Raw genomic sequence first — 144179 nt, 5'->3', positions numbered from 1 at the left:
GCATGGGGAGAACATATAAACTCCTTACAGACAGCGGCGGAAAATTGAACCCGGATTGTTGGTGCTGTAATAGCGTTATGCTGACCACTACACACTGTGCCACACATGCTAATGTCGTGGGAGGCATGAGCACTCAGATGACCTATCCAGAACACCAGGGTGATGCTGGGAGAACCTTCAGTACTTGACAGCTGTCATATTGGCAGGACCTTACAAACAACTCAATGATCTCTGACTAGGGAAAGAAGAATGGACATCAGTCAGGGTTTCAATTTCCAGTCAGCATCAGGTACCATTGCAAGGACATGTTGATACATGTGGAATGACAACATTAAACTTGACTTTAGAACCATCTGTAGTTAATCTGCTTGCCAAAATTCCCCATCTAAAATCACACTGATCAAATAACCTTGAGTCTGCAAATTTGATCCTTCTTCATTCATTGATATGCTTGGCTTTACGATCTCCTCTGAGCATAAGCATAGCACAAACATCTCCGAGACTGTTAATTTCCTCAAAAAAATCTCCTTCAAGCCAAAATACTTTGATTCCGCTCAGCAACTATTACCCTTTGATTAAGTATAACAAGGATCGAATATTTAGAGTAAATTATCGCAGATGATGACAACTGGAAGCAAAAAACAGCTGGAAGCACCCAGCAAGTCAGGCTGTAGCTGTGGGGAAAGGAAAAATCGGTGTTTTGAGTGAAGGATGCTTCATAGTGACTGGTGTTTTAAGTCACAGATAGGGAGTTGGGTGGAGAGAAAAGGGATTAGCTGTAGTAAGGCACAAAACAAAGTTCAACATTCAAAGTAAATTTATATAAAAGTACACATATGTCACCACCCTAAGATTCACTTCCTTGCAGGCATACTCAATACATCCAATAACCATAACAGAATCAGTGAATGACCACACCAACAGAGCAGACAAATAATGTGTAAAAGACAACTGTCTGTGCAAATACAAAAAGAAGGGAAAAAATATTAATACATACATAGATAGACAAATAAAGAAATAAACAATAAATATCGAGAGCATTAGTTGAAGAGTCCTTGAAAGTGATTCCATAGGTTGTAGGAACAGTGATGGGGCAAATGAAGTTTAGTGAAGTTATCCCCACTTGTTTAACAGCCCAATGCTGAGAGGTGATAGCTGTTCCTGAACCTGGTGCTGTAAGTCCTGAGGCTCCTGTACCTTCTTCCTCATGGCAGCAGTGAGAAGAGTGGTGGGGGTCCCTGATGTGGGAGTCCTGACAAATATCATGGTCTGATCCGAGAAGTCTGCATTCTGGTTCAGGGTCCGGTCCATCGATCCGTATTCCAGGTTTTCCTGTTTTCCCTTGTCCTGTTGTGTGCCTTAATTGAGGCACATGATTCTCATTTTGGGCTGGACCGTTCACTTCCCGCCCCTTCACCTTCCTCCTGAAGCCTTGCCTGCAACTTTGCTGAAGCCTTGGCCTGAAGACTTGCCTGCAACCTCGCCTGAGTCCTCGCCTGTATCGCTGTCAGTTTCTACCACCGGAGCAAGACCAGAGCCTTGCTCTGTCTAGATAAGGAACTGTCTTTTGTTGTTTGGAACTGTCCCTTTGTGTCCACACCTTCGCTAGGTAGGTCCGGCCGTTTGCCGCTACCTTGAGTGGAGATCTGTCTCTCAGTGTTCTGTGTATGAGTCCTGGCCCTACGTCTTGCTCCCTAGGAGGGGTCCTGGCTCTGTGTTCCATGTTCCTGTTCTCCCAAGACCAAGTCAAGGCTTTGCGTTCTCGCCCATCCCAGGAGCACCTTATCCTGCCCAGGAAAGCCTCGAAGAATCCAAACCTCATCCAGTCCTGTAGCCACATCATGCCTTCGCCTAGTTCTGGAGTCTGAGCCCGAGTCAAGACCCAGGTTCTGGGTCCAAGCCCAGTCTCTGGCTCGGAGTCCATACCCAAGCCTCGAAGAACCCAAGCCATGTCCAGTCCTGTAGCCACGTCATGTCCTCGCCTAGTTCTGGGGTCCGAGTCCGAGTCAAGACCCAGGTTCCAGGTCCTTGTCCAGTCTCTGGCTTGGAGTCCAAGCCCAGGCTCCTAGTTCCCAGTTCCTTGTCCTGGTCCCGCTTTCCTAGTCTTGTCCAGGGCCTGTGTCTTGTCCAGCGTTGTTTCTTCCTCACTTTCCTTGCTTTCTTGATACACCTAGTCCTGTTCCTTGTACTTCAGTGTCTGTGTCTTGTAATTGGGTCCACCACCAGTGCCCCCGATATGACAATAAAGGGTCTCAACCTGAAGGCAATAATCAGCTCCTTGGTCTTACTGACATAGAGTAAGAGGTTATTGTTGTGGCACCACTCAGCCAGATTTTCAGTCTCTGCCTGATTCAACACCACCTTTGATTCAGCCTACAACAATAAGACGATTACTTTGAAAGCAAGAGACAGAAAAGAAGAAAGTTCATGTTGAAGCAGAAAGTTACAACAACACCCAAGAGAGCAAATAAAAGGCAGAAGAGGGAAATGGATCAGCTATGATCAAATTGAAGAGCAGACTCACTGGGGCAACTGGCCTAATCCCACTCCTATGTCTTACGGTCTTATGCTCTAATGTAATTATTACCCGAAAATGTAAAATACTATTAAATTTCAAGGGCTTAATCATACCCAGAGAAAAGACAAGATGCACTTCCTCAAAATTAGTGCACAAGGCACAGCAGAATCTGGAATCTGAAACAAAATTCCAACTGCTTGATGAACTCAGCAGTCAAGCAGCATCCATGGGGGAGGTGGAGGAATTTGTTGATTCTTTGTGTTGGGACCCTGCATCACTAATGTTGGAAGCTGCAACAGTGTAGGAGGCTGAAGAAAGAGAAGTCAGAGTGGGGCCAGAAATTCAAGGTTGCCCTTGTGGATTATACAGTGTCCGTTCGTTATGTGCTGCGTCATATGACATGGGTGATCGTGGTTTTTCCATGACCATGATTGTTCTTGGCAAATTTTTTTCTACAGATATGGTTTGCCATTGCCTTTCCTCTGGGCAGTCTCTTTACAAGGCGGGTGACCCTAGCCCTTATCAATACTCTTCAGAGATTGTCTGCCTGGCATCAGTGGTCGCATGACCGGGGCTTGTGATATGTACCAGCTACTCGTACGACTATCCACCAGCTGCTCCCATGGCTTCACATGACAATGATGGTGGGGGGTGGTGCGGCAGGGTTAAGTAGGTACCACAGCTTGCCCAAGGGCGACCTGCAGGCTAGTGAAGGGTAGGAGCGCCTTACGCCTCCTTTGGTAGAGATGTATCTCAACCCCAGCTGCCCACCCAGGATTGTACAGCAGAGTTCTTAAAGGAATCATAAACACAAGAGTCCCCTAGGCTGGGATTATATTTGGATGATTCAAAATAAATCTTTTTTTCCTGGACTAAAATACTATCTCCAAGATGATTTCCCTTACAATCACAGCCTGGTCAGATCCTAATTTACCAGTAGTATTTGATCGCCACTTTTATTCCTGTTCAATCTCCACCACTATGGTAAAATTTAACCTTAGTATTGAACCACTTAGAACATCAGAAGAATGGGACCACTTTCCCTTATTGATTGTTTCTTTAACTTCAGGCTTTTAAAGCCTAGACCTGGTGTTCTGCAAACTTTTTTCTCTCAGATCTACTTCGTTCTTATTTCATCATAGTGCTTCCTTCCAATCCTGATGTGGACCTATAACTTGGAACTTAGCTTGATTTTCCCAATGAAATAAAAAACTAAAGTTAAAAATATGTATATGATGGAAGTAATTTTAATGGGTAAATTAGGTCTGGGTGGGAGGTTTTCAAACAGTAATCCAAAACAGGTCATAGCCATTCATTTAGCATGGAAATGGCACCCAATATATTTGAAGGAAACAAGTAAGTGGTTGAAATCAGCATCTCTTAGGTCTCTGGGAATCCAGCAGAAGGAAGGAGAGGTGGATCCATAAGAGTATTTTCTTGCGAGCCAGGAAGTAGAGCAGTTTGCCCAGTAAACCTACCCATCTCCACTGTCTCCCCTTTATAACCACCAGACCTTGAGCCATCTGCTACAACTCCAATAATAACGCCTTCCCTCGTGAGTTCTACCCCTCACCAATACTGGACTTACCTGTTATACAGTGTTCTGTGCCTGGTGGAAAGTCAGCCTCATCAGTTCAGTTTTCCAACGGGTAATGTGGAAACAAGTAATGTCTGTGGGAAATCATAAACTCAAGAGGTTCCACAGATGAAACGAATAAGCAGTCGATGTTTCAGACTGAGGCACCTCTTCATTTACATAGATGCTGCATGACCTGCTGAGTTCCTCCAACATTTTGTGTGTGTGACTTCTGTGGGAGTTGACAGTCCTGATCTTTGACTACACAGTCTCTTCCAGTCTGCGTCCCTGCGTCACCAATTGAAGTTTCTGATGCTGAAAAGTCAGCGGGAAAACTTTGGTGTGTTTCCAGCAGTTTGTGTTTGTATTCCAGCTTCCCGGCATGTACACAAACTGCTGGAAACACACAGAAAGCCAGGCAGCATCTGTAGGAAGAGAAACAGAGTAAACACTTTAGATCTGCAACGTTTTGTTAGGGTCTAGGACTTGAAATGTTAATTCAAATTGTCTTTCTACAGATGCTGCCTGACCTGCTGAGTGCTTTCAGCAAATTATGTTAATGTTTATGAAAGAAACAGCAAGTGATAGTTAATTTCAAAGCATTTAGCCTGCTTTTAAAGTCAAGCTGAAACTGTTTAAATTGGTGACATTTACATTTGGTTCCTTCAGCAAAAATTAATGGTTGGTCATAGGCAATAAGTTCTTTTTAAAGTAAACTCTTCACCAGTTTAACATAAACACACGGGATTCAGCAGGTGCTGGATATCCAGAACTCAGCAAGTCGAGCAACATCTTTGTAAAGGAATAAAGTGTCAACATTTCAAGCCAAAACCCTTCAGTCCTGATGAAGGGCCTCAGGCCAAAACATTGACTCTATTCCTTTCCATGGATGCTACCTAACTTGCTGAGTTCCTCCAGTATTTTGAGTGTGTTACTCCTTTCTGGTTTATTTGTGCAGTTTTCAGCAAATAATACTCTGCTACAGATAAGACTAAGAAATGTATACCACATTAATGTAATGTATGCCTTCATGGTAATTAAAGCTTGATAATAAGGAAACTTGCAATTCTACTCTGAGTATGTCGAAGGTATAACAGACAGTTTTCTGTAAACAGTAGCAAGTTCGCTCCAGCTGACTTTTTCTGTTATATATCATTGGGGCGGACTGCAGTAATCCTTTCAAGTGAGTGGTGAAATGTTTTATAGCAAACAATTGAGGCAAAGAATGCTCTCTAGAGATTGCAAGGCACGAAAGACTGATGTCATTGTCAGAGTTTGCCTTCTACCTTCACGCTCTTACTTCCCAAATTCAATACATGTTTGCCTCCAATGCAAATTACACCTTAGATTGTAGAAGCATAAACTGCAGAAGCCATTCACTTCATCGTATCAGTTTGCGTCTTCAAGGAAGAACCACCTAATTTTCAACAATGAAAGCAAGTCGGTGATTTATATTGTTACGCAGAAAGGAAGTGAATGAAGTGTAATTCAGGCTGGGTTAACCCTGTGCGGTCATGGAGACTTGGGACGATGTTGCTTGTTCTTCTGCTCAGAAACGGTCAGAATGTGGTCCATAGCTATCTGAAAAAAGGCCAGAAAATCATTTAGTTCTAGAAGGAAATAGAACTGATCATTATCTTATTCAAGTGGTTGCAATTACAAAAAAAAACTTATACATTTGCAATTCTTTTTGAGGTGTTTTGTTTTACTTTTACCTTATGCAATAAACAGCAGGAATAGCCGGCTAACAGCAAGAACAGCAAGAGAGGCTTCAGAAGTGGTTTACTCGGACGCTGCCTAGATTAGAGGGCATTTGTGCTATGATGAGAAGTTGAACAAACAGAGGTTGTTGTTTTCTGGAGCCGCAGAGGCAGAGGGAAGATCTGATAGATGTTTAAAAGTTTATAAAGGTTCAAAGGTTTATGATATTATCGAAGTATCTACATAGAATATGTTTCTGAGATTCGCCTTCTCCAAATAGCTGTGAAATACAGAAAAATCAGAAAAAGAAAAAGAAACGAAACTAGCAAACCACAAACCACCCCCCCCAACCGCTCCCTCACGCAAAAGCTAACAGATCGTCCACCTGGACACAGCAGCTAAATCATCAAACCACTAACCCCCAAGGCCCTCTCACGCAAAAAAAAACTGACAATAACATCAATCCCCCAACCCCCACCTCACACCCAAAAAATCTAACAGTTTACTCACACAGGAAAACACCAACAAGACCATCAGACCCCAAATTCCCAGCCCCTCCCGCGCCCAAAAAAAATAATATCTAAGAGGCTTAGACAGAGCAGACAGACAGTATCGTTTTCCCAGGGATGAAATGTCTGATACCAGAGGTGAGAAGGGGTAATTTCAAAGGAGAAGTGATGGGCATGTTTTTTTTACACAGAGAGTGGTGGGTGCCTGGAGTGCACAACCTAGGGTGGTAGTTGTGGCAGATGCATTAGAGATTTTGAAAATGTGAAGAAAATTGAGGGGTATGGACATTGTGTAGGCAGAGGGGATTAGTTTAATTGGTCACTTGATTACAAATTTCATTGTTCCAGCACACCAAAGTGTTCTGTTCCTGTGCTATATTGTTCATTTTCTATATTCCATGTTCTATTAAAACTCTGCCATGGGGTAGAGGTTGTGCTAGCGTAGTGGTTAGCACAAGTATTTACAGTGCAGGCGACCCGAGTTCAAATTCCTGTAAGGAGTTTGTACGTTCTCGCCATGACAGTGTGGGTCACCTTTGGTTGCTCCAGTTTCTTCCCACAGTTCAAAGACGTACCAGTTGGTAGATTAATTGATCATTGTCCATTGTCCCATGATTAGGCTCGGATTAATCAAGGGATTGCCGGGCAGCGTGGTTCAAAGGGCCGGACGGGCCCATTCCACACGGTATCTCAATTAAAAAGGAAGGAAGGTCCCAAGCTCGCCTGTGAAAGGAGGAAGACTGGGCACAGGGCTAAGCAACCCCATCCCGTAAAAAAACCCAGCATGCTAGAAACAGAAGCTCCAAAGCCCTTATCCCTAGGAGAGGCTGGATCTTCAGTGGATTACACCTTGAAAGACCGAAAGACTGGCCCAGGACAAAGGACCCTGGCGAGCTGCTGTCAACGGCCTGGTGGGCTTAGGAAGAAGAAGAGTATTCTGTTAACTGCAAAGTGTATAGACTTTAGAGATATTCATAGCTACTTGACAATGTACATAAGGAAGCTAAAGTAACCGTAGTAAAAACAAAATTATAGTCACAGGCAATAGATCTGTGGAGAAAGTTTATTCAGTTCTGGTGCAAGATCACTGAAACAAAACTTTAAATCTCATTGAAGTACTGCAGTTGCCCGACCAGCTGAGTATTTCCATCATTCTTTGTATATATTTCAGATTTACAGTGTACATGATATTTTGCTTTTGTCCCAAAGGAGCAAAATTGAACGTGGGTAACTTTTTCTCTGCCTCATTTATTTTCACGGATCTACCTTTTCACTGTGTCCTGGAAAATGTTCAATTTCCAAGAACGAGTGTGGTTCTACGTTATTGCCGTGAGACTGGGATTTCTAGAACCTTTCTGAAAAACCACAGATGGGTCTTACAAGGGGTGATTGATAAGTTTGTGGCTTAGGGTAGAAGGAGATGAGTTACACAGCTCTCGTTACAAGCATGTGCAGTTCAACTCTTTGGGTGATTATGCAGGAAGTTTGAAGTTAATAACTCATCTCCTTCTACCTTAGGCCACAAACTTATCAATCACCCCCACTGTGGACCACTTCTACAAGGAAGGGATCTGCATGCTCCACAACTGCTGGACTAAGTGTGTACATGTAGGAGGGGACTATGTTGAAAAATATATTTGCTACATTTTCTAAAATTGACTCCTTCTACCTTAGGCCACGAACTTATCAATCACCCCTCGCACAAGAGCAGTGAAGTAATTTTGAAAGAGTTCTCAAACATTAGAGCACAGGGAGAAATTGGCAGATCATCTTGCAAATTGACAGCAAGCTGCAGGAATGTTGTCAATTTAAATCGTCAAAGTTGAATGTATTTCCGTATTGTCATATGCAGAAGTATGCACAGTATAATGAAACATTTACTTGCAGTAGCTTCACAGGCACAAAGCACCATATATATAGCATTCACAAGAAAAAAACATAAATTAGACATTTTTTTTACAAGAAGGCACAGATAGAGTGAAAAACGTCAGTTTTAGTGTTTAGTGCAAAGTAGTTGAAGTGATCAGAGTATTGCTAAACTGTAGTGATTAATGTTTTACTAGTTGTTTTCTACTTGCTCAGTGATCTTCGGACCTGCAAGCCTTGTGTCCGCTTTCTTTGGAACAGAGAAAGCAAAATCTCCCAAACCTCAGAGCTGTGCAAGTTGCTCTAAATCTTGCTTACATGCACAAGTTCCTGCGCCAACTTAATGCTGAGGACTCAGTAATGACCTAAAGGCAGAATAACAAACAAGAGGGAGACACTCCTGGCAGAACATTGCATCATCTGATACTGGGGTTCCAAAGGCTGGGAAATCTAAATATCATAGTTGCATTCATGGAAACCACATTGGATCAGTAGTCTAGAATTTTCACTATTACTTCAATAATGCTTTACTACCATACTCCAGATTTCATGTTCTAAGGAATGGAGCTGGCCACCTTGAATGTAGGTAATCTTGGAGACACAAGAGACTGCAGATACTGGAATCTGGAGCAACAAACCATCTGCTGGATGGACTCAGCAGACCGAACAGTATCTCAACCTGAAGACCCACACTCAATGATTCAGAAATCATGTCTTCCCCTCCACCATCAGATTTTCAAATGGGACATGAACACGACCTTGTTTTTCTTTTCTTTTACACTATTAATTTATGTTTGTAATTTATAGTAACTTTACACCTTTACTGCTGGAAAACAACAAATGTTTTCTCAATGTTTTGAGTCGAAATCCGGATAGTCAACAATCCCCTTCCTCCGACTGATGCTGCCTGACCTGCTGAGTTCTGACAGCAGACAATTTGCTGAATGTAAGATTATCTTTTGAGCATGAAAATCTGACACTTTAGTGTTAAATTGCACCATTTAATTCAGAACATGTGATCTGACATACTTCACAGCAGTAGGAAAATATCCAGTTCAAAGAAGAATATTATTCCAAGAAAAGCAGAAGAATTTTCTTCAATATCTTCATCTACTCTTATCCTCTTGAGCATGTCAGGCTTGCACAGTCAGGTGCCTCCCAGTCTCCACCCAGCTAGCAGGAGTCACCTGCCACACATTTCCAACTCATCACCTGCAGTCTAATTAAACTCAGATCCCAGCCACAGTCTTTTGTTCACTCACTGAACCATCCAGTCTCAACCAGTTGCTCCTAGCCTTCTCTTACCATTTTGGTCTTGGCTCCATCCCTCCCCCTCCTGTCTTCTCCTATCATTTTGGATCTCCCCCTCCCTCTTCCCACTTTCAAATCTCTTACCAGCTCTTCTTTCCGTTAGTCCTGACGAAGGGTCTCGGCCTGAAACGTCGACTGTACCTCTTCCTAGAGATGCTGCCTGGCCTGCTGCGTACAACAGCAACTTTTATGTGTGTTTCTTGAAATTCCAGCATCTGCAGACTTCCTCGTGTTTACGCTCCTAGCCTTCAGTTACTTTGTGGCCTTGTCGTGTTAAGTTTCTACTCTCTCTAGTTTTGTGGCCTCTCGTAGCTTGTTATTTTGCAGTTTATTAGTAAAGTATTATTTATTGCTAAAATCTGCTTTTGGGTCAAGCCTTCTCCACATTTCCTGACAAGATGGAGATGGGTGAACCAACGATTGACCCTGCAGAGTATGCTTGCCCAAAGGAAGTCTTCCATCGACAGGAGCATACAATCACAAACCAGATGGAAGCTATTGACCATCAGCTCGCCTCTCTCAACCAACTCTGTCTCAATATAGCAAACTCGCGCAATTCAACCTTGTGGCCCTGGATTCCGGTGCCCAACCCAAGGCTGCAACTTTTTGTCCCTGTGAGTCTTACACTTCGAACTCCAGCCCATGAAGTCTGTTGCACACCCAATGGCAAATTGAACTAAATCTTTTCTGCCTGCTCGTGATTCATCTCCCTCCATCCTTGCATATTCATCTATCTTTCATCTGAAAGTCTCGTAAACAGCATCATCATACTTGCTTCCTCCAGTACTGCTAGCAGCCTGTTCCAGGCACCCTATCACTGTGTGTGGAAAAAAAATACTTCACACATCAACTTTAAACATTCTCTCTCTCCATAAAGGCATGTCCTCCAATAATGTATTTGATATTTCTTCCTTGGGAAAAGTATTCTATTGACCCTATCTATGTCGCTCATATATAATAAATCTGGAATATTTCTTAGATGGGGCTAGTTAGATACTTGATAAGCAAGAGGTGAAGGAGAATGTGTTGAGATTACAGTCAGATCATCCATGATCTTATTGAATATCACTGTGGGCTCAATGGGTAGAGTGGCCTTATTTGTATTTAAGTCTGTATGTTCGTTCATTTTCCCCCAAGGCATGCGTTCAAGCAAACATACATCCCATTGGCACACGCACATGCGCATTGACATAATTTCAAAGCTAGGCTCAATTTTCCTTTTTGTTGATCATAATCACAGCTAGTTTTGGGCTAATTTGACATTGATTAGTTGTTAGACTTCGGACATCTATTCTCAGTGCCACATCACACCACTCAAACACTGGCCTCTTGAACCTTCATCGTGAATCTTTCAACAAGTTTGTGAAGTTTGTGGCTCTTCAAGAGTGTCTTTCACACACTCTCTCTCTCTCTCTCTCTCTCTCTCTCTCTCTCTCGCATACACACACACACACACACACACACACACACACACACACACACACACACTTCCCGACTTGCTTTGTCATTGGTGTGTAGGTTACCTGGGGCATGATGTGTGCATGACATTGTTGACCTACATGTTATTAAGTGATAAACAGTGCTGAAAAGTTGATGCTAACAGCATGCCAAAGACAGGAATTAAGACAATATCCTGTTACAAAATGAAGCAATTGTCAAAATAGCTTCAAGAGAGCTGGGTTGTCCTCTACCAGGTGTAAACATATCAGCACTTAATTTCCTTCCTTGTGTCGGCATTTAATTTCCTTTCTGGGAGAGCTGCTTTAAATTCCATATGTTCGTTTCTTTAAGTCTATTATCAGACACTTCCAAATGTTTCAACTAAAATGATGCAGGAATAGAGGAAACAATTCCTCAACTGGGTCAAAATTGAAAGTGTAAAATTAAAACAAATAAAGCTGCAGATGCTCGAATCTTAAATTTAATTAGAAACACTGGAAGAACTCAACTAGACAAGGAGCAACAATGGAAAAAGAAACCTTTTTTTAAAATTTCAGAAATAAACTTGATTCACAATCGAAAATATATACTAATGTGTAAACACTGTCCATATTCTTGGTATCGTATGGTCAATCCCTTTAATAATGTTAACACTTTTTTTAAAACCATAGCACTATTTAGTGCAGTGACATATCATTTCAATGTTTGAGAGCCTTCATTAGGACTTGAGTCCCAAAACATTAACTGTTTATTACCCTCCATAGATGTGGCCTGACTCGTTGAATTCCTCCAGTATTTTGTGTGTGTGTTACTCATACACACTCACGTGGGACTTCGGAGTTGAAATAGCCCAAACTCTCAGGTCAGGGACTCTTTCCCTGCATCTCACTTTGGGTTAAAGGCAAGAAACTTCCTGCCACATGTCTATTATAATACACCACTAAAATAACAGGTAAAGGACTTTCACTCTAATTTGTTGGAAACAAAAATTGGCGGTGCAGACAATTAGCAGAAATTTGATTCTATTGCAGATATTTTCATTTTAACAGCAGAGCACATTTGAAGCCTTCAGGAATTCACACAGATCTGCAAAGAAATTCTAACAGCTGCTCACATTTTTCTGATGCTTTCTGCCAGAGCTTCCAATGTATATATGTGTCCCAAAAAAAGTGTCGGATTATATACTGTCAAAAGACAATGGTACCCATATGCATAAAATAATAATAATCTTTCTCCGTGTTTTATTCGGCAGTGAAAAAATGACACTCATAGTGATGAATTATGGTCTATAAAGGACAGGAGATAGACTGCAACATGAACTCTTCACTCTTTGACAACATGCCAAAACCATGTATCAATAAATTACTGTGGTGAAAGAATGTTGCTTAACTCCCAAAGGACAATAACAACGATTCAGCAACGAGCATTAGAGTGATTTAGTGAATAGAGCCTTCATTTTTCTTCTTATTTAGGGAATGTATTATAATCTCAGGGTTCTACAGTAGCAGCTGTTAAAATAGGACAATGTTTTTGGAGTTTATTCAAAATGGGGTGTACAGTGAGTTGGGTCAAAAACTAAAACATTAATGAATGTGGACAGTTCAGCCAAGCTAGTGGCAGGTCAAAGATTTATGCCAACTGTTTGGCACAAGAAGCACAGAAAATGACTTTGGTTGAGAACAGAAACAATGTTGACCGTTGCACAGGAAGTAACAGTATTTGCATCTCTTGGAAATGACACTGAACCCTAAAAGGCCAAATGAGCTGAATGTCATCTTATTTTTTGTTTTTTTTGCTCTTTAAGTATCATTGTGACCAATGTGTGTCAATACCAATACATGAGGCATTTTTGATGCAGTATATAACTGTGCTTCACAAAAATACCTTCAATTATATCTAATTCCTCTGCTGACGTGAGGATGTGTTGAGGCATGAACTGAATCTCTCCTTTACTCCATCAGTGTAAATTTCGAATTAGTCAGATAACTTCCTTTATTCCTCACATTTATTGGGATTTTCCACTGGCCTAGAGTAGGCTTCACTGAACAGCTAATGGTTGTCCAACACAAAACATCTTTATCTGACTAGTCACTGTGTTAGGTCAACAGGAGCTAAATTTGCTCCTGTTAATCTAACAGAAATTTGAATTCCTCTCCAGTTTAAGCTTCTAACTCACAGTGACTCTGAGGTCATTCCCAAGTGGTTTGGATATGATCAGAACTTTATCCACCAGTATGTGGTGGAGAGTATTAACTGATTCACTGAGCAAAACCAGAGGGCACAGCTCCAGAATAGAGGAGCATCCCTGTAGAATGGAGATGAGGAGGAATTTCTTTAGACCATAAGACCGTAAGATACAGGAACAAAATTAGGCCCATTTGGCCCATGAAGCCTGCTCTGCCATTTCATCATGGCTGATCTAATTTTCCTCTCAGCCCCAATCTCCTGCCTTCTCCCTGTATGCCTTCATGCCCTGACAAATCAAGAATCTATCAACCTCTTCCTTAAATGTACGTGAAAACTTGGCCTCCGTAGCTCCCTGTGGCAAAGAATTCAACAGATTCACCACTCTCTAGCTAAAGAAATTCCTCCTTATCTCCATTATATAAGGATGCCCCTCAATTCTGTGGCCGTGTCCTGTGGTCTTAGACTCTCCCAAAGCAGGAAACATCCTCTCCACATCCATTCTGTCTAGGCCTTTCACCATTTGACAAGTCTCAATTAGATCACCCTTCATTCTTCTGAATTCCCATGAGTACAGGACCCGGACATCAAACGCTCTTCATATGACAAGCCATTCAATCGTGGAATCTTTTTTGTGAACCTCCTTTGAACCCTCTCCAGTTTCAGCACATCCTTTATAAGATATAGGGCTTAAAGCTGCTCACAATACTCCAAGTGCGGCCTCACCAGTGCTTTTTAACGTCTCAACATTACATCTTTGCTTTTATATTCCAGTCCTCTTCCCAGGAAGGGGGAGAAGATGGCGCGATGACAGCGCGTGCGGCCACTTCGGTGGTGATGTCTGTTATCTGTCAAGTAGGGGACCGCGCATAATTCTAATTTGATGGAGACAGGCGTGAGAGCACAGCGGAACATCTGGAAAACTTCTGAAATGCCCATTTCGCTGCCGCTGCTACTGTGTGGTAACTGGAATCTCCGGAGCTGAAGGCCCCAAAATCCTCGGCTTTGTGTGTTTCAGCAGCCGGGGAGAGGTCGAAGGCACTCAGCAGAGGATGGCGCTCGGGAGGCGGTATCAGAGAGGCTGGTCGGAAGCTCGGAGTTTTTGGACGCATGGACTCAGGGTCGGATGGGGTCGGCTGCTTCCAAGGTATCGGCAAGTTGACGGTGCCTGGAGGTTTACGGCAGGGAGTTTCTCCCTTTGCTGCCTGCTATCGTGCAAAGAGGACTTGATCCAAGATTTCTCCAACCCTAGCATCCGAGAGGCAACAAACCATCCAGTAATATCATTCTTGTCCACAAAACTTCCTGTCCGTTCCCCTAAATAACGGATCCTCTATCACCACGGTGTGCCTCTTTCTTTCTCCTTCCCTTCTGAGTCGTAGAGCCAAACTCAGTGCCAGAGACCTGATTTCTGTGATTTTCCTCTGTTCAGTCCACCATGGCCCCCCCCCCTCCAGCAGTATCCAAAGTGATATACCTATTGTTGAGGGGTGGCCACAGGGGTATTCTGCACTGTCTCCTTAACCCCTTTCCCCTTTCTGACAGTTACCCTGGGTCCTGCCCTTTGGGAGTAACTACTTCTCTATACGTCCTATCTATCACCCCCTCAGTCTCCTGAATGATCCAGAGTTCATCCTGTTCCAGCTCCAACTCCTTGACGTGGATTGTTAGAAGCTGCAGCCGGAAGCAATTCTTGCTGTTGTAGTCATCAGGGACACTGGAGGTCTCCCTGCCTTCCCACATCCAGCAGGAGGTGCATTCAGCTATCCTGCCTGACATCTCTACTGCCCTAGCTGAGCAGATATAAAGAAGAGAAGGAAAAAAATAACTTAACCTTAAGCTTTTCTTTCTTTTGCTTTCTCTGACCAAAGCCTCTCTTCACTGAAGAGCTAAAGATCGCCACTCTGACTCTGCCCACTCAGATGAAAGCCACTGTAACGATGGCCGCAGCGCATGTCCTTACTTTCCTTTAATATGCTCTTCCTAATCAATCCCAAATGCCGACTGGTCACTGGTCAAGCCTCTATTTCGCTGTAGCGACCTGCTGCTGGCTATTCCACTCGGTCAGTGGACCTGAGTGAAATCCCCTCCTTCTAATATCTGGATTGGTTGCTGGTCAAAGTTCTTTTAGCCAGAGAGTGGTGAATCTGTGGAATTCTTTGCCACAGGCAGCTATGGAAGTCAAGCCTTCATGTGTATTTAAGGCAGAGATCAATAGATTCTTGATTGATCAGGGCATGAAGGGATATGGGGAGAAGGCAGGAGATTGGGGCTGAGAGGAAAATTGGATCAGCCATGCTGAAATGGTGGAACAGACTTGATGGGCCAAACGGCCTAATTCTATTCCTATGTCTTATGGTCTATGGTCTAAAACCAATATAGTTAACTGCAATAAAGGAGTACATTACCCAATCTTACCCATACCAGATGCAGTAGAACTCTGCTGTGGCATGTGGTGCCAATCTATCACTGACAGCCTTGGGTACAAACTCACCCCCATTCTGGAAGCACAAGCACAAAGTGCCAAATGAGTTCCAGTCAGCCCCAGAGTTTTTCAGATGATCTTTCAGATTAGTTCTGACCAAGTCATACAGCACAAAACAAAATTATGGAGGAACTCAAAGTGCCAGGCAGCATCTAAGGAGATGAATATACAGATGGCATTGCAGGCCAAGACACTTCATCATACAGCACAGAAACAGGCTTTTCGACCAATTGAGACCCATTTGGAGGGTAGGCCTCAAAATCCCCAGCTTTGCCTGCTGTTGGCGACCGAGACTGAGGTCGAATCGTTCGGACAGAGATGGCGCCCAATACTCGGTGTTGGAGAGCTGATCAGAGCTTGAAGTTTTCGGATGACTCAGAGTCGGACTGTGGTTGACATGGCAGGGAGAGTTCTTCCTTCTCCCGTCTGTGTGAGATGTGGGACATTTGTGAGACTTTGAACTTTTACTGTGCTCATGGACTTGTTCATCAAGTTATGGTATTGTTGCACTGTTGTAACTATATGTTATAATTATGTGGTTTTGTCAGTTTTTCCAGTCTTGGTCTGTCCTGTGTTTTGTGATATCACACCGGAGGAAATATTGTATCATTTCTTAATGCATGCATTACTAAATGACAATAAAAGAGAACTGCGCATCTTCACTCTCAAGAACTATTAAGCACCCATGACTAGCATCTGCATTCTCTTGTATTCAGATTTACTCTAATCTCATTTTATTCTCCCCATCAACTATCCTCAAATTCTACTGTTGTCACTGTGATTGAAGTCACCAGAGAGCTACTGAAGCTGGCGATATAGAAGTCTTTATTCAGCACAACAAGCACACATCATTTTGGAGACACTTTCGGTAGAGGGTCCCAAACCCAGACAGGCATCTCATTTTTATGCCATTAAGATCAAAGATTACAGAAGGTGATTCAATAACATTTCAACATTTACAATGGCATTGTTTATTTCAATGCTTTGAGTTGACAAATTGTTCTGTTGGGAAACATAGTGGAAGCACATTGTAATTAATAAGTCATTTCAGAAGGTCCGAACAACTTTGGGAGAAACTAATTAACACAAATACTCAACAAACTTTTTGATGACAAAGAGCCAGACACCCAAAATTAATGTTGTCAGAGCTGTCTCTAAATACACAAATATAGTAAGTTCACAAAAACTATTGATTACCTCTCCCTGTGACCATGTTTCAAGTCAAGTTTGTTTCATTTAATTATACACATGCAGATAACATTTGTAGCCATATAACATATATACAAACGAGAAACGAGACACTGTTTCTTCAAACCAGGTTGTAAAGCACAATAATACACGTAACACACATAACACGTTATAACTTATGAAGGTACAGGTAAAATCTACAGATGAATCACACATGAATAACAAACTAAAGTGCATTGATTTGAAATATTGGAAGATATGGAACAACTTAACCAGTGACACTTCGAATATGATGCAGCCAGGTGTTCAGAAGCATAATGGCCTGGGGTAAGAAAGTGTTTCTCATTCTAACCGTTCTTATTTTTATGCAGCATAGTCTCCTGCCTGATGGTAGAAAGTCAAAAAGGATACTGGATGGTTGGTTGGTATCCTTAATAATATGAAGGCCCCTGTGTATGCAGCGCTCCTGATAATTGTTCCCAATGGATGGTAGGGAGAATCCCTATGATCCTCTCAGCTGTTCTCAGTCCTTTGTAGGGACCTCTGGTCCGATGTTCAGCTGTTCCCATACCAGATAGAGATGTGACTTGTCAGGACGCTCTCAATGGTGCTCCGGTAAAGTGCAGTTAAGATGGGGGATGGGGTGGGCAGACGAGCCTCATTTGCCTCAACCTTCTTAGCAAGTGGAGGCGCTGCTGTGCCTTCGTGTTCAGGGAGGTGAGGTTTAAGGCTGATTTATACTTCTGCATCAACTTGATGCTGTAAGCACGGCGTCGCCGCGAACCCTACACCGTAGCCTGCCGCGCACCTCTCCCAAAATGTAACTACGCGTCGTGGCAACGCAGACCAAACAACTGTGATTGGTCCGCCTGGTAGCATTGCATTTCCTCCTACGCTGCAATAGCTTTCCATTGGGTGACTGAAGGGCAGGGAAGGAACTCTGGCTGCAATGCTTTCCATAAAGCTTTACAGACCTCCGAAAATTAGACACATTTCGCTTTTACGAAAAAAGACGCTTGCTTTAAAATTGTTTACCCCGAGAAAGACTACAATGACCATGAAGCCTTGCATGGGTAGGTGTGTGTGCATGCACAATGTGCCCAAATTGCAGAGCGACGCAGACACACCAACGCACAAGTATAAATGCTGACAACGCACATAGGCCACGCGTAGGCTACGGCGTCCATTTGACGCGCAGGTATAAATCAGCCTTAAGGGATCAATGTGAAGTTATCGGTAATGTGAACTCCCTGGAACTTGGTGCACTTAACTCTCTCTCTATGGAGAAGGAGAGCCATGTATTCTCACAGAGGGGTGGTTTGTCTGCACCGAAATGAAGTCCACAATGATTTCATTTGTTTTCTCCATGTTCGGGCTTAGGCTAACCATCTTGCACCAATCCACCAGTCGCTTCGTTTCCTCTCTATACTCTGCCTTGTCATTGTTCTTGACAAGGCCAACCACTGTTGTGTCATCCGCAAACTTGACAACACAGTCTGAGCTGGATCCTGTGACAGTCATGCGTCAGCAGTGTGAATAGCAGCGGGCTGAGCACAGAGCCTTGGGGAGTGCCAGTGCTCAGTGTATTGGGACAAGAAATGTTGCTGCCCACACGGACTGACTGTAGCCTTATAGTTAAGAAGTCCAGTATCCATTTGCAGAGGGAGGTATGAGAACAGTTTCCCCACCAGTTTTTGGAGTATGATGGTGTTGAAGAATGAACTGAAGTCTATAAACCTGGGCATATGAGACCCTATTTTCCAGGTAGGGCTGGACAGAGTGGAGGGCAGAGGCTATTGCATCATCAGTGGATAGACCTGAGTGATAAGCCATCTGGAAAGGATCCAGTGTAGACAGGAGAAAGGCTTTAATGTGCTCCAAGTCCAGAAGCTCAAAGCATTTCATAAAGGTTGATGTTAACGCACTGGACGATAGCTAAGTTTTTGATATGCTAAGTGGCAGTCTGCACTCAAGTCACAATGATTTAGCCATGTTGCCTGGTTTGATGCAAGCCAATTAACACAAACCCATTGTCTTAATATTTGTCTCTTCCTTACACAATCTCTTATTCTGTGGAGAGGCCTGTGCTTTTAACTTCAATTCACTGCTTGCAATTTTCAGAAAACTGAAAGCTAATTGTATGCTCCCTGAACTTACTTACATTTACAATAAGAACTGACGCCTGGCTCTTGTTTGACTTAATATCTGCTATATTCACATAACCCAAGATACTCCCTAACACTACCACTCACTAACACATTAGAGGCCATCGACAGTAACAAATTAACCTACTAACCAGCATTCTTTGGTATGTGGGAAGGATTTGGAGCACTTGGAGGAAACTTTAGCTGTCACAAGGGAAGCAGGCAACTGTACACAATCTGTATCAGAGGCCAAGTTTGAACCCAATTCACAAGAGCCCTGAGGCAGCAGCTCAACTATCTGCCTTGTCCCAAACAAAATAAATGAATTCAATAGTTTTTTTCCATTTCTATGGAATATGATTTCACTGCACTTTCAAACATTGAGTTTATTTTCTTAATAAGGTGAGGAAAATACTCTTTAATTTCCCTCCAGAACTTCTGCATTCTATTTTAAATCTATGAACCTCACTTTCTGTTCCTCTTGCCAGAGCAAACATTGTTGTTTGAATAAAAATGCTTCATAATTTTGACTATCCTCAAACTTTGTTTTTTTAAGGAGCGCAAATCTACTTTCTCCACATGCCTGATATTATTCTGATTAACGTCCTCTTCTCCCTCTCCAGAGACATGACATCCTTCCTGTAGAGTAATGTCTGGAAATATACACCATAGCCCAGTTGAAACATTATCGTGAATTTGTAAAGGTTTAATATATCTAACTGACTCCATATTAATGGTGTCCTATTTACAAAGCCCTGAATTTCATAAGCTTTCTTAACACTTGCCCAGCCATTGACCATGATCTGTGGATCAGCATCTCTCTGCCTTCTGCTCTTGCAGGAACCACTCACCCTCCTATTGCCTTGCAAAAAAAACTGGCATCATTTAATACCAGCTCTCCACACAATTTCTCCCAAATGGCGTCACTTTATACTCAGAGATAGTAATATAAACAAAATATTTATCTATTCGATCAGCCTATGTTAATTCCCCTTAGTTCCACTATTTGCTACTCATCACGACATGTTGTTTATCTGCAGACATAAATATTGTATCCTGTATGCCCAAATGTAGACAGTTCTTAAACACAAGAAAAGCAATGCAACTAATACTGATCCCAGGGACTGGGAGTATGCCTGTGCGTATGCATTCAGGGTGTGCGGGCGGAGGACTGCCAGTCTCTCAGATTGGAAAATATTTTTGCATCCGTCATCTATTCTTCAGTTAGCGATTTGCCCTCCTTTTAATAGGTGTGCTTCTATTGACCCAACAACATTTCCTGCACAATCTCTATTAACACAGTTGCACCACAAGGGTGTTTGCTTAGGCCCTTGCTCTACTCACGCTACACTTATAACAGCTCCAATGCCATATGCGAGTATGCTGATGAAACCACTGTCATAGGCCAAATCAGGGTTAGTAATGAATCAGCATGTACAAGGGAGATTGAAAATCTGGCTGAGTGGTGCCATAACGACAACCTCTTTCTCGATGTCAGCAAGACGTAGGAGATGATTATTGGCATCAGGAGGAGGAAACCAGTGGCCTATGAGCCAGTCCTTATCAGAGGATCTGAGGTGGAGAAGGTCAGCAACTTTAAATTCCTCAGTGTTATTATTTCACAGGATCTGCACATCCTTTGAGGGCTTTGCTGTGACACAGTGGTACAACTCTATTGTTGACTATCTTGAGTTCAAGCTTCATTCTAGAGACTCAAGCCATACGTCTCATGGTGAGAGAGCACTGTATTATCAAATTTGCCAACAGAGGACTGCAACTTCAACTGTGGATCCATAAATTCCCCCTAACAGACATAACACATACTATTGCTGCATTTGTATGAAAGACCAAGGGTGTTTCCTCAACCAATAGTTGTTTGTAAGACTTTGCTGTGCATAACTGGTTCCAAAAATAATGTTGATGTTTGTGAAAGCTTTCTGGATTTCCTGAGATTATGAAAAACATTACACAAATACCATAAGACTATAAGACACAGAAGCAGAATTAGGCCACTCAGCCCATCGAGTCTGCTCCGCCATTCCATCATGGCTGATTCCAGAACCCTCTTCAGCCCACTTGCTTTCTCGCCATATCCTTTGATGCCCTGACCAATGAAGAGACTAACAACTTCCACCTTAAGTATACCCACGGACTTGGCCTCCACCGCAGTCTTTGGCAGAACATTCCACAGATTCACTACTCTCTGGCTAAAAAATTTCCTCCTTACCTCTGTTCTAAAAGGTCACTTCTCAATTTTGAGCTTGTATCCTCTAGTTCTGGATACCTCCACCATAGAAAACATCCTCTCCACATCCACCCTATTTAGTCCTTTCTACATTCAATGGGTTTCAATAAGATCCCCCCCTGCATTCTTCTAAATTCCAGTGAGTACAGGCCCAAAGCTACCAAATGTGCCTCATAGGTTAACCCCTTCACTCCTGGAATAACTCTTGTGAACTTCCTTTGGACTCTGTCCAATGACAACACATCCTTTCTGAGATATGGGGCCCAAATTTGTTGACAATACTCCAAACGCAGCCTGACTAGTATCTTATAAAGCCTCAGCATTACCTCCTTGCTTTTATATTCTATTCCCCTTGAAATAAATGCCAATGTTGCATTTGCCTTCTTTACCACAGACACAACCTGTAAATTAACCTTCTTGGAGCCTTACACAAGGACTCATAAGTCCTTCTGCACCTCTGATGTTTGAACCTTCTCCCCATTTAGATAATAGTCCACACTATTGTTCCTTTTACCAAAATGCATTATCATACATTTTCCAACACTATATTCATCTGCCGCTTTTTTGCCCATTCTTCCAATTTGTCTAAGACCTGCTGCAATCACATTGCTCCCTCAGCAGTACCTGCCCCTCTACCTATCTTTGTATCATCCGCTAACCTTGCCACAAAGCCATCAATTCCATTATCCAAATCACTGACAAACAATGTGGAAAGTAGCGGTCCCAATACTAACCACTAAGGAACACCACTAGTCACCAGCAGCCAACCAGAAAAGGCCCCTTTTATTCCCACTCACTGCCTCCTGGCTGTCAGCTATTCCTCTATCCATGCCAGTATCTTTCCTGAAGCACCATAGGATTTTATATCTTGTTAAGCAGCCTCATGTGTGGCACCTTATCAAATGTCTTCTTAAAGTCCAAATAAATCCATTGCCTCTCCTTTGTCCACCCTGTTTGTTAGTTCCTCAAAGAACTCTTAACAGATTTGTCAGGCAAGATTTCCTTTTACAGAAAAAATGCTGAGTTTGAATTATTTTATCATTAGTCTCCAAATAATTAATAATGGATAATAATTAATAATCCTTAATAATGGAGTCCAACACTTTCCCAACCACTGAGGTTAAGCTAACTGGCCTATAATTTCCTTTCTTTTGCCTTCCTCCCTTCCTAAAGACTGGAGTGACATCTGCAGTCTTCCATTCCTCTGGGACCATGCCAGAATCAAGTGATTCTTGAAAGATCATGACTAATGCATCGGTTATCTCTTCAGCAACCTCTCTCAGGACTCTGAGATGTAGTCCGTCTGACCCAAGTGCCTTATTCACCTTAAGACCTTTCAGTTTGCCTTACACTTTTTCTTTTGTAATAGCAATGACATTCACTCCTACTTCCTGACCCTGATGGGCATCTGGCACACTGCTGTTGTCTTCCATAGTGAAGAATGATGCAAAGATCCCATTACATTCATTTGCCATTTCTTTGTCCCCCATTACTACCTCACCAGCACCATTTTCCATTAATCCAATATCAACTCTCACCTTCCTTTTACTCTTTATATAACTGAAAAACATTTAGCATCCTGCTTTATATTATTGGCTGGTTTGCACTCATATTTCTTCTTTTGCCTTCTTATAGCTTTTTTTTAGTAGCCTTTTGCTGGATTTTAAAAGCTTCCCAATCATTTTAACTTCTCACTCTCTTTTGCTACCTTATATGTCCTTTCCTTAGCTTTTATGCAGTCCTTAACTTCCCTGGTCAGCCACGGTTGCCTACCTCTGCCATTTGAGAACTTCTTCAAGGTACATATCTATCCTGAGCCTTGTGAACTTTTCCCAGAAACTTCAGCCATCTCTGCTCTGCTGTCATCCCTGCCAGTATCCTCCTCCAATCCACCAGGGCAAGCTCCTCTCTCATGCCTCTGCAATTCCCTTTATTCCATTGCAATACTGATACATGTGAGTTATGCTTCTCCCTCTCAAATTGCAGTATGAGTTCATTCATATTATGATCACTGCCTCCATGTATGAATGGGACAAGGGACAATTGGGTACCTTCAATTTAAACACTTGCCACAAGCCAGTAGTGCTCAAATCTCTTTTTAATACTATTATGCAAGAGAATTGTTTAGAAAAAGTACATCTCAACAGATGCAGTTATTAAAATTGAGGACTTGACAGCAATTTTGCTGTATCAGAGGGAAATGAGAGATTGTTGTGCTCTATGTCTAAGTGAGATGTGGCCTTCTTTCAGTACACAAGAAAATCAACAGATGTTGGAATCCAAAGCAACACACATAAAATATTGAGGGAATCCAGGAAGTTAGGCAGCATCAATGGAAATGAGTAGACTGTCCTGATGAAGGGTTTCAGCCCAAAACATCGACTATTTACACTTTTCCATAGATGCTGGAAGGCTTCTCAATCCACCAAATGGACTGAATTGCTGATTCGGAAAAGGCAAATGATGAAGGTGTGTGTTTCATGATAAACTCTCAGTGGTGCTCTGATGTGCCAGATTTGTCAAAGTCTTGCTCCCCCGGCCTTGAACACCTAATGATCAAATGCTGTCTGTTCTATTTACCCAGGGTTCTCCTCCACAATCTTGACTGCAGTTTACATACCACTACCGGCTGACAATAACCAAGGACTTCAGATATTACATGATGCCGTCTCCAAACAAGAAGCAGTCCATCCTGACACTTTTCAAATCACAGTTGGGAAGTTCAACCAGGCTTGTTTGAAACAACCTTGCCCAGTCACCATCAGTATATAACCTGTATCACCAGAGGTCCCACAGACTAGACCACTATTATACTAGGATAAGGAATGCCTAATGTTCCATGGCCAGACCGCATTTTGGTAAATCAGATCACTTGGTTGTCCTCCTCCTACCTATGTACAGGTGGAGGCTAAAGGGCAAAGCTCCAGAGATTAGGACAACAAGGAGGAGGTCATGGGAGGAAGGGGATTGCTTCGAGCCACATTCAAGGATTAATCTGTGGATCTGAATGAATACAACATGGTTGTCAGGGACTTTAGTAACACAGTTCCAAATGAGTGTGTCCCCACAAAGTCATTCAGAGTCTTCCCCAACCAGAAGCCCTGGATGTGCCATGAGATCCAGAATCTGCTGAGGGCCAGATCAGAGACATTCAGGTCTGGTGACCAAGAAAGTTACAAGAGGTCAAGATATAATCTCCTGAAAGCCATCTCATGTGCAATTCCGGACTAAACTTGAATCAACAAAGGATCTTGACAGTTTTGTCAGGGCTTGAACACGATCACCTCTTATAAAGTTAAATCAAGCAACATAGATGACAGCTGAGCTTTGCTTCCAGATGAGCTCAATGCCTTCAATACTTGGTTTGACCATCAAAACATGGAGGAAGCATTATTAACTCCCACAGACTCTGATGATATTGTGATTTCAGTTTCTGAGACTTACATGCAAACAACCTCAGGAAGGTAAACCATGACAAACATTCTGCCCAGACAGGTTACCTGGCTCAGTTCTAAAGACCTGTGATCATCAGCTGGTTGGAGTGTTCATGGAGATCTTTAACCTCTTGCTTTGGCAGAAGAGGTACCACCTGCTTCAGGCAGGCTTCAGTTATACCCATGCCAAAGAAGAACATGGTAACCTACCTCAATGATTATCATTCAATAGCAGCTACATGGAGCAACCTGGATCTGCTCCAATTTGCCTCCTGGCACAACAGGTGCACAGCCGGTGCCATCTTATTGGCTCTTCAATCAGCCCTGGAACATCTGGACAGCGAAGATGCATACTTAAGATGCACTTTATCGACTTCAGCTCAACATTCGATACTATTATCTCCACTAAACTAATCAATAAGCTTCAAGACCTTAGCCTCACTACCTCCATGTGCAGTTGGATCCTTGATTTCCTCACTTGCGAAGACTCTAATCAGTTCAGAATGGCAACAACACCTCCTCCACAATATCTATCAGCACAGGTGAACCATAAGGCTATATGCTTAACCCCCTGTCCCACATGAATTACATTTTTGACTGTGTGGCTAAGCACAACACCAATTGCATATTCAAGTTTGATCATTTCACAGGCCAAATCAAAGGTGGTGATAAATCAGCATATATGAGGGAGATTGAAAATCAGGCTGAGTGGTGCCATAACAACAACATTAGCAAGACCAAGGAGCTGATTAATGACTTCAGGAGAAGGAAATCAGAGGTTCTTGAGCCAGTCCTCATCAGAGGATCAGTGGGTAGAGAGGATCAACAACTTTAAATTCCTCAGTGTTATTATTTCAGAGGACCAGTTCTGGGCCCAGCACGTAAGTGCAATTATGAAGAAAGCATGGCAGTAACTCTGTTTCTTTAGGAATTTGCAAAAACTTGGCATGACATCTAAACCTTTGACAAACTTCAATAGATACGTAGTGTAGAGTATATTGACTGGTTGCGTCACAGCCTGGTTTGGAGTCACCAATGGCCTCGAATGGAAAACTCTACAAAAAGTAGTAGATACCGCCCAGTCCATCACAAGTAAAACCCACCCCTCCATTGAGCGCCTCTACATGAAACGCATTTGCATGAAAGCAGCATCCATCATCAAGGACACCCACCACCCAGGACATGCTCTCTTCTCACTGCTGCCATCAGGGAGAAGGTACAGGAGCCTCATGACTCATAGCTCCAGGATCAAGAACAGTTACTACCCCTCAAACGTCAGGCTCTTGAACCAAAGGGGATAACTTCACTCAACCTCACTTGCCCCATCATTGAAATGTTCCCACAATATATGGACTCACTTTCCAGGACTCTTCATCTCATGTTCTCAATATTTATTGCCTATTTATTATTATAATTTCTTTTTTTTTGTATTTGCATAGCTTGTTGGCTTTTGCACCCTGGTTGAACATCCAAATTGGTGTGCCCTTCCATTGATTCTGTTATGGTTATTATTCTAGGATTTATTGAGTATGCCCACAAGAAAATGGATCTCAGGTTTGTATATGGTGACATATATGTACTTTGATAATAAATTGACCTAGTTGCTTACTTTCTTACTGAAAAAAATGGAACAGATTAACAACATGCTGAAGCTATCAACAACTCTGTAAACTCTGTTCCCAGTCCCCCTTTCCTCTTCCCCTACCTACCAGCCATAGACCTTTGTCCTATTGGATCAATTTGGATCTCCAGACACCCAATCCCAATGCCTGTATGATTGTAGCTCATACCCATGCAATTATTTGTCCTGGTACAGCCCACTCACAAATTGCATTCCTCTACAATTTTTACAGCAATTAGCACAAAGTAATCGTTTGTCATTACATTATTATTGAAAGGGTGAAGAGCATACCCCTCTCACACCCACACCGTGGATTCGAGTAGATCCTTAGCTGTCAGAATTAGGTTGACTTTAGATATACCATCATAGCCAGAATGCTTTTAGCATCTTTCCCATTTATTTAGTGGTTTAATATTTTAATAATTTTAGACATTTCCTCTTAGTCATGGGACAAAAATGGAAAAACAACATTGAAAATTTTAAAAGAGCAGAAGTTACATAGGAATTATGAAAAGCCACTTGACATTGTGGAAGGTGTATAAATAAATATCGCAGAAGTTAAAATGGATCCACTGCTGAGTGGAGAATTTACAGAAAATATTTAAAAGTCATTAAAGTCTTTAAGTGGTCCTGAGGATTTCTGCTTAATTTACACGAGCACACTGTGAGTGAGCCTCCAAATCATTGACAATTCTATTCAAATGTTAATCTCTCTACAGGCTCTCACAGATGTCACCGTTCCTTCTACAATGTAAGGGCTTCAGTTCAGTGACTTTATCCCTTCTCACTAATTTCTCTTCCCCCACATCCTCTTCCCCCTCTCCCTCTCTCTCTCTCTCTCTCCCCACACCCTTATTCGTTCCTCAAGTTTCTTCAATCCGTTACAAAAAATATGACAATTTGTCATGATGAAGTTTTTATCATAATATTCAATAATAATTCTTTCTTAATAACTAACACAGACAAGGATGTGTTGGTCCAATCACAAGCAAGAGAAAATCTGCAGATGCTGGAAATCCAAGCAAAAACCCCAAAATGTTGGAGGAACTCAGCAGGCCAGGCAGCATCTATGGAAAAGAGTACAATCAACGTTTCGGGCGAGACCCTTCAGCAGGACTGGAGAAAAAAAGGTGAGGATTAGATTTAAAAGATGGGGACAGGGAGGCTATGACTGCTTTTTGTCGGCTACGTGGAACAGTCTATGTTCTCAGCCTATACTGGTGGCTGTCCCCCACTTTTCCTACGCTACATCGACGACTGAATTGGTGCTGCTTCCTGCACCCTTGCAGTGCTTGTCGACTTCATCAATTTTGCCTCCAACTTCCACCCTACCCTTAAATGAACCTACCTCCCCTTTCTCGACACCTCCCTCCTCTTTCTCAATCTCTCTGTCTCTATCTCTGGAGTCAGCTTATCTACTGAAGTCTATTATAAACCCATGGACTCTCACAGCTAACCTGGGCTCTCCCCCACCTTGTTACTTGCAAAAACGCCATCCCCTTCTCTCAATTCCTCCGTCTCCACCACATATGTTCTTAGGATAAAGCTTTTCTTCATTCCAGAATGAAAGAAATGTCCTCCTTTTTCAAAGAAAGGGGCTTCCCTCCTCCACCATCAACCCTGCCCTCAACCACATCTCTTCCATCACGCACATCTGCCCTCACCCCATCCTCCAGCCACCCTACCAGGGATAGGGTTCCTCTTGTCCTCACCTACCACCCCACTAGCCTTCTTGTCCAGCACATAATTCTCTGCCATCTCCAAAGGGATCCCACCAGCAAGCACATCTACACCCCCCCACCCCCCACTTTCTGCTTTCCGCAGGTCTTGCTCCCTTTGTGACTCCCTTGTCCATTCATCCCTCCCCACTCATCTCCCTCCTGGCACTTATCTTTTCAACTGGAACAAGTGCTACACCTGCCCCTACACCCCCTTCCTCACGACCATTCTGGGCTCCAAGGAGTCCTTCCAGGTGAGGCAACACATCACCTCTGAGTCTGTTGGAATCGTCTACTGTGTCTGGTGCTCCCGGTGTGGCATACTGTATATCGGTGAGACCCGATGTAGATCGGGAGACCGCTTCGCCAAGCACCTAAGCTCCATCTGCCAGAAGAAGAGGGATCTCCCAGTGGCCACCCATTTTAATTCCACACGACATCCATGGCCTTCTCTACTGTCCCAATGAGGCCACACTCAGGTTGGAGGAGCAACACCTTATATTCCATCTGGGTAGCATCCAACCTGATGGCATAAACATTGATTTCTCAGACTTCCAGTAGTGCCCCCATCTTCTGCAGTTCTCTTCCAAGTTGATTCATTTCCAAATGACTGATAACTGATTTTTAATAAATTTAAAGATATATTTTTGTACAATTTCACTGTGGAGACAGTCAGTGGAAGGATTTATGGGTAAATAGAAGGTTGTATTGATAGGAAGTTACCTTTCTCTATATCTGGATCCTAGACTTCTTGACAGAAAGAACACAGTCATTCCCCATGGGCAGAAACACCTCTAGCTCCATCACGCCGAGCCCCGCGCCCCCCTCCCCCCCACGGCTGCGTGCTCAGCCAGCTGCTGTTTATGCTACTGATGCATGACTGCACTGCTAGATCCAGTTCAAACCAAATCATCAAGTTCGCTGCTGACACAGCAGTGGCTGGCCTAATCAACCACGCCGTCAAGACAGCGTACAGCGAGGTGGCTGAGCAGCTGGTAAAATAGTGCGAGCACAACAAACTGAACCTCAACATCACAAGTCCAAAGAGGTTATTGCGACAACAACGGTGCCAAGCTGTATGCATCCTAATGCCCTTCCCTTGGACAACATCGGTGGCATGGAGAGGGGAGACTTGAGGCATAGGCAACTGCTGGTCTTCCATACAACCTTGCCCAGGTCTGCATCCTGGAAACCTTCCAAGGCGCAAATCCATGGTCTTATGAGACTAACGGATGCCTATTATTATTTAGTGCAGATGTATAAGATTTTGGTGGGACCCACTTGGAGTATTGTGCAAAGCTCTGGTTGTCCTGATACAGGAAAGACATCCTAATAGTGAAATAATTACAGAGAAGTTTTATGAGCTGTCTGGACTCAAGGGCCTGTGATGTAGGGAAAGACTGGATAGGCTAGCACTTTATTTGTTGAAATGTAGGAGATTAAAGGGTGAAATTATATAGGTGCATAAAATCATAAGAGACATGGATAAGGTTAATGAAGATAGCCTATTTCTCAGGGAAAAGGAACTAAAAACTAGTGGGCATTGGTTTAAGGTAAGAGGTGGATGATTTAAAAGGGACCTGAGGGGCAAATACTTCATGCAGAGGAAGGCGCAAATATGGGATGAGCTTCCGGTGAAAGTGGCTGAGGCAGATGCAATAATGATATTTCAAAGGCACTTTGGTAAGTAAATGGATAACAGGCTTTTAGAGCGACATAGGCCCAATGTGGGCAAATAGGACTAGCTTGGTGGGCACCATAGTCAACATGGACAAGATGGGCCAAAGGGCTTGTTTTGCTCTATGTTTCCAGCACCTTGATTCTGGTTTGGGGAGATGTTACTTAAATTGGGTGTGGGGCAAAGTTGAAATTAAGCTGACGTACACCTGATGTCTATGGAATAGAGTATTGTCAATGTTTCGGGCCTGCTGAAGGGTTTCGGCCCAAAATGTCAATAATACTCTTTTACATAGATGCTGCCTTGCCTGCTGGAGTCCCTCCAGCAGTTTGTGTGTGTTGCTTGATTTCCACATTCTGCAGATTTTCGCTTGTTTATGATTGGATTACATACCTGATGTCTGGCAAGTTTCTGATTTCATCCAAGGCATCCTGAATGCCCCAAGGCGAGAGAAAATCTAAATGACAAACATGTTTAGTTGTATGCACTTTGAAGAGTAAATGACAGAAATGTTACAACTCAATGTTGAGTCTGACAGCCATTCAGCTGTTGCAGTGTTGATTGTGTAAACAGGAGAAGTAACCTGACCCTCTCCTGATGTCTGAAGATCAGAAGTTGCTTGTTGTAAAGTATTGGTACCTCTTGGATAAGTAGATGGAGGACAGAGGTGGACTATCTGATGGACAGATTACATTGCACTACATGCCAATTTCCATTTGAAAGAGTTCTCCACAGACGTCATGTGTTATATGAAGGTGACTCCATAGCCTGCTACGCCAGGCAATTTCAGTGTACCCCTTCAGAACGTCAAAGGCTATTCAGCTTTCAAACCAGCAATCATTGGTATCCTCCGGATACACAAGTTCAGGTGCAATAGAGCTGGAGGGGTCAGGTGCCAAGCTGGCTGTTGAGATTCAAGCTGTGCAATGCTTTGTGGTAGTCTGAGTACAGTCACACCAGAAGCTTGGAAATCAGACATCTTCCAGTATATTTCCAAAGTTCATGACGGGCCTGGATGATTTCTGCCCAGTTGCACTCACCCCCATCATTGCAAAGTGCTTTGAGAGACTGGTTCTATCACATCTGAAATCCTGTCTGCCCATTATCCTGGACTCCCATCAATTTGCCTATCACACCAACAGGTCAACAGAGGACACCATCTCCACAGTACTTCACTCTGCCCTGACCCACCTGGACAGCCTGAACTCTTACGTCAGAATGCTGTTCATTGACTTTAGTTTGGCATTCTGTGATCCCCTCCAAGCTGATTGCCAAACTTCGCCAGCTTGGTATCAGCTCATCCCTCTGGAATTGGACCTTAGACTTTCTGACTAACAGATCCCAATCAGTTAAGTTAGACAACATCTCCTCCTCCACTCTCACCCTGAACACCAGCGTGTCTCAAGGCTGTGTGCTGAGCCCTCTTCTGTACTCTCTTTTCACCTATGACTGTGTTCCTGTACATGGTTTTAACTCCATAATCAAGTTCGCAGACAACACCACGGTGGTTGGCCTGATCAGAGGGGATGACGAGATGGCCCACAGGGATGAGGTCCAGCACCTGGCCGCGTGGCGTGCCGACAACAACCTGGCCCTTAACACCCAGAAGACCAAGGAGATCATTGTGGACTTCAAGCATGCTAGGAGCCACATTCACTCCCCATCTACATCAACGGAGCTGTTGTGGAGCGTGTATCAAGCTTCATATTTCTTGGTGTCCACATTTCCGAAGATCTCACCTGGTCCCTGAACTCCTCCATCCTGATCAAAAAGGTGCAACAGTGCCTTTATTTCCTGTGGAGCATCAAGGAAGCTTACCTCTGTCCCAGGATACTGACGGACTTTTACCGCTGTACCATTGAGAGCATACTCACCAACTGCATCTCAGTGTGGTATGGCAATTGTCCCATATCAGACTGCAAAGCACTCCAGCGTGTGGTGAAAACTGCCCAGCGGATTATCGGCACCCAATTGTCCACCATTGAGAACATCTGCCATAAATACTGGCTGGGCAGGGCGAAAAGCATTATCAAGGATGCATCTCACCCTAACCATGGACTTTTTACTCTCCTCCCATCCGGTAGGCGCTACAGGAGCCTCCGCTCCTGCACCAGCAGGCACAGGAAGAGCTTCTTCCCTGAGGCTGTGACACTGCTGAACCTCACATCACAGCACTAAGCAGTATTACACCCATATTGTCCTGTCTCAGTACTTTTATATTTGTGTGCTGTAGCACTTACTTCTCATTCTCAGTTATTTTGTAAATAACACTATTCTTTGCATCTCTGGTTAGATGCTAATTGCATTTCATTGGCTTTGTATCTGTACTCGGAACAATTACAATAAAGTTGAATCTAATCTAATCTAATATTCAAGGGACTAAATCTGGTTTACAGTATATAATGGGAATCTAGGAATCTGTTTGCTCATTTATACTGTAAGTGTTTGTGAACATATGTGCTTGTGTGAGATTGTGTGTTTCTGTGTACAGGTAAGCTTGATTCTATGTGTGCAGGTTAATGTGACACTATGTATCTGTGTATGCATGAATGTATGTGTCTCCTGAGTATACATGTTTAAATTAGGTGTTTGTTGGTATAGTTGTGTACATCTGCGCAAATGTATTTGTAGCTGGTGCATGCACGAATATCAAAGACAGATTGAGGATCACTGAGGATCTGTCAAAAATGGAAAATGAGAGGCCCTTCTGTCCCAGACTGTATTAATGTAGTAAAAACATGAATGCAGAGACATAGAATTTGCATTTGGTGCATTAATAAATAAGCTATATGTCCACATTCCACCCAAACCTACTTTCAGATTTTTAAGGGCAGGAAGACCCTTGGCTTTACCTGATCTTTGACGTTGCTTCAGTTGTTCTGTCCATCTGTGCTTAATCTGGTTCACTACATGATGGCTCATGGCCTGTGGATGTACATCACTGAGTACCATAGCAACATGCTCAATTGTAGCATCAAGCACTACCCCAAACATGTCTGACCTTGGCCAGTCCAATCACAGCCAATGAGAACCTTGTCCTACCACAGCCAGTCCCAGCACTGCCTGACCACAGCCAAACCAAATGTCAACGTCCATGCCTCAGTAAAATCCAATCCAATCCAATCCTCGGGAGTTACCATTTTGTTTCAAAGCTAGCCCAACCCAATCCCACAGCATATTGTCATTACCATTCTGAATCAGTTCCAGAGGCTTGCTACTACATTAAATCCTGCTGATTCAATAGAGCAATTTCTTCATCTTTCTCATGGAACAATTGCTTCTTTTACTTTCAAAATACTTCTATTTTATAAGGAAATATTTAATTTCTTTAAAGCAAATCAATATTGCTGTACACATGCCTGACAAAAATTTGAGCAGACTTCAGTTCTCAGAATTTTACACAACATTGGTACCCTGCTCCCACACTGGAATTGGAATTAGTTTATCATGGTCATATATACTAAGAGACATTTAAAATGGTATGCTTACCATTCATACAGATCATCCATTGTGCCTTGAGGCAAAACAAGGTAAAACAGGAACACTGTAAAACATTGAGTATTTATTCCTCTCCATAGATTCTGCCTGACCTGCATAGTTCCTCCAGCATTTTGGGTATGTTCCTCTAGGTTTCTTGGATCTGTAGAATCACTTCTGTTTAGAACAATAACAATACAGAATAAAGTGTAACAGCTACAGAGAAAGTGGAGTGGAGGTAAGTAATGTGGTGCAAGGTAGATACTGAGGTCAAGAGCCCAACTAATCATACTTGGGGCATGGTTTAAGAATAAGGGGTAGGTCATTTAGGACAGAGTTGAGGAGGAACTTCTTCTCCCAGAGAGTTGTGGAGGTGTGGAACGCACTGCCTCAGAAGGCAGTGGAGGCCAATTCTCTGGATGCTTTCAAGAAGGAGCTAGGTAGGTATCTTATGGATAGGGGAATCAAGGATTATGGGGACAAGGCAGGAACTGGGTATTGATAGTAGATGATCAGCCATGATCTCAGAATGGCGGGGCAGGCTCAAAGGGCCGAATGGTCTACTTCTGCACCTATTGTCTGTTGTCTATTGTCTATTGTGATCTTTTTTAATAGTCTTATAACAGTGGGATATAAGCTGTCCTTGAGCTTAGTGGTCTATGCTTTCAGACTTTTGTATCTCCTGGCCAATGGAGGAGGAGAGAAGAGAGAATGTCCGGGGTCAGTGGCAAAGATAAAAATGCTGTGACTTGTACCTGAATAGAAACCCACTACCATGGACAAAACCTATCCTACCGACCTATGATGCAATTATCAGGACATCCAATTCCGTCATTCTTCCCAAGTGTTCCAATCTTTTTCCCATGTAATGACTTAAGCACACCTGGAACCAATGAGATGAGAGAGGGGTGGTGATTGGTCAATAAGATTGGTAGGAGGAGATCTTAGCAAAAATTATAGTGGACAGCAACAGGAAACTGGAGCCAAAGGTCACTGAAAATAGCAACTGAGTTCTTCACCTGATTCCCTTAATGCTTCTTATTTGCAATGTCCCCTGGAACTCGCCCTGTGGGCCTGTGTATCAAATTATTCTGGTGAATGTGTATGTATCTGTGTTGATGTAAATGTGCCTGTGCCTCTCTGTCTGTATAAGTGTGTATTAAGAATTTCTTGCCAGCTGAAATGAAATATAAGCTGATCCATCACTTAAGTATATTCCACTCAGCCTTTATATCTATCTGTCTAGTTCAACTGTCTGCAATCGTAAGAAAGCTGGAACCAAAAATCATGTGACCTCATTTTATTTTTATATTTATTGTTTTTTAACTATATTTGTAACCATGATGAATGTTAGTGCTAAGAAATGCAGTATTTGCTTTCAGGGTGAATGTGCCAATTTTGCATCAATTAATGCCAAGTTATGGCTACTTTTCTGCTCTGAACCCATTCCCATAAGTTAGTGGATGGAGACTGGCCAAGTTCTTTTCCCCTTGGATCCATAACATTGTCAGGGCAGGAGATTCATTACATCAGTCTGTTGTGAAGAACTGAAAGTTAATGGTGAAAGGTGGATGGCAGAATAATGACTAGGCCCACTGTTTGCTCTTCATAGTACAACATGACCAGACAAAATAAGAAGCACTAAAGTAATATCAGAAAAAAATGAATCTGAAATTTTAGCTATCTGACTTTGCGCCTTTATAAGACTGGAAACTTCATTTTAATGATGCTTCTTCAGCTGTAATGTGCATCAAAATGTCTTCAAGGTATTGTAAGTATTTGTTTTAATTTAGAGGGGGTTTTGTGATGACTAGTACCAAAAAGATTAACCCTGTAATGCTGTTATTTTTCTCAGTAGTGGGCAACTGAGAAGTGATTTTTCCTGAAGTGAAAAATTCATAGGGACCGTGTCCTTGTCACCCCTGCACCTTTCATGAAACTTCCAGGGGCAGAGATAACATCATCCTTTTGCTTTGATTCTTTTAGACCATTTTACAGGGTCTTGGAGCGTATAGTAAGCATCACTGGGATCTCAGTCCTCATAATGCAGTGCCTACCAGTAAGTCACTAACAAATAGTTGATGCTTTAAGGACATACTGCCACCCCCCATCTATACTTTATTTTAATCAACCATCCTAATTCCCAACCACTGCCCCCCAAGTCCAACCACTCATTATTGTTCTGATATTCCCTCATCCTAACACACCTCTTTCACTAAATGGATTGGTTGGTTTTTAACTTTTTTATTTTTGCTTAATCCACCAATTCCAATTCTAATGTTAAAATTACTCTCATGAAATCAATACATTATCATCTGTTTACAGGCCTAATGCTTTTTCCTGATGATATTCCTCTTTAGTGTTGAATAGATATTCTGAGCATCACTTCAAAGTGCAAGGTAATTTTATTATCAAAGTACATATATGTCACCATATACAACCCCAAGATTCATTTTCTTGCCGGCATTCATGGTAAGTAAAAAGAAACACAATAGAATCAATGAAAGACCACACACAATAATACCGACAAACGCCAATGTGCAAAAGACAACAAACTGCAAATACAAAGAGAGATATCATCATAGATATCAGGAACATGAGGTGAAGAGTCCGTGAAGGTGAATCCATTATGTTGTGGGAACAGTTCTGTGATGGGGTGAGTGGTGTTGAGTGAAGTTGTCCCCTCTGGTTCAAGAGCCTGATGGTTGAGGTGTTCCTGAACATGGTGATGTGGTTCATGAGGCTCCCATACCTCCTTCCTGATGGCGGTAGTGAGAAGGGAGCACGGCCTGGATGGTGGAGGTTCTTGATGATTAATGCTGCTTTCCCGTGACAGCTTTCCCTGTAGATATGCTCAATGGTGGGGAGGGCTTTACCCACGATGGACTGGGCTGTATCCATTACTTTTTGTAGGATTTTCTATTCAAGGATATTTGCGTTTCCATACCAGGCCATGATGCAGCTAGTGAATATACTTTCCACTGCAGATCTTTCAAAATTTGTCAAAGTTTTAGCCTAGGTGCTGAATTTTCTTGAAATTCTAATATGGAGAGGCACTGCCATGCTTTCTTTGTAAAGGCAATTATGTGCTGGATGGACCCAGGACAGATCCTCTGAAAGGATAACACTGAGGAAGTTAAAGTTTTTGAACCTCTCCTCATCTGATCCTGCGATGAAGACTGGCTCATGATCCTCCAGTATCCCCCTCCTGTCGTCAATAATCAGCTCCTTGGTTTTGTTGACATTGAGTAAGAGGTTTGGCTGTGGCACCACTCAGCTAGAATTTCAATCTCTCTCCTACTTGCCGATTTGTCACCACTTACCTGCTGTTGACTTATGATGGTAGGCAAGTTGGAGGCTTCCAAATCGCTTCACAGGCAGGAGATGATGTGTGTACTCTCAAACCGGCCTCTCAAACCACTTCATCACAGTGGATGTATGTACTACAGGACTACTAGTCATTGAGGCATGTTACCATGGTCTTCTTAGGCACTGGCATAATTGAAACCTGCTCGAAGCAGGTGGATTCCTCAGAATGCCAAAGGAAGAGGTTAAAGATATCACAGGCCTCTGTATTTACCAAGGGAAGAAGTCAATGAGTAGGTGGAACCGCTAACTTGAGGCCAGTTTGTGTCTTTGTGGTTTGGCACCAGGTCTCCAGCTCAGAGAGTTTGGTAAATAATATGGATTACACTCGGAGTCAATGCTGTCAAGTGAAGCAGATAGGATCTGAATAAGCCATTAACCAATGTAAACTAAACTGTCACAGCAAGAGAGTGGAAATCCAACGTGGCAATCAGATGAACTGGGTGGATAGAGTGGAACAATTGCTGGTTTCTTTCTGCCAAAACAAAGGACAAAATACCACAGGTTTTTGGTTAAATATCTGATCTATGTTGACATTTTTATTAATGCTCACTGGCATGAATCTTTGACAGGCCATTATAAATGTACCCAGTGTGCTGTAAGAGAACTGGTACTTCCAATTACATCCCTGATCATTTGGAAACCTCCCAGGTTGTAAATTTCTTAAATTACATAGCATCAATTAAAAGAAGAAAAAAAAGAAAAAAGTGAGATATCAGTATTCATGGAGGAATGCAATTGGCTGAGACCCCAGATGTTTCAGCTCCCGAATGGCTTTCCTGTAACTGGTCCAGGAAGTTGGAGGAGCATTTTGCCTTGACATCATACACTTTGAGGTGGAAAAACACTTATCATGGGGAAGATTTGAGCCCTGAGTTTAGTTATGTGGACAACCAATACATTGCAAATTTTGTGGAAATGAGCTGTCCATGGGATCTGTTAACAAGAAAAAAAAATTGGATTCTTACTGACGTACCTTATAATTGATGGCAGCATTTTTTAAAGTCATTTTTTAAAAATTCTCCTGGTTCTGTGGAAACGATACTGTGGCTGAGCGAGGCAGAATTGCATTCTGATGTAAATTAAGCTGTCACAGGCTCTTTTCTGAGAAGCTGGTTCTTGTCAGTGACTCTTGACAGGTCCTGCACCGGATTCCAGCCTGATTCATTGCTGGCTTTGAGACAAGAGGAAGTGTGAGTCTGCCTTAATCCAAACACAGAGAAAACAGAGCAGCACGAGAGAAAAAGTAAGATGGCACATGAATCCTAAAGAATTAGGAGACGGCTCTCAAAAATCAATATCAAAAATCTTAAATCGAAGAACCTCACTTAGGATTTGCTGTACAAAAATATACTAAATTACTTTCCCATCAAATTTACAGTGGTTATAATAGAAGCAAAGAATGCCAAGGACAAGCACAATTATTATCAATCTTTTTTATGGTCCTAATTAAATTAGAAACAGTGAGTAATTCTGTCAGGCCAGAAATTTATCATTAGATATTGGGATATTCAACTCAAACTAAGGAATGCTCAAATTTGTTTTTCTCAGCAAATAAAATGGGTTATGAGTCTTTTGACCCACAGTCCAATATCCAGAGATGGGAGAAGAGACATCCAGATACTGGGAATCATGAATTAACACTCGAAGTGCTGCAAAGGCACAGTGAATCAAAATGGAAAGTTACTTATTGGGTGTCAGTCCCTCATCTGATTGTGTACAATCAGATTAAAGAAGGTATTTTTAATCGACCTTTCTAGAGAAAGGCAAAAGGGAGGAAGACACAGAGAAAACTGGTAAAAGAAATTGAACAATATGCTTCAGATATGTTGGTTGAGGGGATAAGTAATTTGACCAGGTGCAAGTCAGGCTTTCAATTTAAATAGCCACATGATTTCATAATTCTTACATTTGCATGGACCTGTCCCTATTTTCACTCTGCAATCACCTTCAGCCTTGTAACCTGGGTGGGTCTGCACGCCCACGGCCTCTTAATCATGTTGAATTTCATCAAGTCACTATTCATAATCTTGCAATTAGGTATGAAGAGCCCAAGCATTAGCATTCTCTCACTGAGCATCTCTGCTGTCCATGCCTCATCCTTTCAGTCAGATGCTTTTTAAAATCTGTCACTTCAATCATGCTTTGATTCATCTCTCCGAGTATCTATGTATGCGGCTGGGCATCAATTTTATTGCCTACAGTTCTGTTTGACAATGCCCTTGTTTTATAATGTGCTTCTTTATTTTGTTAACATTAAATCTGGTATATAAAAGGAAGTTATTGATGGCTGCTTGATACTTTTTTTTAATATATCTGACATAAATCAAATCATTGCAATGCTGAATTAGAGTCGTAGAGCTACAAAGGTAAATAGTACAGAAACTCGTCCTTCAGAACTCCACCAGGGATGGTCCCAAGCCTACCTATGAAAGGAGGAGAGTTGGGCGTGTGGTTAGCAACCCCATCCTGTAAAGACCTGGAGCTAGAAAAACACCAACAGGATCTCTGCCTGGAAGATGAGTGAAGTCATGTGGTGAAAGCAGAAGCCACAGGGCCGATCAACCTGGCCAAAGGACTCTGTCGAGCTGAGGTAATGAGCTTAAGAAGAAGATGTCCTTCAGCCCACCAACACACACAAAATGCTGGAGGAACTTAGCAGGCCAGGCAGCATCTAGGGAAAGAGTACAGTCGACGTTTTGGGCCGAAACCCTTCGGCAGGACTGGAGGAAAAAAAGCCGAGGAGTAAATTTAAAAGGTGGGGGGAGGGGAGGGAGAAACACAATGTGATACGTGAAACTGGGAGGGAGAGGAGCGAAGTAAAGAGCTGAGAAGTTGATTTGTGAAGGAGATACAGGGCTGGAGAAGGGAGAATCCAACAGAAGAGGACAGAAGGAAATGGAAGAAAGAAAAAGTGGGGAGGTGGAAATGGTGAAGGGGGAGGGTGCACTGGTTATCTAATGCCAATGTGCACTAAACATATCCATATATATAAAATCCTATTTTATATCCTTCATATATTCTCAACTACTAAATAGATCTCATTACTAGCAAGTCCCTATTGGCCCTCACCAAATTTTACAGATGATCATAGAAAGGATCCTATTCAAATGCATCAGAGATTAGTATGGGAACTACTTTGCCCAAGACTGCAAGGAATTGTAGAGAATGTGGACGCAGTTCAGTTGATCATTAAGACCAGCCTCCTCTGCACAGACTCTGTCTAAAATTCTCACTGCCTCGAGATAGCAGGCAGCATAATCAAAGATGCCTCTCACCGCAGGCAGTCTCTCTTCTCCCCTCTTTCATTGAGCAGGAGAAAAAAAGCTTGAAAACACAAACCAACAGGCTCAAGGACAGCTTCTAACCCACCGTTATATACTCTTGAATGGAACTTCCGTATGATAAAAATGAACTCTTGATCTCACAATTTTGATGAACGGTCTCGATCTGCAACATTGACTGGTCTTTTCCCTTCATAGGTGCTGCCTGGTGTGCCTGGTGTGTCTTCAGGTCTGTTGTATGTTGCTCTTGACATCACAATCTACCTCATCATGGCACCTGCACCTCACTGTATTTGCATTGCGTTTCCCCTATAACACTGACTGTGACAGAATATTCTGCACTCTGTTTCTGTTTTTGCCTTTTAAGACCTCAATGTTCTAATGTTTTCAAATGAATTGTACGGATGGCATGCAAAACACAATTTTTAATTATAATTTGCTACATGTGATTATAATAAACTAATTGCCAATTACTCATTCCGGATCCTACCACTCATACACCAGGGATCATTTACAGGGATCAGTTAATCTATCAACAAGCATGTCCTTGGGATGTGTGTGAAAACTGAAAACAGAAACTTTCCTTAACCATTTCCCAATTCATAGACAATTCCACTTCTGTCCCTTTTGTTCTTTACATTGCCATAGCTTCTAACTCCTAAAAAAAGAGTGTTCGTAAAGCTCCAATCCTCTGCCTGTGGATCAGTGTTGCACAGTTGTCATTCGGGTATTTTTTCAAGGTCTGTGACTGCAGTGTCAGATTATCAAAATTTTTCAAGTAATATTAGTTCAAGTAAGTCACTCATTCCTGGAGTCATGGTGAAGTTTATATTACAATAGAGTCTTTGAACTGCAGTACTGGACAGAGGAACCCCAAAGTTCTCAGTTATTATAGTTGTTTCAAAAGCCTTGGCCGTATTTTCATTGACATTACTGGTTGTAGTCTTGGACATTATTTCCTTGCAAAATGCACCTTGCAGTGATTTTTGTTGGTAGCTTGTTAACTTTGATTAAAATTATTTCCCCTCCAGCACTCTCAAACTCTTATTTTTTAAAGAGGAAAGAGCAATGGGGATCCACGCAGCCCTGAGGGTAATGTGCCATTTGAAGAAATAATCATAAACTACAATATAAGAATCTGATGATTTGAATTATATCGAATCTCATCTGATAAATTAACCGGAAGTACAGATAGTTAGTATGAGCATTGCTGTGTCTGATGCCTTTACAATAAGTGATGATTATTCATTTGCCATTGGACCAAAGGTTACTACCTTTACACAAAATTCCCAACGATACAAGGGCTTTAGCAACATCTCTCCGATCAGTAGATTAAACCAATAATTTTCTTTAACTGTATATACTTAAGGCTCATTGGAATTTGAATGGTTATTTCCATAATAATGAAAAGCAATTCATTCAGACCTGCCCGTTATTTCATCCTCCGTCGGATCCATGCCGGCAAGCGCCGTTTCTTTGACTTTGTCATGTTAGGCAAGGATCGCAAGATCTTCCATCTGCAGACCCCAGAGCCTGCTGGTCCCGACGCTAGCAGACATGAACTTCAGATTGCGGCTCCCGCCATTGATCTCGGCGGCTCCAGCAACCCAGGGCATATTCTAAACTCGGATTCCAGCACCATCAATGCTGGCTCCAACAACCATGGACAGCTTCAAAGCGATTGCGCAACCTCCAATTGCGACTCCAGCCTTGAACTCCAGGTCGGGTCTTTATGTGCTGCTATTGTGACTCCCAACTCCCATTCCCCCACCACCATTCTGCAACCCCGTCTCCCTCAGATCCCACCATCAACTCCTGGACCCTCAGAGGCTCCTTCTTCCTCTCAACCCAACCCTCCACTCTCCACTGACACCACCAGCCTCCCTCCCACTTCCCCCTCTGATACCAGCTCTCAAGACTCCAGCCTTGAGCTCCAGGCCAGGTCTTCACGTGCTGCTATTGTGACTCCCGTCTCCCCTTCCCCCACCACCATTCTGCAATCCCATCTCCCTCACATTCCATCAGCTACTCCTGGGCCGTCAGAGCCTCCTTCTTCCTCTCACCCCAACCCTCCACTCTCCACTGACACCACCAGCCTCCCTCCCACTCCCCCCTCTGATACCAGCTCTCATCCGTGCCGGGCCTTTACCATCCCCTCCAACCTTCAACTGTCTGAGGCAAAGCGCTCTGTCCTCAGTAAGGGCCTCACATTTGTCCCCCTTCGCCCACACCTCAGCGAGTTCCGCGTTCGCCATAACGCTGAACTCTTCTTCCGCCGTCTCCGTCTCCAAGCCTACTTCTTCAGCAAGGGCTCTCCCACCCCCACAGATGACCCATTCTCTCATCTTCAACCCTCCTCCTCTTCATGGACACCCAACTCTGGTCTTCTGCCTGCTCTGGATCTCTTTATTGCTAAATACCGACGGGACATCAATCATCTCGACTTCACCACACCCTTGTTCCCATTCCAACCTCACTCCTTCCGAATGCTCTGTTCTCCACTCCCTTCGCACTAATTCTAACCTTACTATAAAACCCACTGATAAGTGGGGTGCTGTTGTAGTCTGGTGTACTGAACTCTACCTTGCTGAGGCACAGTGACAACTCGCGGATACCTCCTCTTATTTACCTCTCAAATATGACCCCACTAAGGAGCATCAGGCCATCGTCTCCCACACCTTCACCAACTTTATCAGCTCAGGGGATCTCCCATCCACTGCTACCAACCTTATAGTTCCCACACCTCGCACTTTGCGTTTCTACCTCCTACCCAAGATCCACAAACCTGCCTGTCCAGGTAGACCCATTGTCTCAGCTTGCTCCTGCCCCACCAAACACATTTCTGCATACTTTGACCCTGTTTTATCCTCCCTTGTTCAATCCCTTCCCACCTATGTTCATGACACTTCTCACGCTCTGAATTTTTTCAATGATTTTAAGTTCCCTGGCCCCCACCACTTTATTTTCACCATGGATGTCCAGTCCCTATATACCTCCATCCCCCAGCAGGAAGGTCTCAAAGCTCTTCGCTTCTTTTTGGATTCCACACCTAACCATTTCCCCTCTACCACAACCCTCCTCCGTCTAGCGGTATTAGTCCTTACTCTTAATAATTTCTCCTTTGGCTCCTCCCACTTCCTCCAAGCTAAAGGTGTAGTCATGGGCACCCGTATGGGTCCCAGCTATTCCTGCCTTTTTGTTGGCTTTGTGGAACAATCCACGTTCCAAGCCTATACTGGTATCTGTCCCCCACTTTTTCTTTGCTACATCGACGACTGCATTGGCGCTGTTTCCTGCATGCATGCTGAGTTCATTGACTTCATTAACTTTGCCTCCAACTTTCACCCTGCCCTCAAGTTTACCTGGTCCATTTCCAACACCTCCCTCCTCTTTCTTGATCTTTCTGTCTCTATCTCTGGAGACAGCTTATTTACTGATGTCTACTATAAGCCTACAGACTCTCACAGCTACCTGAACTATTCCTCTTCCCACCCTGTCTCCTGCAAAAATGCCATCACCTTCTCGCAATACCTCCGTCTCCGCCGCATCTGCTCTCAGAATGAGGCTTTCCATTCCAGGATGAAGGAGATGTCCTCCTTTTTTAAAGAAAGGAGCTTCCCTTCCTCCACCATCAAATCTGCTCTCAAACAGATCTCTCCCATTTCACGCCCATCTGCTCTCACTCCACCCTCCCGCCACCCCAATAGGAATAGGGTTCCCCTTGTCCTCACCTACCACTCCACCAGCCTCTGGGTCCAACATATAATTCTCCATAACTTCCACCGCCTCCAACTGGATCCCACCACTAAGCACATCTCTCCCTCCCCCCCTTCTGCTTTCCGCAGGGATCGCTCCCTACGCGACTCCCTTGTCCATTCGTTCCCCCCCCCATTCCTTCCCACCGATCTCCCTCCCAGCACTTATCCTTGTAAGCGGAACAAGTGCTACACATGCCCTTACACTTCCTCCCTCACCACCATTCAGGGCCCCAAACAGTCCTTCCAGGTGAGGTGACACTTCACCTGTGAGTCAGCTGGTGTGATATACTGCGTCCGGTGCTCCCGATGCAGCCTTCTATATATTGGCAAGACCCAACGCAGGCTGGGAGACTGTTTCGCTGAACACCTACACTCTGTCCACCAGAGAAAGCAGGATCTCCCAGTGGCCACACATTTTAATTCCATGTCCCATTCCCATTCTGATATGTCTATCCACGGCCTCCTCTACTGTCAAGATGAAGCCACACACAGGCTGGAGGAACAACACCTTATATTCCGTCTGGGTAGTCTCCAACCTGATGGCATGAACATTGACTTCTCTAACTTCCGCTAATGCCCCACCTCCCCCTCGTACCGCATCCGTTATTTATTTATATACATACATTCTTTCTCTCTCTCTCCTTTTTCTCCATCTGTCCCTCTGACTATACCCATTGTCCATCCTCTGGGTTTTTCCCCCCCCTCCCCCTTTTCCTTCTCCCTGGGCCTCCTGTCCCATGATCCTCTCATATCCCTTTTGCCAATCAGCTGTCCAGCTCTTGGCTCCATCCCTCCCCCTCCTGTTTTCTCCTATCATTTCAGATCTCCCTCTCCCCCTCCCACTTTCAAATCTCTTACTATCTCTTCTTTCAGTTAGTCCTGACGAAGGATCTCGGCCCAAAACGTTGACTGTACCTCTTCCTATAGATGCTGCCTAGCCTGCTGTGTTCACCAGCATTTTTTGTGAGTGTTGCTTCAATATTTAATGAATATTGTGTGAGTAATAGGTTAAAAATGCACAAGTCTTACTATTTACTACGTGCTGAAAGAATATCACTCAACCTTGGAATAATTTTGATCCTGTGTGCATCCATGCATAAGATTCAATATGTCTTTAGAAGGCATCACAAGCTGATTTCAAAAGTCATGCCTTTTGTCAAACTAACAAAATAGTCAAACAATTTATGCGCCCAAATGAGTGAGGCATATTGTGCAGCTGTGTGTTGGAAAGCAAAATAGAATCTATAGTCTCAGTCTGGTCCTGATTTATTCATCAATGGTGCGTGCTCCCTTGTTAAATCCAAGACTAGTTATAAACACCATCTCAGGCTGTGGCAGACCTGCAAGAGTTTGACTTGTGCTGCAGCTTTTTTTAGCTTCACTGAGGAGGTGAACTCTCAATAAGTTAGCTTCGACATGGCATTGACTGCAAGTGTCACTTGCCAATCATTGGTCCAGTGCCACATCCCGATCAGATTTTAGAATAGGTCATTCTAGTAAAATGTTCATAAGGAAGCACTTTCATTTACACCTTTCGACACAAGTTGCCTTACAGTCTTTCAATTTTGTTAGAGTGAAGCAAATTGGATTTAGAGGCAAATCTGGCAGTCAGTCAAACAGTAGTAGGATTCCACAAACCACAGGAAATGATCAGGGCATCTTTGTCACTTATTTATTTTTATGATCTGGACATTGATGACATTTATTTTCTAGTTACCTTTGAGAAGGTGATGGTGCAGTGCCTGCTTGAAGTGTTGGTGTAGGTAGCGTTGTTGGGGAGGGAGTTATAGGGGTTCGACCCTGTGACAATGAAGGATCGGTAACATATTTTCATGTCAAAATGATGCTAGGGAACTGATAGGCAGTGGTATTCCTTTACATCTGCTGCTTTTGTTCTTCTTAGTGATAGAGATGACGGTTCTGGGAGTTGCCTGGGTGAGTACCATAGTGTATTTTGTCGATGTACTGCAAAGAGAATGAATACTTAAGGTGGTTGATGGGATTTCCATCAAATAGACTGCATTGTCCTAGATCATGATGGTTCAGCACTCATCTAGTCAATCGGAGAGAACCGCATCGTGATTCTGATTAATGCAAAGGTCTTGCAATGTCACTCGCCAGAAAACTGCCAGCATCTAACCTAATCTTCTAGCTGCAGCATTTATGTCACTAGTTCACTTCAGTTTCTGGTCAATGGTTACTGGCAGGGTAAGTATTGTGCGAGGTTTCTGTATTGATAATGTCATTGAAGGTCAACAAGTGGAGGCTGAACTCACTTATTTCAGAGATGGCCTTTATGTCGCAATGCTGTGGTGCAAATGTCATATTCAGTCATGATGTTGTCTCAGTCTTGCTACATGCAGGCAAGGACAACTTCATTTTCTTGTGATGGTATTGGGTTGAGTTCATTGTTTGCAAGCCCCTAAACACAAAAGGAGAATTTAAGCCCTATCTGATATAGGTATCTAGGTACCCTCATTATAGGGAGGCTATAATGTATCTATCTACTCTTCAAAGATTAGCTTACTTTCCTCTTTATTCTCTGCGGCGAGGTGCAGCTGCCAATACCCACTATTAGATTGGTAGGTTGCCTTCCCTACTGACCCCACATGTGATTGAAATCTGGTAGGAAACTGGAGTACCCAGGGAAACCCATACAATCACAGGCAGGATGCGCAATCTCCCAATTAAGAAAATGTTTTTCTTAATCTTAAAGTCCTTATTTCCTCTTCTCCCTTACCTTTTTTTAGTGAGCACAGACACGCATACACACAAACAGAGCACCAGAACCTGGGTGTCTAAAGGTGGGAGACAGCAGCTCCACCCACTACTGACCAAACCAGTATTGTGACATGGGAAATATGTCAATTGCTTTGTACGTAGAAAGTAGTGTGGTTTATGAAAGATTTATAATAATGCCTTTGATGCCTCTAGTCCTTTGATAAATATAACGATTAAAGGAGGAAATGCTTCCAGCCAACAAAATAGTTTAAACTCAGTTGATTTTATCTTTAATAAAATAAGTTTAAATTTAGACAAACAGTTCTTAACTCACAGAGGATTTCTGATTTATAGAAGATTTCCAAATTAAAATAGATTCATAAACTACAAAGAATTTCCAAACACAGGTACAATTCCTACAAACTAGAAGAACATACCAACAACTTGCAGAGAAGAAGTTATTCATTGCAGAATCCAAAAGTTGAGGAATAAATTCTAGATCTTCTTTCTGCCATTCCTAACAATCCCAAATGTGTTCTAACATTTATACTGTTTTGCTACCTGTTGATATTATCTGTAAGTGAAGATTTATTTAGATACACTACTTCGACAAAGTAATTCTCACAAATGGTCTAAAAGCTTCTGGGGACAGAGATCCCAGACACCCAAAATTAATACTGTGAGAGTGGACTTGCTGAGTACACAAATATCCCAACTATTAATTGTTCAACTCTACTTGCAACTATGTTTGATGTGGTAAGTGGCAAAATCAGTCTGGTCTGCAAGCATCCTTGAACTCAGTCACGATGCTGCAAATAACTTAGTATTATCTGGTTTGATGCAGGTCAGTTAACTGCCTTATGCTGATTAAATGTGAGCCTACAAGACCTCATTGTTTACTTGTATACAAAAGAAGCTAGCCAGGAATATTGGTTAGCAGATTAATTATGTCTCAAACAAATCTGACTTTTTGGAAAGGTCATGCTACCCTACGAGAAAGCTAAGGTTAGCAATAAGCCTCTCGGGCCCTGGAAAGTGAATATCCATCACATGCTGAGAAGTTGCAAATGGAGTTGAATATTTCACATAGGTGAATATCTCCATTTCTGTTATGTTGATGAAATAAATCTCAATGAGGAAGCAGCTAAAGATGCTTGAGACAAAAACACTGTCCTGAGGATCTCTTGCAGGCAGGTTTTGGCACTGGAATGACTTGAACAACCACAACTATTTTTCTTTTGCAGACACCTTCCATCAGTCTGCTGATTTAAAGTAGAATGACTGGGCAGTAATTAACCAGATTGGATTTGTCATGCATTTTGTGGGTAAGATATCCCTGGGCAATTTTCCAAATTGCCAGGTAGATGCTAATGTTGTAACTCTAGCAGAGCAGCTTGGCTCAAGGCACAGCTAGTTGAAGAGCAATTAGGAATTAGCTTTATTTGTCACATATATATTGAAACATCGAAACATACAGTGGAATGTATTGTTTGCGTCAACAGCAGCCCACAAGCGTTGCTATGCTTCCAATGTCAACACAATATGGCCACATCTTACTAACCCTAACCTGTATACCTTTTTTGGAATGTGGGAGGAAACCAGAGCACCCGGAGGAAACATACAGGGTTAAAGGGAGAACGTACAAACTCCTTACAGATACCAGTGGGGATTGAACCCTGATCCTACAGCTGTTGTTGTAAAGCAGTATGCTAACTGTTATGTTACCGTGTCACCCACACCAGAGTGCAGATCATCAATACTGCAGTTGGCTAGTTGGTTCAATATCCAATTATATCACATGGAGTGAATTAAACTGGCTGGAAACTGGCTTCTGTGATGGTGAGGGTCTCTGAAGGAGGTTGAGATGGATAATCTCTTCCAAACTTTCGGGTGAACATGGCTGCAAATGCAAAGCCTTTCTGTATGGATCACTGTTTGAAGGACTTGTGGTTGAAGGTGTTCTTCTGCACAAGCTTCTTTTTTTTGTAAAGGATAAGTGGTACATTGCCAGCTAAAAGAAAAAATCCAAACATGGCCAAACCCGAAACCCGTGGTTCACAACACCAGGGACAGACCGAACCCAAGCTGTAAGCGATACTCAATGTTTGCAGGCCTCACGTCTGTGCACAACTTGCTACAAGTCCATACAAACAAAACCATCAGATCATCCTTGGTAAATTTTTCCCATATTCTCGATAATTCAAAGCTCTGCAGACACAATCCATTTTCAACTTCCAATGAAAATGAGGATGAGAAGAAAGATGGCAGGGGTGGATCACACCAGAATCACATACAACAATATCCATATTACCTCACACCTGATGGGTAGATCCTTTAATCCATGTGGAAGAAATTAGTTATGCAAAACCCTTTCAAAATGAAGTTTAGCAGAACAGGTCAGCATCAACATGGTGGACTGAAACAGCTGTTTCTGTGCTGTGTGCCACTATGGCTTTGAGTTAGGCTCACCTGGAATATTGTATTTATTTCAGCACCCCAGATTTTAGTAATTACATCGAGATTGTCGAACTAGCCCAAAAGCAATCTATTTTTTTTATATACAGCACTGTTCCAGCCCTTCAAGCCATGCCACCCAGCAACCCCCAATTTAACCCTATCTTAATCACGGGACAACTATTCTACCAAACTGTACGTCTTTGTACTGTGGGAGGAAACCAGAGCACCCAGAGGAAACCCACACAGTCACAGGAAGAACGTACAGACAGTGGTGGGAATTGAACCCAGGTCCCTGGTACTGAAAAGCATTGCGCTAACCACTACACTACCACTGCCCAAGGTATAGAGTCAAAGCGACATACAGCATGGAAACAGGACCTTTGACCCATCAAGTACATGCCAGCCCATCTCCATTAAAACTACCTTGATCCCATTTTATTCTCTCCCTTCCCGTTAATGATTTGACTGCTCACTTACATACCATAAGCAATTTACAATGGCCAATTAAACCATGAATCGAAAGAATGCCAAAAAAAAGACTGGCAAGAATGTTGCCAGGATTCGAAGGCTTGAATTATAGAGAGGTTGGGTAGACTGTGACTTTATTCATCAGAGAGTAGAAGACTGGGGAATATATCAAATCATGAAGGACATGGATAGAGTGCATGCTACGGACAGGGAATCAAAAACTGGAAGACACAGAGAAGGCTTAAAGTGAAATTGGAAAGATTTAAAAGTGTCCTGAGAGGCAACTGCTTCAGCCAGATGATGTGCATATATGGAATGAGCTACCAGAGGCAAACTCAATCACAGGATAACAAAAACTCTTGGACAGGTACATGGATAGGAAAGATTTAGAGGGATATTGGCAAAGCATGACAAATGGAACTAGCCAAGGTGGGCATCTTCATTGGCATGTGCAAGTTGGGCTGACAGGCCTATTTCTGTGCTTAATTGCTCTATGCCTTAATGACTTTATATGGGATGTGGGAGGAACTCAGAGAACCTGGGGGAAATCCAAGTTGTCATGCGTGATTGATTGATTGATTGGTTGTCTGCCATTTCTGACAATGACAGTGTAACCTGTGCTGGAAATTTTTTAAAGTGGAAAAGCCATTGCACTGAGGCAGTTCCAATTGCTTGACCAAGGAAGTCCAGATCCAGTAGTACTAGTAGTCGTCACAACTGGGGCCTTCATTGGTTGCAGTAGATAACCATGACTTCTTCTGTGCATCATTATGACCTTTGTTCTCCAACAAGTGTTGCAGAAGTGCCTTCCTGGTCGTTGGATCTCACTGTTGATCTCATCTGCCTAGTCTGCCCAGACTTCACATGCTAAGACAGGTAGGCATATTCCTGTCTCACTGGGAGTGCTAAGGTTGAAGGGTGAATCCAACCCGAGAGTTGTGAGGTAGCATTGCTACTTGTTGCATCACCATGCAATTCCATTTTATTCAAATTGCATCAGGTATAATTGACTTCTGATATATGGAGAGGTGGAGAACAGGTAGGTGACTTTTCCCTATGAGAAACCAAACTTTGAATATATCTGTTACTTACATTATAAAACTGACTCCTTCGCTGGAATTTCAGCCTAGCCCCTTGACTTCATATGTCATGAGGCTGATCTTCAGAATCGTTTGCAAGCTGTCAGATTTTCAGGAGATGTGCCAACTTTTATGGAGCTGCTGGCCAGCTCGCCCTGGTTTTCTGGGTTGGCATGTGTGTATCAGCAGGAGACTGGTGTGAGACTAATGAATGCGGTACAATCAGTCTTCTCGGTAATTGCTGCTGGAATCTGAATCATGCAGTAATAATTAAGCAGCAGGCATTCCAAAAGAGATAAGATTACATGACCTACAAAGGACTGATTCTGTGAAGTTTTGCCGAGGAACATCAATTAGGAAACAAAAAAAAAGGAACAATTTCCTCAAAAGAGTGTGATCAAACAGAGTGAGAGACTGGGATTGTAGAGAATTAGGATGGATGACCAAGGGCTTTGTCATAATCATATTTCAGGAGTGTCTGAAGCTAAAGGAGGTGAAGAAAAGACAAAGTTTAGGAAGCTGCAACTGCCAAAGATGGAACAATTTATACCAAGTGTATGGAGACAGCAGAATTAAAGGAGCAGGGAGGTTTCAGGATTGTAGCACCGGAAGTGGTTTCAGTAATAGTTAGGTGTGAGGCCATTAAATTATTTGAAAACTAAGATGTCGATCACGGGGCATTAGTGTTCAGAGTTCAGTTTTGGCATCCTTGGCAAGAAGTTTAGCCACCCTTACCGTGAGCGTGTAGGTTTCTTCCGAGTGTTCCAGTTTCCTCCTGCATTCCGAGACGTACTGGTTAGTAGGTTAATTGGTCATCGTAAATTATCCTGTGATTTGGCCAGGGTTAAACAGGCGGGTTGCTGGACAACGCGGCCCATTAGGCCAGAAGAGTCTGTTCCATGCTGTGTCCCTAAATAACAAATACTAAATAAAAGTGTTCGCAGTCACATTTTCAATATTGCTGAGAGCCACTTTGGAAGTGTTTGTGAAAGTCTGGCACATGGTAACTGAAGCTATGACATTGACTGGAATAGCTTGAATCTGAAGCCCAAGGAATGTCAGAATAAATCAAGAAAGGGAACAGGCCTGAGGCAGGGCGGAGGAGAACAGAAGTCAGGATGGGCTGCTGGTACATGGTCTGAGTGCCTCACATTTGGCATCAAGGAGTGAAAAAGGACATCTAAATTTGTCAATGAGACTAAAAGGATTGCTGCATGGAGAGGAAACAAAAATATTTCAAGTAATTGAGAAAAATGAGTTTATTAGTTGCTAACCTTTCTGGACAACTGCCTAATCATATTTCAGAATAAGAAAGGCACGTCAGAAGAAAATGCTTTACTGAGTGAGCGGTAAGAGTATACAAACCAGTACCTCAGGAAGCAGATGAGGCAAATGTTAGGGTGAAGTTCTACAAACTACTGAAGAAACTGGGAATAGAGAATTGTAAACACAAGAGATCCTGCAAATGCTGGAAATCCAGAGTAACACACAGGAAATGTGGGGCTGCACAGTAACATAACAGCTAGTGTAACGCTTTACAGTGCCAGCGAACCAGGTTTAATTCCCGCCATTGTCTATAAGGAGATTGTGCTTCTTCCCATGAGTGTGTGTGTTTCCTGAGGTGCTCCAGTTTCATTCCAAAAGCATACGGGTTAGTAAATTAATTGGCCACAAGCATGTAATTGGGCATCACGGATTCATGGGACCGGAAGGGCCTGTGACTGTGCTGTATCTCCAAATAAAAAAATAAATGAAAATGAAAAAGTATAATGCTTGAGGAACTCATTAGGTCGGGCAGCATCTATGGGAAGATCCTGGATGCTGGAAATTAAGATTGACGATCTCAGGGCAAGGCTGCTGTTTCAAAGGCAGATGAGGCAGATCTCGATTGCTGTTGCACTGAAACTTGGTTAATGGCAAATACTCTGGATGCAGTGATACAACCGGACAGTTTTACGATTTTCAGAATGGATCAAACTGCGAACTGTGGTAAAGAAAAAGGTGGTTACATGTGCTTTTTAGTCAGTTCTCACTGGTCCACGGATGTTGGGGTTATGTAGATTTCTTGTTCCCCTGATTTAGAACACCTAATGATTAAATGTAGACCATTCTATTTGCCTCAGGAGTTCATCTGTGAACTTGTCCACAGTTTACATATCACCAACAGGGCAATTATAAGCAAGCACTCATGAAACTGCACAATACTGTCTGCAAGCAAAAAACAGCCCATCCTTACAAAATTCAAATTATAGTTGGCAACTTTAACCAGGCCTATTAGAAGAAAACTGCTTAGTTATAACCAGCATGTAACCTATTGCACCAGAGATCCCAACACTCTAGACCACCGCTACACTACGATGAAGAATCCCTACCATTCCTTTCCAAGACCACATTTTGGTAAGTCGGATCATTTGACTGTACTCTTACTACCAGCATACAGACACAGCCTAAAAAACAAGGCTCCAGAGATCAAGACAACTAAGAGGTGGTCACGGGAGACAGAGGAACAGTTACTGGACTGTCCTGAGTCAATGGACTGGGCCATGTTCATGAACTCATTTGAGGACCTGAATGACGACACCAGGGTTGTAACAGACTTTATTAAAATACCTGTGGATAAATGTGTTCCCACAGAATCATTCAGGGTTTACCCCACTCAGAAGCCCTGGATGAACAAAGAAACCCAGAATTTGTTGAGAGCCAGATCAGAGGAATTCAAGTTTGGAGATCAAGGTTGCTACAGAGCTACAGAAGGTGCAAATATAATCTCCGGAAAAGCCATCTCACGGATGAAGTGGAGATTCAGACTAGACTGGAATCAATGAGGGATGCTCAGTGGCTGTGGCAGGGTTTGAATGCCATAACCTCCTACCAAGTTAAATCTTGCGACATGTGGGACCGCAGAGCTTCACTTCCAGATGAGCTCAATGCCTTCTATGCTCATGTCGACCACCAGAACAGGGAAGAAGTATTGCGCATCCAAATGTCTCCTGATGATCCTTTGGTCTGGGTATCTGAAGATGGCAAACGGGCTATCTTCAAGACGGTGAATATAAGGAAGGCATCCGGTCCAGATGGAGTACCTGGCTGAGTACTAAAGATCTGTGGCTGGTGCATTCACAGATGTCTTCAGCCTCTCGGTCCAGCAGTGTGTGGTACCCACCTGCATCAAGCAGGTTTCAATTATACCAGTGTCCAAGAAGAGTGTGGTAACCTGTTTCAGTGACTATAACCCAGTTGCAATTACATCCGCAGTGATGAAGTGTTTTCAGAGGCTGATGTTGAGCCTATCAGCTCCTGCCTGAGTGGTGACTTAGATCCACTCCAACTCGCCCACTGAAGAAACAGGTCTACAGCAGATGCCATCTCATCGACACTTCACACAACTCTGGACCATCTAGACAGCAAGGATGATTACATCTGGAAGCACCTTATTGATCAAGGCTCGGCCTTTAATACCATCATCCCCTCAAAACTAATCAGTAAAATCCAAGACCTGGGTCTCAATATCCCCTTGTGCAATTGGATCCTCGATTTCCTAACTTGTAGACCCCCAGTCAGTTCGGATTGGCAAAAACATCTCCTCCACAATCTCCATCGGTACAGGTGCACAGCAGGGTTGTGTGTTTAGGCCCCGCTCTACTTGCTCAACACCAAGCACTGTGGGGCTAGGTGCAGCTCCAACGCCATTCACAAGTTTGTTGATGACACCACTGTTGTGGGCCATATCGTAGGTGGTGATGAACCAGCATACAGGAGGGAGATTGAAAATTTGGCTGAGTGGTGTAATAATAACAACCTCTCACTCAATGTCAACAAGACCAAGGGTATTATTCTTCATTTCAGTAGAGGGAAACCAGAGGTCCATGAGCCAGTAATCATAGGAGGATCGAGGGAGGAGAAGAGGGTCAGTAACTTTAAATTGCTGGGTGTCACTATCTCAGAAGACCTGTCCTAGACCCATCATATAAATATAATTGCAAAAAAAGCACAGTAGCGTCTCTACTTCCTTCGGAGTCTGCGGAGATTCAGCATGTCATCAAAAATGCTGGCAAACTTGTACAGATGTGTGGTGGAAAGTGTGCTGACTGGCTGCATTATGGCCTGGTATGGGAACACTAATACCTTTGAGGGGAAAATCCTACAAAAGTTAATGGATTTGGCCCAGTACATCATAGGTAAAACCATCCAAACCAGGTAGAAGTTATAGCTATCCTCACCGGGTTCAAGAGCAGTTACTACCCCTCAACTATTAGGCTCTTGAACAAAGGGGGATAACTATACTTATTCTACTTCTGGTGTTCCTAAAACCTGTGGTCCCACTTTGAAGACATCTTATCTGAAGTAGAACAATCTTATCTGAAGTAGTGATACTCTTTATCGAACTGAAGAGACTGGGGAAGAGGCAGTTGGCTCACAAATAGAGAAAGATTGGAGACAGTGTGTGAGGGAGGATAGGCAGGTGATAGAGAAGGGACGTGCTCAGACTGACGGTTTGAGATGTGTCTATTTTAACGCAAGGAGTATTGTGAACAAAGCAGATGAACTTAGAGCATGGATCACCACTTGGAGCTATGATGTGGTGGCCACTGCAGAGACTTGGATAGCTCAGGGACAGGAATGGTTACTTCAAGTGCCGGGTTTTAGATGTTTCAGAAAGGACAGGGAGGGAGGCAACAGAGGTGGGGACATGGCACTGTTGATCAGAGATAGTGTCACGGCTGCAGAAAAGGTGGATGCCAGGGAGAGATTGTCTACGGAGTTTCTGTGGGTGGAGGTTAAAAACAGGAAGGGGTCAATAAATTTACTGGGTGTTTTTTATAGGCCGCCCAATAGTAACAGGGATATCGAGGAGCAGATAGAAAAACAGATCCTGGAAAGCTGTAATAATAACAGAGTTGTCGTGATGGGAGATTTTAAGTTCCCAAATATCGATTGGCATCTCCCTGGAGCAAAGGGTTTAGATGGGGTGGAGTTTGTTAGGTGTGTTCAGGAAGGTTTCTTGACACAATATGTAGATAAGCCTACAAGAGGAGAGACTGTACTTGATTTGGTATTGGGAAATGAACCTGGTCAGGTGTCAGATCTCTCAGTGGGAGAGCATTTTGGAGATACTGATCATAATTCTATCACCTTTACAATAGCATTGGAGAGATATAGGAACAGACAAGTTAGAAAAGCGTATAATTGGAGTAAGGGGAATTATGAGGCTATCCGGCAGGAAATTGGAAGCTTAAATTGGGAACAGATGTTCTCAGGGAAATGTACAGCAGAAATGTGGGAAATATTCAGGGGATATTTGTGTGGATTTCTGCATAGGTACGTTCCAATAAGACAGGGAAGTTATGGTAAAGCACAGGAACTGTGGTGTACAAAGGCAGTAATAAATCTAGTCAAGAAGAAAAGAAAAGCTTACAAAGGTTCAGAGAGCAGGGTAATATTAGAGACATATAAGATTATAAGGCTAACAGGAAGGAGCTTAAAAAGGAAATTGGTAGAGCCAGAAGGGGCCATGAGAAGGCCTTGGTGGGCAGGATTAATGAAAACCCCAAGGCATTCTACAAGTATGTGAAGAGCAAGAGGATAAGACGTAAAAGAATAGGACCTATCAAGTGTGACAGTGGGAAAGTGTGTATGGAACCGGAGGAAATAGCAGAGGTACTTAATGAATACTTTACTTCAGTACTCACTATGGAAAAGGAACTTGGTGATTGGAGTGATGACTTGCAGCGGACTGAAAAGCTTGAGTACGTAGATATTAAGAAGGAGGACCTGCTGGAGCTTTTGGAAAGCATCAAGTTGGATAAGCCGCCGAGACCAGATGAGATGTACCCCAGGCTACGGTGGGAGGTGAGGGAAGAGATTGCTGAGCCTCTGGTGATGATCTTTGAATCATCAATGAGGACAGGAGAGGTTCTGGAGGATTGGAGGGTTGTGGATGTTGTTCCTTTTTTCAAGAAAGGGAGTACAGATAGCCCAGGAAATTATAGACCAGTGTGTCTTACTTCAGTGGTTGGTAACTTGGTGGAGAAGATCCTGAGAGGCAGGACTCATGAACATTTGGAAAGGTATAATATGATTATGAATAGTCAGCAAACAACAGGAATTCTGCAGATGCTGGAAATTCAAGCAACACACATCAAAGTTGCTGGTGAACACAGCAGGCCAAGCAGCATCTATAGGAAGAGGCGCAGTCGACGTTTCAGGCCAAGACCCTTCGTCAGGACGTCCTGACGAAGGGTCTCGGCCTGAAACGTCGACTGCGCCTCTTCCTATAGATGCTGCTTGGCCTGCTGCGTTCACCAGCAACTTTGATGTGTGTTGTATGAATAGTCAGCATGGCTTTGTCAAGAGCAGGTCGTGCCTTACGAGCCCGATTGAATTTTTTGAGGATGTGACTAAATACATTGATAAAGGAAGAGCAGAAGATGTCATGCATATGGATTTTAACAAGGCATTTGCTAAGGTACCACATACAAGGCTCATTGAGAAAGTAAGGAGGCATGGGATCCAAGGGGACATTGCTTTGTGGATCCAGAACTGGCTTGCCCACAGAAGGCAAAAAGCGGTTGGAGATGGGTTATATTCTGCACGGAGGTCAGTCACCAGTGGTGTGCCTCAGGGATCTGTTCTGAAACCCCTACTCTTCGTGATTTTTATAAATGACCTGGATGAGGAAGTGGAGGGATGGATTAGTAAGTTTGCTGATGATACAAAGGTTGGAGGTGTTGTGGATAGTGTGGAGGGCTGTCAGAGGTTACAGCGGGATATTAATAGGATGCAAGACTGTGCCGAGAAGTGGCCGATGGAGTTCAACCCAGATAAATGTGAAGTGGTTCATTTTGGTAGGTCAAATATGATGGCGGAATATAGTTTTAATGGTCAGACTCTTGGCGGTGTGGAGGATCAGAGGGATCTTGGGGTCCGAGTCCACAGGACGCTCAAAGCAGCTGTGCAGGTTGACTCCATGGATAAGAAGGCATATGGTGTATCGGCCTTCATCAATCGTGGAATTGAATTTAGGAGCCGAGAGGCAATGTTACCGCTATATAGGACCTTGGTTAGACCCCACTTGGAGTGCTGTGCTCAGTTCTGGTCACCTCACTACAGGAAAGATGTGGAAGCCATAGAAAGGGTGCAGAGGAGATTTACAAGGATGGTGCCTGGATTGGGGAGCATGCCTTATGAAAGCAGGTTGAGTGAACTCGGCCTTTTCTCCTTGGAGCGACGGAGGATGAGAGGTGACCTGATAGAGGTGTATAAGATGATGAGAGGCATTGATCATGTGGATAGTCAGAGGCTTTTTCCCAGGGCTGAAACGGTTGCCACAAGAGGACACAGGTTTAAGGTGCTGGGGAGTAAGTACAGAGGAGATGTCAGGGGTAAGTTTTTTATGCAGAGAGTGGTGAGTGCATGGAATGGGCTGCCGGCAACGGTGGTGGAGGCGGATACGATAGGGTCTTTTAAGAGACTTTTGGATAGGTACATGGAGCTTAGAAAAATAGAGGGCTATGGGCAAGTCTAGTAATTTCTAAGGTAGGGACATGTTCGACACAACTTTGTGGGCCGAAGGGCCTGTATTGTGCTGTAGGTTTTCTATGTTTCTGTCTTATTATTTCATACTCATTATCTCTTGCTATTTATTGTATTTGCATTTGCACAATTTCTTGTTCATTGATCCTGTTTACAGTTACTGTTCTATAGGTTTGCTAAGTATGCCCGCTAAAGAAGAATCTTAGGGTTGTATGTGGTGCAATGTATGTACACTGATAATAACTTTTACTTTGAGCCTTGAATTTTGACGAAACAGTCGACGATTCAGACCAAGACCCTTCATCAGGCGTAGAGGACTAAACGGTGAGAATCAGATATAAAAAGGAATGCAGACTTGGCATCGTCACAAAATGGTAGGGCTAGAAATTTTTCTTCATTTAAATCTATGAGTTTACCTCCATGTCAGCAGAGGGTCTCATTAATTTTCATACACACTAACTGTTCGAGAAGGGACAGGCTGCAGGATAACTATCTGAAGGTAACAAAAGAGTCAAGCCAAATTCTAAATTCAACAGGAAGAGTTTAACTAAAATGGAATTTTTTTCTGAAACCTCTCCTTGCCTGTTTAGATAGATGTTCTCTTTGATCCAGCTGAGAAATAGATCATATTTAACACAAGAGAGGTAATTGTCAATTGTAAGGTAGCCAGTTGCTATACACCGAGACTATTTGTTTTGATCTGCTGTCGCTCAGTGATGTCTTCCGCACTTTTAAACTCTCATGCTGTTGCAATACTGCCCGGCAGTGTGTTTGGTGATGGCAGGAGTAGATTGTGCTTGTGAGAATGAATGCTTCCGAGAGTCAGGCAGCATGCAAAGTCATTGTTAAGATTGTTTTGATGATATGCTTCCTTTTTCTTTCAGAGTGCAATCAATAGTTCATCTACCATGATGAACCCATGCATTTGACAGGAGACAAGGCGCCAGGTATATACCACAGAACGCTGATGTTATTGACTGATGTCGAGAGATGAAACCTTGCTCTCAGCTCATGCAATTGTATAAAATAGAAACAGGCCCTTCAGCCTATCAAGTCAGTTCTAACTATTGAGCAGCCATTTTTCAATAGGTTGCAATTTTTGCCTTAATGCTCCCCTAACCCAAGGTTTTCTTCCTACATTCCTCAGATTCTACCATCCCCTGCACTAGAAGCAGTTACCCCAGCAATTTACACATTTTTTTTGGGATATGGGACGGAACAGAGCATCCAGAGGGAAGGTACGCAGGAAGGAAGTGCAAACTCCATACAGCCAGCGCCACAAACGAGGAGGGAGCCTAGGTTGCTGGAACTGTGAAACCGCAGCTCTACCAGCTGTATCACTTTGCTACTCCCTTGCAAACCAGGGAAGTTTGCAGTGGGTTTCCAATTCATGGCACAAGTTCCCTGGTTGCTTATAGACTCAGCACAAAAAATAGAAGGATCTTCACTTGTGGATCATTTACAGTATAATGACAGCAAGATATTCAAGCGTTAAATGCTTAGTTTAAAAAAAACACTTCATGCCCAATTGGTCTGTGCTGTTGAGTATGCTTCAGTAAATCACTGTAAGGAAGCTGCCATTTTGACTCTGAAAATGTGGTTCTGGCCTGAATTTAAGAACATCGGAGAGTGAGTGCCAAAATGAAGAGCCTGTTGGTGGTGTGTATGCTCCGATGGTTAATCAGTGAATTTGTTTGCTGTAAGTTGTCTCACCAAAGATGTTGTACAACACACCAGCACTGACATCATACAATGTGCAATTTGTATCTTCTCAACTCTCCATTGTGACTTTAGAATGGAACTGGAGGGGCCAGGGATATATTGGAATGGCGCAAATCCAAGTCTGACTGTTCATAATAATCTGGGAGTTGAACGGTACTGGTGGATTTATACGGAGCATTTCCTATTGTCTCAGGATAATACTTTTAGTTAGCTTTTTCAGTGATGGTCAATCCATTAACTGTTTGGATGGGGAGAAATCAACAGGAGGAGCCAAAACTTAAGTTCGGACTGGGGAAGGAGAATTCCCATTTAAATATCACAGTGCAGGGAAAGTGGAATGTGCCCCTATCAGCTGTTGCTATCAGCTGTCAAGCACCTTCACTCCTCTGGCACTGTGATATTTAAAGTACTCTCTGTCCCAATCCTTCGCTTTGATTAAGAGCCCTTGCTGCTATTTTAGTTTGTGATACTGGAGTCATTTTTCGTCATCTCAGGGAATGAAGATGACTGATGCAGGCTTGCGGGTCTGCTGGGTCGCTATGGTGCCTTTGTAGTCTGCTGATTGGCCTATGAGTTCAGTCACCGGAATCTCGGACTCTGTAGTACACAGTTGTCCTCAAATGATGCTCCTTTAGTGGGCAGTACATCATTCTCTCAGCTTAATTAGGTGTCACTAATTAGTTTGGCACAACACTGTAGGCCAAAGATCCTATTCCTATTCCATGTTCTATGTTCTCTTGGTTTACTCTGAGGAATATTTAAAATGCTCCCAACTTTTAGTGCCTTAATCTCTTGTTCAGTACTCCTCCCCCTCACCTCACATTAGGCAGATAATCAGTCAGTCTTCTCCTGCTCATCCATGATTACCCAAACTCAAGCTCAAGTTTCGAAATCTGGTTTATTATCACTGACATATGCCGTGGTTTGTTGTTTTGTGGCAATTCTAGAGATTAAAAAATTACGAAAGTGGAATAGTGAGGTAGTGTTAATGGGTTCATGGATAATTCAAAAATCTGATGGCGGAGAGGAAATGACTGTCCTTCAAACATTGAGGGCAGGTCTTCAGATGCCTCTATCTCCTCTCTGATGGCAGTAATGAGAAGAGTGCATGCCCTAGATGGTTACAGTCCTTAACAACCATCATGAGAATATCTTGACCATAAGACATTGGAGCAGAATTAGGCCATTCAGCCCATTCCATCATGGCTCATCCCAGATCCCACTCAATCCCATACACCTGCCTTCTTGCCATACCCTTCGATGCCCTGACCGATCAGGTAACCATCAAAATCTGCCTTAAATATACCCACGGACTTGGCCTCCACATCAGTCAGTGGCAGAGCGTTCCACAGATTTACTCCTCTCTGGCTAAAAATACTCCACCTTACCTCTGTTCTAAAAGGTCGCCCCTCAGTTCTGAGGCTGTGCCCTCTAATTCTGGATACCCCCACTATAGGAAACATCCTCTCCACATCCACCCTATCTACTTCTTTCAAAGTTCGGTAAGTTTCAATGAGATCCCCACACATTCTTCTAAATTCCAGAGAGCATAGACCCAAAGCTGCCAAATGCTCTTCATCTTGCCTTTGGCATTCAAGAAATACTAGATGGCAATTGACCATTCCCTGCCTGTGCTGACCAAGAATGGGGTAAAACAAGAAATGATGAAAGGAATACAGCAATGAATATTTCACAGTGTGTTGGCGAAGCATTACTCACATAACAGTGATGAAATCTCAGCCTTATGGTCTGGGTTTTGGCAACATCTTACTTACATGCATCATTTCCTCTGTTATGATTTATTTATCTACACTAATCTCACAGATTAACATTTTGAAGATCTTCGCTGTGCTAAATAATGTACCCACTAGTTCAGTTCAATGGATCGTGTTATGAGTATTCCTTTAAATTCTCCAGTTATTTGGGAATAAATTTATTTTGTCTTGTATTAACACAACTATTCTTTGAGTTAAACAATCGTTAATCACAACTTGGGTTGAGTGGAATCCACATATTGATGACTCCATTATTTGTCGCAGCTCCACTTTCTAAAGGTTAATGCACTTCAATCATTCTCTATTGATTCTTTAAACCACAAAACATTGCTACATCTAAGTGTACTTTCTTCTTAAAACCCACATGTTTTTCTCTTATCTATTTTTCAATAAAAGGTGTCATTTTTGTTGTGGACATCTTGTAGTAATCTCTTGCCACGGGAAGGAACCATTCAGCCCTTTATTTCTCAGTTGGCTCTGAGAATAATGTCGGTGTGAGTCAGATTGTGAGGAACAGTGGAACAATCATCAGATTGACTCAGCAGGGATCGGCTGAATTAAGATCAGCAGTGGAAACTCTGGTTGTGTTTTTTTTTAAATCACTCACAATCAAGAACAATTCTAAAGCAGCCATTACTCACAGCTGAGCGATTGCCCTGTTCCGCTGATTCGAGGCTACTACTGAATCATCGTAACAGCAGCAACAAACTTGTATGGACAGCTATTAATTGGTTCTTAGGGGAACTTTTTGCAATAAGAAATTCTGAAAATTCCTAATTTTACTATATTATTGTCTGTCGGCAGAAGCAAAATTCTTCACACAGGGCTGAACAGCCTTGGTGGTTGGTCACCTTGCTACTTAACTGACTTTCTGTGTGGCAAACAACTTCCTGCTCTCTGGCTCCTTCCTTCAACAATTGTTGGGAAATTCCAGGACTGAATCTATATTCCAAGATTTATGAACAGATGTTATCAAACTTCTTGGCAAAATACAACTTGCCAATATTAGAATATCAGATACACTGAAACTGCTAGAGTTTTTTTTCCCCCAGAATACTCCACAGGATCTCAGTAAACTAATGCACAAATAGAGCCTTTTTAGAGCAACAATATCATGTAGCTACTCTTCGCTTTTAGATAGATTCAAAGTTTAATTTGAAAAGGAAATAGGCAGAAATTTTAAATTAGAACAATGCCATTGATCACTGTAGTGTGAATCAAACCTAATCTAATTGATATATACCTGGAGTTGCATCATAAATATTTATTAAAATATCTTCAAAAAATACAAACCTTTCGATGGGAAGAGTTATTGTGTATCAACATCAATTGTATTTGGTCACATTACCGGAACAGGCAACCACACTTGACTAGAAAGCGAAAAGACATAGCTCAAAATCTGGGCTGTTAGTTTGCAAGCGTTAGTCATTTCAGATTGAAACACAGAAACACAGAAACATAGAAAACCTACAGCACAGTACAGGCCCTTCAGCCCACAAAGCTGTGCCGAACATGTCCCTACCTTAGAACTACCTAGGCTTTATCCATTGCCCTCTAATTTTCTAAGCTCCATGTAGCCATCCAGGAGTCTCGTAAAAGGCCCTATCATTTCCGCCTCCACCGCCGCTGCCGGCAGCCCACTCCACACACTCATCACTCTCTGCGTAAAAAACTTACCCCTGACATCTCCTCTCTACCTAGTTCCAAGCACCATAAGTACTCTCATACTAGCTATTTCACCCCTGGGGAAAAGCCTCTGATATCCACACGATCAATGCCTCTCATTATCTTGTACATCTCTATCAGGTCACCTCTCATTCTCCGTTGCTCCAAGGAGAAAAGGCCGAGTTCACTCAACCTATCCTCATAAGGCATGCTCCCCAATCCAGGCAACATCCTTGTAAATCTCCTCTGCATCCTTTCTATGGGTTCCACATCCTTCCTGTAGTGAGGCAACCAGAATTGAGCACAGTACTCCAAGTGGGGTCTGACCAGGGTCCTAGATAGCTGCAACATTACCTCTCGGCTCTTAAATTCAACCCCACTGTTGATGAAGGCTAATGAACTGTATGCCTCCTTTAACCACAGAGTCAACCTGCGCGGCAGCTTTGAGTGTCCTATGGACTCGGACCCCAAAATCCCTCTGATCCTCCACACTGCCAAGAGTCTTAACATTAATGCTATCAACACACATAAAAGTTGCTGGTGAACGCAGCAGGCCAGGCAGCATCTCTAGGAAGAGGTGCAGTCGACGTTTCAGGCCGAGACCCTTCGTCAGGACTAACTGAAGGAAGAGTGAGTAAGGGATTTGAAAGTTGGAGGGGGAGGGTCAGTTAGTCCTGACGAAGGGTCTCAGCCTGAAACGTCGACTGCACCTCTTCCTAGAGATGCTGCCTGGCCTGCTGCGTTCACCAGCAACTTTTATGTGTGTTGCTTGAATTTCCAGCATCTGCAGAATTCCTGTTGTTTACATTAATGCTATATTCTGCCATCATATTTGAACTACCAAAATGAACCACCTCATACTTATCTGAGTTGAACTCCATCTGTCACTTCTCAGCCCAGTTTTGCATCCTATCAATGTCCCGTTGTAACCTCTGACAGCCCTCCACACTATCCACAATGCCCCAAGCCTTTGTGTCATCAGCAAATTTAACCTCCACTTCCTCATCCAGGTCATTTATAAAAATCACAAAGAGTAGGGGTCCTAGAACAGATCCCTGAGGCACACCACTGGTGAATGACCTCTATGCAGAATATGACCCATCTACAACCACTCTTTGCCTTCTGTGGGCAAGCCACTTCTGGATCCACAAAGCAATGTCCCCTTGGACCCCATGCCTCCTTACTTTCTCAAAAGTCTTGCATGGGGTACCTTATCAGATGCCTTGCTAAAATCCATATACACTATATCTACAACTCTACCCTCATCAATATGTTTAGTCACATCCTCAAAAAATTCAATCACGACCAGCCTTTGACAAAGCAATGCTGACTATTCCTTACATACTATGCCTCTCTAAATTTTCATAAATCCAGCCTCTCGGGATCTTCTCCATCAACTTACCAACCACTGAAGTAAGACTCAATAGCCAATAATTTCCTGGGCTTTCCCTACTCCCTTTCTTGAATAAGGGAACAACATCGGCGACCCTCCAATCCTCTGGAACCTTTCCCGTGCTCATTGATGATGCAAATATCATTGCCAGAGGCTCAGCAATCTCCTCCCTCACTTCCCACAGTAGCATGGGGTACATCCCGTGCGGTCCCGGTGACTTATTCAGCTTGATGCTTTCCAAAAGCTCCAGAACATCCTCTTCCTTAATATCTACATTCTCAAGCTTTTCAGTCCACTGCAATTCATCCCTGCAATTGCCAAGATCCTTTTCCATGGTGAATACTGAAGCAAAGTATTCATTAAGTACCTCCGCTATCTCCTCCGGTTCCATACACACTTCTCCACTGTCACGCTTGATTGGTCCTAATCTCTCACATCTTAACCTGTTGCTCTTCACGTACTTGTAGAATGTCTTGGGTTTTCCTTAATCCTGTCTACCAATGCCTTCTCAGGGCCCCTTCTGGCTCTCCTAATTTTATTCTTAAGCTCCTTCCTGCTGGCCTTATAATCTTCTAGATTCCTATCATTACCTATTTTTTTGAACCTTTCGTAAGCTCTTCTTTTCTTCTTGACTAGATCTACAACAGCCTTTGTACACCACAGTTCCTGTACCCTACCATCCTTTCCATGTCTCATTGAAACGTACTGACTCAGAACCCCACACAAATATCCCCCGGAACATTTGCCACATTTCTTCTGTACATTTCCGAGAACATGTTTCTGACTTATCCTTCCAAGTTGCTGCCTGATAGCCTCATATTTCCCCTTACTCCAATTAAACGTTTCCCTAACATGTCTGTTCCTATCCCTCTCCAATGCTATTGTAAAGGAGATAGAATTGTGATCATATCTCCAAAATGCTCTCTCACTGAAAGACCTGACACCTGACCAGGTTCATTTCCCAATACCAGATCAAGTACAGCCTCTCCTCTTGTAGGCTTATCTACATATTGTGTCAAGAAACCTTCCTGAACACATCTAATAAACTCCACCCATCTAAACCCCTCACTCTAGGGAGATGCCAATCAATATTTGGGAAAGTAAAATCTTCCACCACAACAACCCTGTTATTATTACACCTTTCCAGAATCTGTCTCCCTAGCTGCTCCTCCTCAATGTCCCTGTTACTATTGGATGGTCTATAAAAACACCCAGTAGGGTTATTGACCCCTTCCTATTCCTAATTTCCACCCACAGAGACTCCGTAGACAACCCTTCCATGAATTCCTCCTTTTCTGCAGCTGTGACACTATTTCTGATCAACAGTGCTACGCCCCCACCTCTTTTGCCTCCCTCCCTGTCCTTTCTGAAACATCTAAAGCCTGGCACTTGAGGTAGCCATTCCTGCCCCTGCACCATCCAAGTCTCTGCAATGGCCACAACATCATAGCTCCAAGTGCTGATCTACGTTCTAAGCTCATCCGCTTTATTCATAATACTCCTCGCATTAAAATAGATGCGCCTCAAACCATCAGACTGAGCGTGTCCCTTCTCTATCACCTGCCTATCCTCCCTTTCACACTGTCTCCAATCTTTCTCTATTTGTGACCCAACCTCCCTTTCCTCCGTCACTTCAGTTCGGTTCCCACGCCCCAGCAATTCTAGTTTAAACTCTCCCCAATAGCCTTAGCAAACCTTCCAGCCAAGATATTGGTCTCCCTCGGATTCAAGTGCAATCTGTCCTTTTTGTACATGTCATACCTGCCCCAGAAGAGGTCCCAATGATCCAGAAATCTGAATCTCTGCCCCCTGCTCCAATCCCTCAGCCACTCATTTATTCTCCACCTCATTCTATTCCTATACTCACTGTCACATGACACAGGCAGTAACCCTGAGATTACTACCTTTGAGGTCCTGCTTCTCAACTACCTTCCTAATTCCCTGTAGTCTTTTTTTCAGAACCTCCTCCCTTTTCCTACCTATGTTGTTGGTACCAATATGTACCACAATCTCTAGCTTTTGTGCTTCCCACTTCAGGATATCGTGGATGTGATCAGAAACATCCCAGATCCTGGCAGCTGGGAGGCAAACTACCATCCACGTTTCTTTCCTGCATCCACAGGTCACCTATCTGACCCCCTAACTATAGAGTTCCCTATCATTGCTGCCATCCTCTTCCTTTCTCTACCTTTCTGAGCCACAGGGTCAGACTCTGTGCCAGAGGCGCGACCACTGTTGCTTCCCCCAGGTAGGCTGTCCCCCCAACAATACTCAAGCAGGAATACTTATTGTTAAGGGGGACAGCCACTGGGGTACTCTCTAGTACCTGCTTCTTGCCCTTCCCTCTCCTGACTGTTACCTACTTCTCTGTCTCCTGTGGTCCCGGGGTGACTACCTGCCTATAGCTCCTCTCTGTCACCTCCTCATTCTCCCTGACCAAACAAAGGTCATCAAGCTGCAGCTCCAGTTCCCTAACGTGGTCTCTAAGGAGCTGCAACTGGATACATCTGGTGCAGATGTGGTCGTCCGGGAGGCTGGGAGTTTCCAGGACCTCCTACATCTGACACCTTTTAAACAGATAATCTACCTGGCCCTGACCCTTTATCGCCGAAGCCCTATTGAGCCAAAGCCTTCCTACTCTGTCTCCCTCTACTCCGACACCCACTCTGTAATCTGTCTTCCTTTTAAATTCTTCCCGCTGTTCTCACTGGCCGACCTCCAGGTGCTTGCGCAGTCATGCCCCATTCAAACCGCTGAAGAAATAACTGTCACCTTTTCAACTCTGCTCGCTGTTAAACTCTTCCCACTGTTTTCACTAGCCGACCTCCACGTGCTTGTGCAGTTGTGCCCCATTCAAACCGCTGAAGAAAAGAAAGATGCACATTACGTAGTTCTAAGTTCTTTTTTGAAAATAATGTTTGACAATGACAATAATCTGTCCAGTTAAAACACAAGTAACCATCCACTTCCTCCTGATATGAAGTTACTCACAATAGAGATTTTTACTGGGGACTGTGTTTGATTAAGATGAGCACACTGCGAAAGAACAAAAAGAGAGCCCACATATATTATTGATGAATATTACACTCAATAGCAGTCAAAGAGGCCAGTACCACATAAATAAAGTGGGTACCATGCAAAAAAATGTGATTTATGTTACTTTTTTAACAATAAAAGATTATGAAAAGTTCTCTTACTTAATTCCCCAATAATAAAGAGAGTGCAGGGTGCTGAAGTTCAGGTGTACAAATCTTTGAAATAACTCGATAAAATAATAAATAAGTAAGAGAAGAACAGTAATACAAAAGGAAAGAAACTAGATTTTTGATTTAATCTTAGCTAGCATGTTTACTTTAGGACACGGTGTTTCAGGAAGGATATCCTGGAGAGACAGTAGCAAAAACTCACCAGAAGTCTGAGTGAAGAAGGCTTTCAATTAACAGGAAAGACTAGAGAAACCTTGGTTATCCTCTTTAGAATAATAAAGACAAAGGTAAGAACTAATAAAAAAAGTCAAAGTCAACATAAAAGCCAAAGCGAGGGCATATTATAGAGCAAAATTAGTGGGAAGTTAGAGGATTGAGAAGCTTTTAAAAAACAATGGAAGGGAACTAAAAAAACTCATTAAGAAAGTAAAGATGGAGTACAAAAGTAAGCTAACCAATAATATTAAAGAATATATCAAAAGATTCTTCAGATACATAAAGTGTAAAAGAGAGGTGAGAGTGGATATTGGACCGCTGGAAAATGTTACTGGAGAAGTAGTAATAGAACATAGAATATTACAGCACAGTACAGGCCCTTCAGCCCACAATTTTGTGCCGACCCTCAAACCCTGCCTCCCATGTAAGCCCCCACCTTAAATTCCTCCATATACCTGTCTAGTAGTCTCCTAAACTTCACTAGTGTATCTGCCTCCACACCTCCACTCCTAATAGGGGACAACAAAATGGCAGATGAACTGAATAAGTATTTTGGACCAGTCTTCACTATGGAAGGCACTAGCAGTATGGTGGAAGTTCCAGGTGTCGGAGTCATGAAGTATGTGAAGTTACCATAAATAGAGAGAGGGTTACTGGGAAACTAAAAGGTCTGAAGATAAGTAAGTCACCTGGACCAGAGGGTGTATGCCCCAGAGTACTGAAAGAGGTGGTTGAAGAGTTCGTAGAGACATTAGTAATGATCTTTCAAGAATCACTAGATTCTGGGATGGTTCTAGAAGACTAACAAATTGCAAATGGCACTCCACTCCTCAAGAAGGGAAAGAGGCAGAAGAAAGGAAACCATAGGCCAGTTAGTCTAACCTCAGTGGTTGGGATGATGTTGGAGTTGATTATTAAGGATGAGGTCGCAGGGTACTTGAAGGTACATGATAAAATAGGCTGTGGCCTGCATGGTTTCCTTAAGGGAAAATCTTACCTGACCAATCTGTTGGAATTATTTGAAGAAATAACAAGCAGGATAGACAAAGGAGAATCAGTTCATATTGTGTACTTGGATTGTCAGAAGGCCTTTGACAAGATGCCACACATGAGGCTACTTAACAAGCTACAAACCCATGGTATTACAGGAAAGATTCTAGCATGGATAAAGCAGTGGCTGATTTATCTATGTTGGGTCCGATTCTTTTTATGTTATTTGTCAATGATCTGGATGATGGAATTGATGCCCTTGTTGAAAAGTTTGTAGATGTTATGAAGATAGGTGGAGGGGCAGATAGTTTTGAGGATGTAGAGAGGTTACAGAAGGACTTAGACAGATTGGGAGAATGGGCAAAGGAATGGCAGATGGAATACAGTGTCAGGAAGTGTATGGTGGAAAGTGTATATAAGTGCAAGGATGTAATGTTGAAACTTTATAAAGCTCTGGTGAGGCCTCACTTGGAGTAGTGTGAGCACTTTGTGGACCCCTTACCTTAGAAAGGTTGGGATGAAACTGGAGAGGTGTCAAAGGAGGTTCAGGGAAATGATTCCAGGATTGAATGGCTTGTCATATAAAGAACATTAGATGGCTCCAGGCCTGTATTTCTTGGAATTCAGAAGAATGAGAGGTGACCTCATAGAAATCTATTGAATGGTGAAAGGAATGAATGTGGAGAGGATGTTTCCTATGGTGGGAGAGTCTAAGACCAGAAGTCACAGCCTCAGAATAGAGGGGTGTCCTTTTAGAATGGAGATGAGGAGAAACTTCTTTAGCTGGAGAGTGGTGAATCTGTGGACTTATTTCCCACAGGCAGCTGTGGAGGCCAAGTCCTAATGTATATTTAAGGCAGAGGTTGATAGACTCTTGGTTGGTTAGGGCATGAAAGAATACTGGGAGAAGGAAGGAGATTGGGGCTGAAAGGTAAATTGGATCAGCCATGATGAAATAGCAGAGCAGACTCAATAGGCGAAATGGCCTAATTCTGCTCCTATATCTTGTGGTCTTATGGTCTAATAAGTATGTTCAAGAATTAGGAAGGGTATACTAAAGATTTGAGGGAGAAGCAACACACATAAAAGTTGCTGGTGAATGCAGCAGGCCAGGCAGCATCTCTAGGAAGAGGTGCAGTCGACGTTTCAGGCCCAGACCCTTCATCAGGACTACTGAGGGAGAGGGAGAAGTTATCTTCATTGCTGAGAGGGCAAAAAATTAAACTCAGAGAAAATCACACAACTCCTCAGGCCATATCTCGGGTAATGATGAGTTTGAGTACAGAGAGGAAATTAAGAACCTGGTGGCATGGTGCGAAGACAATAACCTATCCCTCAATGTCAGCAAGACGAAGGAATTGGTTGTTGACTTCAGAAGGAGTAGCGGACCGCATGACCCAATTTACGTCGGTGGTGTGCAAGTGGAACAGGTCAAAAGCTTTAAGTTCCTCGGGGTCAATATCACAAATGACCTGACTTGGTCCAACCAAGCAGAGTCCACTGCCAAGAAGGCCCACCAGCGCCTTTACTTCCTGAGAAAACTAAAGAAATTTGGCCTGTCCCCTAAAACCCTCACTAATTTCTATAGATGCACTGTAGAAAGCATTCTTCTAGGGTGCATCACAACCTGGTATGGAAGTTGTCCTGTCCAAGACTGGAAGAAGCTGCAGAAGATATATTGAGAAGCTGCAGAAGATATATTATCTTGCTATTGAGGGAGTGCAGCGTAGGTTCACAAGGTTAATTCCCGGGATGGCAGGACTGTCATATGTTGAAAGATTGGAGCGACTGGGCTTGTATACTCTGGAATTTAGAAGGCTGAGAGGGGATCTTATTGAAACATATAAGATTATTAAGGGATTGGACACACTGGAGTCAGGAAGCATGTTCCCGCTGATGGGTGAGTCCAGAACCAGAGGCCACAGTTTAAGAATAAGGGGTAGGCCATTTAGAACGGAGTTGAGGAAAAACTTTTTCACCCAGAGAGCGGTGGATGTATGGAATGCTCTGCCCCAGATGGCTGTGGAGGCCAAGTCTCTGGATGCTTTCAAGAAAGCGATGGATAGAACTCTTAAAGATAGCAGAATCAAAGGTTATGGAATAAGGCAGGAACTGGATACTGATTGTGGATGATCAGCCATGATCATAGTGAATGGTGGTGCTGGCTCGAAGGGCCAAATGGCCTACTCCTGCACCTATTGTCTATTGTCTATTGTCTATAAGATGGTGAACACGGTGCAGCACATCACACAAACCAATCTTCGGTCCTTGGACTCACTTTACACCGCACGCTGTCGGAGCAGTGCTGCCAGGATAATCAAGGACACGACCCACCCAGCCAACACACTTTTGTCCCTCTTCCCTCCGGGAGAAGGCTCAGGAGCATGAAGACTCGTACGGCCAGATTTGGGAACAGTTTCTCTCCAACTGTGATAAGACTGCCGAACGGATCCTGACCCGGATCTGAGCCGTACCCTCCAAATATCCGGACCTGCCTCTTGGTTTTTTTGCACTACCTTACTTTCCATTTTTCTATTTTCTATTTATGATTTATAATTTAAATGTTTAATATTTACTATCGATTTGTAATCCAGGGAGCGGGAAGCGCAGAATCAAATATCGCTGTGATGATTGTACGTTCTAGTATCAATTGTTTGGCGACAATAAAGTATAAAGTAACTATTGTCAGTGTGAATTGTAAAACATATTCACACGTGAAGTCCAGTTGAAATCTAGCACAAATGTCACTAGATAGAAGTGCTTAAAATACCTTGTTGCCAAAAAATACAACTGATTTTGGAAACAAGAAGAGCAATAGGAATTTGAAGCAGAGTATGTCTTCTGCAAATATAGCAGAGTTTTAATGATTCTTGAAATAGCAGAATAAAGGATTTCTTGAAAATTCCATCATGGAACCTAACCTTGAAACACTTTGTAATTATCTATTTCTTAAATCAGTCATAGAGTTTTAGAGTACTACAGCATAGCAACAGAGCCTTCTGCCCACCTAGTCCATGTTGACCTGATCTTCTGTATAGTCCCACCTACCTACACCCAGACTATATCCATCAAACCCCTGCTCCATCCATGTACCTATCCAAACTTCTCTCAAATTTTACAACTGAACCTGCGTCTACCACTTCCACTGGCAGGTCATTCCACACAAGCACCACCTTCTTTGTAAAGAGGTTTCCGCTCAGTTTCCCCTTAAGCAATTCACTATACATCAGAAATCTATGATCTCTAGTTTTAGTCCCGCCCAACGTGAGGAGAAAAAGACCTGTTTGCACCCACCTATTCATGTATCTTTGTACATGTATCTCTATAAGATCTCCTTTCATTCTCCTGCACCTCAGAGAATAAAGTCCTAACTTATTCTACTTTTCCATATAACTCAAGTCCTCAGGTCCTGGCAATATCCATGTAAATTTTCTCTGCACTCCATCAAATTTATTGATACATTTCCAGTAGGTATGTGACCAGAAATGACAACAAATCAACCTCTCTAATGTCTTGTACAACTTCAACATGGCATCACAACTCCTGTATTCAGTGTGGTGAATTGTGAAGGCCAACGTCCAAAAACTTTCTTTATGACCCTATCTACCCGTGATGGCACTTTCAAGGAATTATGGATCTGTATTCCTGGGTCTTGTTGTTCTACCGCACACCTCAGAATCCTATATATAACCATATAATAATTACAGCACGGAAACAGGCCATCTCTGCCCTTCTAATCTGTGTCGAACTCTTACCCTATCCTTGTCCCACCGACCTGCACTCAGCCCATAACCCTCCATTCCTTTCCTGTCCATATATCTATCCAATTTAACTTTAAATGACAACAGAACCTACCGCAACCACTTCTGCTGGAAGCCCATTCCACACAGCTACCACTCTCTAAGTAAAGAAGTTCCCCCTCATGTTACCCCTAGACTTTTGTCCTCTAATTCTCAACCCATGTCCTCTTGTTTGAATCTTCCCCACTCTCAATGGAAAAAGTCTAACCACGTCAACTCTATCAATCCCCCTCATAATTTTAAACACCTCTATCAAGTCCCCTCTCAACCTTCTACGCTCCAAAGAATAAAGACCTAACTTGTTCAATCTTTCTCTGTAACTTGGGAGATGAAACCCAGGCAACATTTTAGTAAATCTCCTCTGTACCCTCTCAATTTTATTGACATCTTTCCTATAATTCAGCGACCAGAACTGTACACAATACTCCAGATTTGGCCTTACCAATGCCTTATATAAATTCAACATTACATCCCAACTCCAATACTCAATGGTCTGATTAATAAAGGCCAGCAAACCAAAAGCTTTCTTCACCACATGAGATTCCATCTTCAGGGAACTATGCATCATTATTCCTCGATCCCTCTGTTCTAAAGCATTCTTTAACGCCCTACCATTTACCATGTATGTCCTATTTTGATTAGTTCTACCAAAATGTAGCACCTCACATTTTTCAGCATTAAACTCCATCTGCCATCTTTCAGCCCACTCTTCTAACTGTCCTAAATCTCTCTGCAAGTTTTGAAAACCTACCTCATCATCCACAACACCACCTATCTTAGTATCATCTGCATACTTACTAATCCAATTTACCACCCCATCATCCAAATCATTAATATATATTGCAAACAACATTGGACCCAGTACAGATCCCTGAGGCACACCGCTGCACACCGTCCTCCAATCTGACATGCAGTTATCCACCACTACTCTCTGGTGTCTTCCATCTAGCCACTGTTGAATCCATTTTACTACTTCCATATTAATGCCTAACAATTGAACCTTCCTAACTAACCTTCTGTGTGGAAACTTGTCAAAGGCCTTACTGAAGTCCATATACACAAAATCCACGGTTTTACCCTCATCAACTTTCTTAGTAACCTCATCAGAAAATTCAATATGATTTGTCAAACATGACCTTCCACGCACAAAGCCATGTTGACTGTTCCTAATCAGACCCTGTCTATCCAGAAAATCCTATTGTTCACTATTCCTTGTCTTATCCTGGTTTGTCCTCCAGAGTTCAAAATCTCATTCTTATCTGCAATAAATTTCATCTGACATTTTTCAGCCCATTTCCCCAACTGGTCCAGATCACACGGCAAGATTTGATCATCTTTCTTGCTTTCCACTACACCTCCAACCAGCCTGACTATTGTGGTCAAGTTGTTGGACTCTACACAAATAAAAACTAAACAGAAATCTTCAGAGCATGCTGATCTTTTATCTTTCAACTAACAGCAGCAGCAACAGCTAACATGCTCATTTATCTCTCTAATTATGAGATCCTGTTGCCCATCTATTTATGATTCAGATTCATATTCATCTATTTATCTCATATACATAGAAACATAGAAAGCCTTCCGTACAATACAGGCCCTTCGCCCCACAAAACTTGCCGCACATGTCCTTACCTTAATATTTACCCTCTATTTTTCTAAGCTCCATATATCTGTCCAGAAGTTTCTTAAATGACCCTATTGTATCCACCTCCACCACCGTTGCTGGCAGTCCATTCCACACATTCAGCCCTCTCTGCGTAAAAAACTCTGTTGTTTGCATTAACAACCGGTTGATGTGCTGGGGGCAGCCTGCAAGTGTTGCCACATACTCCGACACCAGCATAGCACGCACATAAATTTCAACAGAACAACACCAGCAACAACAACAGAGCAAGGGTGACAAAGCAACACTGCAAAACTTTTCTCCCTCCCATTCACCCACACAGTAACACAGAACAGACTGTCTTCAAACCAAGGACCTCCAGTGGACTCATGGACACGCAGACACTGAACCTCCAGCTCCCCTAGTGAACTTGCAGGCTCACTGACTCCAGGCTGCAGTCATTTCCGGACTCACCAACTTCAGTATTCGACCTTCAGGCTTCAAGCTTTGATATCGACCCCAGGATTCAATGATGATGAGACCCAAATTCCAGGCCTTGAACTCCAGTCTTGCTGATGACAGGACCACAAATTCCGGGCCTCGAATTCTCGACTCACCAATGTCAGGACCTCGATCTCCAGACTCACTGACTTGCTGCCCTAAGGGGCAACTGCCTCCATCTTTATAAAAGCAGCAATAGCACAAGATTATTGATGTGATTGTGAAATAATTTGAGGTGCAATCAGGGAAACATATAGAACTGTAGAATGCAAAACTCACAACACTAGTTTGAAAAAGGTCCCTGCATAAAAAGCAACATAAAGAGAATATTTAAATCCTCCATCACCATGAATGCTCCTTGCATTGCCTCAATATCTTTCCAGCTTTTCCTACCATCTCTGGAAAAGACTGATGAATAAAAGAAAAAAAAACTTGCATTTATCATTGGATCTATCATCACCCCAAAATGGCTCAGTATTACTTCACAATCAGTAAAATAGATTTCAAACATAGTGATCTGTAAAATAGAAAGTAAGTTCTGCCTATAACACAATATCCCTGTGAGTAAATCTAGAGAATAATGACTACAAACACAGAATCATCACAGAAGCAAGATCTTCCAGCCCACTTTGCCCATGCCAACCATAATGCCTGCCTACTCAAATTTCATTTACCCATGTTAGGTCCATATCTTTAATACCACAAGACACAGTAACAGAATTAGACTATTTGGCCCATCATTCTGCTCCACAATTCAGTCATGGGTTATTTCTTCTCCGTCTCAACACCTTTCTCCTGCCTTCTCCCCATAAACTTTGACTAATCATTAATCTATCAATCTCAGCTTTAAATATATCCAATGACTTGGCCTCCACAGCCGTCTGAATTCCACAGATTCCCTTTAGCTAAATAAATGTTTCCTCATCTCTGTTCTAGAGGGACCCTTGGTGCCTTTACTCCTAAATACCTGTTCAAATGTATTTTCAACATTGTAATACAATTGGCCTCGATCACCTTCTCTGGCAGCTCATTCCAGATTATCCCTCAGACCCACTTTAAATTTCTTCCCTCTCACTTTAAAGCAGCATCATCTAGTTTGAGACACCCTTGCTTAGAAAAAAAAAGACTCCATATAATCTATCTAAGCTGTTCAAAATTTTATAAACTCCATTATGGTCAACCCCACTCCCCCCAGCTTCCTATGTTTCAATGACAAGAAACTTACTCTATCCAACCCTTTCTCTCCTTCTATCTACAGCTCTCCATTCCAGGCAACATCTTGGTAAATCTCTTCTGCATTCTTTTCATTGCTACCACATCCTTCCCGTAGTATGGCAACCAAGCTGTAAGTACATAAAACCTCAAGTGTGGCATAACCAATACGTTGTACAGCGGTAACATGATGTCCCAACTGTTCTAGTAAATGCTTCAGCCAATGAAGAAAGCATACTAAGTGTCTTCTTATCTACCTTTTCCACTTTTAGCCAGCTCTGATTTCTCTGTACATCAACACTCCGAAGGTCTCTGCCATTTAGTCTGTATGTCCTACCAGAATTTGACTTTCCAAAGTGTGTAAATTCAACCTTATCTGGATTAAGTTCCATCTGCTTCCACTTTGCCCAGTTTGCCACCTGATCTGTGTCCCACTGTATCCTTAGACAAGCATATTTGCTACATATGATTCCACCAATTTTCATGACATCTGCAAACATACTTATCAGACCACCTGCGTTCTCTTGCAAGGCAAACAATAAAGATCCCTGCAAGACTCTCGGAAGTACTCCTCTGGGTTCATTTGGAGTGGCTGAGGGGTTGAATCTCAATAAGGACAATAAGTTAAACATCTGTCTTTCATTTTAATTTGAAACAATATTAATAGCAAGGTGCAATTATGCTATATGATTCATTTCAGAACCTCTGTCCTGACTGGGAACATTGATCTGTGGTTAATTATAAGGATGATAAACTCAATATTCCAGAAGATCTCCTCTGTAATGTGGGACTCTGCATCACTAATGGCCAAAGACCAGACTCTTTCAGGAACTGCAATGCTAGCTGCTCAAGCAATCCCCTTTTACAAATTCTTGTTGCTAGGGATAATCCCATTTAGCTTTGAGATCCTTTCTCCCGGCATCCCACTAAGCTTCACTGCTATGACATCTCCAGAGGACATGGAGCATTTAAATATTTGATTTTTTTGTACCCAAACTTAATTCTGTTAAGTTGGCATGTTTGCAAAGTATTGTAATATCCACACCAGAATCAGAATGCTTTTATAATAAATGGTTTTCAAAATATTCTTCTGTCAACAGACTTAGCACTCTCTCCTGATGAAAGTTCATTATCTTGAAACATTAAAACTGCTCGTCTCTCCACAGATGTTGCCAGAACTGATCAGTATTTCCAACATTCATAACTCTCTGCATCTTGAAAAGAAGCTTAGTGGTATTATATCTACTGACAGCTGCAGGTATAACTGATTCTGTAGATTAAACAAATAAATTCTGCAGATTAAACAAATAAACTCTGCAGATTAAACAAATGGGACATCACAGTATCGTAGAAGTTAGCGTAATGCCATTATATCTCGGGGTGTCACAGTCCACACCACCTGTAAGAGTTTGTACATTCTTCCCTGTGAATCAGTGTGTTCTTCTGGGTGCTGTTGTTTCCTCCCACATGCCAAAGACGTACCGGTTTGTAGGTTAATTGGTCATGATAAATTGTCCTGTGATTAGGCTAGGGATAAATAGGTGGGTTGCTGGGCAGTTCGACTCGTTGGGCCAGAAGGGCCTGTTCTGCACTCTAAATAAATAAATGAATGTCAAAAAAAACCTTGATGCTGATGAGTTCATGTTTTTGTTCAGCATTGTTGGCTGGAATTGAGAGAAAAAAATACAGTTCTCCTCCAAATAATTGTCTGATGCCCTACTCAGAATTATATTGAAATGGAGCCATAAGCCAATCACAGTCAGCATGCTTGGATGGAATGTGGCTAACTGCCTCAATAAATATAATTTACTTCACTTGCGCTCACATGAAGATTAGTGGTTGGGACTAGCTCTGCAAAGGCCATTCTCGTGTTGCCATGACATTATTAGCAATGCTGATAACTGAAACATTTATTCTTGCTAAATCGCACTTGCTAAACCAGAAGGACCAAAAAAAACACAGGAATTGGTTTGATCTATCAAATCTGGAACAAGCACAATGAATTGAAAGGCTTCCTTCTATGGTTTGGACAGCCACACTTATGGACAAACTCATTTTCTTCAGCATAATATTTGAGCTGAAGATCAGAGAGGTGAGCTTCATTTTATGGCAACAATGCAAACAAGGTTCAAGGTTCAAAACTGTTTATTGTCACTCTTCAGTACACGAGTGCAAAGGAGAATGAAATGATTGTTACTCTGGATCCAATGCAGAAAATAAAATCACAATATACACAAATAACACAATAAATATAAATATAAAAGCAATCCTATAAAACACAATGAACACGTAACTGTCATATACATAGACTGATCGGATGTACATAAAGTGATACTGATGTATGGTGGGGTGAGTGGTTTGGGGGGGCGTGCTTTATAACAGGGATTGTCTGCCCTGTACCAAAGTTCTCATTTCAGTCCTCTTTAGGTATAAAAGAACATGACTTTCAAGTTGTCAGGACACCCCTCAGCTCTTTATTATTCGTCTTCTTCTCATGTTCATCTAATAAAGTTATGAATCCATCAATCGGTGGGCTATCAGCTCACTTGGTGAATGGTGATAGCAGGATCAGCAGGCTGGAAGAATCATAGGCTACCAAAGAGACCCACCTGCTCTGGCCCCTTTTATAACTGATATATTTAATATAGTCTATCGTCACTGCTTCAAAATAGCGAAGCATTTCAGCCAATTAGTACATGTCAATCTACCACAAACAGATTTTTCTGATGTTCTTGACTGAGAGGTACCAAGACCAATAGTTCATTCAATAGTTCTTTACACTCAACCAAAAATGTGTCCTATTGGTGGAAGTGAAACTTGAGCAAAGTCTGGTATCTAGTAATAATTCAAGTACAAAGTTGGATTTAGATAAATTTTGACTGGAGAGTATGGTTGAGCCCAATTCTGGCTTTGACAGCCCCTTGTGAATTCTGAATTACAAATCATACCCCGCCACTGTCTGGGTCCCACACTCTGAAAGATCTCCACAACCCCTTCATGAAGTTCATTACCACTCACTCCTTTTACAATGCCTCTTCTAAATGGGAGTAATTTTGCCTAGTAATAGTGTCAAACAAGCAATATTGAGTGATCCTTTTCAGTGATTTTCATTTCTATTGACTGTTTCAAGCCTTCAGGGCATTAGTGTTGACCTGAATTCAGAAGAATAAGGCCCACTTATTCACAGAGTGAAAGGTATAAAGAGTTTGAACCTTCAAGGACAAAATAGATGAAGTTAGTACTTCTCCTGTGGAGGAAGGGAATTCTATGAGTTGGACCCAGAACCAATAAAATAGCATTGTATCTCCAAGTCATAATGGTGTGTGATTTAAAGCGAAACCTATATAAAATAATGCGGTATTGTGCCTGCTGCTCTACTTGGTGATAGAGATTGCCATTTGGAGGTGCCGTCAGAATAGCTACAGCACACTTTATAGGTACACACTGTAATAGGCAGAAGGAAAGAAGGCTCAGTTTCGTGGATGCAACGCTAGTCCAGCATTCTGCTTTATCTGGATGCTGTTGAGTTTCCTCAGTGTCACTAGAGTGGCGCCCTTCTGGACGAGTGGCCCTGCAAGTACTGCAGTTCTTCAACAGCTCAAAAGACTTGTTTTGATTCCAGCGTCATCAGTGTGGAATCTGCATGCTCTCTGTGTGACTGGATGAGATTGTCCTTCCTTCTCTGAGGATCAGCAACTTGTCGTAGTGTAGAGGCCTGTGAGTTCCGGAGATCCCAGGAGTGATGCCGTGTGGCACTTAGCTCCTGGTTAGGTCAAAGGGGAGGTTCCAGACAAAGAGCAATCTAACCGAGACCTCAGTGGTGAAGCAGGTGGAAGATGAAAGTGGAGGATGGCTGCAGCTGTCTTGCATTCCCTGCTACTGCACCCTGACTATGATCAGTCAAGGACCACCAGTGCAACATCATCTGCTGAATAACCAATCAGAATGATGCCTAAAATTATCACAATTTGTTCAATTTGACATATGCTTCTTTAATACCACAAACAATAGATAACCTTATAAAGCAAACTGAAGCATGAAGCACAACATGCCAACCACATTTTAAAAGCTAAACAATGAGAAATAGATTAATCTATAAATTCAATTACTTAAGTACAAAGTTTGTTTGGCTCTGCATAGTATGTAACATAGATTTGATAAGGTCCGCACAGGGATAGTTGAGCCAATTTTGAGTTCATGAGGCCATAAGATATAGGAGCAGAATTAGGCCATTTGGCCCATTGAGACTGCTCCGCCATTTGACCAGAATCAGGATCAGAATCAAGTTTATTATCACCGGCATGTGACGTGAAATGTGTTAACTTAGTAGCAGCAGTTCAATGCAATATATAATATAGAAGAGAAAAAACAAAATAAAGAAATAATAAATAATTACAGTATATGTATATTGAATAGATTAAAAATCATGCAAAAAACAAACAATATATATTAAAAATTGAGGTAGTGTTCATGGGTTCAATGTTCATTTAGGAATCGGATGGCAGAGGGGAAGAAGCTGTTCCTGAATCGCTGAGTGTGTGCCTTCAGGCTTCTATACTTCCTACCTGATGGTAACAGTCAGAAAAGGACATGCTCTGGGTGCTGGAGGTCTTTAATAATGGACACTGCCTTTCTGAGACACACCTTCTTGAAGATGTCCTGGGTAGTTTGTAGGCTAGTACCCAAGATGGAGCTGACTAGATTTACAACCTTCTGCAGCTTCTTTCGGTCCTGTGCAGTAGCCCCTCCATACCAGACAGTGATGCAGCCTGTCAGAATGCTCTCCACGGTACAACTATAGAAGTTTTTGAGTGTATTTGTTGACATGTCAAATTGCTTCAATCTCCTAATAAAATATAGCTGCTGTCTTGCCTTCTTTATAAATGCATTGATATGTTGGGACCACGTTAGATCCTCAGAGATGTTGACACCCAGAAACTTGAAGCTGCTCACTCTCTCCACTTCTGATCCCTCTATGAGAATTGGTATGTGTTCCTTCGTCTTACCCTTCCTGAAGTTCACAATCAGCTCTTTCGTCTTACTGACATTGAATGCCAGGTTGTTGCTGCGACACCACTCCACTCATTGGCATATCTCACTCCTGTACACCCCCTTGTCACCATCTGAGATTCTACCAACAATGGTGTCTCATTAGAAAACTCATAGATGGTATTTAAGCTATGCCTAGCCACACTGTCATGGGTATATAGAGAGTAGAGCAGTGGGCTAAGCACACACCCCTGAGGTGCGCCAGTGTTGATCGTCAGTGAGGAGGATATGTTATCACCAATCCGCACAGATTGTGGTTTTCTGGTTCGGAAGTCGAGGATCCAATTACAGACGGAGGTACAGAGGCCCAGGTTCTGCAATTTCTCAATCAGGATTTTGAGAATGATGGTATTAAATGCTGAGCTATAGTCGACGAACAGCATCCTGACGTAGGTGTTTGTGTTGTCCAGGTGGTCTAAAGCCGTGTGAAGAGCCATTAAGATTGTGTCTGCTGTTGACCTATTGTGGCGATAGGCAAAATGCTATGGGTCCAGGTCCTTGCTGAGGCAGGAGTTCAGTCTAGTCATGACCAAACTCTCAAAGCATTTCATCACTGTCGATGTGAGTGCTACTGGGTGATCGTCATTAAGGCAGCCCACATTATTCTTCTTAGGCACAGGTATAATTGTTGCCTTTTTGCAGCAAATGCGAACTTCTGCCCGTAGCAGTGAGAGGTTGAAAATGTCCTTGAATACTCCCACTAGTTGGTTGGCACAGGTTTTCAGAGCCTTACCAGGAACTCCATTGGGATCTTCCGTCTTGCGAGGGCTCACTCTCTTTAAAGACAGTCTAACATCAGCCTCTGAGACAGAGATCATAGGGTCATCAGCTGCAGCAGGGATCCTCACAGCTGTAGCTATATTCTCATTTTCAAATCGGGCATTGAAGTCATTGAGTTGAACAAGAAAATAGATCATGGTTGATCTATTTCTCTCTCAACCCCATTCACCTGCCTTCTCCCAATAACCTTTCACACCCTGACTTATCAAGAATCTATCACCCTCCACCTCAAATACACTCAATGACCGGGCCTCCGTAGCCAGCTATGAGAATGAGTTCCACAGATTCACCAGCCTTTGGCCAAAGAAATTCTCACATCTCCATTCTAATGGATGTCCCTCTATTCTGAGGTTGATCTCTCTCATACTAGACTGCCCCACTATAGGAAACATCCTCTCCACATCCACTCTATCTTGGCCTTTCAACATTTGACAGATTTCGATGAGATCCCCCCTCATTATTCTAAATTCCAGTTAGTACCGGCCCAGAGCCATCAATTGCTCCTCATATGATAATCCTTTCAATCCCAGATTCATTTTTGTAAACCTACTTTGAACCCTTGCCAAAGTTAGCACATCATTTATTAATATCGTGTGGCCAAAACTGCTCATAATCCTCAAAGTGAGGCCTCATCATTGCCTTATAAAGCCTCAGCATCACATCCCTGTGGTTATATTCTAGACCTCTTGAAATAAATGCTGACATTGCATTTGCCTTCCACACCACTGACTCAACCTGCAAGTTAACTTATCAGGAATCCAGCACAGGGACTCCCAGATCCTTTGCACCTTAGATTTTTGAATTTTCTCACCGTTTAGAAAATAGTCTACGCTTTCATTCCTTTTACTAAAATGCATGACCGTACACTTCCCAAACCTGTATTCCATCTGCCACTTCTTTGCCCATTCTCCTAATCTGTCTAAGGAGTCCTTCTGCAGTGTCCCTGCTTCCTCAACACCGCCTGCCCATTCATCTATCTTCTTATCATCCACAAACTTGGCCACAAAGCCATCAATTTGAGTCATTGGTAATTGGTAGCAAATTGCATGAGTGTAAGTGTGTAAGGTCTGAAGCTAAATTTCACTTCAACACATTTCTATTTCCCATATAGAGTCATAGAAGAGTACAGTAAAGAAACAGATCCTTCAGCCAATCAAGTACTTGCTAACTCATTTAAGCTGCCAACTCCCTTTAACCTGCACCAGAACTATAGCCCTCCATACCCCTTCCATCCATGTACCTATCCAAACTTCTCTTAAACATTAAAATCAAGCTTGCACACACCATTTGTGGTGGCAGCTTGTTCCACACTCTCATGACGCTCTGAGAGAAGAAATTTTCCCTCGTGTTCACATTAAACTTTTCATCTTTCACATTTAACCCATGACCTTTAGTTGTAGTTCCATCCAACTTCAGTGGCAAAAGCCCACTTGCACTTACCCTATCTATACCCCTCATTACCTTATACACCCTGACAAATCTCTCCTCAATCTTCTACGTTCCGAGGAATAAAGTCCTAACCCATTCAATCTTTCCTTATAACTCAGGCCTTCATTCCCAGCAACATCCTTGTATATTTTCTCTGTACTCTTTCACCTTTATTTACATCTTTCCTGTTGATGTGGTTACAATTCAAGGAAACTTATCATACGGTACAAAGTAAATAAGATTCAATGTTTTACTGCTGAATAAACCTTGCCCTTACCCATATGCCAATCAAAAGTTAAAAGTCACCACTTTTTATTTAATCATTGCATGTCAACAATAGATCAAAGGCAATGAGAAAGCAATCCACGATTGGAAAGCTGCAATATGCTGCTATACACACTTCATACATCACATAAATATTTCCTTTGTAAAGAGGTAAACACACCCTCATTGTAACGTTCGTCATTCAATACCAAGCTCCTTATCTGTCTCAAATCAGTTTGATGTTAAAACTCCGGAAGTAGTTAAATCCTTTGTAGTTTAGAATTCAATGAATTAGCAGTGTCTCCATCTGAATTCATACATGTACTTTCCACTGCCAGTGACAATAATCATGCTGTTACAATGAATATACCACAGCAGGCATTTGACCTCAGATAATTTCATATTTCCTTCTACAGTATTCTGATTATGTCAGAAAACTGATTTTGTTTTTGATTCAGTCATCATCATCATCAAGTGCCATGTCACGTGTGTTCGTCCATCGTCGACGTCAGTAAGGACCTCAACACCATTATGATGGTGTCGAGACTAGCACGTGATTTGGATTTAAGTGAGGGAGAGTTGCGCAGCGTCAACCTCACTCTCTCTTCCCAATTCCCATCTGGATCCAGTGGCAAGACAGAGTCGAGACGGCTGGAGATGGGACTAGGCGCAGTGGATGACCAGGACGTCTTCTGTGTCTTGTCCTGCTCTACACGTTCCACGACGCTTGCAGAGACCGCCTTCTTAACCGTTGGACCTTCCATTGGTTTCGTCTGCTCAATCCGCTGGAGTCTGTCTTTACATGCTGGTATAGACAACTCCCTATCTCACCTAGGGTTTGAGACCTGTCGGCTACCCTCACCTGGTTTAGCCGGCTTGTTGAAGCCGTTGCCCGGGGTCTGGCCACTGTCGCATGCAAACAGCTACGAGGAGCCACAGGTGAGAGCTGAGTGCCATGTCATATGACATTTACAATCACCGTTTCATGACCATGATTGTTCTTGGTGAACTTTTCTACAGAAGTGGTTTGCCATTGCCTTTTTCTGGGCAGTGCCTTTACAAGACGAGTGACCCCAGCCATTATCAATACTCTTCAGAGATTGTCTGCCTGGCATCAGTGGTCGCATAACCTGAACTTGAGATATGCACCATCTACTCATACGACCATCCACCATCTACTTCCATGGCTTCGTGTGACCCTGATCAGGGATGTGGGGGCTATGTAGGTGCTACACCTCACCGAAGTGTGACCTACAGACTAGCGGAGGGAAGGAGCGCCTTACACCTCCTTTGGTGGAGACATATCTCCACCCCGCCACCCAGTTTGATTCAATATCGAGTATAAAAGAGGAAGCGTGTCTGGAGTTGGAGGAGGTAGGTGAAGCCTTAAATGAATACTTTGCTTCAGTATCCACCAATGATTGGGCCCTTGACAAACGCGAGAACAGCTTAGATCAAGCTAGTATGCGGCAAAATGTTGAGGTTATGAAAGAGAATGTGCAACTTTTGAAAAACATAAAGACAGTAAAGCCCCCAGGGCCAAACAGGATATACCCCAGTTTCTATGGCATGCAAAGAGTTTGCTGTGCTTTGACAATGGTCTTCACATCCCCACTGGCCACAGAAGTAGTACCAGAAGATTGGAAGGAGACAAATGCTATTTCTTTGTTCAGGAAAGGTGAATGGGATAATTTGGGAATTATAGACCAGTGAGTCTTAGATCAGTTGGGGGAAACCTATTGGAGAGGATTCTTAGAAACAGGATTTATGAGCATTTGGAAAAGCATTGGCTTATTAGGAATAGTCAGCATAGCTTTGTGAGGGGAAAGAACACATCTCACGAACCTGATTGACTTCTTTGAGGAAGTGAAAACACAAATTGTTGAAGGTACAGCAGTAGATGTGGTGTACATGGATTTTTAATAAGCCGCTCGACAAGATTCCCCATAGTAGACCCATCCAGAAAATCAGGAGGTACGGGATTCGGGAAAACAGGATATGTAATTTGGAATTAGTTTGTCCAAGGGTTGGTTGTTGATAGAGCATATTCTACCTGGACGACTGTAATTCATAGAGAGCCATGGGGATCTGCTCTGGGACCTCAGGCCTTTGTGATTTTGTAAATGATTTAGATGAGGAAGTGGAAGAGTGGGTTAGTGAGTTCGCAGATACACGAAATTTGGTTGTGTTGTGTACTCTGTGGAAGGTTGTTGATTACAGAATTACATTGATAGGATGCAGAGCTGGAATGAGAAGGGGCAGATGGTGTTCAATCCAGAGAAATGTGATGTAATACCCTCTGGAAGGTTGAACGAAGGCAGTGTACAAGATTAATGTCAGAATCCTTAGCAGTGTGGAGGATCAGAGGGATCTTCGGGTCCACATTTATAGATCCCTCAAAGTTGCTGCAATAGTTGATAGGGTGGTTAAGAAGGTATATGGTGTGTTGGCCTTCATTTGTCAGACAATTCAATTCAAGAGCCATGAGGTAATGTAGTAGCTCTATAGAGCTTGCTTTGGACCACACTTGTATAATCTTGTTCATTTCTGGTTGCCCCACTATACGAAGGATGTGAAAATTTTAGAGAGGGAGTGCAGAGGTGATTTACGACAATACAGCCTGGATTGGAGAGCCTGTCTTAGGAGGATAGGTTGAGCAAGCTGGGACTTTTCTCTTAGGAGTGAAGGAGGATGAGCAATGAAGTGTATAAGATGATGAACGGCATAGTTACACTCAGTGGCCACTTTATTGGATATATCTGTATACCTGCACATTAATGCAAAGATTTAATCAGCTAATCATGAGGCAGCAACTCAATGCATTATAAGCACACAGATATGGTCAAGAGGTTCAGTTGTTGTTCAGGCCAAACATCAGAATGGGGAAGAAATGTGATCTAAGTGATTTTGACTGTGGAATGATTGTTGATGCCAGATGGGTTAGTCCATAAGATATAGGAGCAGAATTAGGCCATCTGGTCCATCAAGTCTGCACCACCATTTCACTATGGCTGGTCCATTATCCCTCTCAGCTCCATTCTCCTGCCTTCTCTCCATATCCCTTCATGCCCTGACTAATCAAGAATCTATCAACTTCTGCCTTAAATATACCAAATGACTTGGCCTCCACAGCCACCTGTGGCAACAAATTCCACATCACTCTCTGGCTAAAGGAATTCTTCATTTCTGTTCTAAATGGATGTTCTTCTATTCTGAAGCTGTGTCCTGTAGTCTTAGAATTCCCCACCATAGGAGAAATCCTCTCCACATCCACTCTATCAAGGCCTTTCACCATTTGATAGGTTTCAATGCGGTCACCCCTCATTCTTCTGAAATCCAATGTGTAGAGACCAGAGCCATCAAATTCTCTTCATACGTCAAGACTTTTAATCCTAGAACCATTTTTGTGATCCTCTTTTGAACCCTCGCCAATGTCAGCACATCCTTTCTTAGATAAGGGCCGAAAACTGCTCACAATACTCCAAGTGAGGCCTCACCAGTGCTTTATAAAGCCTCAGAATTACATAGTTGGTTTAATATTCTGGTCCTCTCACAAAGAGTGCTAACATTGCATTTGCCTTCCTCACCACAGACTCAACCTGCAAATTAACCTTTAGGGAATCCTGCACAGGGACTCCCAAGTCCCTTCGTACCTCAGATTTTTGAATTTTCACTCCATTTAGAAAATATGCTTTTATTTGTTCTACCAAACTGCATGACCATACAATTCTTGAAACTGCACTCCACTTGCCACTTCTTTGCCCATTCTCCTAATCTGTCTAAATCCTTCCGTAGCCTCTTTTTCCTCAAAAATACCTGGTATTGTCTGCATATCATCTGCAAACTTGGACACAAAGCCAACAATTCTGTCATCCAAATTATTAACATATAACAAAAAAGCTACTAAGGATGTGTCAACCCAGAGCCCTGTGGAAAACTATCAGTCACCTGCAGCCAACCAGAAAAGGCCTCCCTTTATTCCACTCTTTGCCTCCTCCCAATCCATGCTAACATTTTTCCTATTATACCATGAGTTCTTCACTTGTTAAGCAGCCTCATGTGTAGCACCTTGTCAAAGGCCATATGAAAATCCAAGTACACAACATCCACCAGCTCTCCTTTCTCTATCCTACTTGTTATTTCTTCAAAGAATTCCAACAGGCTTGTCAAACAAGATTTTCCTTGAGGAAACCCTGCCGATTATGGCCTATTTTATCGTGTGCCTCCAAGTACTCCAAAGCCACGTGTTTAACAATTGACTCAAACATCTTCTTAATCACAGCTCCAGTAAAATAAAATGAGAAGGTCTTTCTGCATTTTGAGTGGATTGTTGAACTGAAACTCTTGACTCCCACAGCTTCTCGTTTCATTTTCTCTCAGTTTACTGCCTTGTACTCCTTCTGTTCTCCTCCCCCACTGTTACACTTTTTCTTGATGAAGGAGCTTGGCGGGGGACTTCCGGTAGCGCTCATGGAGTGAAGTCGCGTTCTTGACTCGCTCCATTACCTCTGAGTTTTTTTTCTATGATCAGCTATACTTTAATTAACCATTAAGGTATCAACTCTTACAATACTTTGAATTAAATTGAACTCTCCGATAACTGGATGCATCTTAGATCTGCTATGTCTAAGAACGGGAAAAACGGCAAGGATGGTAAACCTCCGGTTAAACCGAAAGGCATGGATTTTCCTCCGACTGAATCACCGGTGACTTTGAAAGCTATATCGGAGTTAATTCAGAGGGAAATTTCAACCTCTGTTATGGAGATGATTCGTACGGAAATTGCAGTCTCTGTTAAGACCGATAAGATGCAAACATCTATTGTGGAACATCAGTCGGCTATATCTGATCTTCAAAAATCTACGCAACAAAGTGAGCTTAAGATGGGGAAAATCGAAGAAACAATTAATGTAATGAAGAAGAAACTTGACTTTTTGACTTTTAAAAACTCTGACTTGGAATCTAGAATGCGACGGCAGAATTTACGAATGATTGGGGTGCGTGAAGCTGTTGAATCTAACAACCTCATCAAGTATTTTTCTCAACTTTTAAAAGATGCATTCCCTACTGTATTTCCTGACCAACCACCGCTACTGGATCGTGTTCACAGAGTCCCATCATACTCGTCTAGGTCAGATAGACCTAGACATGTTATCTTACGTTTTCATTACTTTCAAGATAAGGAGAGACTGTTTCGATTCGCTCGATCTAAAGGTTTCATTGATTTTTCGGATCTTAAGTTCCGATTCGTGGAAGATTTCAGTAAACCAATCTGGGACCAACGGGTTCGCTACAGATCTGTGATGTCGGAATTCAAAAAGATGGATTTAAGACCAGCGCTGCTGTACCCTGCACGTCTAAGGATTCGCATGTCAGATGGAACCCTTCGTTTTTTTGATTCTCCATCGGATGCCCAGAGTTATCTGGATCAATTTTCACCTTCAACATCTTAATTGTTATTTTTTTAACTATCTCCGTTGATCGGAGGCTGTGAATTGGTTGGTTTTAACTTTTTCGTGCCCTTTTTGGGCAGAAAAGTTTATTTTTGATTTCTTAATATGGTTGCTAAACTTTCTTTTTAACTGCGTCATTTCTTTCTTTTCCCAGGGGATTCTGGGTGGTTACTTCCTTATTGTCATTTTACGTATTTCCTGTGTGGCCTTAAATTTTGTAGTTTTTTTAAAATTTTATTTTGTTTTGCTTTTCATAACTAGTTTATGTTAATAATCTTATTTTTTCTTGTTGTTGTTTTGTTTATTCATGGGTTTGGGGTTTATTGTGGTTTTTTTTAATATATATTTTCTGGCTTTTGTTCTGTTGTGTGTGTATTTTAATTGAGTTACCTTTTTTTTTACTTTTTTACTGTTTTACAATTAGCTGATCTTTTTCATATTTATACCTTTTTTGTAGGGAGCGTATACCGGAAGTCATGGGGGTAGTTTTAGCGCTTGCTTCTTTCGGGCGGGTCTGCTTTAGATTTTGCCTTGAGGTTTTGGGGTGGGGGGTGGTGGGAGGGGCTTCACGTTTTAGTTTTTTTCTCTTTGGGCTATATACATTATTGAAGTACTGGTTGCGTCCTTTTTCCCGGTATCTTTTGTATGTTCTGTTTCCTCTCTGGGTTCGTGGGTCGAGCCTATCGTCAATCCTCCTCGCTGTGGGTTGACTTTAGGATTTATGGAGTCTATTATTAATTTTGTCTCCTGGAATACTAACGGTATTAATCATCCTATTGAAAGGAAAAAAGTTTTTAAAGTGTTCCGGAGACTTAAAGCACAAATTTTATTTTTACAAGAGACCCATGTACGGAGGGGGGACAGACTACGTTTTTTTAAATTCTGGAAGGGACAACAATTTCATTCGAACTCCAATGCTAAGATTTGAGACGTCTCTATTTTTATAGATTCCTCAGTTACTTTTATACAACAGGATATTTTTTCTGATCCGAATGGTAGATTTTTATTGGTTAGTGGTTTACTATTTAATAAAAAAGTAGTTTTGGTTAATGTTTATGCTCCTAATATGGACTGTCCGGAATTTTATAAATCATTATTTAATCAGTTTCCGAATTTGAACGAGTTTTCATTGATCTGGGGCGGAGATCTTAATACCTGTTTGTCTCCAGCTTTGGACCGTTCGGCTCCTTTACGGACCTTACCTAATAAATCTGCAACTTTGATTAACTCTTTCCTTTCTGATTCTGGGTCAACAGACATTTGGCGTTTTCTGCATCCTCAGGAAAAAGATTTTTCTTTCTTTTCACATGTTCATCATTCCTATTCAAGAATTGATTATTTTTTTATTGATTCTCGTCTTATTCCTTCAGTGATTAAATGTGATTATGATTTTATAACCATTTCGGATCATGCTCCACTTAAGCTTTCTATTAAAATTATGGCCAATATACAAAATAATAGACAATGGCGTTTTAATTCGCTGTTGCTTCAGGACTCGGACTTTGTTAACTTTATGAATGAACAGATTGAGCTTTTTTTTACAATTAACCATACAGAGGATATTTCGGTTAACACTCTTTGGGACACTTTTAAAGCCTATATTCGTGGTCAGATTATCTCGTATTCTGCTGCTTTGAGGAAGAAGCAGAAGCAGGAGGAGATGGTAATTGTGGACAAGATTAAAGAAATTGATAAGAAATATGTTATGGCTCCTTCTGAGGAGTTATACAAACAACTGAACTTCAAATGGAACACAGTTTACTACTCTCATCCTCGATTGTAAACCAATTAAAGAAAACAAGAAGTGAATTTTATGTTCACAGTGACAAAATTGGCAAGCTGCTGGCTAATCAATTGAAGTCTAATTATGTTAAATCTCAAATCAATCAGATTTATAACCAAAATGATCGATTGATACTGGATCATGTGGGGATTAATCAAACCTTTTGTGATTTTTATTCTTCTTTATATCAATCAGAGTCTCCTCGAGATTCTAAATATATGAATGATTTTTTAGATAATTTAGACTTCCCTCAGATTTCACAGGATATGTCTTCTATATTAGATACTTCCATTACTATGGATGAGATTAAGAATGTTATTCTTTCTATGAATTTGGGGAAAGCGCCTGGCCCGGATGGTTTTACCGTTGAATTTTAAAAATGTTTTGCTTCTTTATTGATCCCTTGGCTCTGTAGGTTTTTTGAGGCTTCTCTGAAACTTGGTAAACTTCCTGAATCTTTTAATAGAGCGTCAATTTCTTTAATATTAAAGAAGGATAAAGACCCTGCTCAATGTTCATCTTATAGACCAATATCTCTATTAAATGTTGATTCTAAAGTTTTTTCTAAGTTATTAGCAAATAGACTAGAAAAAGTACTTCCTTCTATTATTTCGGAAGACCAAACGGGTTTTATTAAAGGTCGTTACTCTTTTTATAATATTCGTACATTGTTAAATATCGTTTATACTCCCTCACAAAATGTTCCTGAGTGTGTTATTTCTTTAGATGCCGAGAAAGCTTTTGATAGAGTAGAATGGCCTTATTTATTTAAGGTGCTTGAAATGTTTAATTTTAGCTTGAAATTTATATCCTGGATTAAACTGTTATATCATTCCCCTGTAGCCTCGGTCCGTACTAACTCTTTAAACTCACCTTTTTTCCCTCTTTTTCAAGGTACTCGACAAGGCTGTCCTCTTAGTCCTCTATTATTTGATATTGCATTAGAACCTCTTGCAATTGCCATTCGAGAATCTTCAAATATTACTGGGATAACTCGGGGATTAAAGTCCCATAAATTATCACTTTATGTTGATGATTTACTTTTATATATTTCTAATCCTGAGAAATCCATTCCTGCTGTTTTAGAGTTATTAGCACAATTTGGTTTTTTTTCAGGTTATAAATTAAATCTTAGTAAGAGTGAACTCTTTCCGATTAATAAACATCTTCCCTTATATTATAAATTTCCATTTAAATTGATTGATAACTATTTTTCTTATCTTGGGATTAAAATTACTTGTAAATATAAAGATTTATTTAAGATTAACTTTTTACCATTAATAGACCATATTACTCAACTTTCATCTAAATGGTTTCCTTTATATTTAACTTTGATTGGTCGTATTAATGCAGTTAAGATGTTTTTTTTGCCAAAATTTTTATATGTGTTTCAGGCATTACCAATTTTTGTTCCAAAATCTTTCTTTGATAAAGTTGACTCTAAAATTTCTTCATTTATTTGGCAGAATAAAAATCCGAGACTGGGTAAAATACATTTACAGAAAGCTAAGAGAGATGGAGGTTTAGCATTACCTAACTTTAGATTCTATTATTGGGCAATTAATATTCGACATATGAAATTTTGGTTACTTGACCAGGATATACTATCTATTCCTAAATGGGTAGCATTGGAACTACAATCTATTCAGGGCTATACACTTGGCTCTATTTTAGGTTCCTCTCTCCCTTTTGATTCGAAACAATTAAGCAGGTGTCTAACCCGATAGTTAAATATGCTTTGCGTATTTGGTTTCAATTCAGAAAATTTTTTGATCTTAATCAATTCGGGTTAGCGATTCCTATTTTAGGTAACATATTTTTTCCTCCCTCTTTTACGGATTGCGCTTTTCAAACTTGGAAGACTAAGGGTATTTTACGGTTTTTGGATTTATTTTTAGATGGTTCCCTTATGTCTTTTGAACAATTATCTAATAAATATAACTTATCAAGAATACATTTTTTTAGATATTTACAAGTTAGAAATTTCCTAAGTACTATACTTCCTTCCTTTCCAATGCTTCCTCCTTCATATATTTTAGATTCGATAATTAACCTTAATCCATGTCAGAAAGGTGCATCGGCTATGATTTATAATATTATTATGAAACGTAGGAAAGCTCCATTTGATAAGATTAGGGTAGATTGGGAACAGGAATTGGGGCTTACCATTTCTGTGGATGATTGGGGGCAGATTTTACAATTAGTTAATACTTCCTCTATTTGTGCTAAACATTCCCTAATTCAATTTAAAGTTGTTCATAGAGCACATATGTCCAAAGATAAGTTAGCGCGTTTTTACTTGCATATTAATCCTTTTTGTGATAGATGTTCGGGGCAGATAGCCTCTTTAACTCATATGTTTTGGTCTTGCCCTACTTTGGAAACTTTTTGGAGAGACATTTTTAATATTATTTCTAAGGTATTAAATATAGATATCTCTCCTCACCCTATTACTGCTATCTTTGGACTACCTAAAATTTCTAGTAATCTTTCCCCTTCAGCCCGTAGAATGATTGCATTTCTTACTTTAATGGCGAAAAGATGTATTCTACAACATTGGAAAGAGCTTAATGCTCCAACTACCTTTTTTTGGTTCTCTCAGACGATATTATGTTTGAATCTGGAGAAAATTAGAAGTAACCTTTATGATTCTTCATTTAAATTTGAACAGACTTGGGGATCTTTTATTCGATATTTTCATTTAATGTAATAAATACCCTTCTTGTTTTTTTTCACTGTTTTTAATGGAGGTCGGGATTGAGGACGTGATTTTAAGTTTAACTCTGTTTGGTTCCAAGTTAGCCCATTGCTTTGCTTTGCTTTTAGTTAGTTGCACGGTGGGTTTTTTTGGGGGTTTTTTTTTCTATTGATATATATATAAAATCTAGTATACTATTATGTTATCTTGGTTTCTTATGTTTAAATTACATTGTAGTATTTTTTTTGGTATTGATACCTTCTGTAATTTTATTATATTTTAACATTGTATTAATGTTTATATGGCTTACCTTTTTGTATACTTATTCAATAAAAAGACTTAAAAAGAAAAGAAAGATGAAGGATCTTGGCATGAGACATCAACTCTCTATTCTCCACAGATACTGCGTGACCCGCTGAGTTCTTCCAGCAAATTGTGTTTGTTGTTCTTGATAATTCACTATGATAGATAGCAGAGATGGCATGAAACTATTTTCAAGAATTTCAGGGGGACTATTTCCAGTGACGCTGCTAATGTCTATCCCTCAAACAACAACACTCTTGAAAGATATATTCAGATTATGAGGTCTCAATGAACTGTACGAGACCATCAGCAACCTGGAAACTGCACACCCAGAGGCTGCCTTTATCAGTGCCGGTGACTTTAATAGAGCGTCGCTGATGAAAGTCTCTCCGAAGTTTTGTCAACACATCCAGGTGAGCACACGAGGAGAGAACATACTTGACCACCGCTACTCTCCATTCCACAATGCTTACAAAGCGTTCCTCCGCCCATTGTTTGGAAAATCGGATCACTCCTCCATCTTGTTACTGCCAAGGTACAGGCAGAAGCCGAAACAAGAGGCGGCCATAGTTAAACTGTCAGCCTCCATGCTACAGGACTGCTTTGATGACGTCAGCTGGAATGTCTTCCATGATGAGGATGTCTCCAAGTTCACGGAAGGGGTCACGAGTTTCATCCGGAACAGCATCGAGGATGTTGTCCCCCAGAAATCGGTCAGGGTCTATCCAAACCAGAAACCCTGGATCAACGGTTCCACGTGAGCAGCACTTACTTCACGACACAGAGCTTACATTGCAGGTGACCAACAGGAACTCAAGAAAATGCAGCTACGGTCCGCGCAAGGTCATCAAGGAAGCAAAATAAAAATACAGGGAAAAATCCAAACACAACTCTCCACCAACAACACACGCAGCTTATGACACACCATCACAGACTTCAAAACTAAATTCAGTGTATTTTCCAACATCTCTGCCTCTCTCCCAGATGAGCTAAATCTTTTTTACGCTCAGCTCGATGTTGCCAACACCGAGCCCCTGAGGAGAGCTGTCAAAGAGACCTGCAGCTTGGTCATCTCTGAGGCTGAAAGACGCAGGCGTTTCCAGCAAGAGGACTGTCGCATGGCTGCGGGACCAGACGGCATCCCGGGGCAGTTACGCAGAATGTGAGTGACAAAACTGGCAAGCGTGTTTACAGACATTTTTAATCTCTCCCAGTGTAGAGTGGCCTCCTGCTTCAAAGCATCCACCATTGTTCCTGTATCTAAAAATACTAACATAACATGTCTGAACGAATGACATCCTGTCACACTCACCTCAATAATAAGAAAGTGCTTTGAGACGCAAACACGAGGAAATCTGCAGATGCTGGAGTTTCAAGCAACACACATAAAAATTGCTGGTGAACGCAGCAGGCCAGGCAGCATCTCTAGGAAGAGGTACAGTCGACGTTTTGGGCCGAGACCCCTCGTCAGGACTAACTGAAAGAAGAGCTAGTAAGAGATTTGAAAGTGGGAGGGGGAGGGGGAGATCTGAAATGATAGGAGAAGACGGCAGGGGGGGAGGGATGAAGCTAACAGCTGGAAAGTTGATTGGCAAAAGGGTTATGAGAGGATCATGGAACGGGAGGCCTAGGGAAAAAGAAAGGGGGAAGGGGTGAACCCAGAGGATGGGCAAGGAGTATAGTGAGAGGGACAGAGGGAGGCTGGTTAAGGACTGGATCGAGGCACGTCTGCGTGGCACATACACATCAGCGAATTAGACCAGCAGAAAGAATTTTAAAAGAAGACAGCTTTCTAGAGAGGGCGTCTAAGTAGCAGGCATTGGGAGTCAGAGTAGGAAGGCTTTGGCTCAATGGGGCTTTGGCGATAATGGGTCAAGGCAAGGTAGGTTATCTGTTTAGAATACAGACAGAAAGAACGTGTATGAGGCCGGTTTTCTGTCTTCGGTGTCAGATGTGGGAGGTCCCGAAGACTCCCAGCCTCCCGGACAGCCACATCTGCACGAGGTGCATCGAGCTACAGCTCCTTAGGGACCGCGTTAGGGAACTGGAGATGAAGCTTGATGACCTTCATCTGGTCAGGGAGAGTGAGGAGGTGACAGAGAGGAGCTATAGGCAGGTAGTCACCCCGGGGCCTAGGGAGACAGATAAGTGGGTAACAGTCAGGAGAGGGAAGGGCAAGAAACAGGTGCTAGCGAGAGTACCCCAGTGGCTGTCCCCCTTAACAAAAAGTACTCCTGTTTGAGTACTGTTGGGGGGGATGGCCTACCTGGGGGAAGCAACAGTGGTCACGCCTCTGGCACAGAGTCTGGCCCTGTAGCTCAGAAGGGCAGAGAAAGGAAGAGGATGGCAGCAGTGATAGGGGACTCTATAGTTTGGGGTTCAGACGGGTGATTCTGTGGATGCAGGAAAGAAACGCGGATGGTAGTTTGCCTCCCAGCTGCCAGGGTCCAGGATGTTTCTGATCACGTCCACGATATCTTGAAGTGGGAAGAAGAACAGCCAGAGGTCGTGGTACATATTGGTACCAACGACATAGGTAGGAAAAGGGAGAAGGTCCTAAAAGCAGACTACAGGGAATTAGGAAGGTAGTTGAGAAGCAGGACCTCAGAGGTAGCAATCTCGGGATTACTGTTTGTGCCACGTGACAGTGAGTATAGGAATAGAATGAGATGGAGGATAAATGCGTGGCTGAGGGATTGGAGCAGGGTGCAGGGATTCAGATTACTGGATCATTGGGACCTCTTCTGGGGCAGGTGTGACCTGCACAAAAAGGATGAGTGGCACTTGAATCTGAGGGAGACCAATAACCTGGCGGGGAGGTTTGCAATGGCTATTGTGGAAGTTTAAACTAGAATTGCTGGGGGGTGGGAACCAAACTGAAGTGACGGAGGAAAGGGAGGTTGGCTCACAAATAGAGAAAGCTTGGAGACAGTGTGAAAGGGAGGATAGGCAGGTGATGGAGAAGGGACGCACTCAGACCGATGGTTTGAGATGTGTCTATTTTTAATGCGAGGAGTATTATGAATAAAGCGGCTGAGCTTAGAGCATGGATCAGTACTTAGAGCTATGATGTTGTGGCCATTACAGAGACTTGGATGGCTCAGGGGCTATTTAGAGTGCCAGGCTTTAGATGTTTCAGAAAGAACAGAGGAGGCAAAAGAGACGTGTGTGTGGCACTGTTGATCAGAGATAGTGTCACGGCTGCAGAAAAGGAGGAATTCATGGAGGGATTGTCTACTGAGTCTCTGTGGGTGGAAGTTAGAAACAGGAAGGGGTAAATAACTCTACTCAATGTTTTTTATAGACCACCCAATAGTAACAGGGACATCGAGAAACAGATAGGGAGACAGATTTTGCAACGGTGCAGTAATAACAGGTTTGTCGTGATGAGGGAATTTAATTTCCCCAATATTGATTGGCAGAGGTCCCCAATGAATACTTCTCTTTGGTATTCACCAATGAGAGGGAACTTGATGACGGTGAGGACAATATGACTGAGGTTAATGTTCTGGAGCATGTTGATATTAAGGGGGAGGAGGATTGGAGTTGTTAAAATGCTTTAGGATGGCTAGGTCCCTGGCGCCTGATGAAATATTCCCCAGGCTGCTCCATGAGGCGAGGGAAGAGATTGCTGAGCCTCTGGCTAGGATCTTTATGTCCTCGTTGTCCACAGGAATGGTACCGGAGGATTGGAGGGAGGCGAATGTTGTCCCCTTGTTCAAAAAAGGTAGTAGGGATAGTCCGGGTAATTATAGACCAGTGAGCCTTATACCTGTGGTGGGAAAGCTATTGGAAAAGATTCTTAGAGATAGGATCTATGGGCATTTAGAGAATCATGGTCTGATCAGGGACAGTCAGCATGGCTTTGTGAAGGGCAGATCGTGTCTAACAAGCCTGATAGAATTCTTTGAGGAGGTGACCAGGCATATAGATGAGGGTAGTGCAGTGGATGTGATCTACATGGATTTTAGACATGGTAGGCTTATTCAGAAAGTCAGAAGGCATGGGATCCAGGGAATTTTGGCCAGGTGGATTCAGAATTGCTTGCCTGCAGAAGGCAGAGGGTCGTGGAGGAGGGAGTACATTCGGATTGGAGGGTTGTGACGAGTGGTGTCCACTGTTCTACTTTTCGTGATTTTTATTAACGACCTGGATGTGGGGGTAGAAGGGTGGGTTGGCAAGTATGCAGATGACACAAAGGTTGATGGTGGTGTAGATAGTGCAGAGGATTGTCGAAGTTTGCAGAGAGACATTGGTAGGATGCAGAAGTGGGCTGAGAAGTGGCAGATGGAGTTCAACCCGGAGAAGTGTGAGGTGGTACACTTTGGAAGGACAAACTCCAAGGCAGAGTACAAAGTAAATCGCAGGATACTTGGTAGTGTGGAGAAGCAGAAGGATCTGAGGGTACATATCCACAGATCCCTGAAAGTTGCCTTACAAGTAGATAGGGTAGTTAAGAAAGCTTATGGGTTGTTAGCTTTCATAAGTCGAGGGATAGAGCTTAAGAGTCACAAGGTAATGATGCAGCTCTATGAAGCTCTGGTTAGGCCACACTTGGAGTATTGTGTCCAGTTCTGGTCGCCTCACTATAGGAAGGATGTGGAAGCATTGGAAAGGGCACAGAGGAGATTTACCAGGATGCTGCCTGGTTTAGAGTGTATGCATTATGATCAGAAATTAAGGGAGCTCGGGCTTTACTCTCTGGAAAGGAGGATGAGAGGAGACATGATAGAGGTATACAAGATATTAAGAGGAATAGATAGAGTGGACAGCCAGTGTCTCTTCCCCAGAGCAACACTGCTCAATACAAGAGGACATGGCTTTAAGGTAAAGGGTGGGAAGTTCAAGGGAGATATTAGAGGAAGGTTTTTTACTCAGAGAGTGGTTAGTGCGTGGAATGCACTGTCTGAGTTATTGGTGGAGGCAGATACACTAGTGAAAATTAAGAGACTACTAGATAGGTATATGGAGGAATTTAAGGTGGGGGGTTATATGGGAGGCAGGGTTTAAGGGTCGGCACAACATTGTTGGCCAAAGGGCCTGTACTGTGCTGTACTATTTTATATGTTCATTTTATCATTTTATACTAACTATAGAAAGGGTTCAGAGGAGATTTACAAGGATGTTGCCTGGATTGACGAGCATGCCTTATGAGAATGGGTTGAGTGAAACTTGGCCTTTTCTCCTTGAAGCAATGGAAGATGAGATCTGACCTGATAGAGGTGTATAAGGTGATGAGAGGCATTGACCATGTGGATGGTCAGAGGCTTTTTCCCAGGGCTGAAATGACTAACGCAAGAGGACACATTTTTAAGGTGCTTAGAAGTAGGTACAGAGGAGATGTCAGGGGTAAGTTTTTTTTTTACACAGTGAGTGGTGAGTCTGTGGAATGGGCTGTCAGTGATGGTGGTGGAGGTGGATACGATACAGTCTTTTAAGAGACTCCTGAATAGGTACATGGAGCTTAGAAATATAGAGGGTTATGTGTAACCCGAGTAAGTTCTAAAGTAAGTACATGTTCGGCACAGCATGGTATAGTGTTGTAGGTTTTCTATGTTTCTATACCTGCAGCATGCTACCACCCACATTGGACCCCCTACAATTCACCTACCGCAATAGCCACAGCTCTACACACCGTCCTTGCACATCTGTGGATGAAGGATGCTTATGTGAGAATGCTGTTCTTGGACTACAATTCAGCATTTAACATCATAATTCCCTCCAGGCTCAACAAGAAGCTCAGAGACCTTGGCCTTGCCCTGGCCTTGTGTAGCTGGATCCTGGACTTCCTGTCAGCTTGCTGGCAGGTGGTAAGAATGTGCTCCCTCACTTCTGCCCCCTGATCCTCAACACAGGTGCCCCTCAGGGCTGTGTACTAAGCCCCTTCCTTTACTGTGACTGTGTCACCACCAACAGCTCCAATCTGCTAATTAAATTTGCTGACAACACTACACTGATTAGCCTAATCTCAAATAATAATGAGGTAGCCTACCAAGCAGATGTCATCACCCTGACACAGTAGTGTCAAGAAAACAACCTCTCCCTCAACGTCACAAGAACAGAGGAGCAGGTTGAGAATTACAAGAGAAATGGAGATGGGCTAACCCCTATTGACATCAATGGATCTGGGGTTGAGAGGGCAAACAACTTTAAGTTCCTCGGCATAAACATCCCCAAGGATCTCACGTGGTCTGTACATACGGGCTGTGTGGTGAGAAAGGTACATCAGTGCCTCTTTCACCTTAGAGGGTTGAAGAAGTTTGGTATGGGCCCCCAAATCCTAAGACCTTTCTACAGGGGCACAATTCTGAACATCCTGACTGGCTGCATCACTGCCTGGTATGGGAACTGTACTTTCCTCAATCGCAGGACTCTGCAGAGAGTGGTGCAGACAGCCCAGCGCATCTGTAGATGTGAACTTCCCAATATTCAGGACGTTTACAAAGACAGGTGTGTCAAAAGGGCCCGAAGGGTCATTAGGGACCTGAGTCACCCCAGCCACAAACTGTTCTAGCTGCTACCATTCGGGAAACAGTACCACAGCATAAAAGCCAGGACCAACAGGCTCCGGGACAGCTTCTTCCACCAGGCCATCAGACTGATTAATTCATGCTGATACAATTGTATTTCTATGTTATATTGACTGTCCTGTTGTACATACTATTTATTACAAGTTACTATAAATTGCACATTGCACATTTAGGCAGAGACATAACGTAAAGATTTTTACTCCTCATGTATATGAAGGATGAAAGTTATAAAATCAACTTAATTCATTCTTACCCTCGGCCATTAGGCTTTATAATGAGTCAACCTATATCGAGAGAAGTGATGAACCCCTCCAATTAGACTGTTTAAGGTAATTTTTTAAATTGTTTTCTTACTTCTCTTCTAATATTTATATATCTGTGCACTTGTAATGCTACTGTGACACTGTAATTTCCTTTGGGATCAATGAAGTATTTATCTATCATTTCATTGCTGACTGTGGGAGTGCGCTTTACAGTTGATTTTATTGCACCAGTGATAAAGGCATATTTCCTGCACATATGGTTGATGAAGCATGCTGTTCGGATTGAACTCAGATCACCTCAAGAGGATTTAATGCTTTATTATGCTTTCACTTACACAAAAGCCCACAAGTCATCATGGGAAACTATCAGCAGAAAGAACAGCAGCTGACTACAAAAAGACTAACTTTTTCATTTGGTTCAGTGTCCATTTGGCACAATTTAAACATCACAGAAATATTATTTAATTAAATATGCAAAGTATATTCTATTGTCTCAGAAGCACACCAAGAACATAATTAGCATCAAGAAGGTGTTTTTTTGGACCAAAATCATTTGCTGGAGGAACTCAGTAGGTCAAGCAGCGTCTGTTGGGGTAAAATCTTATGTTAGATATCAGTGATCAATATTCATGGTCTTGATGTATAGATAGGAAATGTATTATGAATTAACAATGCATTCTTTGTGTAAGAGGAGCACAAATCGGGAATTCAGCTGAAGAATTTGGGAAATTCCATCTGCTCTTTCAGATGTTAATTTAATGAATGACATCACACTGACTTAAAGTGACTGACCTTTTTCCTTGAATTAATATACATTTTTCTTATGTATGAAATCCTGCAGCAAGTTGATTTGTAAGCTCTATCCAATTTTTAAATTATTTTAAAATTACTGCAGTTTATTTATCAATGTTAATTCTCACACACTGTATAACAAACCATTAATTTAGTACTTGTACCACTGAATTCTTGGATGTCTGTCTCCTTTCCTTGAGTGACTGTAAATGAATGATATTCATTTATTTTAAATTCCATGCTTTAAATTTACATCTCAATTGCAAATACAAGGTGATAGTCATAAAATATTCGTGAATAATGTTTTGTTGCCACACATACTTTCCCTAACTGATTCTACTTGCCACTCTTTCTACATCTTCAAAAGCTTCTTGTAACCTGATCTCTTTGACTACTGCTGGTATTAAAACGTTCTGGCTGATGAAGCTTTTAGAAAGATGGATTGCTGCCAACAGCAGGTTCATAATATTCCCAACGTTAGTACCACACTTCTAATATAAAACTGCATATTGTGGCATCGCAGATCCTAGCCAGATTGAAATTATTGGGTCATTACACTGTCAATCAAGTTTAGTTACACAATGCTTGACAAGGGTTGATTGCTATAATGCATGTACTGTATATTGTGTAACTATTCTCCACCCTTTTACAGAGAAGTAATCCCACTTTTCTACAGTATAGTTTCAGGTATGAGTTTTATTTCTTGTAGTTCATGGAGATCTCATTTAAATAGATTCCCTTTGCTAAGTCAATGGGCTGCTGTAAAACAGTTTGCTATGTGTAAACTTCACACTTTATGACTACCTACCAAAAAGGAGCATAGTTAATAGAAAGTCAGCCTCCATACTGATGAGGCTTCAGCACAAAGGTAAAAATGTTTTACCACATCTGCACTGCCAGGTCAGATATTATCTGAATGGTGCGGAAGGCAAATGCCATGTTAGTATTCATTTCCAGAGGTCCAGAACACAAGAGCAAGGATGTAATGCTGAGGATTTATAAGGCACTGGTGAGGCCTCACCTTGAGTATTGTGAACAGTTTTGGGTCCTTCATCTTAGAAAAGATGTGCTGGCATTGGAGAGGGTCCAGAGGAGGTTCACAAGAACAATTCCAGGAATGGAAGGGTTATCATACGAGAAACGTTTGATGGCTTTGGGTCTGCACTCACTGGAATTCAGAAGGATGAGGGGGGATCTCATTGAAACCTTTCGAATATTGAAAGAGCTAGACAGAGTAGATGTGGAAAGGATGTTTCCCATGGTGGGAGTCTAGGACAAGAGGGCACAGCCTCAGGATAGAAGGGCACCCTTTCAAATCGGAGATGCGGAGTAATTTCTTTAGCCAGAGGGTGGTAAATTTGTGGAATTTGTTGCCTTGTGGAGGCCAGGTCATTGGGTGAACTTAAGACAGAGATTGAAAGGTTCTTGATTGGACATGGCATCAAAGGTTACGGGGAGAAGGCCGGGAACTGGGGTTGAGGAGGAGATTAAAAAAAAGGATTAGCCATGTTGAATGGCAGAGAGGACTCGATGGTCCAGATGGCCTAATTCTGCTCCTGTGACTTATGGCCTGATGAACCAAAGTGGACAGTTCTGGAAAGGGTGAATTGGAAGATTTAAGTTCTGGGGGTTTTGCTTATACTGTGACTGGATACAAGTGTGGTGCAGGAAGGAGGTTCAAAAGTCTGAAGACCCATGCTCAATGATTTAGGAACAGCTTTTCTCCCCTCTACCATCAGATTTCTGAATGATCCATGGACATACTTCCCCTTTCCGTTTACTCACTCTTTTTTTTGCATTATTTATTACATAGGAATTTTTTCCCTCTTGCACTGTACTGCGGCAACAAAATAACATATTTCACACCATATGTCAGTGATAATATTTTGATGACTTGACAATTGGCCTGTGCTTCACTTGATAAATAATGCCCTTTTAATCATGTACGGTTGAAATTAACAAACCAATGTTCACACATTCTAGGGCAATCTTTTCTTTTGGTAAGCAAGTCTATTAGCAAAAAGGGACAGACCCTTAAAATCAGAACCAGGTCATTCAGGAGAAAAGTTCATGCTCAAGTGATAGCTTTAAAAATGAGTCTGATGAATCCAGTTGGCTAAGAGTATATAGGGACACCTACCCAATGATTAGAAGGTGAATTAGTCATGATCTCATTGGATGGCAGAAAAGGCTGGAAAACAAGTTGCTTTCTCCCTTTTCTGGGATCCTTCATCAGAGGTGAGAGGGTTCCAGGTTGCATTCTTGGATTGTAGAACCTCATTGATGGGCCAGGGTGAAATATCCTGGAGAATCCGACCTGAGTCCAACACACATTTTTTTCCTTTACCAAAGTTGGTTTAGTCAAGATTACAGTACCACAGCAGCACAATCATACAGTACTTCTTAATTCACAGTATTTACAGATTCAGATTATAACACAGTCAAAGTTCAAAAGTATGTATACCATGTACAGCCTGAGATTCATCTTTCTGCAGACAGCAACAAAACAAAGACACAAAATATAATCCAAGAAAACCCCACACAATAAAAGACCAACAAGCATAAGACCATAAGACATAGGAGCAGAATTAGGTTATTTGGCCCATCAAATCTGCTCCGCCATTCAATCATGGGAATGCTTTTTTTCTCTCCTCCTCAACCTCAGTGCCCAGCCTTCTCCCCATAACCTTTGATGCCATGTCACATCTAATGTGTGAAAAAAAGAACAGATTATGCAAACAATAAAAAAAAGTAAATAAATGATACACAGAACATGAACTGCGGAGTCCCTGAAATTGTGTCCATGACCACAGAGCCAGTTCAGTACTGAAGTGAGTGAAGCCAGTCCAGGAGCCCAATGGGTACAGGGCAATAACTGCTTCCAAAACTGGTGGAGTGGACCCAAGACTCCTGTACACCCACCTGATGGTAGCAGTGAGAAGACAGGGAGACAATTCAAACTCCAGCAGATGAGACAGGAAAAGACAACAGATTGACATGGACAAATGAGCTGAGCACCAGTTCATCCTCCACCCTCAGCCTCAATGCCTTGGCCTTTTTAATCTGGTTTAGTGCAAAATGTCGGTTCATTTCTTGCCCTGGGACCCGGCCCCGCTGCTTCAACTCGACGAAGTCTGTCCCAGCAATGGCCACCGTGGGATGATCATACCTGCATTCTTAAATCCAGTTCACCAAATCCTACAGGCGATCGCAAAAATGGTTATGAACGATCTGTCAATGTTCCCTCCAATTTGTAATGACCAGTGCGTGCAAAAATCTTGTGCTGTGGAACTTTTTGCCCAGTAATAATGTGTGCACACTGAATAATTTCTTCAATAAAAACAGTATAAATTAGCCAGTTCTAAAAATCTGCTGTCAAATCATCGCAAACTCTATGTTGTCAACACTATCTGAATCAGGAACCGAAAAAGAAAATGTGATTCTGTACGATTGTGAAATATACTTAACATGCCAACGAGGTAAAGAGTGACAGCCTTTTGTGCACACAGTTTAAAATCTTTTGTGCGCTGGTAGGAAAAGATGTGCAAGCGCACACATTAGAGGGAACATTATTCAGTTACACACCCTCTGAAAGGGAAATTACAAGCTATGGTTTGCAGTGATCATAGTCCAGTGGTATATTTAGAAGGTATTTAACAATTTTGAGAGTTGCCCATAAAATGTAGCTGTACATTGCCAGCATCATTACTATCCATAATGTACTTGAGCCCCTAAGGTTCCCAGTAGACCCGGAAATCACCACTGTCTCCATAGATACCAGGGACACACGGGCACAAATGCAACCCAAGAAGAGAGGCAGGACCTTCAACTGCCACCACCTGGAACTGTAAATGGTCACCATGGCCAGATCCCGGATCATACTGACCAGGAGATCTATCTGACCCACACCATCTCTGCACCAGGTGACTGAAGTGCAGCCAAAGCTTGAGGAGCGCTCGCTTCACACGCCCAGAGGGTACAACATCTTACGCTCCATATATGTGATATACGAACTCCTCATTGCCACGATAATGGTGTCATTATACACCAGTCATTGAAAGTGGGCATGCAGGTACAGCAGGCGGTGAAAAAGGCGAACGGTATGCTGGCATTTATAGCGAGAGGATTCGAGTACAGGAGCAGGGAGGTACTACTGCAGTTGTACAAGGCCTTGGTGAGACCACACCTGGAGTATTGTGTGCAGTTTTGGTCCCCTAATCTGAGGAAAGACATCTTTGCCATAGAGGGAGTACAAAGAAGGTTCACCAGATTGATTCCTGGGATGGCAGGTCTTTCATATGAAGAAAGACTGGATGAACTGGGCTTGTACTCGTTGGAATTTAGAAGATTGAGGGGGGATCTGATTGAAACGTATAAGATCCTAAAGGGATTGGACAGGCTAGATGCGGGAAGATTGTTCCTGATGTTGGGGAGGTCCAGAACGAGGGGTCACAGTTTGAGGATAGAGGGGAAGCCTTTTAGGACCGAGATTAGGAAAAACTTCTTCACACAGAGAGTGGTGAATCTGTGGAATTCTCTGCCACAGCAAACTGTTGAGGCCAGTTCATTGGCTATGTTTAAGAGGGAGTTAGATATGGCCCTTGTGGCTACAGGGGTCAGGGGGTATGGAGGGAAGGCTGGGTTCTGAGCTGGATGATCAGCCATGATCATAATAAATGGTGGTGCAGGCTCGAAGGGCCGAATGGCCTACTCCTGCACCTATTTTCTATGTTTCTATGTTTCTATAATAACAGGCAGCTGGAGCATCTATAAAATGACTTAAAAATCTGTTCCACAATACTGCTCTGTGCAATAACTTTCTGCACCAATACCAAGACTCCTGGGGGGGACCTCTTTAATTGTTGGTTGGCAAAACAGACCACCACTCTTTCCAGATGGCATACAAGGGCATGAAGTGTACAGTGCGCAGAAAGAGCCTATACTGGAACTGGCTCAGCGTTTTGCAAGATGGCACAGTGGATATCTCTGCAAGGTGGCTCATCTTGTGTGGGACTGGCTCCCAAGAGAGATTTAGGTCTGATGAGTAATTCTGGCTGAGCAGGGGTTAGCACAGCTGGAATCATTCCACACTCCAGAGCAGCTTCAACGGGATGGGGACCAGCCTTTCTCATGACCAAAACTGGCAGAGGAGTGTTCTGACTGAAGGCAACTTTGTTCCAGACTCATAATAGCTCCGAATAAAAACTGGGCAGTTTGTTGATGGGAGCCGCATGCCCTCCTGAGCACAATGCCCTGGCGAAAAATTCATGTTGCTACTGTTCAGAAGGCACTCAGTGTACAGACTTTTGCAGGATCTTGAGGAAGTGAGCTGCCAACTATGTACGTACACACCAACAACGGACTGCCTTCTCGAATTGGGATACTTGGAACCACAGCAGGGACCCCATGCCTGAAGTCCACCAACTTCCTTTGAGTCGTAGTGACAAAGACAGTGGGCAGGGCCAAAGTGACCAACAAACAGCACAACAAAGAGGCCACCAACTGTTTTACGACTAGCCCTCTGCCCCAGTAAGAAATCGCTCATTGTAGTCCATACCAGCGCCCCAGACAGGGTGCTCAATGTTGAAGAGCTCATTAAGAATACATGCCAGCAGCTTTACTTTGTTAGGAGGCCGAGGAGATTTGGTATGTCACCAAGGACTCTTGCAAATTTCCATGAATGTACAGTGGAGCTCATTCTGACTGGTTGAATCTCTCATGGAGATGGAGAGGCAAAGAGTCTCGAAATTCATAGAAAAGCTAAAAAGCTACAGAAGGTTGCACACACAGCTAGCTCCACCAGGGGTACAACCCTCCCTGCCAAAGAAATTTTCAAGAGGCAGTGGCCCAAGAAGGCAGAATCCATCAGTAAGGGCCCTCACCCGAGGAACATGCCTTCTGCTCATAATCACAATCAGAGAGGAGATACAGGAGTTTGAAAACACGCAGTCAATGATTTAGAAACAGCACTTTTCCTCTATCATCAAATTTCTAAATGGTCCATGAACACTACCACATGATTTAATTTTGCACTATTTGTTTTGTAATTTATAGCAATTATATGTCCTTGAACAGTACTGCTTTGCAAAACAACAGATTACACATCACACAAGGCAGTGGCAATAAACGTGATTCTGATTCTGATCACCACCTCAGCTATGACTGCTGTTTTGGTATGCTGGTCATGGAAATTTTGATTTTCATAATATGTAACCAATATTGTCTATTTCTGATCTGACCCTGCAATACAACTGGTTTAGTCATCACCACAGTGACATTTTGATTATTGGTTGATAGCATCACATTTTAGATTTTTTGTCAGCTCACTGTTAGCCAGGTGTTGTACTGCATGAGGAAGGAATAATGGAAAGAATTGTCAGTCTTGCCAGCATCGGAAATCATTAATCCAGCTCCTGCTGACTCCTCTGAAGGAGATCTGAATGCTATGTGGCAAGCAATATCATTGCTAATCAGCCATTCTGACCAAGGAACCTTCTCCAAGCTGTGAAAAGTCAAACAGAAAGCATAAACTATATTTGAACCATTTTAACAGGGGTTCAATAAAGAATGAAAAAGATAGATGGCTTAAGGATGAGATATTAAAAAAAGGGACGGAAAATAAAAGCAAGAGAGTATTCAAATAATATTAAAGGTAAGGTCTGATACCACAACTGTAAACTTATATGGCAATAATCAATTAAAATTATATACTGTATATGTGAAGAACCAGCCATAATTCTCCTTGACATCTGTAGTGGGAAAATTACTGGAAAGCTAACACAAGATCATGCCATGTGACGGTTTGAATTGCTCCCTCTGGGGGGTGGGGGTTAGATTAATTGATGTTACACAAGTTACACTCAGTGGCCACTTCATTAGGTCCCTCCTGTACCTAATGAATGGATGCTGAGTGCACGTTCACAGCCTTGCACTGCTGCAGCCCATCAACGTCGGGTTCGACGCGTTGTGCATTCAGAGATGCATTTCTGCACACCACTGTGGTAATGCATGAATATTTGAGTTACTGTCACCTCCCTTGTCAGCTTGAACCAGTCTGGGCCTTCTGCACTGACATCTCTCATTAACAATGCTTTTTCACCCACGAAACTGCTGCTCACTGGAATTTTTTTTTTTGTTTTTCCACACCCGACTCCGTAAACTCTAGAGACTGTGTGCATGAAAATCCAAGGAGATCAGCAGTTTCTGAGGTACTGTTGATTCCGGTTAATTGGGACACATCAGCACCAGAACATTTTGACCCAATTAGCCAAAGCTTCATGAAAATAGTTCAAAAGGTATTTAAAAAACAATCTACCATTTAACTGAGTAACAAATTATGTATTGAATTGAAATACAGAACAAATTAAAATACTACCAATAGCTCCATATAAAACTCAAAGTAAATGCATTATCATAGTACATACATGTCATCATATACAACCCTGAGATTCATTTTCTTGCAGGCATTCTCAGCAGATACTTGATGCAATAGAATCAATGATAGAACATACCCAACAGGATGGACAAATACCCAATGTGCAAAAGATAACAAACTGTGCAAATAAAAAAATAGGTTGTGGGAAAAGTTCAGTGATGGGGAAAGTAAAATTAAATGAATTTGATAAAGGATCTAGTGCTTTCCCAGTATATATGATGAATAAACTCTTCTCAGGTTTCCAGCCAGGTATGGGTATTAATTATAACCGATGTTTCAAAGACAAACCTTGGGACGATGAATGAATTTAAGTGAAGTTATCCCATCTGGTTCAAGAGTCTGATGGTTGAGGGGTAATAACTGTTCTTGAACTTGGTGGTGGGGCCCTAAGGCTCCTGTACCTCTTTCTTGATGGCAGCGGTAAGCATGTAAGAAGAGTACATGGCCTGGATGGTAGGGGTCCTTGATGATGGATGTTGCGTTCCTGTGACAGCGTTCCTTGTAGGTGTGCTCAATGGTGTGGTGGTCTATACCCGTGATGGATGGGGCCATATTCATGGTTGTGGACCGGTCATATTCTGCATGGAGGTCGGTCACCAGTGGAGTGCCTCAGGGATCTGTTCTGGGACCCTTACTCCGTGATTTTTGGAAATGACCTGGATGAGGAAGTGAAGGGATGGGTTCATAAGTTTGCTGATAACACAAAGGTTGGAGGTGTTGTGGATAGTGTGGAGGGCTGTCAGAGGTTACAGCGGGACATTGATAGGATGCAAAACTGGGCGGAGAAGTGGCAGGTGGAGCTCAACCTAGATAAGTGTGAAGTGGTTCATTTTGGTAGGTCAAATATGATGGCAGAATATAGTATTAATGGTAAGACTCTTGGCTGTGTGGAGGATCAGAGGGATCTTGGGGTCCGAGTCCATAGGACACTCAAAGCAGCTGCGCAGGTTGACTCTGTAGTTAAGAAAGCATACAGTGTATTGGCCTTCATCAATTGTGGAATTGAATTTAGGAGCCGAGAGGTAACGTTGCAGCTATATAGGACCCTGGTCAGACCCCACTTGGAGTACTGTGCTCAGTTCTGGTCACCTCACTACAGGAAGGATGTGGAAACCATAGAAAGGGTGCAGAGGAGATTTACAAGGATGGTGCCTGGATTGAGAAGCATGCCTTATGAGAATAAGTTGACTGAACTCGGCCTTTTCTCCTTGGAGCGACAGAGGATGAGAGGTGACCTGATAGAGGTGTAAAAGATGATGAGAGGCATTGATCGTGTGGATAGTCAGAGGCTTTTTCCCAGGGCTGCCACAAGAGGACACAGGTTTAAGGTGCTGGGGAGTGGGTACAGAGGAGATGTCAGGGGTAAGTTTTATTTTAAAACGCAGAGCGTGGTGAGTGCGTGGAATGGGTTGCCGGCAACGGTGGTGGAGGCGGATACGATAGGGTCTTTTAAGAGACTTTTGGGATAGGTACATGGAGCTTAGTAAAATAGAGGGCTATAGATAAGCCTAATAATTTCTAAGGTAGGGACATGTTCAGCACAACTTTGTGGGCTGAAGGGCCTGCATTGTTCTGTAGGTTTTCTATGTTTCTATATCCACAACTTTTTTAGGCTTTTCCATTTGAGGGCATTGGTATTTGCATACCAGCCCATGATGTAACCAATCAATATACTCTGCACCACACACCAATAGAAGTTATCTCAAAGTTTTAGATTACCTTCTGAATCTTCGCACTTTTTCAAAATGGCACTAATGTGCTGGATTCAGGACAGATCCTCTGAAATGATAGCACTGAGGAATTTAAAACTGTGTGCTAGCTCCTAATCGTTATCAGTGGAGGAATTTATCCTGTGTATGCTGCCATATTCTTTTGATTGACTGTAAACGAATAAAATCAGCGCAGACACGTAGTGCAGATAACAAACTGCTGTCATACAATGCTTCTGGTGATTACATCCTCCAAATCTTCATTTTCATAGTAACATTCAAAATGATTGTTGATATCTTCAAATTCTTTGTAATTCCTAACTTGTTGAAGTGAGTGGAAGCATTTAATTTTCACTCCCGGCTGTTTCTGGCAGCTCCAAGCCTGAATACTTGAAACCACAATGAGTAAAACAGTTCCAAATTGTCATACTGCTTATTTCTCACCAGTTATCAGGGACAAAAATCACCACTTTTTGAAAACAAGCACAGGCAATTGGAACCATTTAAAAATGGTTCACTCTATGTATGGTGTGGTGCCTAACAGCCTCACAAGAGCACAGAATCAACACTAGTTAGAAACTGTTCTGTAGCAGTCTCCTGTCCCCATTAAGCAACATAGTGTCCCATATAAACAAAGGCTATTTTCTCAATTAGTTTTTGTTCTTTAAGAATTGTCCCAAATAATCAATAGACCAATGAACTGGAATCTACTGTACCCAAATCACCCTCTCTGGCACCAACAAGCATTCTACGCTCAAAGTCACTTATATTTCAATGGTTCAATTTAAAATCAGAGAATGTATACAGTGTACAACCTGAAATTCTTACTCCTCACAGACATCCACAAAACAGAAAAAAAACAAAGAATAGATGACAGAAGCATCAGAAACCCAAAGCCCCTCCACCTCCTATGCACAAGCACCAGCAAAAGCATCAACCCCCTACCATGTAAGCAATAGAAAAGACCCCAAAGAGACATTCATCTAGACTCCATTAATAACTAAAATCCATCCCAACACTTCAGTATCTTAGACAGGCTCTCTCTTACTCTTTCCCAATCTGATGCTTGGTCTGAAGAACAATTGAATTGCTTGACCATATCTACATGCTTTTAAGACATTGAGTTGCTGCCACATGATTGGCTGATTAGATATTTGCATTAACAAACTCTTATTCATTATTAAGTGTACTCATTAAAGTGATCACATTATCAAAAAAAGTACCTATGTTATTAATTACCAGTCCTCATTCTCTGAAGCATGTTGATTCAGCAATTTATGTGTAATGCACAGTTATTTTATGAAACTTAATAGTGGTGCTTATATAAGATTAAATGTGGAACAAACTGAATCTGCCAACAACTTGTGGAGCATAACCATCTAATAAATTGGAGTGATTCTGAACTCACTGGGCATCTCTTCTGGCCAGAATTAGCTGAGTGACTGGCAGACTAATCAGATTGAATCTAATTAAACTCTTATTTTGTCAGCAAATTCTGCTTCATGAAAGCATGGAATTTCAGTCCAATTATAATCAACAGCTGCATTCTCAGACCTCATCTACTTTGCTTTGCTGCATATTGCAGAATATGGATTTTCCCTGTAGGGCTCAGAATAATATTCAGGGGTCAGCCACAGTTCTCTGGTGCCCAAGTTGGACTATCTGTTTACTAAAGGGTCAAGGTGAAAAGTAGCAAGAATCAAGAAATGTCAAATGCTGCAGATCATTGTGTTAAATTATGGGGACTTGTCTACTGAGGATGGAACGATTCAAAGCATAGTAAAAATCATTTTGAGGGAACTCACGTCCTGACAAACCCTTTTCAATGAAGAAAAAGCAGTGTAGTAATGATGAGGAGCTTGACTGACACTGAGGATGATCTTTTCTCTAAAGAGATAATCCTCTCACAGCCGTGACTGCGGTGGAACCTTCACCAAACATCCGCACAAAAATTCCTGGAATTGATGAAGCCTGAGGCAGACTTCTTCTCCATCTCTCCAGTGGCTCTAAGAGACAGCCGGTCTGGAAAGCATTTAATTTATTTGTAGGAATGGTAAACAGTGCCAAAAAAAAAACACAACTTGCTTCCTTTTGGGCTGAATAACAAATTAGCTGGTAGAAAGCGACAGTTCATGAGTCATATGGTTTTGACAGGAACCCTCGGGCTCCCAGCTTTACCCAAGAAATGAGAGGACCCTGACAACTTTTGGAGCATGATATTTTTCAGCCATTATGCATATGTACACAGAGCAGAGTATTAATCAGCATTATCTTGAGCTTCACTTTTATTACTAATAAAATGGCAAAATAGCTGATGCGTTCCATGAGAATCCAATTTCTTATTTTTAAAAATCTTAGTAAGGGTGCAGCAGTTCACCAGTCCCTTGATTATGTGTCAGCTGTGGTAAAAAATCTTGGCCCTGGACTTATGTTGATATTTGTGAGTGTTGATGTTGGATCTCTGCCAATCACTCAGTGCCTTGCCCACCCAACTACTGCTGGACTGCACAGCAAGCTATCCCAAACAGAAGTCAGGGAAGCTAGTGCAAGGAAAGGAATCCACGCTGGGGTGGTCAGGGAAGGCAGCAGCACGAAACTTGCCTTTCACCCATTGCAATGGGCTATCTTTATAAATCGATTTGGTGCTCTTTGGAAAAGCAGAGCTAAATCCCCAGTCTATTTCATGCACAGAGAAAATCACACATCCAGCAGCAGCTTTCCTGAACAGTAATAGGGCAGTATAAGCACGCTTGGTCAAATACCAGAGCGTGCTTTGATCTTTGCTTTTTAATAGGAAGAGCATAAGATGTCAGTGTGATTGATGCCACCAGCTTGGTTCCACGTTGGAATCACTATAGATTTTACTCCAGAATTAAATTGGTAACATGACCCAACAATATCTGCACTTTAAAACACTCACCACAAACTCAACGGGTTGCAGACCAGCTTCAGCTCCGGCTTTCTCTAATGTAAACCACTTGATGCAGTGACACCAGCATTTCTGTCCCCTTTGGTTTACACAATAACCTCATTACATTCTGGTGGTGTGCTCTGATATCACTCCTTTTGGCCCGTGTCCATTCCGTTGAGCAGAGCAACCATTTCCAATCTGCTTGTATGTGTAACTGGTTTTCTAAATGTGGGAGTCAACAAAGGCAATAGCAACAGCTAGACACATATTCCTCGTGTATGAAAGTAAAATATCTTGACAGGAATATCAGAAAGAACTATTTGCAATATCAAATGCTTCAACTTTAAACAAAAGAATCCAGTTTTCCACTTCTCCGCAGAATATAAACTGCTTGAGGAACTCAGCAGGGCAGGCAGCTTTTGAAGAAGGAAATAGACAGCCAATGTTTCAGGCTGAGATCCTTCATCTGGGTGGCTGGTCCAGATCATGAACTCCTGAAGAGAGGTCTCCGCCCAGAATGTCAGTTGTCATTTCCCTCTTCAGATGCTACTCAGCCTACTGAGTTCCTCCACCTGTTTGCTTACTGATCCAGATTTCAGCATCAGTAGTCTCTTTAGTCTCCATTTTCCACTCCTCTTTTGTCCTTTAGATGTTGATCAATGCACAGTCTGAAAGAGATGGAAGAGATCTCAAATGGAACTTTTGCTTCTGTATTTACTCAGATGACGGACATGAGTCTATAGCAGTGCGGTCATGGACAGTATACAGATTACAGAGGAGGAGCTGCTGTTGTGAGACAAATTAGAGTGGATAAATCCTCAGGGCCTGACAAGGTGTTCCTCAGACCTTGTGGGATGCTAGTGCAGAACTTGTAGAGGTACTTAAAAAGTCCTTAACCACAGGAGAGGTGCCGGAGGATTGGAGGACAGTTAATGTTGTTCCATTGTTTAAGAAAGGCTCTAAGAATACGGTGAGAAATTATAGGCCAGTGAGCCTGATGTCAGTAGTGGGTAAGTTATTGAAAGGTATTCTAAGGGACCAGACATGAAAATATTTGGACAGGCAGGGACTGATTAGGAATAGTCAACATGACTTTGTGCATGTTAGATCATGTCTAACTAATCTTATAGAGTTTTTTGAGAAAATTACCACAAAAAGTGATGAATGCTAGGCAGAGAATGTTGTCTACATGGACTATAGCAAGGCCTTTAACAGGGTCCCACATGGGAGGTTGGTCAAGAAGGTTAAGTTGTTTGGCATTCAGGTTGAGGTAGCAAATTGGATTAGACATTGGGTTGATGGTTGCCTCTCTGACTAGAGATCTGTGATTAGCGGAGTGCCACAGAGATCAGTGCTGGGTCCATTGTTGTTTGTCATCTATATTGATGATCTATATGATAATATGGCAAATTAGGATCAGAAAATTTGCGGATGACTCCAAGAGTGGGGGTGTAGTGGACTGTGAGGAAGGCTATCAAAGCTTGCAGCAGGATCCTGACTAGCAGGAAAAATGGGCTGAAAAATGACAGATGGAACTTAATGCAGATATGTGTGAGGTGTTGCACTTTGGTAGGACCAACCAGTGTAGGTCTTAAACAGTGAGTGGTAGGGCACTGAAGAATACAGTACAACAGAAAGGATCTGGGAATGTAGATCCTTAAGAGTGTCATCACAGGTACAGAGGCTTGTAAAGAGAGCTTTTGGCATGTTGGCCTTCATAAGTCAAGTACAGCAAGTGGGATGTTATGTTGAAGTTGTATAAGACATTGGTGAAGTCCATTATGGAGAATTATGTGCAGCTTTGGACACCTACCCAGAGGAAAGATATCAATTAGATTAAACAAGTGCAGAACAAATTTACACGGATGTTGCCAGGACTTGAGGACCTGAGTTATAGGGAAATGTTGAATAGCTTAGGACCTTATTTTCTAGAGCAGTGGTTTCCAAACTGGGGTCCAAGGACCCCTCGGTTAATGGCACAAAAAAAAGTTGTGAACCCCTGCTCCAGAGTGCAAGAGAAGGAGTGGAGATTTGATAGAGATAGGGTTCTAGATGGGTAAATGCAAACAGGCTTTTTTTACTGAGATTGGTTGAGACTAGAACTGGAGGACATGGATTAAGCGTGAAGGGCGAAATGCATAACAGAAAACTTCTTCGCTCAGAGAGTGGTGAGAGTGTGGTATGAGCTGCCATCAGAAGTGGTGAATGTGGGTTCGATTTCAACATTTAAGAGAAATTTGGATAGGTACGTAAGTGGGCCCCGGGCTAGGAGTGTTATGGTCCAAGGACAGGACAGGCAGGTCGACAGGACAAGGCAGAATAGTAGTTCGGCATGAACTAGATCAGCCGAAAGTCCTGGTTCTGTGCTGTAGTGTTCTATGACTCTATGACTATAACATCCAAGCTAACCTTATTTTTTTGTGTAACTGTATTTTACTATTATCTATATGTGCTTGCTATGTTATATGTACTATATGTGCCTTGTGTTGTGTGTGACACAATCTGCGCCTCGTAAGGCATGAAAATGCCCAACGCAGGCCTCTCATGATCTGAGTCGACGTTCTCCTTCCCGTTGTGTGTAATTGTCGGTACTCTGTGTTTTGCACTTTGGCCCTGCAGTAATGCTCATTTGCTTGACTGCATTCATGTATGGTTAAATGGCAATTAAACTTCAACTTGAACCTTGATGTTACATTGAAGCTGATACAGTAAATTAAATTCCATGTCAGCAGTACTATTAATGGAAAGATAAATTGGAATAATCTATTTTGCAGATGCTCTAGTCAAGGAAGCCAACAAATCACAAGTACAACATAAGCACGAGAGATTCTGCAGGGGCTGGAATTCATGAGTAACACAGAAAGTTCTGGAGGAATTCAACATGTCAGGCAGCATCTGGAAAGGAAGGGGGAAGAAGCAAGAATAAGAGGCTGGGGGAGGGGAAGGGCATGCACAATGCCATTCTTACACTTCATTCTCAAAGACTTATTAGTAATCAAGTTCCTCAGATTGACTATTCCTCATATTAACAATGCTTCCTTATATTTTGTGTAAAATATAGATGCTGGCAAAGTAAAAAAGTTCAAAGTTCAAAGTAAAATTTATTATAACTGTAGATAGATGTCACTACATACAACTCCAAGATTCATCTGCAGGCATACTTACTGTAGCAAATCAACAGAACAATAACTGTAAACTGTAAACAAACTGTACAAATGCAGATATAAATAAATAGCAATAAAATAATGAGAATGAAATAACGTATACCAATATAACAGAGTCCTTAAATGAGTGTAGCTATCCCCTTTTGTTCGGTGGTGAGGATCTTTGATAGTGGATGCTGCTTTTCTACAGCAAAGTTTCATGTAGATGTGATCAATGGTTCGGAGGGCTTTACCTGTGATGTACTGGGCACAATCCACTACTTTTGTAGGATTTTCCACTCAAAGGCACTAGTGTTCTCATACAAGGCCATAATGCTGCCAGTCAGCACATTTTCCACCACACGCCTATAGAAGTTGGCCAAGGTTTTCAATGATATGCTGAACCTCTGCAGACTCCTGAGGAATTAGAGGTGCTGTCATGCTTTCTTTGCAATTACATTTGTATGATGGGTCCAGGACAGGTCCTCTGAGATAGTGACACCCAGGAATTTAAAGTTACTGACCCTCTCCTCCTCTGATCCTCCAATGATTACTGGCTCATGGACTTCTGGTTTCTCTCTCCTGAAGTCAATCAATTCCTTGGTCTTATTGACATTGAGTGAGAGGTTGTTGTTATTACACCACTCAGCCAAGTTTTTGATCTCCCTCCTGTATGCTGATTCATCCCTGCCCACCTTTTATTTAGCCTGCATCTATGATGTCGCCAGCAAACTTGTATATGGTGTGGAGCTGTGCTTAGCTGCACAGTGACAGGTATAAAGTGAGTAGAGCAGTGGGCTAAACACACATCCCTGTGGTGCTACTGTGCTGATAGAGGTTGTGGAGGAGATGTTTTTGCCAATCCGAACTGACTGGGGTCTGCAAGTGAAGAAATCCAGAATCCAATTGCACAAGAGGATGTTGAGGCCTAGGCCTTGGAGTTTACTGATTAGTTTTGAGGAGATGATGGTGTTAAATGCCGAACTGTAATCAATAAAGAGCATCCTGATGTATGCATCTTTGCTGTCAAGTTGTTCTGCAGTTGTGTGAAGAGCCAGCGAGATAACACCTGCTTTAGAGCTGTTGATTTGGTGGGCATATTGGAGCAGATTCAAGTCAACATTCAGGCAGGAGCTGATATGTTTCAACACCAGCCTTTCAAAACACTTCATCACTGTGGATGTAAGTGCCACTAGGTGATAGTCATAGTCAAATTAGAATATAGTCATAGTAAAATTATAATATTGTAAGGTAAAATATATTCTAAAGGAAGAAGCATGTAGAAATTCTGTTAAGATGAAATAACAGTTTGCTCTTTTTTTTTTGCTAAATTTGGAGATGATACATGAGTCTTTTGACCATGAATTGGCAGGCTGTTTCTATCACAGAGAAGATCAGTTCACACCATCCAATAGAACAATAAAATACTAAAAGGAGTGAATATGAGATAAACATGCTTTATAAAACTTCTTTCATATTTTCTTCATGACATCCTATATCACTTTACAACCACAAAGTACTTTTGTTGTAAGGTCACTTTTGTAATATATGAACAGCATCCAATTTTCACACAGCAAGCTTTTACAGATAAAATGACCCATTAACGTGTATTTATAAGTCAGAGTCATAAAACATGGTAAAAAGTCCTTCAGCCCAACTCGTCCATACCAACTATGTTGCCCAGCGAGCTATCCCACATGCCCGCGTTTGGATCACAACCCTCTAAATCTCTCCTAGCCACGTACTTATCCAGATGGATTTAAAGGCTGCCAGTGTGACCACCATAACCACTATTTCTAATAGCTCAGTCCAAGTACACTCTAACCTTTGCATGAAGAAGCTGTCTCTGGTGTCCTTCTTAAATGTCTCACCTCTAATTTTCAGCCTGTGCCCCTCTGTTTCAGCACTCCCTCCCTTGAAAAAAAAACATATGTGTTCACCCTGTCTATGCCCCTATAGAACTTATAAACCCCTATCAGGTCATCCCTTAATTTGTTACTTTCCAGGAAATGAAGTCCTGGTGTATGTAACTGATGCTCCCAAGTTCGGCAACTTCTCGCTTGCTTCTATTATTTCCATAATTTGTGTTTTTTTCTCTTTTTCGCTGCACATTGGGTGTTGTCTTTCTTTTTTTTAATTGTGTTCCTTCAGGTTTCTTGCTTTGTGACTGTCTGTAAGCAGGTAAATCTCAAGCTTGTATAATTTATACATACTTTGATGATAAATGTACTTTGAATCTTTGAATCTTGGTAAATCTTTTCTGCACTCTCCCTACCTTAGTAACTTCTTTCCATAACAGGGAAATTAAAACTATGCACAATGCTCCAAGTACAACCTCACTTATATTTTATATTACTGCAGTATATCTTCTAAAACTTCTATACTTAATGCTCTGACTGATGAAAGCCAACATGCCAAATTACTTCTTCACCAACTTATTTACCTGGAAACTTTGCATTTGCACCCCTAGGTCCCTCTATAACTCTCTCCGGGGTTCTACCTACCCTGGTTTGGACATACAAAATGCAATGATCTCAGATTTATCTGGATTGAACATCATTTGCCAATCTTCAGCCTACATATCTATGGATCAAGGTCCTCCTGTAATTTTTCAAAACGCTGTTTACAACATTGCCTATTTTAGTATCATCTGCAAACTTACTAGCCATGTCTTGCACAGTACTGTATTTGTCAATGCAGAGTGGAGAGCGAGTCTGTAAATCTAGTGGGAGCAAAGGATGTTGAGAATGGTGAAGGTGGAATGCTGTGGGACAGATGGCAGAGAAGGAGTGCCAGGAGCTGGTGAGGGGGTGGCATGGGTGACACACCCAGCCCTGAGACACCAGGCAGGATTATTTGATTTCAAACAACTGGTTTATTGATCATTTCTGAATATTCCTCTAGTGCCCCTTGCTCCCTCCCCTCTCCCTTCCCCTTTTCCCAAAAACGATTCCCCTCTCCCTGCCCCTTTCCCACTCTCAGTCCACAATAAACAGAGGCCTCTAGTCGAACAAACACCCCTCAATCACCATCCTCTGCTTCCATCACTGGTCCAATTATGAATCCAATCCACTAGTTATTGATTGTAGCCTAAAAATTAAATGTTTGTCCCTACCCTGAACTAATCCATAAACATGGTAATGTGTCATCTTCAACATTATTTATTTTATTTAGCGACTTGGCTCAGAACAGGCCCAACTGGCCTCTCGTGCCATGCTGCCCCGGCATCTCCCGATAATCCTGATTTAACCCAAACCTAATTACGGGACATTTTAGAATGACCTATTAACCAACCAGGTACCTCTTTAGACTGAGGGCTGAAACCAGAGTACCTGGGGATAATCCATGCATTTCACAGTGAGGGCATACAGAGATTCCTTACAGAGGATGCCAGAATTGAACCCCAAACTCCCATGGTCGAAGCTGTAATAGCGCCACACTAACTGCTACGCTAACATGGCATTTATGAGTCCTTATTTGCTACAGTAACATTTAGTATGTCACCTTTTCAGGCATCTTTTGGTCATCTCTACTGTGGGGTTGGCAATCCACTGGCTCCCTCTTATTTATCATGCTTCAAAGAACGTTGATGTATACTTCAAATATCAGCTCATCAGCTGAGCTCAGTGTTTACTTTCTGTGTTGAGTAACCAATATATTTCCAAAGAACCACATCATACTTGAGTCCAACTGTCCAGAGTATTTATAATCCCACACCTGGAGTACTTTCACAAAGTTTAGGTCTCTTTATTTAAGAAGAGATGTGCTTACATTGGATGCAGATGAGAGCCAACCAGCAAGGAAATTGGTCCGTTGGTCCACCAAGTCCACACTGACTGCATTCTCTCATGCACACAAACCCCACTTTATTTTCCCCGAATTCCCATTGGCATCTCTCAGATTCTACCAGTCAGTGTGATTTACCATGGCCAAATAACCTACCAATCCAAGCATCTATGGATATGTGAGGAATCCACCTGGGAGAACCCAGCACAGTCACAATGAAAACAAGCAAACTCCATGCAAACGGTACTGGTGATCAGGACTGAATTTGCATCACTGGCATTGAACATGCATTACTAGATGTGTAAGGCAGCAGCTCTACTGACTACACCATTGTCCCCCTCTATATGGAGCAAATGCTGGGTTTCAGATCTAGTTGACTAGTGTAGCAGGATCAAGAAACTGCACGGCATGTTCCCACTTCTCATGTGCTTATGTTCTCAATTGAAAACTTGGAAAACAACGAGTTGTTGATGAAATACTTTTTTTGTTTGTTGTTTTGAAACCTCTTCAGAAATGTGTTTTATCTTTCTAATTGTACATGATTCTGCAAGCCCTTCCTTGCTTTCAGCTGAAAATCTGCTGTTAGTTTTGGATCAAGTTAACAAGAAAAGCTTAATTTTCTGATTGTTGTTTTACTTTGATATTGAGTCCTTACATAGCAAAGTTAAACAGGGCAGAGATAAGTTTATTGTCATTTTCATCAAAGTATGAAAGGGCATTTATGTAAAGCTTTTTGCAAAATGCTAGTGAAGTTGCTGAAAGACATGAAAGACTGGCTTTAACTACAATAAAAGCCAGAAAATATTGAAGACCAAACATAGCCATTTAGACCCATTTGTTTATGTCTGTATGTGTGTGTGCACTCTACAAGATCCATCCCTCTCTCTAACCCTTGACATTCTGTAAGCAACAGACAATACAACAAATTTCATGACATACGTTAGTGATAATGAACCTGATTCTGATTTATCTGAAGAAAGAACAGTGTGACACAAGATTAAGGCTTTCGTCCCATCATGTCTCTTCATTGCCAGCCATGATGCCAATTTAACTAATACCATCAGTCATATGGTCAGTATCCCTCTATTCCCTGCCTGTTTGCAATGCCTCTTAAACATTGCTATCGTACCTACTTCTAACACTTCCACCGGCAGCCATTCCATGCAGCTACCACGTAGCGTTTATCCCACTGTTATGAGGTGACAGAATATTCCCCCAATGTGACAATGGAGTCTTGGCTTCACCATCTACCTTATTATGGCCTAGTCTAGCAATCAGAACAGCAGGGGACACAGAGAAGGCAGGGAAAGGAATACTCAGTTAAACTGTATTTATTTCCATGCTACACACACCCAGTGCTGGAGGAGCTCAGCAGGTAAGGCAGCATCAATGGAAAAGACATACATCAGTCGACGTTTCGGGTCTTGGTCTGAAACGTCAACTATGCTCTTTTCCATAGATGCTGCCTGACCTGCTGAGTTCCTCCAGCATCTTGCCTGTTGCTTGGATTTCTATCATCTGTGGATTTTTTCTTGTTTACTTCCATGCTCAAGGTAAAGCGGACAAACTCGGAGCATGGATTGGCTCTGAGGGTTAGCATTTTGTAGCAATAACAGAAACATGGCGGAGAGGAGGGCAGGACTAGCCCCTCAATATTCCAGGATGCTACAGAGATATTGGTAAGCGAGAAGGTGGGGGGAGTATACACTTTTTGATGAGGGAGGACATAACAACAGTATTTAGAGATGACATTCTTGAGGGATTACCCGGTGAGAACATATGGGTTGAACTTAGAAACAAGAAGGGGACAGTGACTCTAGTGGGACTGTATATAGACCCCCAATAGTCAGTGGGAACTTGAGGAAAAAGTATGTAGTGAAATTGCTCAGAGTTCAAAGTTCAAAGTAAAAGTTATTATCAGAGTACATACATGTCACCATATACAACCCTGAGACTTCTTTTCCTGCAGGCAGACTCAGCAAATCTATTGAAGACAACAAACTGTGCAAATGCAAATATAAATTAATAGCAATATTTAACGACAGCATGAAACAACAAGACAAAGAGTCCTTAAAGTGAAATCATTGGTGGTGAGAACATCTCAAAGGGTGAGTGTAGTTATGCCCTTTTGTTCAAGAACCTGATGGTTGAGGGGTAGCAACCGTTCTTGAAGCTGGTAGTACGATTCCTGAGGTACTCGTACCTTCTAACTGATAGCAAGAGCATGGCTTGGGTGGTGAGGAACTTTGATGATGATGCAGCTTTTCTACAACAATGTTTCATGTAGATGTGCTCAATGGTTAGGAGGGCTTTACCTGTATTGTACTGGGCTGAATCCACTATTTTTTGCAGGATTTGCCTGTCAAAGGCATTGGTGTTCCTATACCAGGCTTAATGCAGCCAGTCAATACACTTTCCACTACACATCTATAGAAGTTTGTCAAGGTTGATGATAACATTCCAAACCTCCGCAAATTCATAAGGAAGCAGAGGCACTATTGTATTTTCTTTGCAATTACACTTATATGATGGGTCCAGGACAGGTTCTCTGAGGTACCCAGGAATGTAAAGTTACTGACTCTCTCCACCTCAGATCCTCTGATGAGTACTGGCTCATAGACCTCTGGTTTCCCTCTCCTGAAGTCTACAATCAGTTCCATGCTCCCGCTGACATTGAGTGAGAGGTTGTTGCTATGATACCACTCAGGCAGATTTTCACTCTCCCTCCTGTACCCTGATTGATCACCTTTGATACAGCCCACAACAGTGGAGTCAGACATCAGCAAACTTGAATATGATGTTGGATCTGTACTTAGCCACACAGTCATAGGTGTAAACCGAGTAGAGCAGGGAGCTAAGCACACAGCTCTGTGGTGCTCCTAAGAATAATAACGTTGTATTAGTGGAAGATTTTAATTTCTAAGGTATTTACTGGGGCACAGAGCCTGAACAGGATGGAATTTTTGAAATGTGTCCAGGAAAGTTTCTGAGTCGACATAAAGGCAGGTTAGGGTCCTAAACTCAAGCAGGACTAATTCTGGGGGCATTATATAGGATCTAGCAGAGATGGATTGGGTGAGTCTATTTAAAGGAAATGCAATACATGGCAAGTGGGAGGCTTTTAAGAGTGTGATGGGAAGTCTCCAGGAACAGCATGTACCTGTTAGGATAATTGGAATTGGAAATGGAATTGGTTTATAGTTGTCACATGTACCAAGATACTTGCTTGCATACGATTCCCATAGGTCAAATCAATACACAGTGCATTGTGGTAGAACATGTAAAAAAGATAACAAAATAAAATGTAACATTTCCACAATTGAAAGGCACAGAGATTAGTAGGTTAATTGGTCACATAGATGTAATTGGGCGGAGCAGGCTCATTGGGCAGGAAGGCCTGTTGTCAGTACTGCACTGATGTATCACCTTTCATTATGCACTCATAGCTCAGAGCTATGAGAAAATAATGGAAAAGATAGTTGTATTTATTACAGGAGCATCGGGTATATGGCCTACTCGCCTTTATCAATCTGAGCATTTCAAATAAAATTTGGGACACATTTTGTAGCCTTACAAAATTTTCTTCAGGGCACCCACATTTGAGTTATTTTGTGCAGTTCTGGCCATGATATTAACGAAGGGTATGGAAATTGTATGGGGTATGGAAGAAGACACAAAAGAGGTTCACCAGGATGTTGTCTCGATTAGAGAGAATTAGCTATGAGGATATGCTAGAAAAAACTTGTATCCCGTCAAGTTTAGAAAGCTGAGGGGAGAGCTGATAGAGATATATAAAATTGTGAGAGGCTTAGAGATAGAACTTTTCTCACAGGGTGGATACTTCAACTATAAGAGGGCATAGATTCAAGTTGAGAGGGGGAAAGTTTAAAGATTTGTGAGGCAAGTTTTGTTTTACATGGGGAGCAGCTGGTACCTAGAACATGCTGCCAAGAGATGGTGGAAGCAAATATATGAGCAACATATGTATTTCATATTGGATCACACCAACTCCTCTGCAAGGATATCGGTCTAAAACATAGAAAAGCAGCTTTCACATTTATCATATATTTCACAAAACAAAGCATTTACACTTGGAAATCAAAGCTGTTCTTCTGGAGGGCAGGGAACATATTGACAGTTTATAGACGGTTTGGGATAATTTGGTTCAGATTTAAATCCATTTTTCTGAGTGAAAGTCTGAAGTTCAAGGCACAGATTCCTTCATTCCCCTAGGAACAAAAAAAAACAGAAAATTCCCCAAATATAGAAAATTCTGCAAATACTCATACAAGTCAGGCCATATCTGTGGTAAAAGAAACAGTTAATCTTTCTGGTTGGAGGATCTTGTCCCCTCAATACTTAAACAAAGTTAAACACTTTCAACCATTAACTGTAATTGTAACTTTGCCTACAATATTAAAAATAACTGTAACTTGAATACATTTTTGTATAACTCTGACTTTGAATGAAACTTATCCCATGATCACAAAAAGAAAATCAAAAATAACTACCAATGCAATTGCTGGAAATGTAGGATGCTGGAGATAGTCAGCATCTGTGGAGGAGAAAACAGAGTTAATGGATGAAATATCATTGACTGGAAAACTTAACTGCAATGTCCCTCTTCACGAATCGCGTAAAGGAATTCATTTCCATACCTACAACTGATCAATCCTGTCTATGATCACTTGAGAGTTTTCTAAATGTATGTCCCCAGCATTTCTTTTTATAATGAAACAATCATACCCATTGAAACTGTTTGATGTGACTCCCTCTCAGAAGTATAATTTGCGTCCAAATAAGCCCACATATGTCCATGAATTGCTTGATTTAACTAATATTTCTCATCCATTTCCACAGATAAGTTGTTCTGTGGGGGATGAGCTCTGAGTTTATCAGGATCTGAAAAAGTTCTCGCTCTTGGGAACACATATCTTTTGATATCGGAGGTTTGTGAACAGTTATACTTCATGAACTGTGCAGTGAAAATGGATATGTAAATCATGTTTGCAGATGAATGAATAATTCTTTTCTCAGGTCCTTTAGTTTTCAGCCTATTTTTAGCTTCTTTAAAAGGACCCAAGGGTCCTCCTTGCATGCTAGTATAGAAATGTTGGTCCATTTTTAGTCAATGCTGGTTTATCATTAAGTTATTATGAGTTAAGTGCATTCCAAATTGAGATTTTATTGATGCTAATGGGTTGAGGAAGGAATTGGTGAAATACAGTTGATATTACTCAGGAGAAGATGCTTGAGAGGCTGAAAGGTGCTAAAAGTAGGTAAGTCACTGGGACCAGATGGACTACACCCACAGGTTTTTGAAAGAGGTAGATGAAGAAATTGCGAAGGCATTAGTAGTGATCTTTCAAGAATCACTAGACTTTGCAATGGTTCTGGAGCACTGGAAAATTGCAAATGTCACACCACTCTTTAAGAAGAGAGGGAGGCAGAAGAAAAGAAATTATAGGCCAGTTAGTATGACTTCAGTGGTTGGTAAGATGTTGGAGTCCATTATTGAGGATGAGATTTTGAGGTACTTGAAGTTGAATGATAAAGTAGGCCAAAGTCAGCATAATTTCCTTAAGGGGAAACCTCGCCCGACCAACTTGTTGGAATTCTTTGAGAAAATAACCGGCAGGATAGACAAAGAGGAGTCAGTGGATGTTGTTTACTTAGATTTTCAGGCCTTTTACAAGGTGCCATACATGAGGCTGCTTTACAAGACAAGAGCCCATGGTATTACAGGAAAGATACTAGCATGGATAGAAGATTGCCTGTTTGACAGGAGGCAAAGAATTGGAATAAATGGGGTCTATTCTGGTTGGCTGCTGGTTTCAAGACTAAGGAGCTGGTGGTAGACCTGAGGAGGGCTAAGGCACCAGTGACCTCTGTTTCCATCCAGGGGGTCAGTGTGGACATGGTGGAGGATTACAAATACCTGGGGATACAAATTGACAATAAACTGGACTGGTCAAAGAACACTGAGGCTGTCTACAAGAAGGGTCAGAGCCATCGCTATTTCCTGAGGAGACTGAGGTCCTTTAACATCTGCTGGACGATGCTGAAAATGTTCTACGAGTCTGTGGTGGCCAGTGCGATCATGTTTGCTGTTGTGTGCTGGGGCAGCAGGCTGAGGGTAGCAGACACCAACAGGATCAACAAACTCATTCGTAAGGCCAGTGATGTTGTGGGGATGGAACTGGACTCTCTGACAGTGGTGTCTGAAAGGAGGATGCTGTCCAAGTTGCATGCCATACTGGACAATGTCTCCTATCCACTACATAATGCACTGGTTGGGCACAGGAGTACATTCAGCCAGAGACTCATTCCACCGAGATGCAACACAGAGCGTCATAGAAAGTCATTCCTGCCTGTGGCCATCAAACTTTACAACTCCTCCCTTGGAGGGTCAGACACCCTGAGCCAATAGGCTGGTCCTGGATTTATTTCCTGGCATAATTTACATATTACTATTTAACTATTTATGGTTTTATTACTATTTAATTATTTATGGTGCAACTGTAACGAAAACCAATTTCCCCCGGGATCAATAAAGTATGACTATGACTATGACTATGACCATGACATGGTGTGTTGCCTCCCAGGTGCCAGGGTACAGGATGTCTCGAATCAAGTGCAGAATATTCTGAAAGGAGCGGGTGAACAGCCAGAAGTCTTGGTATACGTTGGTACCAATGACATGGGTAGAAAAAGGGAGGAGGTCCTAAAGAGAGGAAAGCAGGACTTATAGGATAGGAATCTCAGGATTGCTGCCTGTGCCACATGGTAGCCAGTGCAAGAATAGCATGATCAGGTACTGTATATTAATGTGTTGCTAAAAGACTGGTGTAGGGGGCAGGGCTTCAGATTCCTAGATCACTGGGGCCTCTTCTGGGGGAGGTACGACCTGTACAAAAAGGACAGGTTACATTGAACCCAAAGGGGTCCAATATCTTGGTTTACTAGAGCTGTTAGGGAGGGTTTAAACTAATTTGGCAGGGGAATGAGAGCCAGAGTGATCGGGCTGAGGAAGGGGAAAACAGAAGTAAATTAAAGATCACGTGCAATAGAGATGATAGAAAGGACAGGCAGGAGATGAGGCATAATCACAGCTGGTGGCATGAGTTACAGGGTAATAGAGGCATGGTGCAGTTAAAACAGAGAGCAACAAATACTGGACTGAAAGTGTTATATTTGAATGCATGCAGCATAAAAAATAAAATGGACGATCTTGAAATTCAGCTACAGATTGGCATGTATGACATTGTGGCTGTCTCTGAAACTTGGCTAAAGGATGGCTGCCATTGGGAGCTGAATGTCCAAGGATATACGGTGTATCAGAAAGATAGGTTAGTAGGCCAAGGCGGTGATGTGGCCCGCGTGTAAGAAATAATACTAAATCATTAGAAAGGGATGACATAGGATCGGAAGGTGTAGAGTCTCTACGGGTTGAGTTAAGAAATGGCAAGAGTAAAGGGACCCTAATGGCAGTTGTATACAGGCCTCCAAACAGCAGCCGGGATGTGGATTACAAATTACAACAGGAGATTACAGCAGCATTTACACCTTGGACTTCAGCTACTGAACAGAGTCTTGTCATCTTCAGAAGTTTTCGGATGACTCTGCCATAGTTGGATGCATCAGCAAGGGAGATGAGGCTGAGTACAGGGCAACGGTAGGAACTTTGTCACATGGTGTGAGCAGAATTATCTGCAGCTTAATGTGAAAAAGACTAAGGAGCTGGTGGTAGACCCAAGGAGAGCTAAGTTACCAGTGACCCCTGTTTCCATCCAGGGGGTCAGTGTGGACATGGTGGAGGATTACAAATACCTGAGGATACGAATTGACAATAAACTGGACTGGTCAAAGAACACTGAAGCTGTCTACAAGAAGGGTCAGAGCCGTCTCTATTTCCTGAGGAGACTGAGGTCCTTTAACGTCTGTCGGACGATGCTAAGGATGTTCTACGAGTCTGTGGTGGCCAGTGCTATCATGTTTGCTGTTGTGTGCTGGGGCAGCAGGCTGAGGGTAGCAGACACCAACAGAATCAACAAACTCATTCGTAAGGCCAGTGATGTTGTGGGGATGGAACTGGACTCTCTGACGGTGGTGTCTGAAAAGAGGATGCTGTCTAAGTTGCATGCCATCTTGGTCAATGTCTCCCATCCACTACATAATGTACTGGGTGGGCACAGGAGTACGTTCAGCCAGAGACTCATTCCACCGAGATACAACACAGAGCGTCATAGGAAGTCATTCCTGCCCGTGGCCATCAAACTTTACAACTCCTCCCTTGGAGGATCAGACACCCTGAGCCAATAGGCTGGTCCTGGACTTATTTCATAATTTACTGGCATAATTTACTATTTAACTATTATGGTTCTATTACTATTTATTATTTATGGTGCAACTGTAACGAAAACCGACATCCCCCAGGATCAATAAGGTATGACTATGACTATGACTAGATAGAAAAGGCATGTCAGAAGGGCAATGTCATGATAATCGTTGGAGATTTTAACATGAAAGTGGATTGGGAAACCAGGTCAGTACTGGACCTCAGGGGAGAGAATTTCATTTTTTAATCTTATTAATTATTATTGAAAATGAATAAAAGTACATTAAAGTAATCAAATCAACGTACAATATGTACAATAAGAGTTAAACTATCAAATAACTGATTAACCAAGCTAAACAGTATACCAACAATAATAAGGAAAAACAAAATGTTAAAACTATTTTTTTTGGAAAAAGAAAGAAGGAAAAAAGAACCCCTACTAACTAAAACAAAAAGAAACCCTACTAACCAAAAAAAAAACGAGAAAAAAAACCCATTGGGAGCACAACCCCGGAGCTATACGCCATACAAGCTTCCATAAAAGAAAAACACCAATCCTTCAACCAAATCCAATTACACAAGAATCAGAAGGGGACTATCTTAATTAACTCAAATCAAATGATAGTACTGGGCAAAAGAACCCCACCTTTTCTCAAAGTCAAATCGAGGATCAAAAGTTCGACTTCTAATTTTCTCCAAACTAAGACATAACATCACCGGAGAGGACCATTGTATCAAAGTGGGAGCAGAGGCATCTTTCCATTTCAATAAAATAGCCCTTCTAGCCAATAATGTGACAAATACAATTACATGTTGATCTGATATAGAAATACCGTGAATATATTGAGGAATTATACCAAACTGTCGATTTATTAGGTTGTAAATTAATTTTTAAAGCTTTAGAAATTACAGAAAAAAATAGATTTCCAAAACCGTTTCCATACAGAACACGACCAAAATATATGTGTCAATGCAGCTGTCTCAGTTTTACATCTATCACACTGACTATCAACATTAGGAAATATTTTAGACAGTCTCTCCTTTGTCAAATAGTATCGATGTACAATTTTAAATTGAATTAGAGAATGACTGGCACAAATCGAAGAAGAGTTAACCAACTTCAAAATTCGCAACCAATCCTCTGTTATCAAGGTCATGTTAAGCTCTCTCTCCCAATCTTGCTTAATCTTAAGTAAAGGATAATTATAGAGAATTTGTAGAATGTTTAAGGGATGGCTTTTTAGGGCAGCTTGTTGTTGAACCCATTAGGGGATCAGCTGTGCTGGATTGGGTGTTATGCAATGATCTGGAGGTGATAAGAGAGCTTAAGGTTAAGGAACCCTTAGGGAACAGTGATCACAATATGATCGAGTTCACTTTGAAATTTGAGAAGGAGAAACTAAAATCCAATGTGTCGGTATTTCAGTGGAATAAAGGAAATTACAATGGTATGAGGGGGGAACTGGCCAAGTTTGATTGGAAAGGGACACTAGCAGGAAGGACATCAGAGAAGCAATGGCTGGAGTTTCTGCAAAAAATGAGGGAAGTGCAAGATAGATATATTCCAAATAAGAAGAAATTTACAAATGGAAGAAGGATACAACCGTGGCTGACAAGTGAAGTTAGAGTCAAAGTAAAAGCAAAAGAGAGGGCATACAAGGAAGCCAAAGCTAGTGGGAAGATAGAGAATTGGGAGGTTTTTAAAAACTTGCAGAAGGAAACTAAGGTGGCTTTTAGGAAGGAAAAGATGAATTATGAAAGGAGGCTGGTGACTAATATCAAAGAAGATACTAAAAGCTTTTTTTAAGTATATAAAGAGTAAAAGACAGTCGAGGGTAGATATTGAACCAATAGAAAATGATGCTGGAGATATTGTAATGAGAGATGCAGAAATGGCAGAGGAACTGAATGCATATTTTGCATCAGTCCTCACAGTGGAAAATATCTGCAGTATACCGGACATTCAAGAGTGTTAGGGAAGTAAAGTATGTGCAGTGAAAATTACGACTGAGAAGATGCTCGGGAAGCTTAATGGTCTGAGGATGGATAAATCTCCGGACCTGATGGAATACACCCTTGAAGGAAGTAGCTGGAGAGATTACAGAGACATTAACAATGATCTTTCAAGAATCGATCGATAGATTCTGGCATTGTACTGGATGATCGGAAAATTGTAAATGTTACTCCGCTATTTAAGAAAAGTGGTAGACAGCAGAAAGGAAACTGTTAACCTGACATCAATGGTTGGGAAGTTGTTGGAAACGATAGCTAGGGAAGAGGTTACGGAGTACTTGGAGACACATGACAAGATAGGCCAAAGTCAGCATGGTTTCTTGAAAGGAAAGTCCTGCCCGACTAACCTACCACAATTTTTGAGGAAATTACGAGCAGGGTAGACAAAGGAGATGTAGTAGATGTGGTGTACTTGGATTTTCAGAAGGCTTTTGACAAGGTGCCACACCTGAGGCTGCTTCACAAGATAAGAGCCCATGGAATTACAGGGAAGTTAGTAGATTGGGTGGAGCATTGGCTGATTGACAGAAAACAGAGAGTGGAAATAAAGGGATCCTATTCTGGCTAGCTGCTAGTTACCAGTGGAGTTCCATAGAGGTGGGTGTTGGGACCACTGCTTTTTATGATGTATATCAATGATTTGGACTATGGAATTAATGGATTTGTGGCTAAATTTGCTGATGATACAAAGATAGGTGAAGGAGCGGGTAGTGTTGAAGAAGCAGACAGCCTGCAGAGAGATAGTTTAGGGGATTGGGCAAAGAAGTGGCAAATGAAATGCAATGTTGGAAACTGTATGGTAGAAGAAATAAATGGGCAGACTATTATTTAGATGGGGAGAGAATTCAAAATGCAGAGTGGCAAAGGGACTTGGTAGTCCTTGTGCAAGATACCATAAAGGTTAACCTCCAGGTTGAGTCTGCTGTGAAGGTGAATGCAATGTTGGCATTCATTTCTAGAGGTATAGTATATAAGAGCAGGGATGTGATGTTGAGACTCTATAAGGCACTCGTGAGACCACACTTGGAGTATTGTGTGCAGTTTTGGGCTCCTCATTTGAGAAAGGATATACTGACGTTGGAGAGGGATCAAAGAAGATTCACGGGAATGATTCCAGGAATAAAAGGGTTAATGATGACAAACTTCTGGCAGCTCCTGGGCTGTATTCCCTAGAGTTCAGGAGAATAAAGGGGGATCTCATAGAAACATTCCAAATGTCAAAAGGCCTGAAGAGCTTAGATATGGCAAAGTTAGTTCCCATGGTAGGGGATTCTAGGACAAGAGGGCACGACTTCAGGATTAAAGAATGTCCTTTTAGAACAGAGATGCTTTAGTCAAAGGGTGGTAAATCCGTGGAGTTTGTTGCCGCGAGCAGCTGTGGAGGCCAAGGTTATGGGGAGAAGGCAGGGGAGTGGGGATGACTGGAAGAATTGGATCAACCCATGATTTAATAGCGGAGCAGACTTGATGGGCCGAATGGTCTACTTCTGCTGCTATATCTTACGGTCTTATGGTCATGCACTTTGACAGAAGGAATAAGTGTGTAGGCTATTTGCAAAATGGGGAGAAAATTCAAAGTGAGCTCTTATGCAAGATTTCCTAAAGGTTATCCTATGGGTTGTATCAGTGGTATGGACTCACTTTGAAGGACTTTTCATCTCATGTTCTCAATATTTTTTGCTAATTTATTATTATTATTTATTACCTTTTGTATTTGCACAGTTTATTGCCTGTTGCACACTGTGAGTACAACAAGTTGGTGCAGTCTTTCATTGAATCAATTATGGTTACTGGATTTATTGTGTATACCTACAAGAAAATGAATCTCAGGGTTGTATATGGTGACATGCATAAACTTTTACGATGAAGTTACTTTGAACTTTGAACCTTGATGGTTGCATTCATTTTGAGTGGATTAGAATATAAGAGCAAGGATGTGATGCTGAGGTTTTATAAGGATTTGGTCAGACCACACTTGGAGTATTGTAATCAGTTTTCAGGGCCCCTTATATAAGAAAAGATGTGTTGGCACCAGAGAGAGTCTCGAAGAGGTTCATGAGAATGATTCTTGGAATGAAAGAGTTAATTCATGACAAGCATGTGATGGTTCTGGACATTTACTCGCTTGATTGGGGAACAATGAGGTGGGATCTCATTGAAACCTATCGAATATTGAAAGGCCTAGACAGAGTAGATGTGGTGAGGATGTTTCCTGTAGTGGGGGAGTCTAGTACCAGAAGGCATAGCCTCAGAGTAGAGGGATGTCATTTAGAACAGAGATGGAGAAGGAATTTCTTTAGTCAGAGATTGGTGAATCTGCGGACTTCATTGCTACAAGTGGCTATGGAGGCCAAGTCTTTGTGTATATTTAATGCAGAGGCTTGGTAAGTTCTTGGCCAGTCAGGGTGTCAAAGGTTACAGGTAGGAGGAAGAAGAATGAGGTTGAGAGAGATAATAAATCAGCCAGGATGGAATGGCAGAGCAATCTCAATGGGCTGAGTGAACTAATTCTGCTCCTCTGTCTTATGGTCTTAAGGGTCTTGCCCTTAACAGTGTACTCTCTCTTTAAAATTGACCTACCAAGGTACGACTCTTTGTATTTGGCCAGGTTAAACTCCATCTGCCATTTCTCTGCCCATACCTGCAACTGATCTATATCCCGCTATATTCTTTGCCCGCCTTTTATAGAATCCACAGCACCACCAACTTTTGTATCATCTGCAAACATACTAATCAACCCAGCTACATTTTCATCCAGATCATTTACAGTATATAAACTGCAAACAGCAGAAGTCCCAGTACAGCTCCCTGCTGAATACCACTAATCACAGACCTCCGGCTAGAATAAGTCCCTTCAACCACTACCCTCTGTCTTCTCAGAACTAGTTAGTTCTGAATCCAAATGACCAATTCGCCATGGATCCCATGCATCTTAACCTTCTGGATAAGCCTCCCATGAGGAACCTTGACAGATGTCTGACTAAAATCCAAGTACACAACATCCAGAGCCCTAGCTCCATCAGTCACCCTTGTCACCTCATCAAGTTAGTAAGACCCAACTTGCTCCGCATAAAGCCATACTGGATCTTTCTAATTAAGCCACTGTTTTCCAAGTGCTCATAAATCTTATTCCTAAAAAATCTCTCCAGTGACTTCCCTACCACTAATGTGAGACTCACTGGTCTATAGTTGCCAGGATACCCGGTTCCCTTCCTGACTAATGGAACAATATTAACTTCCGTATAGCTTAGTTCTCCACAATGTTCAAATCATTTAATACTTTACAAATTGTGAAAAATATTATTGCTGTATTGTCCTCAAAATATTGCTGTATTTCCAATGAATTTTCTGATCTTGCTGTTTAATTGGTCTGCTGAGGAAAACAATTTTATCATTTTAGTTTCAAGTGGTTTGCAATTTGCATGGCGGTCATTTTGGAGCTTTCCAATGCCAATATGCCATCTGACTTACAATAAAGTACCTATCTGGTAATAATAATGACTGCTCATGTCTTCCCACATCAGTTTATAAGAGCACTAAAATGTTCTTGCCAAGTGCTCAACAATAAGAAGGCAATTAGTCTAAAGCAATGAGTTGCCAATTAATATGAGGTGTGGAGCCATTCTAGAATCATAATATGGATAAAATTCCAGCTACATCCAGTCTAAGATCTAATTTAACATTGGCTTATTGTCATACACTCTCATGCTGAATAACTTACATTAGTTTTTGGTTGGTAACGATTTTGCGTTTGAGTCAAGGGATCTACTTCCGGGGTGCCATAAAGAAGGCGACTTGTACGAGGGTCTATTTTTGATCATATGCTTTATAGTCTAAAGCTATGAGATTTTTATAAAAATCCAACTGGTTTAATAATATCCTTCAGGGAAGGAAATCTGTCACCCACCCCTGGCGAAGGGTCCTGACGAAGGGTCTCAGCCTGAAACGTCGACTGCGCCTCTTCCTATAGATGCTGCTTGGCCTGCTGCGTTCACCAGCAACTTTGATGTGTGTTCCTGGTCAGATAAAGTGTGATTCCTGACCTACCCCTGTGGCTGACCCTTATTTGACTCTTCATTTGAGCTAAGTCTCTGATGGAAGAACAGTATGATAAGCAGAGCCTCGTAGCGCATTGTAAGTAGCAAGTTTTCTGAAATATTATTTGATTTTTACTATTAAATTAACATATTTATGATTAACAGGACAGATCACTGAACTGGAGATAGAGAATCACAGAAAATTGATGATATGGAAGGAAGATACTTGCCCATCAAAAAGGAGTTACCCTTCCCAATTTAACCTCCCAGCATTAGGCCTGTGGCTCTGCAGAGAACAGCTCTTCAAGTACATATCCTGGTATTTCTTATTAAATGTGGTGAGGCCTTTCAATTAGAAATCCAAGAGAAATGGTTTGACAGCTGGTTAATCCACATCCCAAAAATATGTGGGTTGGGAAGTTAATTGGCAAATGTTTATTATCTCTATTATGCCAAAGATGATGCCAATTTAAACAACACATCTGCTTGCACATGACTTATATCCCTCCATTCCCTGCCTGTTCATTTATCCATCTAGATGCCTTTTTAACATTGCGCGTTTTATCTGCTACGACCCCTTCTCCTGCCAGTGTGTTCCAGTATCTTGTGCTCCACGGTTCTATGTGCCAGGTAGATTTTATTTCACTCCAGGCTAACCCGACTGTCAGCCAAGTTAAATAGTTATGAATTTCCCTGACCTTCACAAGCCCTTCACAACAAAACTATTGCAATTAACAATCTTATTTAAAAGTAATAGCAATTTTAAAGCAGCAACACACTATATAGCACACACACAAAATGCTGGAGGAACTCAGCAGGTCAGGATGCATCCATGGAGAGGAATAAACAGTGGAAGTTTCAGTCTGAGACCCTTTAACATTACCCCGATTGTATGGTCGAGTGGTAGAACCTGGGAGGAGCTGATGAGCTGTGAGGAATAAAAAATGTGATTAATACACCGTAAGATAGTTGATGGCTGACATGGACTCACTGGTACAATAGGGGCAATTTACCATGGCTAATTAACCAACCGATTCTCATGCTTTTGGGATGTGGGAAGAAACAAGAGAACCTGGAGGAAATCTGTCTCGTCACAGAGTGAACGTACAAATTATACAAAGACAGGATCCATGGTTACGATTGAATCTGCTTCTCTGGATGCTGTGAGGCAGCAGTTCTGCCATCTACCCTATTATGCCATCTATTAATTTAGTTGAAATAATAAATTAATTGAATTGCTTTAAATATCTCATTGTGTTTTATTGTTTATCAATTTAAATGTTTCGATGTTCTATCTGGGACACCAGCAATGAAGCAACAACATTATACCAAGTTGTAATATTTCGTATTATCATGCTGTATCTCTCAAGACTTTCATGACTACGGCTCTAAAATTTAACTTTAGGACATAGAACGTTGAACACGTATCAGTACAACACAGGAACAGGCCCTTCAGCCAACTATCTTTGCACCGAACACACTATCCAATTAAAAAACATAGAAACATAGAAAACCTATAGCACAATACAGGCCCTTCGGCCCACAAAGTTGTGCCGAACATGTCCCTACCTTAGAAATTACTAGGCTTACCCATAGCCCTCTATTTTTCTAAGCTCCATGTACCTATCTAAAAGTCTTTTAAAAGACGCTGTCGTATCTGCCTCCACCACCATTGCCGGAAGCCCACTCCACACGCTCACCACATTCTGCGTAAAAAATTTACCCCTGACATCTCCTCTGTACCTACTCCCCAGCAACTTAAACCTGTGTCCTCTTGTGGCAACCATTTCAGCCCTGGGAAAAAGCCTCTGACTATCCACACGGTCAATGCCTCTCATCATCTTATACACCTCTATCAGGTCACCCCTCATCCTCCATTGCTCCAAGGAGAAAAGGCCAAGTTCACTCAGCCTATTCTCATAAAGCATGCTCCTCAATCCAGGCACCATCCTTGTAAATCTCCTCTGCACCCTTTCTATGGTTTCCACATCCTTCCTGTCATGAGGCGACCAGAACTGAGCACAGTACTCCAAGTGGGGTCTGACCAGGGTCCGATATCTTTTCTGCCTGTACCTCATCTACAACCCTCCATTAGCAAGATGACACCGGTGGCCAATGTGACTAATGGTGACATGCTGCAAACAGTTCTCGAATCTCCTTCTTCTTTTAAATATATTTCTACTACTAATCTGTGCACGATTGGAGTCTGCAGTTTACATTTTGATCATGTGCTTTTGCGCTGACTGAGTGATCTGGCGTTTTGGCTGTCTCCAAGGGAATTTGGCATGGAAGAGGGAGAGGTTGAGAACAGTGTGTGCAGCCTAGTGGTGGAGCGCAAACCCATGATCGTCTTCAATTCTCGACCAACTCGCTGATTAAAGCATCGAGCAAGACTGAAGTCAATGAGGCCGAGAGGAAAAGCAAGTGGGTGCTCAGCACTGTCAGCCTGTGTTTAAGTGATCTCCCTCCAAGGAGTATCGGATCTTAAGCAAGGTTTGATTTGCATGGGTTTTGAATCAGACTCGTCAGTTCATATGATATGTGTTTCTGGTTTCTGGTTACTCCTTTCTTTATTGCTATTTTGCACAATTTTGATCAGTGTGGACTAACCCTGCAGCCTGCAGTCAACAAGCAACACAGACTAAAATAGGACATGCCCAGACTGTTTCAACTACTCTGTGGTTTGGTGTTTAATATTCTCTGTGTTATTTGCTCACTTTTTTTGCCATTTGCACAATCTGTACTTTTTTTTTGCGCACTGGGTGCTCGATGTTTTCTTTCAACTGATTTCAACGTGTGTTTCTTTGTTTTGTGGCTGTCTGCAGGAAAGGAATCTCAGGGTAGCATATATACTCAGTAAATATACTTTGATATTAAGTGTAGTTTGAATCTTTGTATCTTTGAATTCCCTACATATTATAGAGTCATAGAAATATGCAGCATAATGACAGGCCCTTTGGCCCAACTGATCCATGCTGACCGAGATCCCCATTTAATTGGTCCCATTTGCCTGCATTTGGCCCATATTCATCTCAACCTTTCCTATCCATGTGCTTGCCAATGTGTCTTATAAATGTTGTTAACATTCAGATTTTGCACATATTCATGTGTCTAACAGCCTCTGAAATCTAATTCAACTAGTACCCTTGGCAGTACGTTCCAGGCAACTATCACTCTGCGTGTAAAAAAAATGCCCTACACATCTCCATTTAACATTTCCCCTCTCACCTTAAATGCACATTGTCAAGTACTAAACCTATCTGTGCTGCTGAGTAGCACCCTCTGCTTTGAAATGAATAGAGTTCTGATCTTCAGTTGTACTGAGGATGAGGAAGAGAGAAAAAACATCCAAGAATACAAAAGAAAACTGGAAGCCCCAATCAGCACAACCTCAAAAATAGCGAGTTCCAAAGATTTGCCATTTTCCAAATAAAGAATATTTCATTTCTGAATGATCTAACTTTTATTTTGAGACTATGATCTCCACTTCTTGACTTCTCCTCACATATATCCTATCAGATGTACAGACCCCTCAAACATTCAGTTGACGTTCATATGACCTCAATGAGAGAGAAGAAACTAGAGCTCGTAGCTGCAGGACAGAAACGCACAGTAAAACAGACCAGCGGGTGGGGAGACTGATTCAAATGTATAGGGTAAATAAAACAAGCCAAATATGGGCACAACAGAAGAAAGCAGATTTGGAAATATTAGCAACACACACAAAATGCTCGAGGAACTCATTAGGCCAAGCAGCATCTATGGAAAAGAGCACAGTTGACGTTTCGGGTTGAGACCCTTCATCAGGACTGAATGTCTAGGAAATATTCAGGCTGGTAGGCTCAAATGCATTTAATTTAATGCAAGAATCCTCACAAGTAAGTTAGATGAGCTTACAGCATGCATTGCCACTTAAAATTTATGATATTATGGAAACATGGTTGAGGGAAGGGCTGGAATGGCAGCTAAATGTTTTAGGATATAGAATTTTACACACAACAAAAAGAAATGCAATAGAAAAGGGAGCTTCACACTAGTGATTTGGGAGGACGTCTCAGGGATATTAGAGAGGATTTCCTTGAGGATCATCAAATAAGGTCATGTGAATTGAATTTAAAGAAAGATTTAAAAATAGCTTTGTTTGTCACGTGTATCTCGAAACATCGAAACATACAGTGAAACGCATCATTTGCAATGCGCTGGAGGCAGCCCACAAGTACTGCTCGCTTTCAGTGCCAAGGCAACATGCCCACAATTTACTGACCCTAACTCGTATGTCTTTTTTGGATTGTGGGAGGAACCCGGGGCACCTGGAAGAAACCCAAAAGTCATGGAATGGATGTACAAAACTCCTTACGGCCAGCAGTGGTAATTAAATCCCCATCTTCCGATCACTGATGCTGTAATAGTCATAGTCATAGTCATAGTCATACATTATTGATCCCGAGGGAAATTGGTTTTCGTTACAGTTGCACCATAAATAATTAAATAGTAATAAAACCATGAATAATTAAATAGTAATAAAACCATAAATAGTTAAATAGTAAGATGTAAATTATGCCAGGAAATAAGTCCAGGACCAGCCTATTGGCTCAGGGTGTCTGCCCCTCCAAGGGAGGAGTTGTAAAGTTTGATGGCCACAGGCAGGAATGACTTCCTATGATGCTCAGTGTTGCATCTCGGTGGAATGAGTCTCTGGCTGAATGTACTCCTGTGCCCATCACTACCAGTACATTATGTAGTGGATGGGAGACATTGTCCAAGATGGCATGCAACTTGGACAGCATCCTCTTTTCAGACACCACCGTCAGAGAGTCCAGTTCCATCCCCACAACATCACTGGCCTTACAAATGAGTTTGTTGATCCTGTTGGTGTCTGCTACCCTCAGCCTGCTGCCCCAGCACACAACAGCAAACATGATCGCACTGGCCACCACAGACTCGTAGAACACCCTCAGCATCGTTAAGCTAACCACTATGCTACCATGCTACCTGTGAGTAAGAGAGTGGTAATTACTTGGCTTGGACTATGTACAAATGGCCTCCCAATGGTCAGTGGAAATTAGAACCCAGATTGGCTTGTTGATAAGAGACAGAGGGTAGTAGTGGCAGGCTGTTCTTCTGAATGGAAGTCTGTAACCATTAGTGTAACACAGAGATTGATGCTGGGGCCTTTTGCTGTCTGTGATTTATATTAACAACTTGGATGTGAATGTAGGACAAATGGTTAGTAGGTTTCCAGGTGACACAAAAAAATGGTGTTGTGTTGGGCAACAGCAGGATATAGATCAGAGGGAAAATTGGGCAGAGGATTGATTGGCTGGTGGGATTCCATTCCAAGTGTGAAGTGCAGCATTTTGGGAAATCAAATCAAATAAGTAAGACATATGCAGCAAATGGTAGAGTGCTTAGTAACGTTGATGAAGCTTGGTTCATCAGATGGACCTTGGTTTTCCGGTCCCTGAAAGTGACAATGTAGGTAGATAGAGTGGTGAAGAAGTCATACAGCCTATTTGCCTTCTGAGGTTGAGGCACAGAATATAGTTAGGATGTTATTTTGTAACTGAACATAACATTAGTTAACCTACACTTGAGTATAATGTGCAGTTCTGGTTGCTACACTACAAGAAGAATATGTTTACATTTGAGAGAGTGAAGGGAATGTTCACCAGGACATTTCTAAAATGAAGGTCTTTAGTTATGGAGAGAGATTGGATGGGCTGGGCTTGTTTCCCTGGAGGGGTGAAGGAGATTGATAGATTACCTAATACAGGTTTATAAAATTATAATAAGCAAAGATGAAATAGATAGAATTTTTTTTTAGATTATGAGAACACTCAGTCCTCTTTTATTGTCATTTAGAAAGGCATACATGCAATAAGAAATGATACAATGTTTCTCTGGAGTGATATCACAGAAAACAGGACAAACCAAAGACTAACGCTGACAGAACCACATAATAACATATAGTTACAGCAGTGCAAAGCAATACCATAATTTGATGAAGAACAAACCATGGGCACGGTAAAAAAAGTCTCAAAGTCCCCGGGTCGATCAACTCCCGAGTCCCCGATAGCAGGCAGCAAAAGGGAGAAACTTCCTGCCATAAACCTCCAGGCACCGTCAATTTGCCTATGCCTTGGAAGCAGCCGACCACAACTGACACTGAGTCCGTCTGTCTGAAACTTCGAGCCTCCGAATTTTCTTCCCATAGTAGGAAAATCAAAAAACAAAATGGTTTAAGATGAGAAGGAAGAATTTTTATGGGCATCTTACAATCATGTTTTTACATAGAGAGTGGTTGATACCTGGAACTCACTGCAAGAGGTGGTGATGGAATCAGATACAATTAATAAGCTTAGAAGATATTTAAAAAGGCATTTGAATAGGCAAACCATAGAACACAGGCCTAATTCAGGCAAATGGGATTACTGTAGGTAATTAAAATATTGGCATGGATGTGGTGAGACAAATGGCCCATCTCTGTAACAGTATAACTCCCTGACTCCATTAGTGATCACAAATATAGAATGATTATGGGCATCTTTGCTCAGTACATTTATGATAAAGGCTTGTTGTTTAAGATAATATGAGATTAATATCTGACTTAAAAACAGATGAGATAATGCAAGGCTGGGAGACACAAGACCAGAAGCTAAAGTCTCTGGAGTGGAGGGGGTCCCTACTGACAATAACTGAGATGAGGAAAAGAATTTCTTCATTCACAGGGTTATACTGTAATTTTGGAGCTCTCAGTGCCATTTGAGATGCCAGCTCATTTGTCGAGTCAGTTTGGGCTGTAGTTGGGAAAAGCTTGGGCATTAGGGGAATCCAGAGACGTGGGGAAATGGAAAGAGTGATCATGAGGTAGAAAAGCAGTCATGCTTTTATTCAGTGGGAGAGCAGGCTTGAAAGAGTTACTCTTTTTTTCTGTTTCCTACCTACCTGTGCTCTTATGTTTGAGTTAGATAGCTGTTGGTAATATAGCAGAATGTGAAGAAAATTGTTCACAGATGGCACTAAGGCAATCTATACTATGTGGCCACTTTATTAGGTACACCTGTACACCTGCTCACTAATGCAATCGTCTAATCAGCCATTCATATAGCAGCAACTCAAAATGCATAAAAGCATACAGACATAATCAAGAGGTTCAGTTGTTGGTCAGACCAAACATCGGTATGGGGGAAGAAATGCGATCTAAGTGACTTTGACTGTGGACTGATTGTTGGTGCCAGACAGGATTGTTTGAGTACCTCAGAAACTGCTGACCTCCTGGGATTTTCATGCACAAGAGTCTCCAGAGAAAGCTAAAAAAGAAACAAAAGAAAAAATCCAGTGTGTGGCAGTTCAGTTGGTGAAAATGCCTTGTTAAATGGAGAGGTCAGGGGAGATTGGCCAGGCTGGTTCAAGCTGACAGGAAGGCGACAATAATGATGTGTGGAAGAGTACCTCGAGCATTTCTAAATGCACAACAGGTTGAACCTCGAACTATGAGATGATGGACTACAGCAGCAGAAGGCCATAAACATACACTCAGTGGCCACTTTATTAGGTACAGCAGGTTAAGTGGACACTGAGTGTATATTCAGAAGCACAAGTAGCAGAGCATACAAACTTATTCTGCTGTGTACTAATATATAACAAACTTACCTCAAAAATACATTCCAATGGCATGTATTTGCCATCTATCATCACATGTGTCGCGAAGAAAGCTTCTTGTTCACAAGTTATCAACATTCCTTGTGATAAATGAGCCTTAAATATCACAGCCAGATGCAATCTTGTGGAACTATTCGAAGGTGCTAGATTATCAATAATCAAATTTTACAGTCATTTGCAAAGTACATTGCGATCATTACCATAATATAGCCTTAGACAGTTCCAAAGATGAGATTCTCTTAGGAAAATGCCTTCTCTTCAGATTGGATCTTTAAAAATATTCAGGAAAATCATTATCAGAAAAAAAAAGCTGATTCAAGCCAGTTTTAGGCAGATAAGAGTTACTTGCTAACCTGGAACATCATACTATAAAATGTAAACGAGCTGAGAAACTGCAAATGGCAGAAATTAATAAAAGCAGAAGCTGCCAATCCCATACAGCATGTGAATCAGTGCAATGAAAGCAAAGATGGCTTTCGACGTTCTGTTGCAAAAGTCCGGATTCTTTCAGACTGTAGAGTCATGAAGTCAAAATATCCGACAACACACAAACAGGGTGCTCAGTTCACCATGTCCATGCTGAGCATTAAGCACCATTCTGTACTAATCCCATTTACTAGCACTTGGTCCATAGACCTTGGCATTTCAAGTGTTCCTCCCAATGTTTGTAAAAGGTGGATAAGCATCTGCCTCCACTACCTTCTCAGACAATGCATTCTAGATTGCAACTACTCTCTGGGTCTAAAGGAAATTTTCTCAGATCCCAGCTTATCCCTACCGTGGGGCGCCATGGCAGCAGAGAGGTTATCGCAACGCTACTAAAGCTTGGGGCATTGGAGTTCAGAGTTCAATTCCAGCATCTTCAGATACAAATTTGTCATTCCCATGTAGGTTTCCGCCGGGTGCTCTGGTTTCCTCCCACAGTCCAAAGACATACCAGTTAAGTTAATTGGCCTTTGTAAGTTGTCTTCTGATTAGGCTAGGGTTAAATAGGTAGTGAGTTGTTGGACAGTGTTTCTCATTGAGCCAGAAAGACCTGCTCCCCGCCGTATCTCTAAATAAATAAACCTCTTACTCCTCACCTCAAACATATACCATCTGCTATTAAAAGTCTCTGTTATGGTGAAAAGTTTCTCACCAACTAATGATTGAGCTCTTAAAACTTTAGATGGAGCTGTTTATGAATTTAAACTTCACTGAATAAATATTGGACGCATTGATTTAAGTGTGCAAGATGTGGTTCACACTGCAGTATTAGGTCACATGTTCAGAGTTTTGGTTTGCAAGTTGTTGACCCAATAGTTTCAGTGATTGGGTATATCATGCTTGTCACTGCTCACAGTGTGCACGGAGCTACCTCTCATATTGTGTTTTAAGTATTTCTCAGTAAGGCTGGTCACTGCCTTTAGCAAGACTTATCCAGTCAGGCCTTGAAAATTTCGTTTCTCCGGTTGCTGTCTGAGTGTAAATTTTACTGTTCAAAATATCATATTGGTTTAGCAAGTGACAGAAGATACTTATTTTATTAAAATCATTATTCACCCAGCATTCAGTAGTCACATCAGAGTTTATGTTGTAATGACTGGATGGATTTGCTGATTATATTTCAGATTATTCTAAGAAACTCATAAGCCAACAAAAATGGTGCACTGCTGATTACTTCAGTACTCTATTCAGATAAGACACCTCCACAGCTTTGCTTTTGCTTGTTTGGTTTAATGTTTAAGACCTGGCAAGCTAAACATTTGTTAACCCTGATCAAGTTCCCTATTGATTTTCTTCTTCTGCTGCCTGACATGATCACAGGTGATGTAGAATTACACAGGTTGACCCGTGTTTACTGTTCCTTCAGTTTATTTCGCACAGATAAACATTGATGGAATGTTTGATGATCTGTTAATAAGTCATGATCAGTTGTAAGGCATGATGGGAGTCCGGTACCAGGAATCACAGCTGGG

At 42.1% G+C, this 144179-nt stretch overlaps 1 long non-coding RNA gene across 2 annotated transcripts; it reads right to left on the bottom strand.

Moving 5' to 3' along the window:
* Positions 1-32987: 32987 nt before the first annotated feature.
* Positions 32988-113306, bottom strand: LOC134344487 (uncharacterized). 2 transcript variants are annotated; one of them, XR_010017447.1, is made up of 3 exons: positions 113252-113306; positions 37438-37635; positions 32988-36936 (listed from the first exon to the last, which is right to left on the bottom strand). It is a non-coding gene; the product is annotated as an uncharacterized LOC134344487 (long non-coding RNA). The 2 variants fall into 2 exon arrangements; XR_010017448.1 differs by lacking the exon at positions 113252-113306 and adding an exon at positions 50964-51812 and having other exon boundaries at positions 37438-37631.
* Positions 113307-144179: the final 30873 nt, after the last annotated feature.

This window comes from Mobula hypostoma, chromosome 3 (genome assembly GCF_963921235.1).
Source record: "Mobula hypostoma chromosome 3, sMobHyp1.1, whole genome shotgun sequence".
Taxonomy (NCBI): domain Eukaryota; kingdom Metazoa; phylum Chordata; class Chondrichthyes; order Myliobatiformes; family Myliobatidae; genus Mobula; species Mobula hypostoma.
The sequence above is the reverse complement of the archived record's forward strand: the minus strand, read 5'-3'. Positions and strand labels throughout refer to the sequence as shown.